This window comes from Pecten maximus, chromosome 3 (genome assembly GCF_902652985.1).
Source record: "Pecten maximus chromosome 3, xPecMax1.1, whole genome shotgun sequence".
Lineage (NCBI taxonomy): Eukaryota > Metazoa > Mollusca > Bivalvia > Pectinida > Pectinidae > Pecten > Pecten maximus.
This window is the reverse complement of record NC_047017.1, coordinates 34,625,267-34,769,445: the sequence shown is the minus strand read 5'-3', so window position 1 is coordinate 34,769,445 and position 144,179 is coordinate 34,625,267. Positions and strand designations below refer to the sequence as shown.

Below are 144,179 nucleotides of genomic sequence, written 5' to 3'. Positions count from 1 at the left end.
GAAATAAACCGAGAATGAATTTAAAAATTGTTTAGTTCGTAACTGACAGCAACTTTGTTATATTTGATGATAAAGATCTGACTGCGCCCGCCAGTTCTTCAAACGAAGCCGATTTCATCGAAGAGCTAATTTAACAAAATATGGTAAAGGAAACAGAATTGACTATGTCGATATGCCCTACAGACTCGCCAACATCAGCCACTTATCTCGATCTTTTCTTACAACGTGACCAAGACAGACAGGGTAATCCTAAAGCTGTATGCTTTCAACCGAGCCATTTTTTTTTCTATTTCTCAATATTTAAATCCATAATTCCTATATGTATTTCGAGAGGGATGCATTTGAAGAAGACCCTGTCAAATGTTCCATGCCATCACGATCATGATCTCATGGGATAATATATCTTTAGCGATACGAAGTTAGAAGTGTTAAATGATGGTTGATATGCTGGATGGTTCCGTTTTCAGCACCTGGTTCTCGTACCGACAGCGTGACATTACAGTGAGTTTGACCTAGATTAACATGGTGGGTCTCATCGATAATGCAGCTGTTTGTATCGTTTTTTTAATTGGAATTGCAGTTTCATTTCTGTATTTGTATTCCAAAACAGTTAAAGTCTCAAAACAATCAAATACAAAAGTTCATGCAATAAATTGTTAAATAAAAGAATGAATAACAAAAGTGTGTTTTCAACAGGCATAAACAACAAATAATGCCAACAAGACAATAAAAACATAATTCCAACTCAAAATCGATTAAACAATGAACATAAATATTGATTTGCATGCAGATCTCTGGGAAAGTACATGGGGAAGACCAGGCGTTCCAGGAGAGAAAGTATTATCTGTTTCATCGATGTCACCCGTCATACCTATCTAGGTCAAATCCGGGTTCAGTCACATTCATTAAATGAGAAATAGGGTGGTGAAAACGGAGCCACTAGACATATCAACAACCATCGATCAAACACACCCGAGTTCATATCGCACAAGAAATAGAATATATATTTCGAATTGAGATCGTGATGTTTACTATAAAACTTCCTATTGTCTTCATCAACCCGAATTTCTCGAAGTCTAGTGTTTTTAATTGCTCCGTCATTAGTGATAATAGTGAAAACAAACACTTGAATATCGAACCAACTGGGACATGTTAACACCTTAAGTTGGTGAGGCAGTGATGTTTCTATCTAGAAACGGAAAGTTAACGACTGGGAAAGTGAAATCATAATGTATTGCATAATTTGAAGTCATATTTTGAAAAGAAGATAATGAATTCTCGGCCTACACACAGGACGCTCAGTATGATATAATGTATATTTTGATGAAACACTGAGGATTCACACGACAGCTGTTAGACTGATTTATTACAAAGGTATTTTATTGTCATTATTCTTTCTATTGTTGTATGATATACCGGACATGCAAATCTTCTTTATTTCTCTGTGTTGTGCGTTCATTCAATGTAGTGATCTTCCAGCGGTAAAAATCATAAATGGATGATTGTTTGAATGGTACGTGGTGACACGTGTGAAGGACAATAGGAGTAGGAATCCTAAACCTATTCAGGAACACACAGAAGGCGTGGACTATTGAGAGAAACCCGCCGCAACACTTTTTAAATCCTTGTTGATGGGCTGGCATTCTATTAAGAACTATTACAAGAAAACAAATTTGTTATCCGTGGTCGTCTTTGATCCCCTGAATAAAAGTCTTTCAACATTTAAAAACTGGTTTCGTAGTATACAGCTGTTAATGATGTACATCCTACACACCAGTGTAAATATCTTTATCAGCCTCATCAAACATCTCTGAAACCGTTGATTTACATTTCTGGTCAGTCACTCATCAACACCATCAACACCATAAACCAGCGAATATGTACTTTGATCATGTTCTAATTTTCACAGACACTTAGTACTTAGTCCCAGCGTTCTGTTTTCCGCTATTCTATACCCCATCAGGAACATATCTTTAGAATGTCTATATACAGTAGAACAGTGATGGTATACCCCATCAGTAACATATCTTTAGAATGTCTATATACAGTAGAACAGTGATGGTTACTCTATACCCCATCAGTAACATATCTTTAGAATGTCTATATACAGTAGAACAGTGATGTTATACCCCATCAGGAACATATCTTTAGAATGTCTATATACAGTAGAACAGTGATGTTATACCCCATCAGGAACATATCTTTAGAATGTCTATATACAGTAGAACAGTGATGTTATACCCCATCAGTAACATATCTATAGAATGTCTATATACAGTAGAACAGTGATGGTTACTGTATACCCCATCAGTAACATATCTTTAGAATGTCTATATACAGTAGAACAGTGATGGTATACTCCATCAGGAACATATCTATAGAATGTCTATATACAGTAGAACAGTGATGGTTACTGTATACCCCATCAGTAACATATCTTTAGAATGTCTATATACAGTAGAACAGTGATGGTATACCCCATCAGTAACATATCTTTAGAATGTCTATATACAGTAGAACAGTGATGGTTACTGTATACCCCATCAGTAACATATATTTAGAATGTCTATATACAGTAGAACAGTGATGGTATACCCCATCAGTAACATATATTTAGAATGTCTATATACAGTAGAACAGTGATGGTTACTGTATACCCCATCAGTAACATATCTATAGAATGTCTATATACAGTAGAACAGTGATGGTTACTGTATACCCCATCAGTAACATATCTATAGAATGTCTATATACAGTAGAACAGTGATGGTTACTGTATACCCCATCAGTAACATATCTTTAGAATGTCTATATACAGTAGAACAGTGATGTTATACCCCATCAGTAACATATCTTTAGAATGTCTATATACAGTAGAACAGTGATGGTTACTGTATACCCCATCAGTAACATATCTTTAGAATGTCTATATACAGTAGAACAGGGATGGTTACTGTATACCCCATCAGTAACATATCTATAGAATATCTATATACAGTAGAACAGTGATGGTTACTGTATACCCCATCAGTAACATATCTATAGAATGTCTATATACAGTAGAACAGTGATGGTTACTGTATACCCCATCAGGAACATATCTATAGAATGTTTATATACAGTAGAACAGTGATGGTTACTGTATACCCCATCAGGAACATATCTATAGAATGTCTATATACAGTAGAACAGTGATGGTTACTGTATACCCCATCAGGAACATATCTTTAGTATGTCTATATACAGTAGAACAGTGATGTTATACCCCATCAGTAACATATCTTTAGAATATCTATATACAGTAGAACAGTGATGTTATACCCCATCAGTAACATATCTTTAGAATGTCTATATACAGTAGAACAGTGATGTTATACCCCATCAGTAACATATCTTTAGAATGTCTATATACAGTAGAACAGTGATGGTTACTGTATACCCCATCAGGAACATATCTATAGAATGTCTATATACAGTAGAACAGTGATGGTTACTGTATACCCCATCAGTAACATATCTTTAGAATGTCTATATACAGTAGAACAGTGATGTTATACCCCATCAGTAACATATCTTTAGAATGTCTATATACAGTAGAACAGTGATGTTATACCCCATCAGGAACATATCTTTAGAATGTCTATATACAGTAGAACAGTGATGGTTACTGTATACCCCATCAGTAACATATCTTTAGAATGTCTATATACAGTAGAACAGTGATGGTATACCCCATCAGGAACATATCTTTAGAATGTCTATATACAGTAGAACAGTGATGGTTACTCTATACCCCATCAGTAACATATCTTTAGACTGTCTATATACAGTAGAACAGTGATGGTTACTCTATACCCCATCAGGAACATATCTATAGAATGTCTATATACAGTAGAACAGTGATGGTTACTGTATACCCCATCAGGAACATATCTTTTGAGTTACTGTTTACAGTAGAATAAGTTTGAGGCTCTCGTCCTTAGCTGGAAAACAACTTAGAAAATAGTATGTTGTAGAAAAGTGACGAAGTTGTCTGCATTAACCGGAAAGCAGCTTAGATAATTAGATATGATAGTTATCTTTGTTCAGTAGAAAAGTGATGGGACTTTCTACCTTAACTGGAAAACAACTGACGATAATTGAATTGAATCTTTATTCAGTAAAAAAGTGATAGGATTCTCTACCATAACTGGAAAACAACTTATGAATGCCCGTATACAGTAGAAAAATAATTTGACTGTCTACATTAGCAAGAAAAAAAAACATGTAAAGGTATGTATATAAAGTGATGGGATGCTAAAATGTATTAGGAAAATTTGTATTTGCTTACATACAATAATAAATCTTAGTAGGTCAACTGTAAGCATCCATGTGTAAGGCAGGGCGTGTATTAGAGGTACTGATGATAAAGTAATGTTGTTATCATTATGTAAAATAGCAACACATGCTGCGGGAGGTTTTTAAATGTCACCATTACCCAATGTTTATTTGTTTAGAATCCAAACATTTTTACTAAAAGATGGGGAGGTGCAAAATGTCTATAATTCAATAAATCATATGTTTCAATAATGTATTTCAAACAAACAGAATACGATAATCCTCGGGACTGAAAAGTCTATCAGCAGTGTATACCACTGTTATCACAATGGCTTGTGGAAAAGAAATGTACAGAATGTTGTAATATAGCTGACAAGAAAGCCAGTTAGAATGTATATTATAATACGGATAAGTTTTCATATAGTTTTAGAAAATATTCAAGCATTCTTTTAGTTATGGAAAGTGTTTGCAATAATTATAATGTATAGAAACGTAACATTTCATTACAATTTCAGATTACTTTGGAGTGGCACATTTCAAATTAATAATTAGTGAATTTTAATGCCAACATACTTTGACATGAACTATCTTACTATAGAAAACTGAAAAATTAAATGTTTATCTGGACAAAATGACAAAGACTATGAAAAAATCTTTGTGACACATTGGGTAATTATTCATTCTACCACAATAGGTGGGTGTTATTCAACTGCCAATGCATGAACTAATCATTCCAACTGTTGGATAACATTCATTTTATACAACACTTGTGCTGGGTATTGTGGCTGTGGGCAGAAGACGCTTACTCTTTAGAAACACCCGGTCTTATTATCCCTGTAATTTTTCAAAGGGACTGCATGCAAATCTGTATGTTCTTTTTGCGTTCGTTTTATCGATCTTAGTTTCGTTTGTATGTCGTTATTCCCTGATGTACACGTTGATTGGAAAGGAAATATCAAACATTGTGTTACTACGTGTTAATTAAAACCATTGATCCGTAGTTCCCTTATTAGCAAGGTAATCAACAAATCGCTCGTTAAGAAACAAAGAAGTACACCTAGGTGCTAACAATTAAATATAGAGACCGGGGTATAGTGATGCTTTATATCTATGTTTTAACCCTGAATAGGTGGTATAATACAAACTCTATATTTAGCAAAGCTAGTCGTTAATTCCCCATGCTGGTGTGTTTAACATATGTTCATTTTACTGCGCTGTGAAATCAGCATCACAATAGAGATGTAGCGCCGTGATCGCTGGTCCAAACAGTTTCATACAAATCTGTGCTCAGTAACAAATCACCAATCGTATCAGTCTTGATCAGATCGATTTAAGGTCCCCACAAATAATACTCTGACCAGCTGTCACTGAATACCAGATATTCAGTATTAAAATCAAAAAGTCAAGATCATTCTATGTATGAAGTGTTGTTTGTGCAGGACACGGGTAAGTTTGTTGACATATTTCGGGTGTTGGTCTTAATTGAAACTGTTATGAATGCATTGATTAAGACACTTTATGTATAGGATGAAAAACCAGGAACAGCTCCCTTTCTTCCGGAGCAGTACTGCTTTAACGCCTGATTTTATTTCTTGGATTCTTGTGTTCTCCTCCAAAATCAAAATAACATTTTGTGTAATATGTTATCTATGAATTAGGTAATTAATTACTTTACCCGGTATATATTAGTAAGTTACACTAATCATCATTACAGTGTACGTAGGAAGGAATACCTGTACTGTATTTGGTACTGTAATGTGTTGTTATAGTAGTGACGTGTGTGACAGTGTAGACATTAGTAGCTATAGTCATATTTACTAAGATGTGGTTGTTTACATTTCTTTCTGGTTTATAACCAATCCGTACCATGTTTTTAGCTATTAGTTTCCCATGCCCTTTTATAAATATAAGCGTCTAATTTGGTATTCACTATCCCAGTTAGATTAAAAAGGTGATGTTTTGTATTTGTTTCTTTGTTGAGTTTTTTTGTTATTGTTTTTATTCGCCTTTTTAAGTTTGTAGAAAATAACATTTCGTTTTTAATTTCATCTTATGGTACAGTTAGTTTACATTGAACATAGCTCTCATATTGTTTTTGGTGGTTCAGGCAATTAGTAGGCAACACTATTTCTTCTTTTTTATTTATTCATTTATGATCAATGTCCGAGTTACTTTGTAGACAAAGATGTTTAAAGGGTTAGTAATCATATACTATTGTAAAAGACAAACTTAAAACCTTTTTTATGAAAATGTACACGAAACAATATTTTTTTGTCTACTTAACATGACAAACTAGTTTACAACAGAAATTATGTAGCTCTTAATGTACTACAGTCAAACCTGTTATAAAGGATAATTCTATATAAAGGACAAACTCATCGGACCCACTCATTGCAATTTACTATATAATTGTGTAAAGGACACCTGTATATAAAGGGCACTTTTTAAATCTTTCCCTAGGGTGTCCTTTATAGACAGGTTTGACTGTACTTCTTTAAGACAGTTGCACACAATGGCATATATAATCAGACAGAACACATTACTAGGTACAGACATGTCACAAATATATTTCATGTATAACATTCTTCTTTCGAACTGCAGCCATCGCCAGGCAATTTTGGAAATGCCGAAAACCAAATTATATGTTGGTGGCCTCGTGGATGATGTAGGGAACGACAGACTTCACAGAACATTCGAAAAATTTGGAAAAATTAAGAAAGTTTGGGTCGCTCGGAATCCTGGTTCCAGAGGATACGCCTTTATTGACTTCTACGACCCTGAACATGCACTCAATGCCTCCGAGGAAATGAATGGAAAACATATCTTTGGTTCAAATATCAAGGTTGAATTATCTACCAATGGCATTGAATGTCAAAACTCAGAAAAACATAGAGGCGACCGAAACTATGAGGACCGGAGAGGGGATCGAGGCTATGGCGACCGGAGAGATGACCGGGAGAGAGACAGACGGAGAGGTGATCGTGATTATCGAGGGAGGCGGTCTCCACCTCATTATAGCAGACGGAGGTCGATACCTGAGGACGACGAGGACAATCGACTTACGGATTTAGGTCATATCCACCCATCAGATCTACCTAAAACCTTAAACATCCTAAAGGAACTGGAAAGAGTCACTCGTTTGCGACTTGAGCGTGAACTATTAGACAAAATTCGCAGTTCGTCTGCAATACTGCCAGACATTAACTTAAAAGACAGCCTTCACCATAGCTCGCGTTCATTCGAGGAAGACAACAACATTCCTTCGTCTTCTCGAAACAGAGACACAGAATTTGCTGATCCCTATGTGGCATCAGTCGATCCCATATTCCAGGATCGTGATATTCAGACCTTTGACGATGAGAGACCCGTGATGATTGATTCAAAGCCAGATAGATTTTACTCACAATGTCCAAGTAACGCGAGAGGGCCTCCCCGGTGTCTTTTACCAACACCAAACTTTCCAAAGTTAAAGAATTTCCAAAATCATCATTCCTTCCACGGAAATCCACATATTCCTCCCTGGCATGTTCCTCGTGACGTCACCAGACCGCCATTACGTCCACGGCATCATCCCTATAGTAATTTGCGAGAGCATAATGTTAATAGTGACCACAATAATGACTGGTACGGAAAAAAATATTATGGCTTTGGATTTCTACCCATCTCTGCTAAATCGTCGGCCAACAAAAAAGAACCTTCCCCACACATGAAACTGCCGCCTCCTCAAGTACCACCGGTAAACGAACCTGAGTTTAGTGAAATCGCCGATACTTCATTAACAGGTATTTCATCTTCGCCATTTTCTCTCTCTTTTTTCTACATAATTACCTGCGACAATTATCTATTGACCCACTTTAATGTTTTACCATAAACATGTCATAATCTCATTTCACAAATGCAATACACAAATATTACTGTACTCAATCATATACTTTAATTAACTTGTTTTAAACTGAAGGAAAACAAGATTTCTTATGGTCCCAATAAATCAGTCACTTACGAACATCTACCTAAATTTGATATGCAAACTCCACATACACTATTTTTTGAAATGCGAACATGTTCACTACCCTGTGACAGAAGCAGAAAATGGTCGACCATTTGCCAAACAGAATGGCTACCTCTCGTTACACAAACAGTACATTTGTCTCTATGGTTGGAGGTGGAGGCGGGGGACGTGTTATGCTACTCTTCACAAAAGTAGTTACTATTCATCGGTTCTTAACACAAGTATTAAGTAAATAATCTGATAGAGAGGTAATTTAAATTATACGTTTGATATATATAGGTAACGTGGATACTTGATACAATTAAACTAGTTTATAACATTTGATAGTACTACATGTATAATATGTCAACAACATATTCGGAAATAGAAAAAAAACCTACAGAAGTATAGATATTCGTCGTAACAAGATATTGCCTTTGACAGTAGTAGACCCTGATTGATTGTTATTGACTAAAGTAGATTACAGCAACTTTTTATTTATGACATTAGTAGTATTACCACAGTTTTGTTTTTGACTATACGGTGTTTACCACACCAACTTTTCTATATGATTAAAGTAATTTCCAACATCTTTATTTTGACTATAGATATACCACATATTTTTTTTTATGATACTAGTAGTATACCCACTACTTTCGTATTAACTATAGTAGTATTACAAGCATATTGTTATTGACATATATATGACTGTACACACACAATTTTTATGGACTATTAGTGATTCTACCACATCTTTGTAATAATGTAGTATACACACACTATTTTGTTATAAATAGAACACCCACACACTTTTTTTGTTTGCATAGTCTAAGTACCACCGTAACTTGTTATACTATATAGTGTATACACGCCACTTTTGTATTACTATAGTATGTATTCAGAACACTACTCTCTTGTTTTTCTAATAGTAGTATCACGCAATTTTTGTTATACATTGGATTACACCACTACTTTTGTTTTAACTCATAGAGTATTACACGATCTACTTTTTTGTTTACTAATGAGTATTACACCACACTTTTTGTTACTATACTATATAGTAATTACACACTATTTGTTTTAAACTGATAGTGAGTATTACACACATACTTTGTTATGAATAGTTCCACACTTGTTATATAATATAGTATTACACACACTACTTTTGTATATGACACTAAAGTTACACACATACATTTTGTTGATTGACTGAATATTTACACACTACTTTTTGATTATGAACTATATAGTGTAACACCACTAACATGTAATTGACTATATAGTAGTATACACACAACACTACTTTGTATTATTGCTATATAGTAGTATGACCGGGACTACTTTGTTATTGAATAAGTATATTCACAACATTTTGTTATTGACTATATGTTATACACCATACTTTTGTTTATTGACTATATAGTAGTATTACACACACTTTTTTGTTTATTGACTATATAGTAGTATTACACACACTACTTTGGTTTATCGACTATATAGTAGTATTACACACACTACTTTTTTTTATTGACTATATAGTAGTATTACACACACTATTTTTTTGTTTATTAACTATATAGTAGTATTACACACACTATTTTTTTGTTTATTAACTATATAGTAGTATTACACGCACTACTTTTTTGTTTATTGACTATATAGTAGTATTACACACACTACTTTTTTTGTTATTGACTATATAGTAGTATTACACACACTACTTTTTTGTTTATTGACTATATAGTAGTATTACACACACTACTTTTTTGTTTATTGACTATATAGTAGTATTACACGCACAATTTTTTTTGTTTATTGACTATATAGTAGTATTACACGCACTACTTTTTTGTTTATTGACTATATAGTAGTATTACACGCACTACTTTTTTTGTTTATTGACTATATAGTAGTATTACACGCACAATTTTTTTTGTTTATTGACTATATAGTAGTATTACACGCACTACTTTTTTGTTTATTGACTATATAGTAGTATTACACGCACAATTTTTTTTGTTTATTGACTATATAGTAGTATTACACGCACTACTTTTTTGTTTATTGACTATATAGTAGTATTACACGCACAATTTTTTTTGTTTATTGACTATATAGTAGTATTACACGCACTACTTTTTTGTTTATTGACTATATAGTAGTATTACACGCACAATTTTTTTTGTTTATTGACTATATAGTAGTATTACACGCACTACTTTTTTGTTTATTGACTATATAGTAGTATTACACGCACAATTTTTTTTGTTTATTGACTATATAGTAGTATTACACACACTACTTTTTTGCTTATTGACTATATAGTAGTATTACACACACTACTTTGGTTTATCGACTATATAGTAGTATTACACGCACTACTTTTTTGTTTATTGACTATATAGTAGTATTACACACACTACTTTGGTTTATCGACTATATAGTAGTATTACACGCACTACTTTTTTGTTTATTGACTATATAGTAGTATTACACGCACCATTTTTTTTTGTTTATTGACTATATAGTAGTATTACACACACTACTTTTTTGTTTATTGACTATATAGTAGTATTACACACACTACTTTTGTTTATTGAATATATAGTAGTATTACACACACTACTTTTTTGTTTATTAACTATATAGTAGTATTACACACACTACTTTTTTGTTTATTAACTATATAGTAGTATTACACACACTACTTTTTTGTTTATTACTATATAGTAGTATTACACACACTACTTTTTTGTTTATTGACTATATAGTAGTATTACACACACTACTTTTTTGTTTATTGACTATATAGTAGTATTACACACACTACTTTTTTGTTTATTAACTATATAGTAGTATTACACACACTACTTTTTTGTTTATTACTATATAGTAGTATTACACGCACTACTTTTTTTGTTTATTGACTATATAGTAGTATTACAAAACACTACTCTTTTGTTTATTACTATATAGTAGTATTACACGCACTACTTTTTTGTTTATTAACTATATAGTAGTATTACACACACTACTTTTTTGTTTATTACTATATAGTAGTATTACACGCACTACTTTTTTTGTTTATTGACTATATAGTAGTATTACAAAACACTACTCTTTTGTTTATTGACTATATAGTAGTATTACACGCACTACTTTTTTGTTTATTGACTATATAGTAGTATTACACACACTACTTTTTTGTTTATTGACTATATAGTAGTATTACACGCACTACTTTTTTGCTTATTGACTATATAGTAGTATTACACACACTACTTTTTTTGTTTATTGACTATATAGTAGTATTACACACACTACTTTTTTGCTTATTGACTATATAGTAGTATTACAAAACACTACTTTTTTGTTTATTGACTATATAGTAGTATTACAAAACACTACTTTTTTGCTTATTGACTATATAGTAGTATTACACACACTACTTTTTTGCTTATTGACTATATAGTAGTATTACAAAACACTACTTTTTTGTTTATTGACTAAATAGTAGTATTACACACACTACTTTTTTTGTTTATTGACTATATAGTAGTATTACACACACTACTTTGGTTTATCGACTATATAGTAGTATTACACGCACTACTTTTTTGTTTATTGACTATATAGTAGTATTACACGCACTACTTTTTTGTTTATTAACTATATAGTAGTATTACACGCACTACTTTTTTGTTTATTGACTATATAGTAGTATTACACGCACTACTTTTTTGTTTATTAACTATATAGTAGTATTACACACACTACTTTTTGTTTATTGACTATATAGTAGTATTACACACACTACTTTTTCGTTTATTGACTATATACATGTAGTAGTGTTACACAACTACTGAAGTTAGGGGTAGCGCTTAGAAAAAAAAACTACTGTTAGGGTTACGAACAATACAAAAAGTACAAGGAGGATACGTATTTCTGACGTTTCGATTAAACGAGTAAAATAGTAGAATTGTCTGCTTGTATCTTAAAAAAGCTATAGTGAAAAGCTATAATGAAAGATATAAAACAATTAATACAAATGTTATTAGTTGTGTATAACTTCTAACGTTCTCTTAGACTAGATATGTCGAATTTCAATTAAATCCATATTTGAGGGGGGAGAGAAAAATCTACATAACGCATATTCCATACCAATACAGAGAAAAAACAACAACAACAAAAACACACACACACACACAAAAACAAAACAATTTTTTTTTAAATCCACAAATTGTACGTTCATCGCTATTTCAACTGCTTGTATGACCTTCCGATGTATGGATATCAGAGCTTAATTATTTGTACGCTTCCCGTCAGACACTGAACAACATCTGACACTAGCATAAACAGAAAAACAAGTGACACATAAATATATAGAGCATTCTTCATCTAGGCACATTGTTATTTCATACCCAAGTTGAATTACTTTGATACTAACTCATTGAACACTTATATCGCACGACATGACACTATAAGATAACTTTGTTCGTGGTCCACAGAACCTTTTTAGTTTATTAGTTTATATGTATTTGATTTGATATATATATATATATATATAGTTATCTTTGTGGTGTCTAGATATAGTCGGATTGTTCTTAACACAATAATATTCTGATTTTCTCGTTTAAACTGTATAAATGTTCTTTATTTAATTATTTTTAACCTCAGATTTGATTATTAATTCTTAAACAACCAGGCATGTGAATCAGATAGATTATCTTATAATTATTCACCGCTGAATAAAATGCTGCGTGTTTACAAACTTCTTTTATCAATAACCGTTGATGTATCAGATTCTGGGGACTCAGTTTTGTTCGATACAAAGTAAACGCATGTCAATGAAGGGGCAGTGGTACCCGAAACATGCTAATTAATAGAGGATATCCAACAGTGTATTCAGTAATACAAAATATATTTCACTCGTGTGGCTAATATTTTGACATTTTTCACGAGTACATAGCTCGAGTGAAAAATATCAAAATATTAGACACACTAGTGAAATATATTTGGTATTACTGGAGATACTGTTAGATATTCTGTTTATTATATTTTATAGTAAAATATACCACGGCAGCTCAATCTCTCCCAGAATTAATTGCGGTCCCCTGTCAACGGCTCGCAATTGTACGCCAAATCGTGACGTTATGTATTATATCTTGTATTATGACGTCATATAGACCTAACATGACGGAGAGCTATATACAAATCTTAGTTTTCCTCATTGTCGTTCTGATTAATAAAATCAGAAAAAAAGTGATAGTTTTCACTAGTGAAAAATATCAGAAAAGTCATATTTATAAAATGAATAATTTTCGATATTTCACTGGTAAAAGTAGGTAATAAAATTATTTCAGAAAACGAGCCGTGACATTTATAGCTAACATAAATGCCACCTCATGTATAGGGATGTTATGTAATGTGTTTTGTCAATGGCTGACTGCTGTTACCAAATCCGGTACATCCATTAAATTCTATTAGACCTTTTTTTATAGATATTTCATTGTTTTTTTTTAGTTTCGCGTGTAGATATAAATATATGTATACGGTTCAGCCCAACATATTATGTTATAATCACTAGGGTTTGAGGACTTTATACAGGAGGTTGTAAAGGAAGCCGATCAGGAATTTGCTGATTTTAAAATTAAACTGACCTTATTCAAAATGCACATAACAAGAGTTAGAACACGTTTTACCAATATTAAGAATGGTGTTTTTTTGTTTTTATTACAGGTTCTGTTCAGTAGTGACAATAATCCATCGTTTTCCAGAGGGGCGTCAGTGATGTGACTCCGTGAAGGCGCTTTTGTCGGCTTGATGGAATGACACTGAAAATTGATATCGGTGTTACACGTGCTATAAATGTACCATATTGGATAAATGGAATGGAACTGATGTGTCCATCATGGGGATTTGTAGTATTTTCTAAGAAAATTATTGCGTTTACTTCAAAAGTAAAGTTCTGATGAGCACTGGATGTACCGATTCAAATGTACAAAGGTGTACATGTAGTTAGATAATATTAATTGTTAACTTTATAAAATTGTTGATATTTAGAGTTAAAGGAAGAATAGTAGTGACATATATCAAATAAAATACTGTCAAGTTCTCCACGAAAATTTATACCTGTATTTCGTTGATATTTTGCCTTGTTTTATCGAGTGAGAATCACAGTTTTGTTGGCAATCTCTGTCAAAAAATGAGAATCGATTGCAGTTTGTTTGAACGTAGTTATTGTTTAGACACAATTGGATTGGGCACACATTTTTAACAACTTATAAATCCCTCTCCACCAATATAAATTATATTGCCAAGGTTGTGTTAGCGACACAGTATACGTATATTGATTATAAAAAAACAGCAAAGAAGAATGACAGGAAGACAGATCTAGAGATCTAAGAGTAAAATGAATGTTGCTACATTAGGATAAACTACAAATTACGGTTCATAAACGATGTACACAACATATATCTTTAAATACACTCAATTAAAACTAATTAAAAACTAATGCATGACACATTCCAGCCAAACATCGAATAACTGATTAGTAAGATAAAAGATGAAATATTTCACCACAAAATAATAATAATAAATACCTTTATATGTGACGGAATAAGTGTATACGTAATAATGAGTTGGGAGTAGTTGTTCGAGGAAAATCATTTCGTGTAGTTTGGATTCATATATGTATATCATTATATCATGTTTAAAATAGATACAGAATGTAAAAGTACATTACTAAAGTCTTTAATATAGATTTGAAGCACGCGGTTTATGTAAATATGAAAATAAATTTGTTTGCAAGAAGCTAGAATTATTCGGGGTTAGTACCTCATCCGTTCTGTTTGTTTGTTTGCTTGTTTGTTGGGTTTTTTATTCGGACAGTCTTTGTCGTAATTACCCGATAACAAAACAGTTATAATAACAATGATAAATAAACAATAACACATGAGGAATGATAAATAAAGAATAACAAATAAAGAAAAACATATAAAGAATGATAAATAAAGAATAACATATAGGGATAATAAATAAAAAAAAATAACAGATAAAGTAAGTGGTAACTAAAAGGGTCTTCAAGGGCTTCCGCATTGAGGAGAAGAACGAAGCAGATATGTAATGTCCCTAACATCACTGACGAGTCCTATAAGGACGGGGCAGTTGTTGGTTCAGTACTATATCCATTATTCGACATACTGTAACTATTGCTTGTACTTTGTACGTGTACCATGAGTAATATCTTAATGAATATAGTCCCTACAGTCTCCATGAAGTATTTATATAGTATGAGGGATGATTGATAAGTTGTGAGCCTCGTATTGAAGGAGGTACTCAAGAATGTTCTTTTTAAGTCCTACTATTCTCTGACTACCCGGTATATAGTACTGTGTACCAAAGGTCTGGTCTCATTTGGTTAACTTATATCGACGAGGTAGCACTCTGAAGTAAACAAGACAAGCTGCTTTTGCAAAATGAACAAAATCGGTGAAAGAGAAGAGCAGTGATACAATATTTGCATAACAAAGTTTTACCACTTAAGTTTATCCATAATGATATGGTAGCAACACTAGGGAAAGATGCCCCTTCTTATGCTACAGTGTCCTGGAAGGCCTGCCAATGTTGCAACCTCAGAAATTGTCAATAAAGTTCATGATATTTTTATGACTGACAGACGAATCACAGAAAGATATATAGCGAGCAGAGTTGGTATTTAACAGGAAAGAGCACATTCCATTCTGACCGAGGCTCTTGCAATGAGAAAGCTTTCGGCCCGATGGGCATCAAGACTTCTGACAGTTCATCAAAAGCACACAATGCAGGCGCACATTACCGCGTGCTAATCTTAACCTTTTTCAGGAAGATCCTGTCAACTTTCTTCAGAGATTTGTCACTATGGATGAAATAAGAGTCCATCGTTTTACCCCAGAGGCCAAACAACAATCGAAACAATGGCACCCTGACTCTCCCCCGCCAAAGAGGGCAAAGACTGTCCATCAGCGGGGAAGATCATGATTTCGATTTTCTGGGATGCAGATGGTATTCTGCTAATTGATTATCTCCAAAAGGGACAAACAATCAATTGCACATACTATACTTCGCTTCTGAGGCAGTTATGGAAAACTATTACACTTAAGCACCACGGAAAGCTCACTAAAGGTGTGTTATTCCATCAGGACACTGCACCTTTCACAAGTCTGTCATTGCCATGGCTGCCATTCACGATTGTGGCTTTTAATTGATTGGGCATCCGCCTTATTCACCTGATCTCGCTCCATGAGACATTCATCTATTTCCAAAACTGAAAACAGCTATTTCAGGCACCCTTTTTCAGTCCGATGATGACGTCATTTATGCAGGGTGTTGATTTTCTGAAGAGCCAAGAAAAGGAGTTCTATGAAAGTGGCATTGAGGCCCTTAAACACCACTGGCAAAAGTGTAATAAAACTGCAAGGGATAATGTTGAAAAATAATACAATATTCAAATCCTTCAATATGAGGCTCACAACATATCAATCAGCCCTCGCATGTCCCGACTGTTTACGAACTGTTTAAAAACCAAACATTCCTCTCGCGTCAACAGACGCCATATGGTGTCCATCTATATGGTAAACACAGCGATACAAACACAGCTGTAAACCATAAACAATGAGTAGAGAAACAAGACATCATTTACTCCATAAAGCAAAAATCGAACCAATTATGTTATGAATGGAAAAAACTACCACTGTCACCACGCAAAGTCTAATAACGACTCGATTGATAATATAAAAAATCTAAGTATTTCCTTTCAAACAATTTTGCACCAGCTGGAAAGATAATCTTTCCTTTGAACATGTTTCAACCTTATTCGAATATTCTAATCCAATTTTATAACTTTAAATTTTGAATAAAAACAGTTGGAAATATGACTTTTTCTCTGTATATGTTGATTTTCGATGACTTTGATTGTGATCATTGGGGGCGGTACAGTATACGCCCGTCTGATGCCAAATAGGAATACATAATAGTATCAAGTGAACACAAATATTGAACTGCAAGATTAATATCTAATCAAGATGCCACAAAGAAAGTGAAATGTCAAGTCGTAACAAAGTTTGAAGGAAAGTGTTGGCAGCGGAAGGTGAGAATCTACAATGATAAAAATCTAAGGGCAATTCATTTTGCAAAATAGTCGAATCAAAATGCCACCCAGAAAAAAAGCCACTATTATTTCATAACGGTCAACATTTGTATAGAGACAAGGAATTGCACAAGGTGAGTAGGTCCTTTGTGGTCCTGAAGAGCAGGCGACCTTTTCTTTATCAATTATAGCCGTAATGTAAATTAGATTACCAATAGTAATTAGGAAAGGACAGGTCGCCAGGTGCGAACAGATCTAGGGCATCAAGTGCATTAATGGCATATATAACAATGACATATCAACAATGGAAATCAATATGACATTGTAAAATGAAATATGTAATTTCTCAATAAATCCTGATCGCAACTTTTCCTGGAGAAGAAATTTCGATTAATGAGGGAACAAAGGTTTTCATCGACAATACTCCAAGGAAAAAATAAGACTTAGAACCGGATAGAGTTACCACATATTCTTTGCTAAAGTAAAGTTTTGTTTCGTTGTAAGCTATTCGAATGTCCGTAATCGGTGTATCTTTACATTGTCGAGCTTCAGTCTTCTGCGCTAATTGATTAGAATCGATGAATAGATGACAGTATGAAACAAAACGGCGACGTAATGTCCCGGTATAGTAGACGACAACACTAAACAAAACGGCGACGTAATGTCCCGGTATAGTAGACGACAACACTAAACAAAACGGCGACGTAATGTCCCGGTATGGTAGACGACAACACTAAACAAAATGGCGACAAAATGTCCCGTCCCGGTATAGTAGACGACAACACTAAACAAAACGGCGACGTAATGTCCCGTTAAAGTAGACGACAACACTAAACAAAACGGCGACGTAATGTCCCGTTATAGTAGACGACAACACTAAACAAAACAGCTACGTAATGTCCCGGTATAGTAGACGACAACACTAATCAAAACAGCGACGTAATGTCCCGTTATAGTAGACGACAAACACAAACAAAACGGCGACGTAATGTCCCGTTATAGTAGACGACAACACTAAACAAAACGGTGACGTAATGTCCCGGTATAGTAGACGACAACACTAAACAAAACGGCGACGTAATGTCCCGTTATAGTAGACGACAACACTAAACAAAACGGCGACGTAATGTCCCGTTATAGTAGACGACAACACTAAACAAAACAGCTACGTAATGTCCCGTCCCGTTATAGTAGACGACAACACTAAACAAAACGGCGACGTAATGTCCCGGTATAGTAGACGACAACACTAAACAAAACGGCGTCGTAATGTCCCGGTATAGTAGACGACAACACTAAACAAAACGGCGACGTAATGTCCCGTTATAGTAGACGACAACACTAAACAAAACAGCGACGTAATGTCCCGTCCCGGTGTAGTAGACGACAACACTAAACAAAACGGCGACGTAATGTCCCGGTATAGTAGACGACAACACTAAACAAAACGGCGACGTAATGTCCCGTTATAGTAGACGACAACACTAAACAAAACAGCTACGTAATGTCCCGGTATAGTAGACGACAACACTAAACAAAACAGCGACGTAATGTCCCGTTATAGTAGACGACAAACACAAACAAAACGGCGACGTAATGTCCCGTTATAGTAGACGACAACACTAAACAAAACGGTGACGTAATGTCCTGGTATAGTAGACGACAACACTAAACAAAACGGCGACGTAATGTCCCGTCCCGGTATAGTAGACGACAAACACAAACAAAACGGCAACGTAATGTCCCGGTATAGTAGACGACAACACTAAACAAAACGGCGTCGTAATGTCCCGGTATAGTAGACGACAACACTAAACAAAACGGCGACGTAATGTCCCGGTATAGTAGACGACAACACTAAACAAAATGGAGACATAATGTCTCGTCCCGGTATAGTAGACGACAAACACAAACAAAACGGCGACGTAATGTCCCGGTATAGTAGACGACAACACTAAACAAAACGGCGACGTAATATACACTCCGGTGTAGTAGACGACAACACTAAACAAAACAGTGATGTAATATACACTCCGGTGTAGTAGACGACAACAAACACCACATGAAATGTCGCCGAAATATAAGTTTCAGTGTAATAGAAGACAGTGCCACACAAAACGTTGGTGTGAAATCAGTTCCTGGAGAGTAAGCGTCTTCTCTTTCATCAACGACATCTGCAGGTATCGGGCCACCTTAACAGCTCGGCCACCGCGACCCCTCCGTAGAAACCAGCTGACCACAGTGTATGAGTAATTAAAGTTAAGTTAATTAAATATAAATGCATGTCTCTGCTCTTGATATGACGACCAATGGAATACTGATATTTATATGTCTTGACTGTGATGACATTTTTTATGTGAATTCTTATCAAGGAATTCTTTATTGCAATTCATGTTATATGTATTTGGCTTATAAATATTTCTATGTGTAAGCAAATTTCTTAGGACCCCTCATTTGAGTTGTATATTGCGGCTATTATTTACCAGGCTTACACACGGATGACTGGACAATGTGCATTACATGCATACAGTTTAAGTTTTTATTGTTCCATATACATAAAGTAAAATAAAGTAAAATAAAATGTCTCGCATGATAATAATATATAAAAATGATCTAGCCTAAAATTTTAATAATGGGATGCATTTCAGAAATCATTAAATCTTAGGGGTTACATAATCAAGAATAACTGGCCCAATATAAGTAAACCATGGTGGTAATACATCCCCAAGTAGATCACATCGACCTAGCCGCTCATTAGAGCATGCAGCTGGTCTCGTAATCAATGCTGAAAACAGATCCCTACGTATTTAAATGGGTATAGCTCTTTATCTCGGTTTCATATTTTCAATGTGGTGAACGGTATCAGATAGACCAAAGTATATGCATTGCCGTTTTTTGCAGTTTTTTTTTATTTATATCAATGCATATGCTCTCTTCGCAGAAAGGGACTTAATCCTAGACACCATTGTCAATTTCCACTCGACTACGTTAAGTTCATGGAGATGAGTAAAACAGATCAAACAAAATTTATTCTTGGCAGACGGTCAGAAGAGGTGAATTTATCGGAAAATGAGTGGATGGAAACGATAAAATGCATAGCAAAATTGATACCCAAAATGTACTCAAAAATTGACACGAACTAGACCAATAATGAACTGTTCAATTAACTTTCAACATTGATATCAGTAATATATCACCTATGTAATTTCCTGCACTGCACCACATCTATTTGTGTGTAATCTCATGAAAATGGGGAAATAAAGATTATCTATCTATCGATTTTCTCATATCAAGCAAACATTTTCTTATATAAAAAATGAATTTTTGGTACATTTGTACATTTCAAAAAATGAAAATTGTTGAAATCAGAATGAGGGGACCACATTGGACTATTAGATATTGCAGAAGTCTGTACATGAAATGGCATGTCTTGACACGACCATGTGACAGCATTCAAATATTGTTGACGTATACAATAGGAAGTGTGAGGACCAATCATATGGATCCAAGGTCACAATACGGGAGCTTCAAAATTGTGAAAAAGACGTAAACTTATTCACCGGAATTGTCCCACCTTCCGGTGATTGTGACGTCATTTATTTGGGTGGGATTATCGTACCCGCACCACATAAGCTTACGTCATTTTCACTATATCGAAGCAATCGTATTAAACAACCAAGCCCGAATATCCTTTGGCCTGAGAGTTTGTTTAAACAATATTAACCTTCAGAACAAAATATGTGGACGAACGGACAAGATTTTACATGTACTATAGGACGATGAATTGGGAGCTTATTTATTTCCATTACCTTCTCAGAAGACGGCGCTTACAGCGAGAGGCGATCAAAGATGTCAAATGGAGTAGATCGGTGAAGCGGTCAAATATCAACTAACCATCCGTTGAGAATTGACCTTTTAAAGCTGTCATTTTTCAACGATATGGCCCAATTTCAACGGCAATCGGGGTCCATATATTCAACGTTGAAAACTGACCTAGGGTCCATATTCAACTTTGGAAACTGACCTAGGGTCAATTTTCAACGGGGTCTATTTTTAACGTTACACTCCATTGTTAACTAAGAAGACTTGTCTCGATAGCCCAGTAATCCAATATTTCAGCAATAGGTATACTCGACCCTAATGACATCCAAATCAATTCGATGATGTAAAGCCAAACCTGGAAAGTGTATATACTGTTTATTCTGATTCAAGTCCAGACCTGTCACTGTACTCATTCTGCACAAAGAATTAACTATAATCGATCCTATTTTAATTAGAGGTGAGTGGAAATTGTCCAACATAGCCGATTGATCAATCTCCTTTTATTGTGGAAAACATCCTTATGTGTGCTGATCTTTGGAACAGGATTTTGATGGTGTACTTTTAAATTCGTGTTATTTTCCATGTTGCCTACAGCTGTTATATGTTATACCATTGCTCATGTAATACAGTTTCATTGCGCATAATACATGTACAATGTATAATGAAAAAATACCTAGTAGATAATACAAATAGGATACATTCAAGTGGAATAGAAATCAGAACATAAAGCGGACAACACATGTCCCTACAGAACCAGCATGTGTTTTATCTGAATAGAATTCATTGTATTCTGTGTTTAACAATAGACAGCTGCCCGGTGTCTTCTAGCTCCTCCGATAATCACAATCACCTGAAGAATGTGTCAATTCATTTGTTTATTAACACTCGAAGTCTCTTTAACATGAGAGAAGCAGCATGTTGGTGGATACACAAACAACAGTCATTATCGCACACAGTAATATCCCAACCAGCTGTTCTGGTAGAATTATATACGCTTGATATCCATCATGATAAATTACAGATAAGCGTTAGAAGAATACACATTGACAGAGTGTTAGAGGACGGATCCTCTGACGACTCTGACATCACAACACGCGCATTTTATCAAATTGACGCCGGTGACTCGGTGTCTTATTATGGTAATCTTCTCGTTCACTGAATCATGAACAGGTGGTTATGGCACAGAAATGAACATATACATGTATATATAGCATATCATGGTATTGTGGCATTATTTTCAGTGAGTTTGACACGTTTGACGATTTCACCGTCCTGGCCTTCTTTTAAGAAATTTGACATAACTTGGTTGACCGGCGGTCAATTATTATATAGAATATACACTCCGAAATAATAACCAAATCAAAGTACACTTTCTACTTTTGAATATTTAATAAGTCTGCTACTGGAAAATAATGTGGTAGGTGATGGTCAAGTACTTCAACCATGCGACAACTAAAAAGTCAGAGGAAACTAGGAACAGGACATTCCCCAGGGCCCAATAGCCGATCCTAACTGATGATGTAAATTGGTACTTGGTCTGGTCATACGGCTTTGTGAATATTCGGTCCAGCTAGTAATCCCCTTACACCTTCCAAGGTGGTATGTGTGGATGTTTGGTATCGCCCTTGTCATTTCATAAGAGTTAAAAACAAAGCAGAACTGAATGTTGAGGATGATTGGTATCGCCCATGTCATTCATTTGAGTTAAAAACAAAGGAGAACTGAATGTTGAGGATGATTGGTATCGCCAATGTCATTCATTTGAGTTAAAAAACAAAGGAGAACTAAATGTTGAGGATGATTGGTATCGCCCATGTCATTCATTTGAGTTAAAAACAAAGGAGAACTGAATGTTGAGGATGTTTGTCTTAGTTGTATTGTCCGAGTAGGTGATGCCGTCGGATGATTCGAAAGAAGCCACTACTGAACTGTCCTTTCTCGTGCTGCTGATGAAGCTTCTAAAGAGTTCTGGATTTGATGCAGAAACCGGCGATATAATGTTGTTCGTGTAATCATTGCATGGTTTCTACAGGAATTTTGCGTTGTCTTCTTGGGCCGATAGTAGTGCTTGCTTTAGGAGGGCTGGATCTTGTAGCGTGGATGTAGCTGCGCTTCTTACTTCGGGATAATTCCTTAACTTCCCGGTTTATTCTGGGCTGGTTGTAGCGTGCTGTAATCTTGGATGGAATGTTATTGAGTGTGACCAGGAGGACCATAGGCCCTCTATATGTACCATAGGCCCTCTATATTCACAGAGGTGGAGTACCTGTCTCACAAATGTATTCTTTCTTCTGGTCGATGTTCGCTCTTTTCCTCAATTGTATTTTCGCCTTTAATGATTTACCTTTGAGTGCTTTGACCGAGGAATCCACATAAACCAAGGGCTGTCAAGCATTTTGCGGGACAACAAAGCTAACATTGCACCTACGAAATAAGTGACTCACGATTTTGGTAGGTTAATTTAAATTTAACAACAGGAATGCTTTAATACCCTACTTATTGTTGCAGAACGATCCTTTTTATTTTCCTATTTGTTAATGCTATTCATATTCGTCTTTTCCCAATTCACTGTAATATTCTGCAACATACCGCAACATTGAGTATTGTTTTGCAATAGATCGCAATATTGAAAAAGGTGATGTATCCAGTATTAATGATTTTGTTTAACTTTGTATAATTTTCTCTAACAAATTTGAGATTTTTGGGATCTTCTGAAAATGAAAGATAATTGCTCAACATTTAATTCTGCGTTCTACCAAGCTAAGTCTATCTAAACTTTGCACTTATTATCATCGCAGAGTCTGAATGTAAATTCCTACAACGTGCTGCTTTTGTAGTTGTTCGTCTTCACAATGATCTCGGCTTCCCAGGAACATGTTCACTTCCTTTCTGGTTTGGGTAACGTTTTCGATGTTGGGCCATACGGATAATTTATGTCTGGTTGGAAAATTGGATATTTTCGTTATTACAAGACCAGCGATAATAATCGCTTTTAATGTTGAAAAATAAACCTACAACGATTTCTGTTTTACTCCAACACTATTATGTGGTTGGTTGATTGGTTTGTTTGATGGATGGATGGATGGATGGATGGATGGGTGGGTGGGTGGGTGGATGGATGGATGGATGGATGGGTGGGTGGTGGATGGATGAAATGTCCAGATTGTCCTTTGCTGCCAGATTTCTTCCATTTTTTTTTCTGATTTGTGCTTCGTTTCAAAAGCTTTCTCCGTGGAGGTTATAATGGAACTCCGTCGTCAGGGTGATACTAGTGTTATGTAAGGAATGTTTATATATTGTATTTTTCATAATCTCATCCGTTTGCGGGATGAATCCTAGAGATCTGTAATACTGGTCATTTATAGATTATATCCCGTATGCAAGATCACATATACGTTTTGTACGTACGGGACGAACCCTAGAGCTCGGTAGTTGTTGGTCGTTTAATCTATAAATATAGCATCAAATATTCGCTTCCGCAAAAAAAACGTCCTTTTCTGTATAGAGCTTGTCCCAAATAAGGATCAAAACCTTGTATTCGTCTCGCCGATTAACGTTGAACTGTTTCCATTGATACATATATCAGTGGTTACAGGGAGACAACCCTACAGAAATGTAACCTTATATGTAAATAGATTTTTCTGGGATCTTTTTGAAGAGAGATGTGTCATAATATTTTGTATACAAGTGTTTATTGACAAGTGGTTGTTTACAAGATGTGTGCTAGGGAATTCTAGAAAAGAGATGGTTGGAGAATGTACTGGAATGATTTGGCAATATAGTATAAATAACAGGAAAGACAAATCGTTATTCAGAACTGGTTTAGAATTGTCAAGGAGAGCTATATGAATTATATTCAGTATTGGATCATTAATTGCCTGATGCTGAGAACTGATTTGTCACTGTTAAGGAGAGCTTTGTGAATTCTGCTGGATTGTCAATTGCCTGGAATATTCTTAATTCTGGAGAAATGCATAGGAAAGGATTACTCAATGACAGCTGTTATAAGATCAGTAATTGACAGTATCTATTTAATACACCACTTTGTACACCACTTTATTTGTAATTGTGAATTATCTCTGTAACTTGCTTAGTATTGTATATATCATTAAATTGTGTTTTGAACTTAGCTGTTGGGTTTCATCTTTCTGTTGTTATCACGTAGCGCAATGTCATTCATTACACAATTCACAACCAAATAAAATATATGGCAAAACTATCCTTTGCCATATTGACACATTGTTCCATTTTGGAGAACGCCGATTGAGATGAGGCTGTTAAATTTCTTTCCGTTCTCATAATTTGATTGGATTCATACATCGCTTGGTTGCTTCACAAATTTTCGTTAAACATAACACCAGCGTACATTTTAGAGCTTTCAGTTAGAATTTGAGGTGACCGAGCGATATCTAAATTTGCTACTGTGAATCCTTCTTTCAGGACTATGTCACAACTCTCCACTATGGTCAGCTTTATCAAAGCACTTGGCAACCGATATTTTCTGTCAATACCTATATAGACATGGATAGGATATAAGGAGTATCAAACTACGATTCTCGGAAACAAAGTTGGCTTTATCCCTTTGACAAAAAAAAACATCTTCCAGTTCCTTCCCGGACTACACAAACTATCGTATGAAGGTAGGTTAAAAAGCTGTAAATACCTACCCTATCAGACAGACGTGGGGACGTGATTGACATGATTTAAGATTACAAAGTGATCGGTGGAGTATAGGACCCGGAATGTCGTACCACTATAAAATTATGGTCAGGTGTTGTCACCAAACACAGTGTAAGAGGAAATTAAAAAAAAAACTGTTTCCATAACGAGCAACTTCAGCACAAAAAGAAACCAATGCACCATGAGAACAGTGCATTTGGAACCATCTACCAGAATCTCTGATACCAGCGCCAAATACAAACTGTCTCCAAAATTGGACAAATTGTGGGAAACCAAGATATAGCCGAACTATCAACATGAACTGTTTAAATATTGACTCAATGGAACTTCACAGTCAATATAACTGAAATACCTGAATTGTACATTTTAGATAAGTCATATATATTATATACATGCATTGTATGAGTCCAATACAAAGGGTTATTTGATCCTAAGTTAACTTCGATTTAAGTGTCTTCATTGTTCTAGTTGGTCTAACCTTATCAATGGCTTAGTTTGTTTCCTACAAGAACACCTCAAACAGGATATAGAAAACTTCATGTGTAAATTACCGTGATTACAAATACAATAACTTTCATCTTAGAGAGCACAATCTCTGGATTCACGGTAAATAGTAGCCAATGGGATGAGGAATATAATGTTTAGTTTCCTAAAACCATTGGTATACAGACAGATTGGCGTAGATGATGTCAAATGGCTTTCAATACAATACTTTAATTTGTGTATAAGTGCCTCACAGTAAACAGATTGTTAGACGTCCTCGACTTCAGACGCCAGTTTCATCAATGTCCCTTAACTTAACATTCCCCATAGGATTAGTATTACTGAATTAAAGGAAACCTCATTAACTAAGATTTTCCCTTTAATCTAATAATTCTTTTCTATGGACAATTTTAAGTTAAAAAATTTCCTTAAGATAAGGAGTGTTGATGAAACTTGGTCCAGAAGCTGTAAAACAAGCAACGCGATGAGTTTGAGTGAATTCGGACGAATAATTGCTTAAAATGTTGAAACGCATTTAAATATTTGACAATGATTTATTTAACCATATATCGATAAAGCCCATGCCAAGGAGTTACATCGCAGACCAGGTAATGGTCACATGAGCAAATAAAAAAATATTATGACTTCAAGTTCTCCATTTACTAAAGAATACATCAAATACTTAATAACAGTGTATATGTCAACATGTAACAAAATATGACATTACCTAAAGGTTTTTTTAAACTTCGAACAGAAAATTAAACATATGATAATTTCTTTACGTCCCTGGTTAAACACGTTTCTCGATAATATTGAACTTAATATAATACTTTTATAAACCAACCTCAGTGTAAATCGATATTTATCAACACAAGTGACTGTTATTCCTCTATAAGCCATATCTATCAGCACAAGTGACTGTAATTCCGTTATAAACCATACTTGTCAGCACTGTTAATCCTTTATAAACCATACTTCGTTGATTCTAACTTTTTTTCTATCTTCAAGGAAAATCTCCATCCCCCAAAATGAGTAGCAATGCTATCTGTAAGCGTTCACTGATCTCCCTAAAACAAAGTACATGTAATCTTTATATTAGCATAGGATCAATTCTTCAAAATTATATTGACTTGTGTATTTCTAAATTAATTATCATCCCAAGTCATTTACAAACACGGAAAAAAGTATTGGCAGAAACATCCCCTCGTATCAATATCATTAGAAAAAGATATCCAGACCTTTGATATTAACCAAAAACTAACATTGCTAGAGTGTCTATATATTGACAGCATGCAAAATCTTAGTTCCCTACTACTGACTTAGACAATCCAAAATCATCTTTAATTCAGTATCAGATATTATGAAATGCGTTGAAGCATAAGCCCATTGCACCTTCCCGGTCCAGATGATGACATTCCTTTCGGCCATTTTTTCTGTCGCCTAGACACTAATAAATACTCTTAGCATCACCGAGGAAGAAGCAACTGTATCATACAGTTTTATAAATGTAGGTTGTGCTTTATTGGATTCTCAATTTGTATTGAACTGTGATAATATTGTGAGCGTCACCAACACTTTATTTTTTGGCTGTGCCGTATCGGACTCCCACTGGTGTTGAAACGTTCTAATGTCGTATGCGTCATCCACAGTTCAATGTTTTACTTTGGTTCACAAAAATTTTTTTTTTTCGTGATTTAGCATGTAGGACTTAAGATGATAAAATATTACACCAGTAGAAATACCAGATGGAAAGCCATTTGTCAATTTTAATATACATTTATTCAATTTCCATATGATAATTGTTCACAAAATGTGTGTTACATGTATAGTGGTACACGTATAGAAAGGGGCTCTCCGTGGAAATGTTCCATTTGTCTTTATTCCGTCAATGAAGTTTAGAGAGACTGGGTAAGGGTTGTTTATCTATCTATTTGTAGTTTAGAGAGATTTGGTAAGGGATCTTTATCTATTTGTAGTTTAGAGATATTTGGATATGGTTGTTTATCTATCTATTTGTAGTTTAGAGGGATTTGACAAGGGTTGTTTCTTTGGTAAGGGTTGTTTCTCTATATATTTGTAGTAAAGAGATATTTGGTAATGGTTGTTCATCTATTTGTAGTTTAGAGAGATTTGGTAAGGGTTGTTTATCTATCTATTTGTGGTTTAGAGATATATGATAAGGGTTATTTCTCTATCATTGTGTAGTTTAGAGAGATTCGATAAAGGTTGTGTATCTATTTGTAGTTTAGAGAGATTGGGTAAGGGTTGTTTATCTATTTGTAGTTTAGAGAGATTCGATAAAGGTTGTTTATCTATTTGTAGTTTAGAGAGATTGTGTAAGGGTTGTATCTCTATTTGTAGTTTAGAGAGATTGGGTAAGGGTTGTTTCTCTATTTATAGTTAAGATAGACTGGGTAAGGATTGTTGATCTATTTGTAGTTAAGATAGACTGGGTAAGGGTTGTATCTCTATTTGTAGTTAAGATAGATTGGGTAAGGGTTGTATCTCTATTTGTAGTTTAGAGAGATTGGGTAAGGGTTGTTTCTCTATTTATAGTTTGGAGAGACTAGGTTAGGGTTGTATCTCTATTTGTTGTTTAGAGAGATTCGATAAAGTTTGTTTATCTATTTGTAGTTTAGAGAGATTGGGTAAGGGTTGTTTCTCTATTTATAGTTAAGATAGACTGGGTAAGGGTTGTTTATCTATTTGTAGCTAAGATAGACTGGGTAAGGGTTGTATCTCTATTTGTAGTTAAGATAGACTGGGTAAGGGTTGTATCTCTATTTTTAATTTAGAGAGATTCGATAAAGGTTGTTTATCTATTTGTAGTTTGGAGAGATTGGGTAAGGGTTGCATCTCTATTTGTAGTTTATGTATGTTTTTCTTTGTTTTTAGTATTATTTGTCAGTAAGGAATTTAGGGTTAATTCAGAGACAGTCAGTGAATCATTAATATTTGCAATATAGAATACATTCAAAGGCTGTCAGTGAATTATACACTTTAGCTTTCCGTCAGACACAGACACGTACCAGCATGCCGATATCATCATATCAGATTTTGTTAATTGGATTGTAAGCATTAACGGGTTTAGCGCCCGCCTTTCGGTCATTTAGTGGACGAGAAAAGGTACGAAAATGAGAAGGGATATGTGGTATGGCATGAAAGGTGAGAAAGGGAAGTAGAGAGAGGACATTGGGGAGTCGTCTGTTGTACCTAACCTATAACAGATCTATAGAGAGGGGACATTGGAGAGTCGTCTGTTGTACCTAACCTATAACAGATCTATAGAGAGAGGACATTGGGGAGTCGTCTGTTGTACCTAACCTATAACGGATCTATAGAGAGAGGACATTGGGGAGTCGTTTGTTGTACCTAACCCAGAACAGATCTATAGATCCTTATCCAAATAGGTGCCCTATTCTAACTCAGATTAGGTGTCGCATCAGGATGTCCACTTGTGACCAAGGACTAAAGGGGTGATGGTACTATAGTCTATTAAATTTTCCTTATATCTATAATCTGTAAGTCCTTCTAAACTTCCTAATAATAATTCCAAAGTATTGTCCAACTCTTACTTCTGGACCGGCGTTATCACGCCTTCTCTTTACCGAGTATAACCGCAGAGGGGTATTTGTACGACGGCCCATATACGCCTCTACAAAATACGAATAAGCACTTAATGTTTGTCCGCAGTTTTCTAAAATGCGCCGTCGAAAAACTGCATATGCAGTTGTTTTTTGCTCAGTGTCGGACACATTTCATCGTCAGATTTTGCTTTGCTTTTTGTTTATTTTGACAACACAGTGTTGGCCCGTAGCCGCCTTGGCACTTTTCGAGCTTTGCTAAGTACCATTTGATAAATCCCTGACAGCCTGATGAAGCACAGGGTGGCCCACTGAGATAATGGATGCATCATACAATTCTTCGTCCATTTTGACTGCACGTAGTGTTTTCCTGTGATCGACAATCAAAGTTGTCCAACCTTTCATTCTTTGAATCCGGCTATATGCATGTCTCCTCCCCTTAACCTTTGTACCTTATGGTTTTACCCACACATAACACCTAAGCTTACAAAGTCAAGTGGGCTGTCTTGAGCAATGGGCCACCTGTGCTTCATCAGACAGTCGGGATTTATCAAATGGTATGTTAATTACCTGAGCAAAGCTCGAAAAGTGTCAAGGCGGTTATGGGCCAACACTGCGTTGGCAAAATAAACAAAAAGTAAAAGCAAAATCTAACCATAAAATCGGTCCGACACTGGGCAAAAAACAACTGCATATGCAGTTTTTCGACCACGTTTTTCTGGAAACCTCGGGCAAACATCGATTGCTTATGTGTATATTGTCCAGGCGTGTATGGGCCGTCGTACTTCTTCGTGCGAGTTGGACATTCCCACACAGACCACCATTTCAAGTCCCAACCGACGGACTGGGAATAAGTAGCTAGTGGTTAAAAACATAGGCGTGTTATTTATAGTGAATTATTTTGTTGTCCTTTCACGTTAGTCCATTCCAACATAATCTGTCATATTGTATAACAACTGTTCAAACTGTCCGCAATCTTATGTAACCAATCTGTGACTTTTCCCTTCCGACTGTCCACTGTGTTGACAGTTTTATATTATTTAATAGTGAAGTAGACAGTGTGGATGTTAGTAGAGGGGTATGAAAGAAATTCTAAATGGTAGTAAATATTTAGTAGATCTACATGGTGATATAGTATCATGTTATTCAAGGTAAAGAAGAAATTATAGGCCTATAAAGGTGATGAAGAAGAGGGGGTTCCTTTGATTTAGATGGACGGGGAGGGTACATAATGTTGTGATGGTGTTGATGGGTGTAATGTAATCATATCATGGATAATACGACTTGGACCTCCCGGAATGTGTCTTTATGTTACTTAACGGTCTTGTTTAGTATCTGGAACAAACATCATTTTACTCATAGCAGGGAGTACACAACTCGGCCACCACGGGGTGACGCGACTGTTGACTATATGTGGTTATTTATGATCGGGGTGGGTAACCCAGACAGTAGTAGTATATATCTCCTGTGGGAGGAGAACCAGGCTGGGCTTTATGCTTAGAATTGTAAGTATTTTACTCAGGTTTTGTGGTAAATGGTTCCACTGACTCAGTAGGATATATTTGTGAGTAGACAATGGGTATATAGAATATTTAGGCCAATTTACTCTTGTGCTGATATATCCAATTATACTAGTTAACTGTGTATTTATATACAGTGTACATGAATATACCGGGGAATATACAGGTATACTGTTTGCTATACAACATTTAATTGCTCCTATAATAACTCAAGGTTCGTGTCGTCATATCAGACACTAACTATACTGGTTTGTGGCAACACACAATTATGTTAATTATGTCAATTATGTCAATTAAACATCGTTGTAAGCTATAAAAGCTTCTTGAGGCATATCCTTGTAATTATCAGTTATCCGATCTGGTAAACCAAAACATGTCGGTGAAAAGTTGGAGGGTTCGGTCGTACACATAAAACAGTCTGGGCTGACAGCTGTGTATTTTGATAATATGGTGTCTTATAGAGTACATTTGATGGACGGCTAACAACGTACATTTTATCACCGCCTTATGGACATCTAGTGTGTCCATTTAGGGGCCACGGTGGCCTAGTGGTTAAGGTGTCTCGACACCTCTGGGTTGCGAGTTCGAAACCCACGTGGGGCAATTGCGCTGGTACTTACCGTAGGTCGATGTTTTTTCTCCGGGTACTCCGGCTTTCCTCAACCTCCAAAACCTGGCACGTCCTTAAATGACCCTGGCTGTTAATAGGACGTTAAACAAAATAAACCAAAATAAACCAAACCAAGTGTCCATAGACCAGATGTACTGATCCTACCGCTGTGAGGACTTTCCCTTAAGGAGTTATAGCTGCTCCACATGTCTCCTCCAGTAGGTAGTTACTGTCGCATTAACTTGGTATGACCAGGGTTCCCTAGTTGGAGCTAAATCCAGTATATGCAACGCAGGTGGCAGCTGGTACTTCTCTGTAAGTGACTGAACATACACAACCAGCTCTTTGGGGTGGGGCCCTTAATTGATACCGAGCTGTCTGCGACTGATGCAGGCAGCCTGAGGACAGTGGGATCTTGTAGTGCTACCAAAGAGTAAAAGATTTTGCATATCAAGCTATGCTTCTATACAGCAGAGTCAGATATTCTCTTGGAGGAAGTCCCATATGATATGCTTCAATGTTTGCCTGTGATGTTGGTTAATTTTCCCATATCGGTCTTAATTGCTTATGATAACGGCATTTAGCATTCGTGGTCGTACATAGATGTTCCAAAGTTGGATCTGAACTGCAGGGTTCCACCATAGCAATGGAGTCTACTCCCATGAGGGAGTATATGTAGCCTTTCTAGCCATCTGGATTCTAGCATCAGATATTACAGAATACCCACTTGCTGACGATCTAGTGATACCAAGATGTTTGTATTGGTCCACTACTTCCAGATTCCGGTCATTATGGTCAGCTCTATACTTGAGATGTCAGCCCTTTTTAAGTCATCACCTTAATTACCTTTTTGGTGTGCTTAGGTTGTATCAATCTCGATTGGCAAAGTTCCCTTGCAGGTTACGCATCACTTGGAGTTCCCAAGGTTTTGGGACAGCAGGGATATATCATGTCGTCTGCACAGGTGGGACTGCACCCATGGGATGTTTCAATCTTATTTAAAACCAGACTGTCCTTTTCGATTGTGTTCAGAACAGATATAAACATTTTGGTAGGACAGAGCTAGGGGACCAGTATCCACCCTGTCGAGCTCTTAAGCTTGTCGCTTGATGAAGAAGCTTTGATGGACCATTCCTATGTGACACAATATCTTGTCTGTTACCGGTCTTTCATTAGCAGCCAGTCTGTGGATTGTAAGCTACATTGGTAGAGCATGGAGATGTCGTAGAGCGTACCACCAGAGTCAGTGTATATAATGTGTAGATTCTCATACATGTATGTTTACATGTATGTTGCAATGTATTTGTGTCACATGCTCCTGGTATTGAGCTGAGGAACCCTACCACGGTCCCTGCCGCGGTCCCTCATGGACTCGCGAGTCATCATTATTAATTGGAGAAGCTAAGTGATATACATATATGCCTGCCTAGTCGGACACTTGGTCAAGTTTTAAATCACGTAAAGAAGGGGGAATAAAAATTTACAACCATTTTTTTTTCTTTTAGGAGCTATATGTATAGCGTCTTCGCGCCATTTGTTGTAATGTGCTTTTATAGGGCCTAGTATTCATCAACGCTCAACTACATTAATTTTTTTGTAATACATATTTTGTAGGCCTTCCTTCTCGGCACGCCCCGCATCACATATGGTATGCCATGGACGCATCATAGACCTCTTTGATTAAGTGCTGGGTTTGATTTGTCTTAAACACATACGCATATCGCACACGTACATTGTAAAATATTTAGAAAAAAATACATACAATGATGATAATATTAAAGGGAAAAAAAGATCGATATACGAGTATTATCAATTGCTTGTGTAAGTAAAGAATAATTTAACCAGTAAACTTGTTATTTTCAGATGTTTTTTGTATGAAACAAATGAATGTGTTCAAAATGGTTATATACCAGATATGGTTAGAATACTTAAAAAGTATGAATTATTTGAGTTATTTGTTTTTAAACTGTTACTAGATGAAGGTGCATTTCCTAACATTAAAGTATATTGGAAGAAATTGTTTATAAATCTGTTACCAACTATGAAACAGTGCTTGGTCTCAGAGAATGTCTGAGGATGTAGATTTTTCAAGATTTTCATCACTGCATAACTCATTAAATCCACATTATCTATGGAAACTAGCACTGTATAACCTTTCTTTATCATATGTCATGCATTTTCTTTAACCCTTTCGCTGCCACGGCTAAATCCTCGGTTTTCGCTAAATTGCCACGATTTCAGCTGGTTTGAAATACCTCCTATTATGACGTCGCTGTTCTATGACGTCATCAGTTGATGCATAGAGTCAATTACGCTTCTCCGTGACGTCAAGTATCAAGCAATGAGTTTGTATAGTGTACAAATCAAACCCATTAGATAAATGAATTCCAAGTACTACGGAAGTCATGTCATACCTCTATGGAAACCTGAAACGAATGGTAATTTGTTCTAATTGCAAATGTGATTATTTTCTTGCTACAAATGCTACAAATAAAGATAGTAAATGATCACGTAATAGGTTTTTTTTCATGGATATTTTGTCACAAACAGTGATTTTGTCTTCGTCTTTAAACGAAATATTTAGACTTGTGCATCTTTTTTTTTAATTACAATTGTCATGCCATCTTGCATATGCAGAGATTGAGACCCTATTTGAATATTGGCGTAGTCAATTGCAGATATTAAATGAGTCGATGAAGTAAAACATAATTAAATGACGTTCACGTGTGACGTCATTTACATCCAAAATGGCAAACAGACCATGGGTAACGGTTTTCCCTCCGAGGCCAGAGATATATGGTGTCCCGCCTGTTTCACATGAACTTAGGAATATACCAAGACGTGACGCTGCACCTGTGAAGTACTTTTTCATAATTTCCACGCTGAACCTTATGAAAGCGTTCGTAAGACAAACAAATAGGTAAGATAATATAAATAAAACGGAGGTCTATAGGCTTAAAGTATTAAAAAAAAATGCCGATTCAACTGCATACAAATGCAAATCTATTGAAAAATAACGCGATCCATTGCCAACGTATGAAGTACATGTACCGAATATCAAAAACATCAAGCGTACATACACTTAATTTTGTTATTTGTTATAAGTTAGATACATGGCCCCTAGACCCCTCGCAGAAAAAAAAATCGGCTCGCGCCTACGGTGCTCGCATTACCACTAAATTTCTGGACCCCCCTTTTCAAATTCCTGGATCCGCGCCTGGAAACGAAGGGGAGTATCCCTGATAGATGATAATTGTAGGTCTATAAAACGTTGTCCATAGTGACCTGACCGCATCACCCACCCCTGGTCCCGATATCTCTTCGTACATGCTTTGATTGTCAAAAACAAACATAATTCATCATTCTTATACTTTTAAAGTTAATTTTGAATTCCGATGGAAGTACAGAGGGACTATTTTCTTGATGGGGTTAGGTGAGGAGACCGGCATATCCAGTATCATAAGTATTACGTATGTTTTGTGTAACTTTTACATGTACTCCAGCTGTTACCGTGCCAAAATCTGTTGAAAAAATGCTGTGATTAAAATCAAGGACGTCAAATTATAAAAATCAAGAGATATATGTTTAGAGAATAGATACAATAATATTTAAATGCAATCTAATTAAAATCTAGATGGTCATGTTCACTACGTTAGATGAACATCTAACAACATCCCATAAGGGGTCACGTTCTGATGACCTTTGAGATGTGCGTATTTCACTTTCAGGGCGAATTGTCCACTTGCCGATGTCATCGAGGCAAACCATTTCGTTACAGTATGCATCTGAAGCAAACCATTTCGGTACAGCATGTACTATATATTTTGTGGGACGAAATGACTTGAAATAAATTGACAGATTATGCAAGTTATTATGAACTTTTAGTCATGCTAATTCGGACATATAAAAATCACTTCCAAGATTCTGGAAGTAGTCATTTGATTGGCTAATCCAAAAGGTCACCCTGACGTGACCCCTTATGGGATGTTGTTAGATGTTCATGTAACGTAGTGAGAATGACCATCTAGATTTTAATTAGATTGATTTAAATGTATAGTGGCTATACCGATTTCATTTTTCCGTTTTGAGAATTGTCGATAATTGGTTGTCATGATGAATAGATTTGTTCACTAATAAAACGGGAAAAAATAACAAATAATAAAGAGAGAAAAAAACAAAGGTAGATTGTTTGTTTTCAATTTTTGAGTTAGAGTAGGATGTCTTAAAATGCTTTGAACTAGATACGTAGATATATATATATATTTTTCAATTTCCTAAGAAAGAGAGATAAAACTGAAATAAGTGTTTTAATTTTTTTTAATGGAAATTTTCACAGATATGCACGCCACAACATCAGCACTCATATCACGTCAAGATTTTCTAGGATAAAGAGATGGAAACCAGTGCGGATCCCAGAGTTCCAACGTTTTTTGTCGGTGGTATTCAATATGGGAATCGTTAGAAAATCAAGAATAACAGAATACTGGAATCGGTCTCTGAAAAGCTAGGACACTCCGTGGTTTCAGCGCATAATGTCACGAAACAGATTCCAAATAATTCTTAAATTCCTTCACATAACGGACTACAGAAAAATACGAAACAGAGGGGTGTGTATTGTTAACATTTCATAAAACATAACACGTTAACACAAAAAACATACATTATATGAACACGTGTTTCATATATAATCATGAAATTTATGGAGAATCAAACTCCGATCACCTTATCAATATCTATGTAACTGTCTTGCTATCAGGAAAGTATATCACTAATATCATGGTCTACCTGTAATAATAAACCCCTGTCACACTGTGTCGGTTTTAAGTCTTGGTAAACTGCTGTGGAGCAAACCGAGTATATATACCAGGTAAATCCGTATTGAGTCGGCCTTCAGCAAATCGGTGTGAAGAAACTTTCGTTGCAATTCGTGGAGAAAAAAATAGGAAATAATCATTACGTTTTCTCTCCGATACATCGCGTCGGTGGTCGTCGGCTTTTGGCGAATCGTTTTAGTGGTACGTATAACTGGGTCCCATGTAACCTTGGCATGTCGTGGTGACTCGTAGTGGTATTCGTATACGTAGCAGTACCACATACGTTAACGTTGTATGGTAGGATTGGTGATTCGGTACCAACTCCCTTAAACGGGTGTACCTAATGAGTGACCAGGGAGTAATGAGTGTCCAGGGAGATACTTTTCACGCCCAGGAATTCGTTAATGAAGATTTTTTGAAATTTTTTTCTGTAACGTACATATTGTCCCATTATCTACCACCATGCAAAATCTCACTTCGATCGGACCAGTGCATATTATTAAAATGCATCGATGAAGTTGCAGTGCAGCGTGCACTCGGGTGTCCCGGGCGTATTTTACACGCCCAGGAAGTCGTTGATTTAAATTTTTTGATTATTTTTTCTGAAACATACAGATTAAACCTTTATCTAACATCATGCAAAATTTCACTTCGATCGGACGTGTGCATAATACAAAATTTTACCATTAATCTTACGAAGTTACGATGAAATTGTCCTGTATTTCGGCTGCGGTCAGCACGTGAGTGTCCAGGGCGTATTTTTCACGCCCAAGAAGTCGTCGATTTATATTTTTTGATTATTTTTTCTGAAACATACATATTATACCTTTATCTAACATCGTGCAAAATTTAACTTCGATCGGACGAGTGCATAATACTAAATTTTACCATTAAATCTTACGATGTTACGATGAAGTTGCCCTGTATTACGGCTGCGGTTGGCACATGAGTGTCCAGGGAGGTTTTTACACGCCCAGGAAGCCGTTGATTTATATTTTTTATTATTATTTCTGTAACATACAGATTATACCTTTATATAACACCATGCAAAATGTCATTGCGATCGGACGAGTGCATAATACTAAATTTTACCATTAAATCTTACGAAGTAGTGTACTCCAAAGATTGGAAGGGAAGTAACTCTATTGTTAAAATAAGAATGTTACCAGACTGCAATGAGGACGCGGTTCTACAAAGAGTCCATTATTTATTTATTTTATAACGAGTATAACTAATATATTGGCTATATGTAACACATTTACTTTATTTTTTTGACTCTCCATAATTTTATTTTATTTCTTAACACTAAGATATTGTTTATGATAAAGTTTTTCAAGTATAAAATCAGAATATACTATTTGGAATAATTTCCTCACTTTGCATTAAAACATTATTTATTTGATTATAGATGAAGATGTAATTTATTATAAAACTTATATTATGTGTATTTTGTACTGAATAATGTCACAATGTTTGATGATGATTTAATATCTTAACCAATTTCTGCATTGTACTTTGCATAATAGTTATTGTTGTAACTCATAATTGATTCATCTATATTCATGTACCGGTATTATTTTTTATGATATTTATTTATTAAATGTTTGATAATAACTTAATATCTTAACCAATTCATGCATTTTAATTTGCATAGTAATTATTGTAAGTCATGATCTATTCATCTTTATTAATGTATTATTTTTTATGATATTTATTTATTGAATGCCTTTACATGAGTTATATATACTAACTGTTTTAGACTTTTAGTTAATTTTTGTTGTTGTTAGTTACTTAGTTATTGATAAATTGTTCAATTGGATATTTATATAATTACATTTTTTAATAAACTGCTGTAAAACTATTCTAATGTGAAAAATTCTGACAGGATTGCCTGATAATAATGCTATGTACAGTGTGATTTTTGTTTTTAATATGCAGCATTATTTCTTTTAACAGTATAAATATAGGAGATAGGTACATATAAAGTTAAATGACTGCATCGGGAAAGATCACGACATATAAATGTTTGGAATGAATTCAAATATACTTGATCGATTAGAAGAAAAAACATTTTTAATATTATATGGATAAATGGAGCATTTTGGATTAAGTTTTTTTATTATAGGAAAATAGTATGAAAAGAAGGGGGTGGGGGATAGGAAGTGATGATTAGTCGAATCTTCCCGACCTACTCAAGAAGTTTTGCACAACTTTGGCGATTTTTACATTGTCAGTTGAGGAGATATTCGTGTCACCATTGCAAAGTATATTTACATTAACAGGACCGTACCAGGTTAAATCAGCAATAAGAGTTCCTCTTAACTTCCTCCTTTGTCATTAAGAAATAAAATTTAGAATCATAACAGTAATTTAGAAAGTCAGCATTCACTGTTTTGTCATGATTATAAAGTTTTTGATGTTCTTGGTTATAAAAGATATATTTGCCTAAAAAATGGGATTCTGTTTCAACGTCGTTACGTCGTAAGAATTAAAGTATACAAGTAAATTAAAACAAATACATGTACACATATGTAGATATTTCTTTCGTGTAAGTATATTATTTATTTTTTTTCTCATTTCAAACATTGATTAACACAGCAAGGAAGTATAAGTACAAGTAGTACAACATAGAAAATGATACATTAATGTATTAGATAAAGGTATTAGACAACAGACTTTTAAGAGAAATTAAAGGAAGAAAAAAATCATATCTAACAAATGATTCTTTTGAAATGCGTGTATATTATAATCATATAAATTAGAGAGTTTGAAATCTGAAATGAAATACAAATAAAACAGTCAACTGGCATTGGAAACTGTCCTATATCCAATAAACAGTTCTTCAAAATCTATTTCAAAGTTTGAAACTCGAAATGAAATACTGATAAAAACTTGTTGATATAATGATATAATGATAAAAAGAACGTGCATATGGGATAAGAATGTGAAATGGCATCGAAAACTGTATGAAATAAATGTTTTACATGGAGTGTACAGAGGAGTCCGCGTGTAAAAAATATTATAATCTGTCAAAATGTATTGCAGTATTTCAAAGTTAGAGTCTGCAACCAAATTGTGAATCATGATACGAGATTCGTATCAAATAAAAGAAAAAACGGTCGATGGATTTTAACTGAAATAAAAGGTGATAATTCGTGCCATTTCGGGAAGATAAATGTGTACAAGTTTGTACATGCAGGGACATACTATACTCCTACATTTGTTTAACCAAGGACAGATCAATTAAAAATCTTAAGTCCCTTATATCCAAAATAAAAAGGCCACTGATTTTATTTTTTATCCGACCATATTGGGCTGATACCTAGTGTGATTAGAACCATCTTCTTGGGATCTAGATAAACCCTACCCTACCACATTGTTCCGACAATAAACGATCAGTACCTCTAAAAACGGCCCTTTTCAAAGCCGACCTCTTCACGAAATGTGTTAAAAAATCTCGAAAATGCACAACTTAAATCGATAGAACTTACACTTCAAAAAGCCAATTGGTGGTATTACGTAGTCATCAATAACAGTAATTGATGATTATTCACTCGGGCAACAAACGGTCATTTTTGTACACGTGTTGTTGCAGCAGTACAAGATGCAGAAAATTGCATTTGGTAATAAGATGACTTGTTTTTTTCATGTTTCTGGTAGCAACAAAATATTCTTTTTATATTAGAATAGAAATAAGCAAACTGATGGTGAGGGACAAACAGCACGACACCTAATTTGTTAGTTACGTGACTCCGCCTACTGATGGCTTTCGTTACCTGTCACTCGTCTTCCATTGAACACAAGTGAGGCGGAGACGCGGGTTAAGTTGACAGCTAGACAGGCGCCAAAGTTATATAAACTAATCCAATTAGACTACACCGCAGGTGGGCGGAGTCACCGATAGATGATCTTTTTCACTTGACTCGGTCAATTATTGTTTTATAAAATATTAATGCATTTATTGATCACTTCGAAATTGTAAGAATGTATTCATGGTTTTGATGAAATAATACGTTTTTATAATTATTTTATTTCAGGTATCAGATTTGGAATTCCACAATTGACATATTAGAGACGTGTACATAATTTGGTTTGATTTATTTTGTTTAACGTCCTATTAACAGCTAAGGTCATTTAAGGACAGCCTCCCGTGCGTGCGACATACATGCGTGTGGTGAGTGCGTATGTGTGTTTTGGGAGGCTGTGGTGTGTTCGTGTTAAGTCTCCTTGTGATAGGCTGGAACTTTTGCCGATTTATAGAAGAAACGCAGAGAATGTCTTTATTCTTCTCTACCAAAAATGGTATAGATATAAATGTTCTTTGTGACATCATGCCAGAAAGATTAGCAGAAATCCGTAATATTTTAGATTCCCATCATCTGAGACAACCTAACTTTCGATTAGAAAATATGCGTATTTCCTTCTTTCCGTCGTCCATCAAACTGGAACGATCCAGATATTAAAGGATTCGTCTACTTAGAAGTTCATTAAAAGAAATATACCTAGGAAATGTCCAATAATAAAGGCATCTTGGTGTGTGGCTCCCGCATGTTAAAAATACTGCATAGCCGTTTGAAGAACCGTGCTAGCTCTCTTAACTATGACCTTTTCAGAGCAAATTTTAAAATTAATTCTCCTGATTATATGTGTGGTAATCCTTGAACGACCCTAAAGGTCCTTGGTTGTTTTTCTATTTACAATTTACATTGTTATAACCTTTCCGCAAAAATCAAACCTCCGACTTTCTCCTATTGGGCGAACCAGAATACGGGCATGTTAAATAATTCTATAGCCTATTTTAATACATTTATCAGGTATGGCAACGGAGTTATAACGTTACAATTAATTCTGTCATAATGTGTTATATTCTATTTGATTTACAGGAGATTGATAAATAATTGCTATATTTATTTTTAAGTCGTTAATTGTACTAGAATACTAAAACAATATATTTTTGCCTCTGATTGTACGTTATCTAGCGAGTGTCTAGCTAGATTAGCCGAACACGCGGGTTTGTCACTCATTAAAACCATTTATATTGTAAAAAAAAATAATGTTAGTATTTAACTTGGAATGTATGATTTTCGTATTTATTTTAGAACTCAAAGTTTACGATGTTATTAAACGTTCTAATTACGGAACTGAAACTGTAACTGAAGGAATAATCGTAACTGATGAAATAGTAAGTTTTTATTTGTATTTTATTCCGGGTTGCAATATGTTATATATCAATTAACAGGGACATGTCAAGTTGTTATGTAAACCAATACAATTACCGGTCACACCGCAGGTGGGCGGCGCTCCGGGATTAATTTGTCAGATCACAGGTAGATATAAAATGGCCTGGACAATGAAGTGATCACCTAAGGCTGGATTCAGTAACAAAATACAATAATATACACTCGTCCGATCGAAGTGAAATTTTGCATGGTGTTAGATAAATATATAATCTGTATGTTACAGAAAAAATAATAAAGAAATATAAATTAACGGCTTCCTGGGCGTGTAAAAACCTCCCTGGACACTCATGTGCCAACCGCAGCCGTAATACAGGGCAACTTCATCGTAACTTCGTAAGATTTAATGGCAAAATTTAGTATTATGCAATCGCCTGATCGAAGTGAAATTTTGCACGATGTTAGATAAAAGAATAATCTGTATGTTACAGAAAAAATAATCAAGAAATATAAATCAACGACTTCCTGGGCTTGTACAAACCTCCCTGGTACTCATGTGCCGAGCGCAGCCGTAATACAGGCCATCTTCATCGTAACTTCGTAAGATTTAATGGCAAAATTTAGTATTATGCGATCGTCTGATCGAAGTGAAATTTTACACGATGTTAGATATAGGTATAATCTGTATGTTACCGAAAAAAAAATAAAAAAATCTTCAATAACGGCTTCCTGGGCGTGTCAAATACGCCCCGGACACTCAAATGCACGCTTTAATGCACCTTCAGTGGTGCATTTCCGTATTATAAAATCATTTGATCGAAGTGAAATTTTGCATGGTGTTAGATAATGATGTTATTAATATGTTACAGAAATTTTTTTAAAAATCTTCATTAACGAATTCCTGGGCGCGCCCGACACCCGAGTGCACGCTGCACTGCAACTTCAGAGGTGCATTTCCATATTATGTAATCATTCGATCGAAGTGAAATTTTGCATGGTGTTAGATAATGGTCTCATAAGTATGTTACAGAAAAAATTATTAAAAAATCTTCATTAACGAATTCCTGGGCGTGCAAAATGTCCCTGGACACTCCCTGGTCACTACTGTTTTCGCATGGTCAATACCGAGACAGTGTGATTCTGTCCCTTCTAAGGCCCGTGTAATTGTCTTTGATTTCTTTGTGAATAGCACTACAGTGCTAATGTTGACTTGTTATATAACATGCGACTTTAAATAAAATGTCTTGACTCTTGACTCTTGTGATTGTTATATTTGTTCTTTACAGGACCCTGGTTACAGCCCTGATTCGAGGTTCAAACCTCTATTGACCTTTGTCAACAATCGATTCAAAGCACTTTATACGCCACAGAGAGAACTTTCCATTGACGAATCCCTAGTCGCTAGCAGAGGAAAAAGTGTAATGAAACAGTATATCCCTAGTAAAGCTGCTAAGTTCGGAATCAAATTTTGGGTGCTAGTAGAGGCTTGCAGTGGTTACGTCATAAACATGTCTGTATATCGCGGTAAAACGTATGACCCGACACCTAGAGGTGAACAACAGGGAACAAACGTTGTTATGTACCTGTTACGCGCATGCGAATTGCTGTACAAAGGATATCATGTAGTCTGCGATAGTTTTTTCTGTTCGATAAGCCTTGCTAGGTTATTATTCTCCAAAGGTACTTATCTGACCGGCACACTTCGGAAAAATAGACCGATGCCCAAAACAGTAAAGGAAGCGAATCCAAACCCAGGACAGATTATTTTTATGAGGTCGGGAGATATACTTTGTGTGGCTCACAGGGGTGAAAAAGCTAACAAACCGGTTAGATTATTAAGCACTTTGTTACCGGGTTCAACCCATAACGGTAAATCACGTCAGACAAGCCGGTAAAATCTCGATTGAGATTTACTCAGTTGGTCATTGAATCTCTGGCAGGGAATAATGAGGCTGGTCATGATCATGTTCGTGCAAGGATTCCACGGCGCGTTACCGTTGAACTTATAGCAGAAGGAAAAGGGAAGGATTGTGTAGTGTGTTTACGACGAAGAGGCACAGGAGCCGCCGAAGTCGAACTCGGTGCACTCGGTGTTTTAGGGCGCTGAACAGGCACTGCCAAAGACATCACAATTGCATAGAACAGTGATACAAATTATCTGTTTACCCGTTGCAATTGTTGTTACATCTTTCAATACATTTACTTTGCTATAATTTGTTTCTAATTAAGTATTATCGAGTTTATACCAAACATGAAAAATCACAATTTTGTTGTCACCTTTTACTAAGTTTTACCAGAAAACCATTATAAAATATAGCAAAATATGTCAAGATGTTGAAACCAGTTTCGAAATGAAGTTGTCAGCTTTTTAAAGAGGTATGATATAATATGTATACATGAAAACATAATTATACATCCGTTCAAACTTTGACATCGCATCTGCTGAAAAGATGTACATGATGTTGTTTCAAGTGTGCATCACGCCAGTGTGCGGAGAACACATGAATTGATGACGTCATCAACAATACAGCACGTTACGTCAAAATTCGTTAAAACCAGATCGGCGCAATCGGCCCAGTTGGCAGTCAACGTTAAAATTCAGATCGGCCCAAATCGGCCCTATGGCAGTTTAAGGGTTAACATATTTAAGCATTGCTAGCGGATTCTTACAGAAGTTTGCAAACAAAATTTGTTTCATACCCCGATGAAACTAAAAAAAAATTGACATCAACGCTTATAATTAATTTTTAAAAATGATTTAAAACATTCTTTTTCTCAAATCAATACGCAACGTCAATTGTCGTATTGTGACCTCACATTTTTCGCGCCATTCTCGGAATTTCTTTCATAGAAGAATGAAAGAATTTTTCGACCAATCACATTTGAGAATTTACCATGAAAACAAAGAAAAATTAATTATATGTGTTTTGAACATTGTTATTATATCATGCTCTTCATTTTGGAGTAAATAAAGGCAATACTACTAATACTAGCGTCGTCCGCGCCATTAAAAAGGGGTTAAATTGTTGTTGTAATGTGCTTTTATAGGGCCTAGTATTCATCAACGCTCAATTAATACAATTAGAATATTTAGAAAAAATACATACAATGATGATAATTATAAATGGAAAAAAGATCGACATACTAGTAGATCTATGATCAATTGCTTTTGTAAGTAAAGAAAAAATCACACTGATGGAAGACTGAAACAATACATGCATATCCGTTTGTTCTTCCTAACATTATCATTGTCTTATCTGAAAGGTTATGCATAAATTATTTTGAACCAATATTACAGTTTCTTACTTCCTTCAAGTATAAAATTGTATGTTATTTAAATAAGTATACGGTTGACATTTTGTTAAAATGAAGGGAATATATTGATTTCTGAACATTTTGATATCACTTATTGTATAAGCCTGGAGAACACAACAGATACACAATCACTAAAATTGGCTTTAACCGGATTCACTTATTTTTCCCTAAGGGGCCACAGTGTGCATCACGTGACAAAGTGTTTTGGCTGTTATATTTACTTTTCTGCCAATACGGTTAAGAAAACAAGCCTTTGTACGCTCAAGGGATAAAATATAGATTTTCCCTTTGTTGTTTGTTTTGAAAATTCCTCATATAGATATAAAAATATTTCGGTGGCGTGTGGAATAGGTACCATTCTGTGGTTTGAAAATTAACACTGTATTAATTACCATTACAAAGCGAGGGAGGTTAACGGATCAGCTGCGAAGATGGCGACCATGTGTGTCAGAAGCCGGTACTTCTTCGTAGGCTGAAAATTGACTGTTTATTTGACATTTTTAACCATTGAGCATATCATATCCCGTGTTAACTGTCTACATTCTATAAGCAAAAGGTAATTGCGTATATACAGTCTGTACTGTTTTGGAACGAGACACATATTCCTGGCTCTGAGAAGTCGCGTGGGTAATCACCGAATCATATCAATGCCATAACGACCTGTTTTTGCACGAAACAACAGCAGATGCAGCAATGTGAATATTTTAACAGAATCATAACTTTACATGCATTGTAAAAATATTAGATACTGCGCTATATGTTTGCACATATGTATGCATATCTAAGTAAAACTGATCCGATAGCTCGAAGACTGTCAACATTGCAGCACCCCCCCCCCCCCCCCCCCCCGTTCCTTGTTTTTAGCTGTTTCCCCTGTGTACAGATTGTTTACATGGTGCAATGGCAAAATAGCGGGTGGCTGTATACAACTTCTTCAGCTTCAGTTTCCATTGAGTCATTTGTAACATGGTTGTATGTTGAGACTGTACCATGACGATATACACTGTATGTAGACATGACCCTCCTGTCATACAAAACTATGAATATATTGTTTTCATTTACACTGTCATAACATGACAGTTTCTCATATTGGCACGTCAACACATGTTGCTCAGTTAATCTACTTGGACCACTATATAATATAGCAAGTCTGAAGTTGAATAAAAAATAAGAGTTATCTCCCTTGACAATATTTGTGATTATGCTGAGTTTGTTATTTAGTAAAAATACCATTTGTTACTATTGCTGAGGTTGTCAAAATACCATTCGGTACTACTGCCGAGATTGTGTCAGTTATTTTGCATTTACCTGCAGGTATTACTGTAGAACAACTCGCATTCTTTTGAAAGTAAAGGTCACTCTATTGAAATGCGTAATTCTACAATTACATGTAAATCAGATTGAAGGTTTCCATTGCCATTGAAATATTTCCTGTATTATGTCAATAATTGAAGATTGTTATAATGAAAAAATGATATATAATTTACATCAGATGAATTGTGTTTTATATTTCTGTTAATTTAATGTCATGAATGATAAATTTGAACATTTTTCAGATGGATAAGGAAGAAGGAAATGCCAAAGAAGGGACTGATGCCCCAAACCCAGGCACATCTGGGAACATGTCTGCTTCAAAGGTAGTTTTCACAGTACAAATCCTTTGATTTGTTGTTGTAAACAGATTATCTGCTAAATGATTGATTCAATATGTACTAATCACCATGTACATATATCATTTTGATATTATTGTGAAACTGTCCCTAGCATTGGAACTTGCCAAATACCTTGTTGATAATTAGCAGCTATAATGTCCATAATGTAATAATGCAACCTATTATGTCATCTGTAATCATGTAAAATAACTCGTCATTCATGCAGTTTGCATGAAATCTTCTAATTTATTGGTGACTACTTTATCACTATTTTGATGGCCTTTATATGAATTTTAACATGTTTTCATAGAAAAAGAAAGTTTATAATATGGAGCCACGCACACCTCTGAAGAGGCAAAGAGTGCCTGTAAACAGATTTCAGTCTCCAGCCACTGAGGAGGTACCCGCATCTGCCTCCAAAACACCCAAAGGAAGTAAAGAGGAAGCTGTTATATTGCAGTACAAGAAAGGAGTGTTCCTGGCTGTTCGGGGTGATGAAGGTATTTATTGAACTTTGTTTTGATTTAAAACATTGTGCGAAGAAAATTGTTTTATGATAAAACATTCTTCTGAGAAAATGTGTTAAGGACACTGTAGTTAAAAATATTTGAAACTGTTCTGAGTAGGGCTGACAGCATAAATCAGAAATGGTATAACCTAGACACAATTCAGTTCCTTAATTAAATAAATCCCTAAGGACAAATATCTATTATCTTATTATTAATTATACCTAAACTGCAGCTGGGTACTGAACAATCCTCTTAAGACAATACAAATCAAAATGTTTGAGGGAGATGGCACTTACAGTGCTAACATGCAAACCGTTGACGGTCCAGGCCGTGTATCACCTGGCACCACCCGACAACTCGGTGACCCATTTGTCGAACATCGTTGTGAAATACAGAAGACAGAGGGCGGGACCACGATATCAATTACCGCAGCTCATTATAACACACGAGCGAATCAGCGCTCTCGGATTGACAGGCCACGTGCGACAGAAATAACAGACAACGTGAGATTGATACAATGTTCAATTATATACAGGATTTTATTAGACTTCTCTTTTAAATTTCACCGTGTCTATAATATATATATAGTACTAAATTAGAAATGTAAACAGTAGTCACTATACATATCCACATTTTCGCAGGCATGATTGGGAATGGCAGTAATTGCCAATGTCGTTGCGAGTTCAGTAAAGTTACATATATATGTTAACGTAGCATTTTCCCGTAGACCGTTTCTCATGAGGTGAAAAATATACTCGGCAGCGTTCAGTTCCAGGCTGTACGGGGGCTGAAATAACAATTCCACGCCATGTTGACCAAGAAGATTACGTAGTAATTGTTCTCCGACCCTGTGATGATGAAAGCCGCAGTTATCAAGAATAATACAGTCACCCCTATCAATAATCGGATTTCTAAATTCATTCTGTTGTTGTAAAAGTTGGTCAAAAAAGTTGATCATTTCTAGGACATTTGACGGCCCCTGAATAATATCAAAGAAGTCCACCCCAAAAAAAACCACAACACAAGTTAACTGTGTACGTACAATTGCTTGCATATCTCTGAACCTCGGCGGCTGGTGTACCTACAAAACTATGTCCGTAATTCCTGTTTCCTGCAGTTTTAATAACGGAAGATTCGTCGAAAAAATGAAGCTGCTCCGGTCGGTAGTGCATTGCCGCGGCAATGAATTGGTCAGTTATCTGAATAACATTATCTGTAAGCGATTCTGCTGGAGTACACTGAATTCGTTTACGTGACATTCCTAAATCGTCCCGGATAGCCTTATTTATTAAATTTACTGACGGAACAGTATCGTCAGTACACACGTGTTCATTGAGTAGTTTAGTCCTGATCTCTCTAGCATATATACTTGGCTGTATATATGTTTGATATTCAATAAAATGGAGAACATTGTCGGTAAGTTTTTTTCTGTACATCATGATTTCTTGGTGTTTTCACGGAAGTAGAATTTTTTTTACAATTTTCCTACAGCCTTCTTTGGTTAAACCGCACTTCCTACTAATTTTACCGTAGGATAATCCATTGGATCGGTTCATCAAAACATTGTACAACAGTCGGCTCCGTCGCACGGTCTAAAACATTCTTTGAGAAACTTCACATACGATTTTCGGTTTCCTTTCTCACATTGACCCTAAAATAGGGATCTAGGGTAGGATTTATATATTATTATTATCACGGAAACGTGTTCAATACATAGGGATATGAAGTGGATTACATGTAAATAGAATAATTTTGTTAACATTTAATGATCTTCTGTCAAGGTAACATGTCAAGTCCCTGCGATAATAATAAGCTAGGGTTTTCAAAAACATTCCTTTAATCAAAATCTATGAGAAAATGTTTAAACAATCGCCATGCTCATTTATCACAAGGGGACATACAGTATTGCCCAAACCTCAATTTCTTCCACGTTATTCGCTATCGTTCCGACAACAGAAATGTGCAAAATTTATATATCGATGAGAACTACATGTGTGCCCAAATGAGAATTAGACAAGTTTCTGTGCCTACCAGTATTAAAATAAACACCGAAAATGTACAGAATAACTTACCGTACACAAATGTCATCTGTCTATTTACGGTTAATTAACCAATTAGTGATACTTCGGGGCGAATTGAGATTTTGTTTACAATACTTAAATTGGGTTACGTTGAGAGTAAAACAGTCCTTTTAATTCAAAGATATTTCTTTTGCCACTTGGGAAAAGTACACAATTCCCATAAATATTTTATTTTGACAATCCACCCTTTTTTCAAATGCAGTAGCACATATATATCTTGTATTTATGTGAAATGATGCGCTCCACAAGACAGACAATCAGTCTGTTATTTCTGTCGCACGTGGCCCGTCAATCCGAGAGCGCTGATTCGCTCGTGTGTTATAATGAGCTGCGGTAATTGGTATCGTGGTCCCGCCCTCTGTCTTTTGTATTGCACAACGATGTTCGACAAATGGGTCACCGAGTTGTCGGGTGGTGCCAGGTGATACACGGCCTGGACCGTCAACGGTTTGCATGTTAGCACTGTAAGAGTGACCAGAACCCTGAAAAAAAATCAAATGATCAAAACAAAACAGAAAATGTCAGAATAAAGAAACAAAAGCACTCTCAATCAAGCTATCTGAAATCATTGAAAGTTCTCATAGTATATTCATTGTATTCATGATATTATTACTACTACTCAAATTTAAAAGAAAATCTTGCATTGATTTTTTTTTATTATTTCAGGAAGCTTCTATATGTGTCGTACACAACAAAATGTGTACAAAACTACAAAGCATTTTAAGATTCAGTGGTTGGATTTGCATGAACCCCCAAACATATACAAGTTTGACTTTTTGGATGCAACAGAAATTGAGTGTGTTTTGACAAATGTCAAAATGGAAAGAATTGCAAGGGAGACCTACCGACTTCCACATTCAGAGCAGACTCGTATTGAAAACATTCTTCTTAGAGCCCTGAAGAAAGAAAAGGGAGAACTCGTCGAAGAAGAGGATATGCCGGTTGAGGAATCTGGTGGAGAAGAGGACTTTGCAGAAGATGACAGTGAGGAAGAAGGTAAAACTTACTAGATATGGCTTTGTGTATATGAAAATTGTTTCTTTGTAAAAGGTTTCATATAGCAAAGTTACATATATATACACAGGTTGAAAGGTTATCTTAAAATCTCTTTTTCATTCTAAATCTTATACATTGATTGTGTGTTATGTAATGTTTTAATAATCATAAAAGGAGTCAACACTTTGTTTAAACATTTCAAGTTTTGAGAAATATAATGAATATATTTAAAAGTTCACATATTTGTTTTGCAGACTGGGAAGATGATGAACCATCCTCTAAGAAAGCAAAATACTCCAAGAGTGAAAAGACAAAGGCAGCACCCAAGTCCAGGAAGAGCATTACAGTTGCTCTTAAAGGTCGGTCATGCGACTGTCACTTGCATGGTTTTAAATTTTTGAAGTTATCTTCATAAAATTGATGATTTTTTATTCCTATATACTGACAAATCGTGTATCTTTAAGATAAGAGACATTTTTGAGGATGTTAAACCTTTAAAGTACGCCTTTCCAGACATTCCTTTTTCAAAGGCAAGATCAACCTATGTAGTTAAAATATCCGCTAACAGCTTCAAATGCAAACCAATGTTGTTTACAGTCACGAGACGGGACTGTGCTTGCACACATGTATACAAAGTGTGTAGAGACGACTTGCTCATTTGCATATAAATCGTATGGTTATAAGATTATGATCCCCCTTACAATTAATTAAAAAACGCATGGAAAACATAAACTTGTATCAATATATGACCAAGGATAGTTCATAAGGAGAACTGAAGTACACTTTCATGAAATAGTTTGTGAAATGATAAAAAAGTAAACAAACTTGACTAAATTGTCCCTTTAAACTGTGAAATGGAGAGTGGGGGAAGAGATAGTTCTATCTATTAAGTCATTTTACTCAACTTAATTATACATTCAAAGGGTAAAGATGACCATAACGTCTATTATTTATACATTGATAAAACACATTTTGCAAATAAAGCATAGGAAATAGATCCTGTATACTTATTGTAATATTTGATTATATTTACATTTTGAGTATATACAATCATATATTTCTAGTAAAATGTCTCTCAACTTATTATTTCACTATATGTTATGACCAATAACTGCATCCCCTCAATGGATCATTTGAAGTTCAAATGTTATGAAAATCATATCAAATTAAAGTTTGAAGATTTCCCTACTAGAAAAAATGATGTAATTGGATAGGTTTAATAGCATAAAAATCATTATTTCAGTGTACAATGACATTATCTAAAAATGAAATTGTGAAATTCAATTTTTTGTTATTTTGTAATTTGCTATTGGATTAAAAAAAAACAAGTTAAATTAAGCTCCATTCTACCAATTGCCATATTTCCCCAATTTTTCCAAATGCCTTGTATTTTCCCCTATTGAAAAGGTATGTGTGGCTGCAAATATCTATTGAAAAAAACCCAGTTAATTCTATATATTATATACTGTTTTATTTGTAGGATCTAGTGCAAAGAAAACAAACACTAAATCAAAGGGAAAGAAAACTGAAAAAGGTAAGGTTTACTAGGTTATTTCAGCTATGCTGTCTAAATATGATGAAAATAGATCAGAGATTCAGTTTGTTGTTAAAGGTGCTTAAGCTTATATATGATTATCTTACAATTCATGTTCAGAATAGTAAATATTAATCCAGTAAAATGTCTACCTAACGAGAGAGGACACCCAGTTTGTCAAGGAGCCACCAACAGTGGTGATTTGATTTAAAGTACAATGTAATAGAGCACATTTTTCTCCAACACCAAGCATGTATAGAATTTCTTTATTTCTGGAGTCCTCCTTTTGTATATATATTTTACTGGAATGGTCCAAACCCAAAGCAAGATTTTGAAAAAAATCCACCAGCTGAATATGTTTTTGAAAATATAGATTTTTTTTGTTATTTGCAATGACAAAAATGAATTAGTCTTAGTTGATATTCTTTGATATAGTTCTGAAGGAATTTCTGTATGTTACTAGAAAAAGGAAAACGACAAAAGAAAGAGAAGAAGCCAGAGAAGGAAAAGAAGAGGGGGCCAGACAAAAAGCTCAAGCCAAATCCTAAAGTCAGAATTGTGGAGAAAGATCCACTTTTCCATACAAAGTATGTATCATGGAGTGATGAAAATATAAGAGCCAAGTGCTTTTATTGTGCTTACATTTTTCCTACATTTTTGCTGTCTTTTGTTAATCTTAGATTCTTCTTTGTTTGGTTATTCAAATCCGATAAGTCGGTCCTTTAGATGGACTGTAGTCATCACTATGGCAACAACTATGATGTCAACGAACATACAAGCAATACAGCCCTTCAAATTAATTGTTTCGTGTCAATTTATGTAGTGACATTGTGATGCAAATGTGAATATTTATTTTTGTGTTATTTCTTTAAGACAGCAGACAAGAAAATGTGAATATTTATTCATATACGTTTGTTTAATCTTCATTTTAAAAGGTAAAATCCCCCTGAATGATTTGTGTAAACCAAAATTAAGAGAGGTAAAAAAAATTTGTTTGTAAATGTTGTCTAAACAAATAGAACCTAGGATAAGATATGTATTGGATTGCACTTTAAAATTTTTTTTCTAAAAAATGCTTTTTTTTTCTTTTCAGAGATCATGTTCCATTCATCTCCAAGATAGCCCATGGCAAGCTGGTGTTCCGTGCAATCTTCTTGAATGACATAGCCCTCCTCAAACAGCTGTTAGAGGATGACCAGCACATATACTCAGTAAGAACAGGCTATTGTTTTTGGTAGTATATAATCTTGACATTATACTTCAATTTTTATAATGTTTTTGTTGGGACATCAAATTCACTCCATGAAGTTTCAGCCCCTGTCATAAAATTCAAATTTCCTTTAAAGATATATATCGTTCTGTCTTTTACAATGCATGAATATCCTAGAAATTGATTATATGTGGAAAATATTGTTGGTTGGAAGTCAGAAGGGAAATGTTTTAAAGTGGGGAGGTGCAGGAAAAGATGATTTTGTTTGAAGTTTGAATCAAGCTGCAGATTAAACTCTTATTTACTTAGTTTGACTTAGATTTGAAGGTGATGATTATGACATGGATCTTGTTTTATCAATTGCCAAAATGTTTCATATGTGTTACATGTTGCCAACATTTGCATGTTTTAGGTAGGTGCTTCAAAGTCTTTGACAGACAGTTGGACAGCTCTTCACTATGCCCTGAAATATAATAATATTGAAGCTGTCAAATTATTGGCCAATGATATTCTAGTACAACCAGACTCGGAAAATGTCCGCAGAAAGCTACCAAAGCCTCAACAACTGATATCTACCATCAGTACTGGATCGTATGTACTCAAATCTGAAATGATTTAAAAAAGCAATATATTATCTTTATCAATATCTTCATAGCTTGTAGATTTGGTATGCTAAACAATCTCTTTCTGTAACCTACATAATTATACTATATATTTGAACTGGTAATCAATCCATCTCCTGTTGTCTTTCCATAAACAATCCTTCTCACTCGTGTACATGCTGAATTTGGAATTTGATCTGAAAACAAAATGGCCATAGGGCTGAATTTTGACAGCTGAGCTTTGTTACCGATATTTCTAAGAAAAGGCTTAATGTCAGGAAGGAAAAGAAGAGAAAAGTAGGGAAAAGATCAACCTTACAAAGAACAGAAAAGATCAATCTCACAAAGAAACTACCTCAGTGGGATCTGTTGTTTAATAAGATAAATGATGGAATCTTTGATTGTACATACATTATGAGAATAGTATAGGAATCTAAATAATTCTACTGCTTTTTACAGATACAACCCTATGTATCTGGGTATACGAGCTGTACGGAAACTAACAGTTAGTCGAGGAAGCAAGGAAGGAAATCAGGCCTTCACCAAGGTAAAAGTTATGATGGTAGTTTAAAACATTTATTAAAATGAAAAAAAGATCTTTATCGAAGCTAGAGAGGTAGGACAGAAGTATCGCTTTTCTGGCAGCATCCTTCATCAATGTTAAGCTTGTTTGTTTAAACATTCTAATTTTTATCTGAAAGTGGCCTACCTATCTAGGTCCACCTGTTATTACATTGCCATAATACCGTATATGACCTAATAAGGGCACCTACCTTTTTTTTCCCCCAAGAAAAAAAAACTTTGACGGAGTGTCAAAATGGTGTTCAAAAGTAATAACCCATGTGAAACTTTATGTGTTCAATTTTCTACACCCAATTAAGTCACTGGAACAGGAGTTTTCACCACATTTTGTCTATACAGTACAATGTGTGCCCGAAACGCATGCTTAACACACATACAAAGTACTTATCAATTACACCGTGGAGAAGGTTAACGGACTTGGAGGGCGCAGGACTTGCGTCCGCTTGCATTAGGTGGCGCGGCGATGCACTCTGAGGGATCGCGAAGGGTGAATATGGCAAGAGATACAGGCTCTTTTTCGATCTGATTTAGGAGAGAGATATTGATAGCTAATCTAATTTTGATTAATTTTTGCATGTTCAGCAATAACTAATCTATCATTGTGGGGTATTGGTTTCAGCGAAGAGTTCGCGATTTGCTCAAGCTAAGGCACATTATTTAATGACGCGAAAAAGTTCATACTCATATCTCTCGCCATATTCACACTTCGCGCTCCCTCTGAGTGCGTCACCGCACCACCTAATACAAGGGAACGTAAGTCCTGCACCTTCCAAGTCCGTTAAACTTCTCCGTGGTGAATTACTACCATATTTATTTGAAGATCAATTAAAAGACTTGATTCATGTTGTCAACTAAATGTTTTTAAGAACAGAGAGCTAGTAAAAGACCGTGTAAATCAATTATTAGGTCAAAGAAAACTATGTCTGATATGATCTGGGAAATCACCTGTGTCTATAAATAGAACACAAAAGAGTTCCATTTGAACATAAATGGTGGAACACACGTTCTCTGTTCTAAAGAACAGATAGTAACACACGTTCTCTGTTCTAAAGAACAGATAGCATGGTTTACAAGTTTACAGGAATTGTCAGTGATGTTGTAGCTTAATTTATGATAATGAATAGATATCTTCATCTGGAATATTTTTATGACTGAATATTTTACCGTTTCCACAGCCTTGGGTATTCTGCTATAAGGTACAGTCTGTTTCATAAAACTTCAGAATAACAAATCTTAATAAGGGCACCCCCACTGTCAATAACCCGCGTCCTGCGCCCTTATTAGGTCATATACGGTAGGTCTTGGTTATAGCCATGTGTTGTACTGTTATATAGCACCTAAGAAATGTAAATATGTAAGAAATATATGAAATGGTAAAAAAATTGGCAGGGCAATACTGCTACACTTAAAGCATATACACATAAAATTGGCAGAGCAATACTTTTACACTTAAAGCATATACATAAAATTAGCCAATACTACCTGAATTTATTTGTCATTAAGAAGTTTTGTAGGCTTTTGTTTACTTATGAATGATTTTGTCATGATGTAAATTAATATTCTTTACTTCAGGAAAAAGATGAAGACAATTTTTTCAATGACATAATCAGTGAAGCATTTCAGATGGGAGTGAACAAAGACACTTTGGAGTCATTGATATTAAGCTGTGGTGACTACAAAGAGGGATTTGTAAGTAAATATTGTGTCTTAACATAGACTGATTATTTTAGTTAGAAGTCACTAGAACTGCTGTATTTAAATATACCTCTGTCCTGTTGATTTGTACCTAACGTCTATTCCAGATAGGTTGTGAATACAAAGCACAACTAAATAGTGTACTGCATTGACTGTTAATAATGTATTAGTTGGTGGGGGTCAAATGACCCTCCCTCCCCTGCAATATTTATTTCTGGAATTGCTCTTAGTTTAGCACCAAGAGAAGTTCATTATTTTTCGTGATACATTGTTTCGGATGTTGTGAAAATCATGTATTTAATGTCATGTCAGGTGAAAGATAAGGTCACCTTTTCTGCAAATGTAAATTTGAAGACTACTAAAGTAAACCAAGTTCTCAAATAATTCTCTATGGTGAGAAATATTTGTCGAAAGTTACTTTCTATATAAAGATACAGTATAATTCACCTCTACCAATGGTTTTTGCAGAATTGTTATTAGAAAGAATTTTAAGACAATTAAGAAATAGACTACAGTGGTCAAACTCTGAACCTTTCAAATGCCATCATACACTTCACTTATGAAGCTGTTTTGTCTCCAGAATGAAGACAAGATGAACAACATCGTTTTTGCTGTACTTCGAGGTCACAGAGATCTGGCAGGGAAGCTCATGGAAGATGCTTTGAATCGTGGAGGGTTTGGTTTTAACTTCTTACATAAAGATGTAAGTGTGAAGACTAGTTTAAGAATAATTTTTTTTTACTTTAGTGAATATTTTAAAGCAAATTTTATAATTTTCTTGCACTGTTGTATTTCTGGAATCTAAGATAATCTTGGTTATTGTAAAACTAACTTTTATGTATTATTTACACATTTGTAATAACGAAAAATCATGATGAAATTTGAAATATGTTTTATATATTCTATTGTAGGTACTGGTTTTCAACAATGAAGATTTGAAACCATTCCAGAGTGCATCTGTCAGGAAAAAACCGTTTAACAATGGTGCTGTAAGTTTGTTGTTATTTATTGACAGCCAGTTTTGTTTCTGGAAGTTATTTTGATAAAAAAAATAATGTTTTAGCTCTCCTGCATTTCTGTAAAGAAGAGCTATTGCATAATGTTCATTGTCTGCGTCGACACTGAACAACATTTGTTTTACTTCTAGATGACACCACTGCATTGCGCCTGTATCAACCCCAACACCAAGTACTTAGAAAAGCTGTTGTCAGTGGAGCCAGATATAAACCTGGAGGACAAAAGTGGAAGGAGGCCTATACACTATGCCGCTGGCTGTGAATCCACTGCACCTCTGGAACTTCTCATTAAAAAGTCAGTTCAGAAAATATTTTTATAAGTAGTAATTAATTTTCTTGTTTTCTTTTAGGTATTTTATTTCTAGTGACATTTTTTGACAAGTTCAATCAGGCTCTACACTTGGTATATTATAAATGATGTCCTTTTCAGATTTAAACAGGGACCCTCTGTATGTTTTGAATGAACTTTTTGAAAATAATTGGGATCCTTTTCTGTGCTTCAAAAAGCTGAAGGAACACCTTCATTGTTTATATGAAGTATTTCTTAATTTGAAAAAAACCCAACTTAAACCTGGTGTAGAAATTTAGTATATTTTTAAACTACCTGAAAGTAGCTTTATTGGACATGTTTTCTTAGCAGGATCTACTATGAAACTAAAATGTCTGGTATTGATAAACTTTATTGAAAAGTGCAAAAAGGTTACATTAGCTTATCTGTATCATATTGCAGAGGAGCTAACCCAAACGAGGTGACAAAGAGAAGATTCACCCCTCTACACTATGCCTGCTATGCAGAGCGACCAAAGAACATAGACCTGTTGTTGAAAACTGCAGCAGCCAAGAATGCTGCTGAGGGTGATGGCGGTGATCCTATGATTGCCAAGTGGGGCATTGGAGGCATCAACCGCCCCAACTGGGAGACAGTCTGTCCTATTCATATTGCTGTACAAAGTGGTAATGCGGTAAGTTATGTGCAAAGCATTTGATTAAAGTTATTTTTTGGTGTTTTAAATGACATCAATTTATTCACATAGAAATTAATGGTGCTAGCTCTTTTCTATTCGCCTTTTGTCTGTCAGCTGTCGTGTGTCGTAAACAATTTATGTTTTTGACTTCTTCTCAGAAATCTCTGAACCAATTTTAATGAAATTTTACAGAAAAAGTGAACAGAACATGTGAATTATATTGTCCGTACCCTCTAGGGGACTGATGGGCGGGTCCAAAAGGTGTCAAATTGACTGAAATTTGAAGAATCTGAAGACCCAAATAAAGCATAATCAACTAGTCTTTGTAGATGGAAGGGTCTGAAGGTGCTTTATCAAAATTGTGATTTTCCTGACTCTGGGGTCTGATGTTTGCCTTTGGAGAGGAGGTAAACTCTACTGTAGTTTATATAGGGAAATCCCATTTTTGACTAGATTGAAAGGTCTTAAGTTGTTTACCAAAATTGTGAATTTCTTGATTCTGGGGTCACATTTTTGACACTCATTTGTTGAATTTCTATTGGAATTCAATCTTACTCAAAAAGGGTCAAATTGACTGAAATTTCAAAAGACTTATTCTCGAGAACCAAATAAGGTAGAATCAAATAATCTAAACTATGGTGCTTTACCAAAATTGTGAATTTCATGACCGTGGGTTCTCGGGTTTGCCCCTGAGGATGGGTAAACTTTAGTTTATATAGGGAAATCACACTTTTGTCATTTGTTTGATTTCAATTCATATTTTAAAATCTAATAAGGTTAGAATTACCTGTTTGGGATGGCAATTTGATGGTAAATGTTGGCCTCACTGACCTCCAGGGACTGATGGACGGTGGCAAATTGAAATTGAAATATTTCAAAACTAGGTGACCATTAAGGCCCATGGGCCCCTTGTATATTTGACCAGCCAGATTTAGGCACTCTGCAAGTTTAAATAAATATGTGCAATGTTGAATTGTCCTGCATGCATTTTGCCTCACGATGACAGGAATGTTTGTTCAAAAGGTACTTAATTGAAAATACACATATCTACTTATTGATAAAAGGAAATGTCTTGCAATTAACAGGAAGTTGTCCGATCACTTCTGAAACATGGTGTTGATGTCAACAAACCGTTGTCAGCTGGCAAAGAAAAACTGTCTCCACTGATGATTTCAGCAGGAAAGGGGAATTTGGATATTGCCAGACTGCTTATACAAGCAGGCGCTGTTGTGGAACAACTTGGTTTGTACAATTTGCTTTTAAATTGATTCCTAAATGATGTGAGAATTTGCATAATCGTATAGATTCTACTTTATGTTGGTGACTTATATCACATTTAGTTTAATAGTCTATTTTCATATCAATAGGTCTCTTAAGTCATAGACTGAATCGACCTCTTACAATTTGTCGTGTTGAACTTTAATTCAAAGTAACAATGAAGGTTTTGTGGAAACTCTTTTATGTCCTGGTCAAATGTTAATATGTTTTGGGCCTTTCACACATCTAATGTATCCATGAGGCAGGATAACTAAGTCTTATCTTTAAACGTAAAATTTCAGCTCTGCAGATTGTTCAGTGAATGTAATACAGATTATACATTGCATGATTCGACAAATATTGATTTTTGTGTGGTGAATTCACATATCAGTTTGATATATTTTATTTCATCACAATTGGAACTTGATTATTTACGAATTTTGTAAAAAAATAAAAATATTTGCAGATAAATTCAAGAGAACAGCATTGACCCATGCAGTAATGAATGGCAGTGTGACTGTAACGTCATACCTGCTGTATCTGGGTGCGGACCCCAACCGTGTGGACAGTTCTAACAACTCCCTAGTTCACTACGCCGCTGCCTATGGCTGGTACTTTGTCCTCAAGATGCTTGTCAATGAGGGGGGTGCTGACCCAAAGAAGGCAAATGACTGGAAGGTAGGTGCTGAGTCATATGCATGGGGAAATATGGATTGTTAAAATTGTCATCAGTCTTGTACCAAACTAAATGTATGAGGTGTCCTGAAAGGTGTCATTGAAAGCCCCTGCATGTATCAATTTGAGCCTGATAGTGAAATCCCCGGCATGTATCCATTTGATCCTGATAGAATACTTAATACTTGATATAAGTTTAGGACATTTTTCATAATTGCTGTACAATAAAAGGAATTTAAAGACTTCACCACCCACGATTCGTTGTTTGAGCTCACATTATTTTATCCCTTTACTTGTATCATTTTGTCTGTAGTTAAAATTGTAAAGTAGTGTTGCAACATCATATTCTGATTGTCAGTTTTGTAGGCATCAGTCACGGTTAAACAGCTATAACTATGTTGCTTTGTTTATCACCATGTATATAGCTGGATATGTCCTCACTGGATTATATTAAATTTTGGCTTGTTTCAGTTGACACCAGTCGGAATAGCTTTCATGAAAGCACATATGGGCTTGGTTGACTTTCTGCTGAAAATGCCAGGAGTTGACATCAACTTTAAAAACGATTCCGGTGAGATTGAAAGCGACAAGATTGTTACTGTAATCATATCATTTCTTGATTAGAAATCTGAAGGCTGTTATGAAAATATTAGATTCAGTGAATGTATTATGTTATATGAGGGTGGTTTGTTGTTGGGGCTAAAAGAGCCCAGAATGTCAATGAAGGCTATGTAAAACCACTGGCTCTTACTACATACATCTATCTGCAACAAAGGAGTAGAAGCAAGACTTTGTGTAACCTTTACATCGGTGTCAGCATTCACATCAGCAAAGTTCCAAGAAAGTTTGTTTAGCACAGATTCTCAGAAATTATGAGTACTACAACTGTCAAATTTGGTACATAGTTAAGAGTATAGGCTGTACTATTCAGGACAGACATAATGGTTTGCGATACTTTAATTCAATTTTTGAGTGAAAAACATTAAAATTATGGATTTTGAGATTCGACAATAACTCCTTTGATATTTTCCAGATTTAATTCATGGTTTATCTTAGTGATATTTTCTTTAAGATTTTATCATTGATTCTCATATTAGGGAGGACATTAATCAGCATTGCCTGCAGTAGTAGTCTAAACAGTGGCCTGTATGATCAGATTGTGTATCTGATGGACAAAGGATCTGACCCCAGTATCACCGACATTGATGGCATGAACGCAGTGAGTATACAAACCAATTCCAAGTCTCAATGTACTAAGTTGGAAGCTAAAATGAATTGATCAGCGTCTAGTTCATCAGGTTCTTCAAATACTGTCAATGTTAACTTGTTCACAATATGTCAAAGTGAATTTGAGAAGTGAATGATCGATTATTATTGATATTTTATATAGAATTTTATTGGTAATAAATTTTGAAACTTTTGTTTTTATTTCTAGCTACATCATTTAGCTGGCAACACTGTGAAGCCAACACATACCAGTGGCCCAGTAAGTATATTTATCGTCTATTCTCTGTATTACTCATATCAACACAGAAGAATTATTTTCAGTTTTTATTCATTATAGTGGTTTATGTGGAAAGCAAGGATTAAGAAAACGAGCACCATCCACAGTTTTTGCATATTTCTTAAAACTGTCCCGAGTGTGACATGTTAGAGCATACCTCAGAAGGCTAATCAAATCAAATATTGTAATAAAATATGTCTAGAGTTGGTAGGATAAAATGTTTGGACTGGACTAGAGTTGTTCAAGCATTCCAATCAATTGATCCTAAGATGCATTGTGTTCCTTAAACTTAAGCTCTAATGCAATGCTGTAATTAGAGTGTTTTCCCCAAGTACATGGTATGGTTTAAATTTATTCATTTATACTGTACTGTTTTTAGTTTTGACAAGTATAAATTTGGGTGTCTTTTGTCCAGTGGTACCACCACTTGATGTGGATTCATCTTTTTTTTTTATCTAGGATTACCAGAAGAAGTATGATGAAAACATGGATCTGACAGTGAAGATTGCTGAACTACTAATGAAGGCTGGATGTAATCCTGCTGTGAAAACAACAAAGAAGCAAACGGCTGTCACACTGGCTATAGAAAAGGTAAGTTGATGATTTCATTTTATTGTGTTGATTCAGGGAATACAAAAAATAACAAGGAATGTGAAAAAAATACATGGAATGTGGACCACATGACCATGGCAATATTTTCAAAAAGTCACTATCAAATTGTCTTATTACTTTTTTTTTTATTGTTGATGACCTCTGAAACTTTTTGATGAAATCTACTCTTGTCTTACAATAAACACTCTACAATGTTAAATAATAAGAATACCTAAGCCCTATCACAATATGGCACAATTACTAGTAAATATTTAAATCTAAATATTGTAGGCTAGAGGTATTTCTATCGGTACAGCGTAATATGGCTACAGGTAAAGGCTGTAGACAGTAGTTTATGTGTGAAATGCATATTCTTTCTTCAGAATTAAGTGTCATGTAGGAATCAAAATTGGCTGACATTATCTCAATTCCTACTTAAGTCTGAGATGTAATTGGCTTGCAGGTCAACACAAAGTTGGTGCGTCTTTTGGTAGATAAAGGTGGTGTCATTTCTGCTGAGAAAGATGAGAATGGCTCAAACGCTCTGCATCATCTTGCTCAACAATGCATGGGCAATGATCTGGCACCGCTGTTGAAAATCCTGGCACAAGAGGTATGTTCATCTTATATTTGAAAAGACATGTTAAAATTCTAACATTTAGTAACAAGTGCAACAACAGGTATATATAGAATGTTTGATGATGCCTAAGACACTTACCCTTCTAGTACACTTGGTCTTACTCTTCTTGTATTGTTTCAACGGTCTCCGTGTAAATTCATATTTTTGATCAATTTTACCCTTGTTTTATCAATTTTTAGTCAGAGTTACAAGTTCATTATCATGTCAGTATTCTCTTTCTCTGTTGTTTTTGTAGAAGATTGTGACAAATATTCATGTTGAATTTAAATGAGTGATTTGACCATGCCATACAACTCACAAGATTGTTATCTGAAGAAATCTACATGTGAATTATAATAGCATATTGTAGTACCTTTTTTGTCTCATATCAAATGTTTGCCTACTGCAGAACACATTAAATAACATTAAAGAGAATGGACTTGATGAAAAAATGGAGGTAGACTCTAATGAAAATGGAAATGCTGTGAAAATGGACAAGGAACCAGAGATTCCCAAGCTCAAAAAAGTGATGTCATTCAGATCTGGTTTGGAGGGTATTAAACAGATGGTGACAGAGGTGGACCATTCTGGCTACACGCCATTCCTTCTTGCCTGTTGTACATACTCTAACTTCACGGTAAGATTAGGTCTGAAATAGTGTTGGAGTTGTCATTTTATAATCATTGATTAGTTAAATGAGTTTCTGGAGTATTTTAACTTATTGTCAATTAATGATTGTTGAGTACACTTACCCAGACTATGTTGGTGTTGCATTGTTTAGACTTTGTATACCACCTTATTAACACTTTCCATTTCTATTAATTAAACAAATACAGAATTTCATAACTATTAAAATTGTAATTGATTGTGAATCTGATCAATTTTCATTTGCTTTCAATCTTAGGAACAATATATCTGCTTTGAACCTCCTACCTACCAGCCAGAATATTATAACTTTCCCATTTATAATTAAACATTATTATAAATTATTGAGAGGTATTTTAATCCGGAAAAGTTGTATATTGCATTGGTGTTTTTCATAATCATCTGAATTTATCTTTCTTTCTACAGAAACCAAATAACATGAAAGATTCTGAAGTGCCAAAAGTTTATCAGAATGGATGTAATTTTATCAGAACTTTAGTAGAACTGACTGGTTTGGATGTATCAGTGACTGTACAGAAGAAATATCAGGTCAACAACATAAAGAAAAAGTCAACAGACGAGAAAACCGAGTACAATCAATTTGGTAAGTGGATTTCAGATCAACAACAGGTCATATGTTTAACTGGTACTCCAAATAGTATAAGGCTTGTCATTCAAATGTATACCTAGCAGTTTTGAAGATTGGTGGATTCCATGATATGACTTTTCAGCATAGTGGTAGGTGGCACTCAGAGATGTTATAACCCTAACAGATGAAAACTTCACTTAGAAAAAACTTCTCTGTGAGGTCAGTGAGTACATGAAACAGTCTCCCTGAGAGTGTAGTATCAGAGAAAACAGTTTCAAAAACAGACTTGATAAACACTGGGAAAACCAGAAAATATTGTACAACTATAGACTTACCATTCAATGATATATATATATGTATTGAGTCTGTTATAGAGGATTTCCATCTTGCATTAGAAATAAAGCTAATCTAATTTACTACTTAATGTACAATCATAAAAATCACAGAACATCCTGTACTTGCGTTCATCACATGGTCACTGAACAAGGCTCCTTGCCGTGATTTGCTGATGTGTTTGGTTTACCTATTCATTACTGTGTTTGTGTTCACAGCCACATCTACAGTCACATCTAGATGGGTCTTGTCTCATTCAGATAACTAGAAGTGGGTCTATTTCACTCTTTCATACATAATGAGGGTTAAATGGAATTAAATTATCAATAATTGACATTATATTTCACCAGGAACCATAGTAGATATTTGATCAGAAAAATCAATCACTTAGAGGAGCTGAAGTGAGGAAGGTTTGACAGTTGTGAGCATTGTTTTCTGGAGAGTTTCACTTCGTATTTGTAGGAAAGCAGTCAGCTGTTCATTTCATGATCAATGGGGGAAAGAATTTTTCGGAAGGTACTGAGTTTGCTGGTCTGCGGATGATACTGGAGAAGAAACCTGACCTGGAACTGAAAAACTTGGATGGGAAAACTGCACTGAGTGTTGCAGTAGAGAAACAAAAGAAACGGGCAGTTGAGATACTGGTGAGGATACATTGAATATTTCATAATGCTGGGATATTGTTTTATGTTAAGTTTGATCTGTAAATGTTATCCATTATTATTGAATGAAAATATTACAGTACTTTAATCAAGCCTGTTGTTTCTCATTAACAAAAAGACTTCCATGGATTAATTGATTGATTTGTTTTGAACCGGTAAGCAGATGTACAATTTAATAGCCGAAAGTTCTGTTAGCCAACCTATTTGAAGACAATCTACACATGATTGTTGGACATAGGTTGTTTAATATGATGAATAATTAATTGTAAGTTGTAATTGGATTTCTTATGAAGTTGATAATAATGATTGGATCACTGTATACCATACTCGACTGGCAATAACCCACCCCCACCCCTTCTCTAGGAGAAAGTTATAGGGATTTGTAATGGAAGGGCTTATTATGGAGCACCCGCTTTGTTCCCAAACATCAATGTTATGTTGAATTATACTGACCACTTTAAAATAGGTTAGGCTTCTTTGTATGTATTCTACGTAGGTTTCGGAATCTGTTTGATCTAAAACATAGGAAGATATTAACCTATAACTATTATTGTGAAAAATTAAACAATAAGTTTATCAATTATATCTGACTATGGTTCCATCAATAGTTGTCAATGATATAAATAGTAAATTGATCATATCCGACCATGGTCCCATCACTAGTTGTCAATAATATAAATAGTAAATTGATCATATCCGACCATGGTCCCATCAATAGTTGTCAATAATATAAATAGTAAATTGATTATATCTGACCATGGTCCCATCACTAGTTGTCAATAATATAAGTAGTAAATTGAATATATCTGACCATGGTCCCATCACTAGTTGTCAATAATATAAATAGTAAATTGATTATATCTGACCATGGTCCCATCACTAGTTGTCAATAATATAAGTAGTAAATTGATTATATCCGACCATGGTCCCATCACTAGTTGTCAATAATATAAGTAGTAAATTGAATATATCTGACCATGGTCCCATCACTAGTTGTCAATAATATAAACAGTAAATTGATCATATCCGACCATGGTTCCATCACTAGTTCCGTAGTTGCCCGTAATATAAATTTTATAAATTTGAAAATACCAATAAAAAAATATATATATATATATAAAACATAAATTTCATAAAAGTGTTTCTCATATATTATGTCTATTATGTTTTGATTAATATCTATAATGTCCTTTATTAATTTATAGCTTGCGGCTGGAGCAGACCCTAACACATCCTTCCCTCTGGACAAGGAGACCACAGTTACAGTCTTGATCACAGCAGCCAAGTAAGTATACTTCTATTGGTGATGTGTATCAAGATCAGCTGGCTTTTACCACATTTTGTACCTAATGTTAAATTCATTTCTACTATAATGACAAATATGTGTGCTAAACCATTTTTTGTACCTAATGTTAAAAACCACATATATGTTATGAGATACATATTTTAAAGGTGTCAATCGGAGATCATGGTTTATCTTGAAAAGTACAAAATTCTGGTAATTAAAACTTAATTACTTTTCCTTTTGTTATTATTTATCATTAAACTCAAAATAAATATAAGGAAAATTGAAATATTGTGTGCAAATTTCCGTTACAGATTGGGAAATCCTGACTTAGTAAAACAGTTGGTCAAGGCAAAGGCACAGGTGGATTGCCGTAACAGTAAAAATAAGCAGACTCCTCTTCACTTAATTGTGGCTAACAGAAGTAAGTCAAATTGTTTCAACATACATGTTAAAGTTATTTGATCAATTCAGAATAGTTCTTGCCCAAAAACCTTGATAGATCTTATTAAAAACGTTTCTGGACTTTGTAACAAGTCTTTCAACAGAATGCTTGTAAAATTAACTTTTTGTGTATTTGCTAGAAGAGAATCATTAAGATTTGAATTAAGTTAGATCTGTAAGGATCCTTGCTATTGTAGATAACGAGACGAATACTGTGGACATAGCTAAGGTCCTGTTGGAAGGTGGTGCTGAAGTAAACTCTGTAGATGTCAACAAATGTACACCTTTACACTTGGCTGTTAGTTGCAATTGTGGCACATCCAATGCCAGCACAGATCTGGAGGAGCTGTTGATATCTCGAGGAGCTAATTTGTTTGCCAAAGATATTGAGAACAGATTGCCAATCCACTATACATTCGTCCAACAAGGGAGGTAAATGACATTCTGTATATAATTTACTGGTATAGTATTTGTTATCAGCAACTCTACTTAGTTTCTAGTTCTATGTTTATGTGTGGACAAAATCTTCTTCCTGTATCAGTGGTCCGTCGTCTGTGATCTGTCCATCCTTAAGCTATTCTTACTGATATTTCTCAAAAATTACAGGATGGATCTAAAATTATTCGATGGATCTTTCTCAAATTTATGCAAGTTCCTATGGAACTCAGATTTGTCAAATATGTAAGTGAAGAAATTAAAATATGGTGTATTCAGTCCAAAAGGACATTGCTCAGGGTAAAGGTGGACAGTGCCACAATGTTTTTAATAATGAATGGAAAAAATGGTTAAAACTTGATGAACTTGCCTGATCGAAAATGTTGAAAAAAAAACAACAACAAAAAATCTACATTTTAGATATATAAACCGAAAGTCTGAATTCCTCTCAACTTCATATCCCCCTCTCTTCCCTATCTTTTCCATCCCCCCTCCCCCCCCCCCCCCCCTTTTTTCTCTCTTCCTTTCTCTGTAACTCTTTTTATATGTGTTTTGTTTTTGTTCTGCTGTTCTTTGTGTTTTGTTCGATTCTATATGTCTTAGTGTTGTATGCGAGTGTGAATGTAAGGTGGGTTGGATCTAACATAATTATAGTTTGATCAATTAAACTGTTCAAATGAGAAAATGAAGAAAATAGTGAGCGAGTAATTACATAATTGAACTTGTGAAATGTAACCTGTTGTTGTTTATCATGCAAAATGTTTAAAAAAAAAAAAATAAATATAAAAAAAAAAAATGATGTATTGATATGTAGGGTCTAGTAAATTGTATTCTTATTCAGGCCCGGTACCAGCTCTCAACTAGATCCTGTAGAGTTGTGCAGTGTGCTGACCAAGGCGATGAAGGATCAGCAGATTGATGAGACAGACAAGTACTCTCGGACACCTCTACACTTAGCAGCAAACAGAGGGGCAACTATTTGTTGTGTTCATCTCCTCCAGGTACACATTCCGAGCTTTTGTTTCTTGAAGAAAGAAGATAGATAGTGTTATCTTGTTTCAGTTTTTATACATTATAACCATTTATACAAATACTTATTCAAATTAACCATCACATGGTTTAAATATTTCATGTTTAAATGAATATGTTGTTTTTTATCTAAATTCAGAACAATTGTGCAATGATTTTCTTGCATTCTTTGTGTAACAAGAACCAATATAATTTACCTGATCAAATGATATGATGTAATATGATATAATTTCCAGAGGAAAGCTGAAGTGAACCGTAGGGATAAAGAGGGAAACACACCCCTATCTCTAGCAGTCAGCAAAGGCCATGACAGGTAAAACTCACCACTAAAATATTAAACATCACTGTATCATGGTAGGGAAACTTCTCAGTGGTAACACCAGTAACACTCACCACTAAAATGTTAAACATGACTGTATCATGGTAGGGAGACTCTCAGTGGTAACACCAGTAACACTCACCACTAAAATATTAAACATCACTGTATCATGGTAGGGAGACTTCTCAGTGGTAACACCAGTAACACTCACCACTTAAATATTAAACATCACTGTATCATGGTAGGGAGACTTCTCAGTGGTAACACCAGTAACACTCACCACTAAAATATTAAACATCACTGTATCATGGTAGGGAGACTTCTCAGTGGTAACACCAGTAACACTCACCACTAAAATATTAAACATCACTGTATCATGGTAGGGAGACTCTTTGTGGTAACACCAGTAACACTCACCACTAAAATATTAAACATCACTGTATCATTGTAGGGAGACTTCTCAGTGGTAACACCAGTAACACTCACCACTAAAATATTAAACATGACTGATCATGGTAGGGAGACTCTCAGTGGTAACACCAGTAACACTCACCACTAAAATGTTAAACATGACTGATCATGGTAGGGAGACTTCTCAGTGGTAACACCAGTAACACTCACCACTAAAATGTTAAACATGACTGTATCATGGTAGGGAGACTTCTCAGTGGTAACACCAGTAACACTCACCACTAAAATATTAAACATGACTGATCATGGTAGGGAGACTCTCAGTGGTAACACCAGTAACACTCACCACTAAAATGTTAAACATGACTGATCATGGTAGGGAGACTTCTCAGTGGTAACACCAGTAACACTCACCACTAAAATGTTAAACATGACTGTATCATGGTAGGGAGACTCTCAGTGGTAACACCAGTAACACTCACCACTAAAATATTAAACATCACTGTATCATGGTAGGGAAACTTCTCAGTGGTAACACCAGTAACACTCGCCACTAAAATATTAAACATCACTGTATCATATGGTAGGGAAACTTTTCGGTGCTTCTGTGCCTTTTTCATTCCACTGTTGAAGCCAATACATAATGTAAATGTATTGGCTCAATACATAATGTAAATGTATTTGTTCAATACATAATGTAAATGTATTGGTTTAAACAGTAATTTGCATTAAATAACGACATAAATTGTTGATGGGCCGTAAAACAGTACAATACATTATTGTAAAGTTTTCATGCAATGATAAACTGGGAGTATAAATCAAGGACTCGAGTTTTACTTGGTGTTACATATGCTTTCATTTTCTGTTTTACAGCTGTGCTATCATGTTAATACAGAAGGGTGCCAACGTAGCTGACAAGGTCATTATTGTACCACCGGAGAAAAAAGAGGAGGATAAAGACAAAAAACCATCCTGGAAATGGAAACCTGAAAAGATAATAGAGAAAGATGAGACAGAAACCTACACTATATTCCAGGTTTGTAGCTAGTTTCCAACAAAGTACAAAGATACTGCATTTGTTACTAGGAACATCTCAATTTCAGGTGTAATGTTCTTTATGTTTTGTGATTTATTACTCAGGACAAGAATTAGTTAATTTGGCATTCCATTGTAGGGTACTTTCATTTTGTCAGGGTTGTCCGAGTTTTTTGGCAAAATGAATATGTATAAGATTAAAAAAATGATGATTTCAGCAAATGTAAAAGCAGAAAAAAAATCATGGAGTCAAATAGGAGTGTTTTTCTGTCTGAATATTACAGTACACTGATTAATGAAGTTGAAAATGATAATAGTGAAGTTTTAAAAAAATATATAATCACAAATAATCACAAAATATGTGTACACTATGAAAACTTTCATGTTAACAGGAGGCAATCAAGAAGGAGCTACAGGGAGTAGCACATATGGTTCTGGACAACACTACACTAGACAGCAAGGTCATAGAGGTGAGGAGATAATGTTTGTATTTCAAAATAATAGTGGACACTGGAAAACAGTTGAAAGATAACAATATAAAAACCTTTGTCTTCAAAGATAGGTTTAAGTTTATGCCAATAATTATGGTTTTGCCTCTCCTGTTTATTGGTGCTTGATATATTTGTCTGATGTCATTCATGTACAGTTTAAGTAATACTTGTTTTTGAATTGAATAATAATTGTGACTTTCTTCTCCAGGCTGCTCTGCGTGTGAACAGATATCATGTAGCCTTGAGGCTACTGAAGAGGATAACCACTTTTAGCAGTCTCCAGATCACCAATGCCAGTCGCCAAAACCTGCTACATGTTCTGGCATTACATACAGAGCCTAGATCACAAGTAGATCTTCAGCTGAAGGTAATGTGTAATTCACATATAGTAACTTTGATTAATGCATATGATTCAAGAGAAAATAGAACTGGTATTCAAAAAATTCTCTGTTAATCAGACTGCTACTAAAACACTTTAAATCCTGCCTTTGTATATCAAACACTAATGTTTTAAAATGCTTATGTTTGAATAAACATATATTATGATGAATTTGATTAATAGTTTCTCTCTAGACTTTAAATATATGATTATCTGTGGTTGAAAATGGTGTATTCCACTTTTAAATGAATAAGTTGGGGTTACTTTATTTTGTGCTACAATGAGCATCACATGGAATTTGATTCTAGGGCATATTTTCATCACACTGCTATTCATTATCACTGGAAATATCCTTACTTTGTGGGGATTCCAAATTGTATACCACTGAAGAGGTCGATAGGCTGGACCAAATCATGCTTATATCTCTGGAACTAAGAAGGATTTTTGTTATATTTGGTTGGAAGCATTCCATTTTTGGGGGATTTATCAGGCAAATTTTGTGCATATGTGCCGATTTCATTTCAGGTTACCAAAATGTTAATTGAGAAGGGTGTTTCTGTCTCTGCGACAGATGATTACGGCTGCACGGCTCTCCATTATGCTTGTTTGAAACACCAAGCCTTCTGCCTTGGGGAGTTTCTCATGGGTATGTATGACTAATATGTGAATTTCATGAATGTGACATATTTAAATGTTCTCTTTATATATATAATGGCATAACTTTTGTGTTTAGTATTATCAGGGAGGTTAACTTTTTAAAGGTTCATTTATGTAACTGTAGCCATACTAGACCAATACTTTCCATATAAAAGTTTTGAGTGTTTATGTTGAAGTTTTCTTGCGTCTTCAATATCAGGACAGGAAAAATAATTCAGCATTACCAGTCCTTTGGGCATGTATGAGTTCAACAGTACTTGCCCAAAGATCAAACTTAGTGGTCTGATTTAAATGAATTTGTTGTCTTAAAATACGCTAAGGAAAAGGTAAAAATTGTGAGAAATTTTGTACAAATATATACTTCCCCACTGACCAAATGTACTTGTTCCAGGCCATCAGACCTGTGTTTTTTTCTCGCCCTGAACATTGTATAAATCTGAGAAACTGTTCCTTTTTGAAGATCATTATTCGCTGAAAACCAGCATTTTATGTGAACATCTTATTGCAGAAGAAATTCATTCTCAGTTTTAAGAACTCTTTGTAAGCTTGTATATAAGTGTTTGGTCATTTACATTTAAGCAGGGCAGAATCAACATCATATGCATGGTCATAATTAAAAAAAACTTTTACAGAGCAAGACAAGACATTAGATCTCAGCAAGAAAGACAAGTTTGGGCGATCAGTCTTGGCAGCTTTCTTCTGGAATCAGCATGATATTGCTGTCTCTACTGAAGAGAGCACGTAAGCATTGATTTCAACAATAATTAATGTACTTAAGCAAATATTTTTCTTAATATGATGATGGCTTCTGTATTGATGAATATAAGCTGTCTACAGGGTAGTTTATAGTCCACTTCCAGGGAACTGTTAGACATCTTAGTGCCCAACCATGCTTTGGTTAAGGTTCATATTTTCTAATTGTTTGATATTACCTGTTGTATGGAGATTGATTAGTAGGAATAACAGGTACACAGTGCAAATTAGTGTCGTTGTTTAAGTAACATCAATAAACATTTTTATTCATTTCGATCTGTCCTGTATGTCTCGCATAACCCAATTTTTAATTAAAGGTTAGTATGCCTGAAATATTCATCAGTGGTTATGAAAAAGTTGACAATGCTTTCATATTCTTAAACACTTTTAGGTTAAACAGTGTTCTCATTTATTTATACAGATTTCTTATTTCTGTACCACTGTCATTACATTTCAGAAAATGGTTAAAGATGTTTTTGTCAAAAGGTGGAAACTTCAACTTGCTGTATGACTATCCACTGTCAGATGTGCCTACATTTGATGTAGTCCAGAATGTAGTTCCAGACTACTTCACTTCTGCCAGCGAGAGAAGAATTTCACCAGTTGTCTTTTCTATTCACTTTGCTGACTTTGGAATGGTGAAGTTCCTTCTTGATCATGGTGCATCCCCCAACTTTCCTGACAGTGACGGTGTCACTCCCCTTATGCATGCTGTAAGATCGGTAAGAAATGCTTGGTTTTCTGTGTTTAATTTATAATTGTCGTTTGTTATGGGTTAATCATAGAGATCAAAATTATTCAAATGCAAAAACAAGTAGAAATGATATAGACCTTTTCAACTTAAGTGTATGTCTGGAATATTGGTTTGCCAAAATTGTATCAACATTAATGCTATCATATTACTTTCAGTGTTGTTCACATTTTACCTCTTCTACATGGGAAAAAGCACCTGTCCCAGGTTGAATCGGTATCATAGCTCTAGTCAATTTACACCATAGTTTTATAAGATTACATTCTAGTGGTTATCAGTCAAGGAATTTTATGAACCCTGAACAGATTTGGTTCGTTTTCACACCAAAGTATAATAGCATCAAGTTTTTCACCAGTTCGGATTCTGGTGATTATATATCATTGTTAACGAGTCAAAGGTCTAATTTGACCACTTATGTAAAAAGTTTGCATGCAGGGTTGAAAGGTCAAATGCCAAATTTGACCACTTCTTCAATAAACTGGTTATGATAAAACCCTCCATATATTCTATGGATCATCAACATATATTGGTGGCCTTATAACTAGATATACTCCCAATTGCTGGGTGAATATGATATAGACCCAGTCAAATAGGATACTGCATAAGAGAGGAGACATTCATCATTTTGAGATATTTCTAGTATTTTACATCAATTGTAGGTATACTGATTCATCAACTTGTTAAAATTTGATAATGCTCAAGAAAGAAATACCAAAGTCTTGGTCATGCAAAATCAAACTTAATCAAATTACCAGAAACATGCTTGGAACTAGAATTTGACAGGAAAAATGAATGTCCTGTTTCTGTGCTATCAAATATGTTTAAACAGTATGTATAATTTTGGGGATTTGCTACGATTTGCGCTTATTACACACATAGAATGAAATTACACATTTACCTATTTTCAGAATGATCTCTCCATGGTCAAATTATTACTCAACTACTCATTTGAATCTGATGACACCACCACCAAAAAGCCTGCACTGATGAGAAAAGCTTCCAGGCAGGTGTTTACAATCAAACCCATAAACTTTTTAACCAGTGTGGCTGAGGAGGATGATGAAGCGGAAGAGGAAGAGGAGGAGGAGGATGGAGGAGATGAGGGTGAGGAGGAGGCAGAAGAAGAAGAACAGGATGGAGGTAGGAGCTGTAAAACTGTTTCCTTTTATACTGGAAAATTAGAAAGCTACAATTCTGAAGCACACTGATATTTTCACTGGCAAATATCTGTTCTAATGACTCCAAAAGATTACAAATAACGATTTGATAGTAAGTTGACTGTTTATGCATTCTTTGTTATACTTTTCAAGCAATTATATGTATTTTTATCAGTCGAATCATCTTAAAAAGTGGCAGAATTGCTAGAACGTCTCCTTTCACAAAAAGAGTAAAGTTTCTATGTACTATGGGGTCGCTGGTCGCATAAAGAGAGGGTTGCTTAATAAAGTCAAAGTATATAGCAAAACTGCCCTGGCAGCATTTAGATGTCGCTTAGAAGAGAGGGCCACCCAAGAGAGATGGTCATTTAGACAGATTTTACTGGATTTCAAATTCTAAATCGGGTGTCATGGAAATAAATCTGGTGTCATGAAAACTCCAAAGTTTTGAGGAATCTGTTATACAGATTTTTCTTGTTGTTCAGGTGATGAAGGGGATCAGGAAGAGGAGGATGACTTTAATAACGAAGAGGATGATGATGATGATCATGACACAGATATAGTTGATTGGGATGAGGATGGAGAAGATGAGGCCCCAGAACAGTTCCCTTCACTCACACGCATGGGATCTAAAAAAGTTTCTTTAATCAGACAAGGCAGCAGTGTTAACAAAGGTGTGATATCTCTTTTGATAAAAATGAATGACGTGTGCAAGCCCTCCTGTGAGTGGACATATTTGTAATATATTAACATGTTTTGCCTGAATAAAAAGATATTAATAAAAAAAAGAATTTCTTTTGATAAAATGTTTGTATGTATAGAGGTAGTACTATTTGTCCCATGTCAAAGTCATAATTTATTTTCACAAATATTGCTTAATTCTTGTATTATGTAATTACAATTGGAAATTTTATCAGCTAATTAAAAATAAAGAAAATAAAAACTTGGTGAAAAATGGATGTGATTTATAAACCAATTAGAATTAAAGCAACTTTTTTTTATGGTCAGTAATAAATTATTAAGGTATATTTTACAGAGGAATTCCCCACCATAGAAAAGACTAGTCCTGTAGACCTGAATGCAACAGATCATCAGGGATGGACAGTGATCCATCATCTTGTGTGCCCATTGGACTATGGTACCTATGATGCGGAGGAGATTCTGTATGTGTTATGGAAGGCAGGTGCTGATGTGTTAAAGAAGGACAATGCAGGGTTATCCCCTCTACAACATTCATTAATACATAGTGCTTCGAAACTTTCTAAACGGCTGCAGATGATAGCCGGTGTGGAGGAAAGTAAAATGGTAGGTTTGATCGAAGTTGTTGGTGAACTCTTGTAACATAATCAGTTTAAGGAAATGTTGAGGGGAAATTTTTTTTTTCAAATGTTGATAAACTAGTGAAAGCTTCTTAATAGAGTCTCACATTAGAAAATCTAGTGGGCTTGTAAAAGCTTCTTAATAGAGTCCACATTAGAAATTCTAGTGGGCTTGTAAAAGCTTCTTAATAGAGTCCCACATTAGAAATTCTAGTGGGCTTGTAAAAGCTTCATAATAGAGTCCCAAATTAGACATTCTAGTGGACACAATAGAGTCCCACATTAGAAATTCTAGTCTTTCCACACTTCCAATATCAGAGATTATCTCCTCATGGTTTTCAATACTTAACATGATAATATGTTGTTTTAGGTAGACAGGCAATGTGTGTTTAGCAAGTCAAACTTTTTTTGCCCTTTCATAAAGATTATTTTTTGTCCATTGTCTAATTTTGCTGTTAAGTTTTGCTATCGACAATTGTCATCTGAATTGTCAAAGTTAGCCTAATATTATTTTCACCCTATATTCAAAAGGATGAAGTGTGTCCTTGAGTGTATCATAATGAAATGCTGATTAAATGTAGAACTATTTCTTGCAGGAGAAGCCTACGTTAGTAACACAAGATGTCAGGGATAGTCTTCTATCAGGGGGAACTGCAGTTAATTATCAGACAGATGCTGAAGAAATGCTCAAAACTCTGGACAGCCAGGCTGCCCAGTCCATGGACGTGTCCAAAGTAAAAGGAGATGACAGTGATGATGACAGTGATGATGACTATGATGATGAAGAGGATTCTATTGCAAAACCAGATCCCAATTGTCAGATGAAAGATATTGGGTGTGTACAGTGGCATTGAGAGAAAGGTTTTATTATGGGAAATGTAATTTTATTATAAGATTATCTTGAGTCGGCCATTAATCATTAGTTGTTGATCATCTGTTGTCAAACATTTTTGGCTTCTCTTCAGAAAGTCATGGTGGGGATCATCAGCCTGTGGTCAAAGTTAAGGGTGAATACTCAAGTGAAGTCTGCCCTTTGAGATTAAAGGGGGTCGTAGAGCACAAAATTTTCAAAAGACATAAAATTTGATGAACCAACATTCTATGAGGTGATCTATATTGAGGATCAGAATCAGTGCTCGAGAAGGGGCTGAACAACCAGGGGACTATGCCCAAAGAGCATAACATTTAAGAGACTTTTTAAGAGTTCATATATGAGTTTTCACAAGTATTGTTATAAAAGGATCCATAGATGATCTTGATCAGGATCTATACTTGTATGAAGGGGTATTCTTCTGAGAAGACTGAGGGACAGGTTAATCACCAATGCTTTGTGCAAAACTTTCTAATTATCCTCAACTTCCCACCACAAGTACCACCACAGATGGGCCTCAACATAGGGTGTGAATTTCACATGTTGAAAATTCTGCAAAAGCCAGTTTATCTCTATAGATTTAACACTGAACCTTCCTTTGTCCTCTGGATTTAAAGTGAAATTAGATCTACTAAAAGTTGTTCAAAATAAATATGTCAAAGTTCTTATATCTCCTACATGATAATCATATAGTATTAATGTGTACATTTGTTTTTACAGGGAGTTAGCGATGGATGACTCCCTAGGGATCCTGTATGATGTTCTATTGTCCAAGGTAGATGTGTCCTGTGGTTCCTGGGGCATGTTCAACTTTTACAAGATGCAGGTGAGAAAACTTTCTCTGTTCTGATTCAATGCTCTCTCTGCTCAATCCTGATGAAAAATTCCTTTAGAAAAAGTTGCTAAAACCCCATTTTTTCTCTTGGCAAATAAGAAATGATTTTAGCAGAACTTGCTCAACTCCAAAGTGATTTTGAATTAAAGTACTAAGAAAGGCATTAGAGATGTTGATTAGTTAAGGTTAAGTAAACATACAAAGATTTTACAAATGACTTTACGGAGCATTATTCTTTCAACAAACACTCAAATGAATTGGATTGATTTATTCACTTCGGCTTTATTACTGTAATAATATGCTAATCACAGAGTTTGGTCACAAGATCAGTTACAATGTCATTGTAATATTGTAGATGTAAGTGGTGGAATTAAAGATAGAAGGGAAAAGATTTTATTACAGTTTCACATTTAGAAGGGAAAAGGTTTTAATACAGTTTCACAAAAGTTGCAAAATTGATTTTATTTTTTGTGATTAGTGATTGTAATTTGCAAAAAGTGTAAGATATCATGAGCACATATTGTGTTATACTGAAAATCACCTCTGCTCTCTGAAAATCACTGCAGTTAGAGCAGTTATAAAAACTGATGTTTGATAAAAAAAAATACTATTAATCAACCCAGATTAAAAAACATTAAAGTAAGAGAACATATATGAAAGTGTGGCTGGCTTCACACAGAACTTCCAAATGCCAATAACTAATGTCAGTTTGTTTGCCTTTAGATCGTTTGGCAGAAGGGGGTGGATGTCTACGTGCTGTTCACCAGGTGGGGTAGAATAGGAGATAGGGGTCAGTTTCAGCACACACCATTCCAGAAGAAAGCTGAAGCTGTTGCAGAGTTTGCGAAAATCTTTAGGTCCAAAACCGGGAACTCTTGGTCAAATATTGATTCGTAAGTAATAGTGGTTTATTTCTATGGTTGGGAATATTTATTGTATGTATAATAACTCTAGAATGCTCCGAAAAGATGCTTCTGGAATATTTCTGTAGAAATGTTTCTTGTACGAAAAATAACTTTAGAGACAAAATTCTATTGAAATATCTTCTGTAGATTAAAAACTTCACAGTACTTAGTTACCAGTGTTGAATGCCGAGGAGACACTAAGCATTGAATTCTGAGCCTGTCATTCTATGCATAATTGTAGTGTCAGTAAATAAGAGTTACAGTTAAACTAAAGGAACGGTGGACATATTTTCACTGCATGATCACATGTACATTATTGGCCTGTATTAATAGAAGTCATTTATGTCTGTCCATACAGCTTTGAAAATCAGCCAAAAAAGTACAGACTTGTTCAGAGGGACGACAAGAGACAGAAAGAATGCAAGATTGATTTCAGTCTCAAGTCTGACATTCCCTCCAAGCTATCTGAACCTGTCCAACAATTATTCAAGGAAATGGTAAGTCTGGTTGATGTTCAACATGCATGTCCCCAAACTAATTTGACTCCTCAATATTGTGACCATGTGGTTAACATGCTGTCTAGTTCTGCACAGAAGAATGTTCATTTCCTTTTAGGTCTTTAAGGCTTGTTGGAATAGAGGATTTATTTTAGAAGATGGTAGTATTAAAGGGACTTTCAGGACAAGTTGCAAAATTCCTGATTCTTTTCAACGCGATTTTCTACACAAGGTGCAAAATATCTTGTTCTCATGGCATTTTAAACTATTGTGAGCATTTAAATAGCTTTCCTGTTGTCAGTTTAAACAAGCAAAATTGTTGGAAATATCCCAAGCTAATATAGAATTAAACAGTTTAAATATAATGCATCAGATCATCCGGAACTGAAACTCACTGGTTCATAGATTTTATACAATATTTTGGGTAAATACACGGGTGTGTACAGTGTTCACTTATAAGTTCTGCTAGGATTGCCATTTCTAATTGCTTAGTTAGGCGGCCAGTTTTATAATGTACACCAATATTTTATACAGTTTGGCTTAAGGAAATGTAACCTATTTCAATGCAATGAGCACCACATGAACTTTTGTAAATTTATTTAGCTAGATCAATAAAGAATTTCCACAAATTAAATATCATACTTTTGTTTTTATGGTAAATAATGCATACAAATTCCTTAAAAGCCTAAGTAAATATTCCTGGACCATTTTTATGGAGAAAAAAAAAAGAAAAAAAAATCTAGTGCGAAATATAACTGTAAGACTGTTTTCTATAAATTATCTTTCCTGTGGTAAATTCTGACAAGCGGCCATTATAAAATTAGAATACCTAAAATATAGTGCATTTATCATGTGATGATTAAAATTAATATGAATTAATATTAGATAAGTGAAATTAGTATTTGAAGTCTTGAGATTTTGTCATTGGCGCATAATTATTCAGGCATTTGTTTTCTCCACAGACAAGTGTTAGCATGATGTTGGCAGCTGTAAACAAGACTGGAGTTTACTCTGATGTGATGCCATTTGGTAAAATTAAAAGAGAAGCTCTCGTAGAAGGCAGGAAATTATTGACCCAACTTGGGTAAGACTTTCCATAGAAATAATTCTGTTGATTTATTAGTACAAATTTTCTTTTGATTAATGAGTTAGATGTTACAAGAATAAAAGTGTTTTGTTTAAATCATTCACTCAAATTATTAAAGATATTTAGAGAACCACATGATGATTAGAAAATAAGATTATGAAATAATGGATGCCATTGCATATTTTGAAACTTTATATTCAGAAAAAAAATAAGGGAAATGTTTGATAAATGTTTTAAAACTTAATATTTGGAAAAAGATAGGGAAATCCTTGATATCTATATGTATATATTTTTTGAAAACTAATATCTAGAAAACAGAAATTAGAGAAATCAATGATAAATGAAAGACAGGCCTTGGTTGGATGAAGGGTTATTGTAGCTAATGGTCTTTTTAGGGATTTGATCAAAGCAGTGGAAGATCAGCAGAAATCAGGAATGATGACAGTAGAAGACACACAATCATACCAAAGCAACTGTGAAAAGGTATCTTTTTTGTATTATATGTGAACAGGTACAAAATGAAGATGTATATATCAAATGTAGGCCATTATATGTATTTTACGCTTCGCTGACTTAGGTTAAAATTTTCATTATATGGGCTTATTTGGGTATGGTTAACATTATATGGGCATACTTGGGTATGGTAAACATTATATTATATGGGCATACTTGGGTAAGTTTAACATTATATTGGCATACTTTGGTATGTTTAACATTATATGGGCATACTTTGATATGGTTGAAATTATATGGGCATACTTTGATATGGTTGAAATTATATGGGCATACTTTGATATGGTTGAAATTATATGGGCATACATGGGTATATTTAACATTATATGGGCATACTTGGGTATGGTAAACATTATATGGGCATACTTGGATATGTTAAACATTATATGGGCATACTTGGATATGTTTAACATTATATGGGCATACTTGGGTATGTTTAACATTATATGGGCATACTTGGATATGTTTAACATTATATGGGCATACTTGGGTATGTTTAACATTATATGGGCATACTTGGGTATGTTTAACATTATATGGGCATACTTGGATATGTTAAACATTATATGGGCATACTTGGATATGTTTAACATTATATGGCATACTTGGATATGTTTAACATTATATGGGCATACTTGGATATGTTTAACATTATATGGGCATACTTGGATATGTTTAACATTATATGGGCATACTTGGATATGTTTAACATTATATGGGCATACTTGGATATGTTTAACATTATATGGGCATACTTGGATATTTTTAACATTATATGGGCATACTTGGATATGTTTAACATTATATGGGCATACTTGGATATGTTTAACATTATATAGGCTTACTTGAGTATGGTAAACATTATATGGGCATACTTGGGTATGGTAAACATTATATGGGCATACTTTGATATCGTAGAAATTATATGGGCATACATGGTTATGTTTAACATTATATGGGCCTACTTGCGTATGTTTAACAAACACTTCCTATTTATGTGATTCAAATTTGATTATCATATACCCAAGGAGAGCATACAGTAAATACATGAAAAAAAAGCAACTATTTTTCTGTGTTTGTATTTCAGATCTCAAAACTGACTAACGAATATTACCATCTCATACCACATCAAGGCTTCACGTTTGAGAAAATTGCACCAATAAACAGCTATAAATCCCTTAAAGACCACATGAAGGTGCTTTCTGATCTCCTTGACCTGGAATGTGCCAGTAAAATGCTGTTGGCAGCTCAGTCAAAATTGTCTCGTAAGTATCGGGATGATGCAGTAAAGGATATTCCAAATATAAATATATAAGATGTTGATCTTTTCAGATATATTATCAGGGTTCCAGGGAAAAATGTTATCACATAGAATCATTATAAAAACTTTAACTTTGCTGCTGCACTTTCTGAAATCCCAAAACATCTTTAAGTTGGAAGTGTTGTTTCCTTCTGTACCGATCCTGTCCACACTAAATTGGTATTGAAATGATAAGGAAATGACTACATGTATAACAGACCTTGTTGATGTTTACAGAAATGAATCCTCTGGATTACGTACATCAGGCTGTTGGTTGTAAAATTGAGGCCCTCACAGAGGACAGTCCAGAAGCCCAGTACATCCTCAAATACATGTATGGGACATGTAAGTGTGTATATTCTTATAAATGTTAAGAGATCAATAAGACGGAGTTAGAAACAAGATAAGCTCTTTTAATATTTGTTATAAAAGCTGGTCTTGATAGGTGTTCAATTTTTTTTAACTGACATTTATTTGTTATAAAAGCTGGACTTGATAGGGGTACATATTTTTTTGCTATTATAGGTACAAGTGAAGTACAGGCCGTGTACAAGCTGAGCAGATCTGGTGAGGAAGAGCGATTGGCTGGTACAAACTTGGACAACCACAAATTGTTGTTCCATGGCAGCTCAACAGCGAACTTCCTCAGCATTCTACACAGAGGACTACAGGTGTCTCCGCCAGAGGTCCCATTCACAGGAAACCTGTTTGGGGAGGTACATAATCTCTAATAAAACTCTAGTTAACAACCGCTGAAGTCAACTACGTTTAAATCTTTTATAACTAAGTTGTGTCAGATATTTTTAAGATTGGAGATGTATAATTGGGGGGGGGGGAATCATTTTTATACGCCCGACAAAAGACGGGACATATTATGTTATCATATGTACAGCGGGCGGCCACATATGGTGTCCAGACCATAACTCCAGTACTACTCGACCCAGGCTCCCCATATTTGACACAAATGTACATCTTGATGAGCCGGAGTGTCGCATACAAAAATCATGCCCCTTACCCCGTATTTTCGGAGTTATTCCCCTTTGATGATTTTACTTGTCCGAACCATAACTCCAATACTGCTCGACCCAGGCTCTCCATACTTGACACAAATATACATATTGATGAGCCGGAGCATTACAACCTGTGAAACTACCCCCTTCCAAGTGTCAAATATTGCGTCGGGCGTATGTTGTGGCCCTCCAATGGGCCCTTGTATTATTTTGAGTTCAGAAGTTGATTGATTAGAAATACATAATTGTTACATTTTTCAATATAGGAAATGTATTTTATTTTACAGGGAGTATATTTTGCTGATTCCTTCTGCAAGAGCAAGGACTACTGTTACAACACAAACCCTGAATCCGACACTAAACTTTGTTTAGTTTGTGAGGTAGGTTCAGAAAATATTGTATTTTACCAGTTATTAATTATTACTTACCATTTACTTGCAGTGTAATGAATATAACTTATAAATGAAATATAAAAAGAGGCATAACCAAGCTCAACACCACTCTCATACAGAATGCATAGTTTCTTTTATCATTTTTTTAGCCTAGATATACTGGACGATTAATTGGACTTTGTTAATTAATTGTACAATGTTCAAGTTTTTTGTCAGCTTTGGTTGAGCTTAATTTCTCTCAAAGAAGTACATGTGCAGTCATAACCAAATCTGTAATATACTTAAATAGATGTATGGCCATCTCAACACATATAGAAGTATGGCAATCTCAACACATATAGATGTATGGCCATCTCAACACATAGAGTGATGACCAGCTCAAACACATATAGATTGTAGGCAATCTCAACACATATAGATGTATGGCCATCTCAACACAGATAGAAGTGTAGGCATCATCTCAACACATAAGTATGGGCCATCTCTAACACAGAGTAGATGTTATGGCAATCTCCAACACAAAGTAGATCGTATGGCCATCTCAACACAAGTAGAATGTATGGCAATCTCAACACAAATTAAGATTGTATGGCAATCTCAACACAAAGTAGAATGTATGGCCATCTCAACACAGATAGATGTATGGCCATCTCAACACATATAGAAGTATGGCAATCTCAACACATATAGATGTATGGCCATCTCAACACAGATAGATGTATGGCAATCTCAACACATATAGATGTATGGCAATCTCAACACAGATAGATGTATGGCCATCTCAACACAAGTAGATGTATGGCCATCTCAACACAGATAGATGTATGGCAATCTCAACACAAATAGATGTATGGCAATCTCAACACAAATATAAGTATGGCCATCTCAACACATATAGATGTATGGCCATCTCAACACAGTAGATGTATGGCAATCTCAACACATATAGAAGTATGGCAATCTCAACACCATAGATTGTATGGCATCTCACACATATAGATGTATGGCCATCTCAACACAGGTAGATGTATGGCCATCTCAACACAATAGATGTATGGCCATCTCAACACAATAGATGTATGGCCATCTCAACACAAATAGATGTATGGCCATCTCAACACAAGTAGATGTATGGCCATCTCAACACATATAGATGTATGGCCATCTCAACACAAGTAGATGTATGGCCATCTCAACACATATAGATGTATGGCCATCTCAACACAATAGATGTATGGCCATCTCAACACAAATATAAGTATGGCCATCTCAACACAAGTAGATGTATGACCATCTCAACACAAATAGATGTATGGCCATCTCAACACAAGTAGATGTATGGCCATCTCAACACAAGTAGATGTATGGTCATCTCAACACAAATAGATGTATGGCCATCTCAACACAAATAGATGTATGGCCATCTCAACACAGATAGATGTATGGCCATCTCAACACAAGTAGATGTATGGCCATCTCAACACAAATAGATGTATGGCCATCTCAACACAAATAGATGTATGGCAATCTCAACACATATAGATGTATGGCCATCTCAACACAGATAGATGTATGGCAATCTCAACACATAGATGTATGGCCATCTCAACACAGATAGATGTATGGCCATCTCAACACAAATAGATGTATGACCATCTCAACACATATAGATGTATGGCCATCTCAACACAAGTAGATGTATGGCCATCTCTACACAAATAGATGTATGGCAATCTCAACACATATAGATGTATGGCCATCTCAACACAAATAGATGTATGGCCATCTCAACACAGATAGATGTATGGCCATCTCAACACAGATAGATGTATGGCCATCTCAACACAAGTAGATGTATGGCCATCTCAACACAAGTAGATGTATGGCCATCTCAACACAAGTAGATGTATGACCATCTCAACACAAGTAGATGTATGACCATCTCAACACATATAGATGTATGGCCATCTCAACACATATAGATGTATGGCCATCTCAATACAAACAGATGTATGACCATCTCAACACAAATATAAGTATGGCCATCTCAACACAAGTATAGATGTATGGCCATCTCAACACAGATAGATGTATGACCATCTCAACGCAAATAGATGTATGGTCATCTCAACACATATAGATGTATGGCCATCTCAACACAAATAGATGTATGGCCATCTCAACACAAGTAGATGTATGGCCATCTCAACACAGATAGATGTATGGCCATCTCAATACAAACAGACGTATGGTCATCTCAACACAGATAGATATATGGCCATCTCAACACAAATAGATGTATGGCCATCTCAACACAAGTAGATGTATAGCCATCTCAACACATATAGAAGTATGGTCATCTCAACATAAATAGAAGTATGGCCATCTCAACACAAATAGAAGTATGGTCATCTCAACATAAATAGATGTATGGCCATCTCAACACAAGTAGATGTATGGCCATCTCAACACAAATAGATGTATGGCCATCTCAATACAAACAGATGTATGACCATCTCAACACAAATAGATGTATGACCATCTCAACACAAATAAATGTATGACCATCTCAACACAAATAGATTTATAGCCATCTCAACACATATAGAAGTATGGCCATCTCAACACAAATAGATGTATGGTCATCTCAACACATATAGATGTATAGCCATCTCTACACAAATAGAAGTATGGTCATCTCAACATAAATAGAAGTATGGTCATCTCAACACAAATAGATATATGGCCATCTCAACACAAATAAATGTATGACCATCTCAACACAAATAGAAGTATGGCTATCTCAACACAAATAGAAGTATGGTCATCTCAACACCAATAGAAATATGGCCATCTCAACACAAGCAGTTGTATGGCCATCTCAACACAAGTAGTTGTATGGCCATCTCTACACAAATAGAAGTATGACCATCTCTACACAAATAGAAGTATGGTCATCTCAACACCAATAGAAATATGGCCATCTCAACACAAGTAGTTGTATGGCCATAACACAAGTAGATTTATGGTCATCTCAACACAAATAAATGTATGACCATCTCAACACCAGTAGATGTATGGCAATCTCAACACATATAGATATATGGTCTGTATATGATATAAGGTTCACTGCTGACCGTTGACTAGTCTACTGTAACAGGTTTACTACCGACCGATGTCTGATGCGACTAGTCTACTGTAACAGGTTCACTACCGACCGGTGACCGATACGACTAGTCTACTGTAACAGGTTTACTACCGACCGATGACTGATGCAACCAGTCTACCGTAACAGGTTCACTACCGACCGATGACTGATGCGACCAGTCTACTGTAACGGGTTCACTACCGACCGATGACTGATGCGACCAGTCTACTGTAACAGGTTCACTACCGACCGATGACTGATGCGACTAGTCTACTGTAACAGGTTCACTACCGACCGATGACTGATGTGACCAGTCTACTGTAACAGGTTCACTACCGACCGATGACTGATGCGACCAGTCTACTGTAACAGGTTCACTACTGACCGATGACTGATGCGACCAGTCTACTGTAACAGGTTCACTACCGACCGATGACCGATACGACTAGCCTACTGTAACAGGTTCACTACTGACCGGTGACCGATACGACTAGTCTACTGTAACAGGTTCACTACCGACCGATGACCGATACGACTAGTCTACTGTAACAGGTTCACTACCGACCGGTGACTGATACGACTAGTCTACTGTAACAGGTTCACTACCGACCGGTGACCGATACGACTAGTCTACTGTAACAGGTTCACTACCGACCGGTGACCGATACGACTAGTCTACTGTAACAGGTTTACTACCGACCGGTGACTGATACGACTAGTCTACTGTAACAGGTTCACTACCGACCGATGTCTGATGCGACTAGTCTACTGTAACAGGTTCACTACCGACCGGTGACTGATACGACTAGTCTACTGTAACAGGTTCACTACCGACCGGTGACTGATATGACTAGTCTACTGTAACGGGTTCACTACCGACCGGTGACTGATGCGACTAGTCTACTGTAACAGGTTCACACGCCGATGACTGATGCGACCTAGTCTACTGTAACAGGTTTACTACCGACCGATGACTGATGCGACCAGTCTACTGTAACAGGTTTACTACCGACCGGTCTACTGTAACAGGTTCACTACCGACTGGTGACCGATACGACTAGTCTACTGTAACAGGTTCACTACTGACTGGTGACTGATACGACTAGTCTACTGTAACAGGTTTACTACCGACTGGTGACTGATGTGACCAGTCTACTGTAACGGGTTCACTACCGACTGATGACTGATGCGACCAGTCTACTGTAACAGGTTCACTACCGACCGGTGACTGATGTGACTAGTCTACTGTAACAGGTTCACTACCGACCGGTGACTGATGTGACTAGTCTACTGTAACAGGTTCACTACCGACTGATGACTGATGCGACTAGTCTACTGTAACAGGTTTACTACCGACCGGTCTACTGTAACAGGTTCACTACCGAACGATGACTGATGTGACTAGTCTACTGTAACGGGTTCACTACCGACTGATGACTGATGCGACCAGTCTACTGTAACAGGTTCACTACCGACTGGTGACCGATAAGACTAGTCTACCGTAACAGGTTCACTACCGACCGATGACTGATGCGACCAGTCTACTGTTACAGGTTCACTACCGACCGGTGTCCGATACGACTAGTCTTCTGTAACAGGTTCACTACCGACCGGTGACCGATACGACTAGTCTACTGTAACAGGTTCACTACCGACCGATGACTGATACGACTAGTCTACTGTAACAGGTTCACTACCGACCGGTGTCCGATACGACTAGTCTTCTGTAACAGGTTCACTACCGACCGGTGACCGATACGACTAGTCTACTGTAACAGGTTCACTACTGACTGGTGACTGATACGACTAGTCTACTGTAATGGGTTCACTACCGACCGGTGACTGATATGACTAGTCTACTGTAACGGGTTCACTACCGACCGGTGACTGATGCGACTAGTCTACTGTAACAGGTTCACTACTGACTGGTGACTGATACGACTAGTCTACTGTAACAGGTTTACTACCGACTGGTGACCGATACGACTAGTCTACTGTAACAGGTTCACTACCGACCGGTGACTGATGCGACTAGTCTACTGTAACGGGTTTACTACCGACCGGTGACTGATACGACTAGTCTAGTGTAATGGGCTGACTAGTAGTCTATGGCAAGCCGTTTGGGTTTTTACCTATTGAAATGAAGATATCTCTATTTAATTAAAGATATCTCTATTTAATTAAAGATATCTCTATTTAATTAAAGATATCTCTATTTAAAATGAAGATATCTCTATTTAAAATGAAGATATCTCTATTTAATTAGAGATATCTGTAATTTAAATAAAGATATCTCTATTTAAATAAAGATATGTCTAATTTAAATACAGATATCTCTATTTCTACTGAAAATAGAGATATCTTCTTTTAAATTACAGATATCTCTATTTCAAATTCAGATATCTCTATTTGAATTTATTTTAAATAGAGATATCTTTAATTGTTTTTCCAATTAAAGATATCTTTATTTTAAATAGAGATATCTCTATTTGAATTAATGATATCCCTATTTTAAATAGAGATATCTTTAATTTTGTTTAAATAGAGATGTCTTCATTTTAAATACAGATATCTCTAATTCAAATACAGATATCTCTAATTCAATTAAAGATATCTGTATTTACACGTGTTTGCTCAGTGCGAAGATTAATATTGAAACACAAAGAAAATAATGATTACTCCCTAATCCTGATCAGTGTTAACGAAACGCTTGTAATTAAATTGGACTATCCGGATCCCATATGCATGCATGAGAGATGTAGGTCTAAACCGATAAACTTGCTACTTGGAGGGGATTTCTAAAGAACAGAACATGGCAACTGTTCTACGGGAAATAGAGCGAACTGTTGCGGCTATACGCAGTACCATTGAAAGCAGCACACGGTCTGCATTTCCCGCCATTTTGCGTCACTACTGCTTTACTTCCGTCGTGCGCAAAAGGGAGAATCAAGGGAGCAGTCGTTTTTCCTATTTGATGGTTAAATACAGATATCTCTATTTCATGTCAAATAAAGATATCTTTAATTCAAATAGAGATATCTGTATTTAAAATAAAGATATCTGTATTTCTACAACAATTAGAGATATCTGTATTTGAAATAGAGATATCTTTAATTGAATTAGAGATATCTGTATTTGAATTAGAGATATCTGTATTTGAATTAGAGATATCTGTATTTGAATTAAAGATATCTTTATTTACAATGAAATGCAGATATCTCTAATTGAAATAAAGATATCTTTAATTGAATTAGAGATATCTGTATTTGAATTAGAGATATCTCTATTTCGTGTTTAATTAGAGATATCTGTATTTTAAATAGAGATATCTCTAATTCAAATACAGATATCTCTAATTCAATTAAAGATATCTCTATTTAAATTAAAGATATCTCTATTTGAATTAAAGATATCTTTAATTTTCATATTAATAATGATATCTTTATTTTGAATACAGATATCTGTATTTAATTGGTAAAAACCCAAATGGCTTGCCATAGTAGTCTACTGTAACGGGCTCACTAAAACAAACTTCCAATTTGAAGGATAGGTAAAATGTTGTTATATACTTATGAATGTGTCTTGATTCTGTAGGTTGCCCTGGGCAAAGTACAAGAGAAAACTGCAACCTTCCAAGATCTAAAAGATACCGACTTTAACAGCAAGCATATCATTGGAAAGAAAGGTCCCGACCCTGTCTTTGATGTAGCACTGCCATATGGTAAGTTTTTGTATGGCCTGCATGTGTCTGCAAAATTGTAAGATTCCCCTTTCAACAATTCCTTGAGGGAAATCTAGGGATCAGGATCGACCTGTATGTATATAAAACCCAAAACCACTTTCTTTTGTTCAAGTTTGCATGCTTATCAACTTGTTGCTAAACTGAAATCACTTATTAATTTGATGCCCTCGTCCTAATGCCCTCATTTTCAAGCTGATTGTTATGAATCAAACACTTGTTCACAACCATCACCTCTTGTATAAAGCTCTTGATGGGTCTTTCTCAGATTCTGTATGTCTTGTTATCAAATGTAGTAAAGAAAAGATCAGTATAATGGTGGGTGCCAACATCCCTCTGGAAACTCTTGTTTGCTTAACAGAATTAAATTCTTGTTCTATCTTTCTCTTCCTGTAATCAGTTTTTTTAAGAATATGCTATTGGTTTGCAGGACCTAAAATTCCACTAGGAATGCAGAAGAATATTCCGACAGATCAAGAAAGAAGATGGTCGTATTGTGAATACAGTGAATATGTCATCCAAGACCCTTCTCAAATCTGTCTGCGTTATCTGGTACAGTTCACGAAGGCAATGCCTAAGAAAAATAACTTTTCACCTTTACCTCTCATGAACTTCACATAGAGGAGAGGAAAGAACTGTATATCACCATCAAAGACAAAGGCAACCCAGTTGTTTGAGGTGCTGCTACGCTCGTTCAGTACTCCTCTTCATTCAGAAATGTGTACTTAACCTGATGGATTGCTGTTGGAATATTTAGTGCTAAATCATGTTTTAACTCCTTACAGACTGAAGGATTAAGAAGAACAATTTTATTAGATGTAGGGCTATTCCAGAAATACATAAATTGGGGTGGTGGTGCAGGGGGGTACTTTTTGTGACCATTACTAACCACAATCAGGTTCTCCTGGTGTTACTGTACAAATGGTAACACAGATTTAGTACCCTTCACCACATATTACCAATCATAATAAGTGCCTCACTGCCCATCATGTACTCATATCTGGAATTGTTCTTACCAAACGTCAGTGAGGGTCTAATTCGAGAAATACAATACAATAAAATATGTTTATTACCAGAATCTGTTTTATAACAAAGTCTGTATACAGTAAATTATCTGTGGGTTTGGAAGATTGTCCATTATTTTGGTATTGATATAAACATGTTTTAATGTATGCAGATAATTGTGTATGAATTCTCAGATGTGCAGCTTCAAAATAATATTGGTATTACTGGAGAATGATTTGAATAATGTATGTAGGTTGTATAGTGTTTGTGTAAGGGTCCAAAGCCATGGTATACTTGTATCTGTTGGCAGATGTTCAGTGCATGTATAGATGGATGATGCAAACAAGAATCAAATTCATTGTAACATATATATACATATAAGAAATATTTATTGTTGACTAAATCTAAAAGGAAGAATTGCATTTCATCCTAGATATTTTCAAAAATAATGCTTGTACCAAACATACAGAATAGAACTACATTGGAATTCAATATCTAAAGAAAAATCCTTAGAATGATTTTATTTTCAGTTTACAACCTAATTAGCTAAGAAGACTTTGAACAACTGTTAAATTGGCCCTTTGTTACTTCAGTAAACTAAAATTTCTAGCTTGATATACACATGTCTTGTGGGTATTGTTATATCATTTAAATTTTCCTTGTTATTCTATCACATTTATGTTGTTCAAACTGCATGAACTAGTATATTTCTCTTTGAATATATAGCTTTTTGGAATTAAATATAGAAGTTATCTAAAATCTGTGAGTGTAATTTTATTTCTTTGATATACTTATAATGTTATAAGTTAAAAGCATAACTATTCTCACAGATGAGTTTGCATGTTGTGATTGTTGTATCGTCAGGTTAATGTGTGTTGACTTGAATATTTTTAATGCAATAGATATCTTCTACTCTATACAATGGGTTTGCTGGCTAGACCATTTTCTTGTTAAACAATTATATTTTTTAAAACTTTATATGATTATTTCTAAGGTTGCAATTAATTGATGTAAGTTTATTTTAAAGTCTCTGCAATTTCAATAATTATATGCATACAGAATGTGTAAAATCTTTGGAGAAGGGTATTTTTTTTGTGAAAAATGAATTGCTTTGGTTTTGAACATTTTTGTATTTTACAAAACCACTACTTAACAGCATTGAAACAATAAATAGTAACTCCGAAACTACTTTTAAGATGAAATTTTGTATCATGATACATGTTTCGAGTACCAGATATTCCATGATGGTACACAGATTATGTTCAAACTGATTTCATCCTCACCACCAATATTAATTAATAATATCAAAAGTTTGATTTATTGATAGTTATTACTTCTTAATACGTGTTTGGATTAAATTGTAAGCATATTTTGGATTCCATAAGTGCTGTGTAAACTTGTTCAGGTTTAAGCTCCATGAGTGCTGTGAGAATTGGTAGATCTAGAAATAAATGGAGATTGTTTTAAAAACAGATTGGTTTAGATGTAGATTTAAGCTCACATTTCTCATGTAAGCTATTGCTTACATTCTTTATCTGTTAACATTTAACACTTAATTCATACTTGAGAATTCTACTTTACTAATTAATGGAAAACTTAATTGAAATGATCAGAACAAAGTCCAGACCCATTCCTGTTATTTTAAGCCGATTTGAAATCCAATTTGGCTTCCATGACAGCCATGAAGAAAGAAGAATTTTGAATTTTAAAAAGCAAAAATTCAATTTAATCATTTTAATGGAAATAGTTACTGTATAGCCCAGATCATAAATTGCCATTAAAAAGCTGATTTGAAATCCAATATTGCTACAAAAGCAGATATCATGAAAATATATTTTTTTAAATCTAAACTGAAATTCTGTCAAATCCAGAACAGTTGAAACTAATAGTGGGAATGATAATGGTCCTGATCGGTTTGAGCAGATTTTAAAGTTTGAATATCTTTTGTATTGTCTGAAAGGATGTCATCTAGTGATTGTAGCATGGGCAGTTTTGTTTTCTGCCATGAAGGTTTCTGTTCAACGACTATTGAATAGAGAATTAGGTTCTGCACAATTTCGGGTCCCATGGGTGGATCAACCTTGGCTTTCCTACAATGGTTCAGTATTGAAAGTGTGAGGGGTTACTCAGAGGTCTGACAGTAACATGTATATTTGAAAACAAATCTGTTTAATCACTTGATAAACAGTACAGGGTTTTGCCAAGCAATTTTGGCTTGACAATTCTGCATACATATAGTAATATATTACAGTGTGTACTTGCACATTTTAATGCGTGTCCTATCATAGGACAAAACTTAGGAAAGTATGTACAATATATTTCAAGCATAATGCTGGTTCTGCATCTGGAGTAATAGTGCTACAAGTTCGAGATATGTACATGTAAACTCTGCATGATCATTACTTACCAAATCAAACGTGACAATTCATCTTACAAAAATAATAAGCAGTTTATTAGTATTCAGTTTTTTCTTACATCATCACAAAGGAAGGCCTTGTATATTATGTATTAATGGACTATTGACATTGTGAAGTTCCAGGCCTCATTAACCCAAATAAACACACCATCATACTACATATTACTTGCAGTTACTGTAAAGTCCTACCAAAATCAGATCAGTTTGATGCGAATGTTCACAAGCATGTTTGATGTGAAGAAGAGAGCAATTTAATTGGCTTGGAGCTTGTAGCATTTATAAACAAAGTTTGTACTCAGGAACAGAAGTTAAAAATAGATCACATTCATGTCTCCCCCATGTGACCTTGACCTTGTAGATAACATCAATTGTTCTGCCCATAAGCCGAGCTGTAGATAATGCCCAAGATCTTTGTTTAAATATTCGTAGTAGCTTTAGCTTCTGTGTTTCAGCTATATTTCACTGTGACTGCTTCGGTATATGTGAACTGGTATGTAAACTGCATTGTTCTGTGCTAATCTCCATGTTTTAAGGTATTTGTCCAGTTTTGCCTTTCATGTCATTCATATTTCAATACAAAGACAGGCAAATAAAGAAAAAGAAATTGTAATACTAAATGGTGAAATAATTAGTTCTTCTGGCATTCAGATTGATGTAACTTCATCTATCAAAGGACAACATGCTCTAGATCTAGTCCATCACATTTCCTGACTAATTGATTGCCATATCTGCCAGGTATTTATTCTGGAAACACATTACAAGTAGTAGGATGATCTGTAACTGAACATTGTAAGTAAGAATCTATCAGATATGTATTTTGTAATAATGGTATAATTAAAATTGTCACTAAACTACAGTTGTTTTGTTATTTTTAGGTCATCCGAGACAAAGTCTCAAGTGACCTATTGCAATCACCTTTCGCCCTTTGACATGCACTGTCTGTTTGTAAACAATTTACGTTTTTTTACTTTTCAATCACTGAGAGGTATAGGGTCTTCATATTAGGCCAGTAGCATTCTGGGAAGAAGAGCTACAAAGTTTGTGAAATGAATGGTCTTGGCCTACCTTCAAAGGTCACAGAGGTCAAATGTGTTATTATGTGTAGATGACTTCTCATTAAAGGGGCCGTGGTGGCCCAGTGGTTAAGGTGTCTCAACAGAAACGAAGTCTCAAGTGACCTATTGTGATCGCCTTTCGTCCAGCATCTTCCGTTGCAAACAATTTACATTTTCGACTTCTCAATAACCAATAGGCCCAGGGTCAAGGCAACACAGTATCTAAGAGGCCCAGAGTCATGATATTAGGCAAGAAGCTTGCTGGGATGAAAGGCTTCCAATGTTGTTCAAAAGATTGATCAGTGTATCCAGTTGACCCTTGACTTTAAGCAATTTCAGAAGTCAAATCACCTTTCAGAAATATGAAGGGTCAAAACATGTCAAATGGACATGCTCCTTCAAACTCAGGAGTCAAATCTGATTTTGGAGAGTCAAAAACATACTCTCAAGGGTCTACTGGATGCCCTGTTGACCTTTATGTACTCCAAGGTCACAGAGGTCAAATGTGTTAAAGTATTTAAACTTCTCAATAAACAAGAGGCCCAGGGTCATGATAATTATTGGGACAGTGAAATGCTTTGATAACAGAATGGAAAGTTGGTTCAATTGAATGACCTTGGCCTACCTTCAAGGTCACACTGGTTAAATGTGTTGAGTTCTTAATCAAAAAACAAACTTGTCGGTATGTATTTCAGAAAGCAGGTGACCATTAAAGATTACAGGCTTCTTGTTTAGTATGGGTCCTGGTTGTGGATGCCACATCAGGTGTCGAATGGCTACTGGGGTCATTTTGAATTTTTGGCCAACCATAATTAGAATTTTGTCAGTAATCTGTTTGTCCCACAAGCAATTCTTCCTTAACTTCACTTACTGAGAGATTCGCAACAGTTAAAATGAATGCCAATGAATGACCTTGACCTTCATTCAAGGTCACAGGGGTCAAATATGCTAAAACTTTAGAACGACTTCTCATTGACAAGGAAGCCTAGAATCCTGATATTGGGCATGACTTTGACCTTCATTTACGGCCACCAGGCTCAAATATGCTAAGACCAACACACATAGAAACGATGTATTTTGCCTGTATCATGCTGGAGTGAACACATTGACCTAATATTCAAGGTCACAGGAATCAAATCTACCAAAATATATAAAAATTCAGGTGACCGTTAAGGCCCATCGGCCTCTTGTTTAAAAAGAATTCACTTTCATTCATATTCATTGCCAAGGGTGAAATGTTACAACACTTACATGACTTACAATATTTGGTAAGAAATTCCTTGGGGATGCAAAGTTTGCAAAAAGAGATTACTTTAAAGTAAATTTGTCATAACACTCGAATCATGATATTCGGCTTGCTACTTCCTTGGTTGAAGCCCCAAAACAGTCTTGAAAGATAACCTTGACATATTCAAGGTCACAGAAATCATGTTTATCTGTTCTGCCCGTCAACAGCCAAGGTGACTTTGAGGCAGGGTCTCCTTGTAGTAGTTAGTGACTACCTCACTGAACAACATACGAGAAACACAAACCAACATGGGTAGGTAGTGTTGACCATGCATCTGGGATCTCCACCTGAGATGTGGTTGGCACTCTAACCAACTTAGCTATAAGAGTCAAAATAAAATATTAACTGAAAATGCATAGTTCATGATATTTAGTGTGCTGAAATTACCTTAATCGTCTTTCAAGGTCAGGCAGGTCAAATTGTGTTAAAATATCGAAATGTCTCGAGTCTTTACATTGGGCTAGTAGGATGAAAGTATTAAGTGCTCTCAACTTGGCATAAACGACCCTTGCACAGAATTTAAATCAGGGATAATTATCCAATGTTAATTCAATTATTTCTTTGCCGAGAAGTCACTGCTTATGGTATTTTACTCTTTAGAATAAAATAGGGCATTATATTAGAATCTGCATCATGCTTTTAACAATGAAACTTGCATGAATAAATTCATTGTGAAGAACACATAAACAATACCATGCAGGAACAATGTGTCCCCTGCTGCAGTAACTAAAAGCAGTTGTCTTTTTAAAGGAAGTCCATTACAGAACAGTTTGACATTTATTTATTCACAAAACCATAAATACATATATAATTTTATACATAATCATTTCATAAATCCTCATGAACAAAGCCATCCTGGAAGATTATATATATGAAATAATATGAGTTATTTGCTATGACAAACATTAAAATACAGTTACATGTTTGATATCGACGAAAATGTATTGATCAGTAATATTCAACTACAAAATGTATATTGTAACTAAACTTTTGTTAAATCATTATACTTCTTGTTTAATCTATGTTGAAATTGGGCAGCCTCATCATGTACGTCTATACATGTTCAGCCAAAAGAATTGTCCCTTATAAACACCTGAAATAAATGTTACTGTTTATAACTCCACAGAGTAAATTGTCTTCAACACAATAGATTCAATATCATATCTTTTATGAATTAAAACTCAACTTTTTAACTATTACACATGCATTTAGTTCAGGAATGTACATCAGATGTATATTTCTGCTATATTTAACAAGAGTGCAATGGGGCGGAATAATTAATGCCAGTCGGATGACATATAGCATTATATACTCTCTGGTATTGAAATCAGATTCCCATCACCTTATGAGTGGTATAGGTGGCATGTTTGATCCTCATCTCTCACTACAAAGTCAATGTTAATTTTCAAACAGTTTGAGGAATACCAGGGATCAAAAGTTACTGAAGTAGGTTCCAACTCATTTAACACAACTTGATATCATGATTATAAAGCCTACCAATTTTCAAAGAAATTGGTTGAAAATTGGTAGGCTTTATGAAAAAAATACAGAAACAAACAAAGGGCAATAACTTTTACTAAAATAGTTGAATAAAATTAAATGCTTTTCAGGGAAACCTAACTACATACCCGGTATATATGTTTTTATCATAGCTGTAAATCCTACGTTTCAAAGAAATTGGTTGAAAAATGTAGATCTTCAGAAAAAAACATCAAGGGCATAATAACCAATCAAGGGCATAATCTTCAGTATTGATAGAGTCTGAAAAATTGAGAAATACTGATAACAGGGCAAAAACAGTCAAATCAAAATTAAGTCCCTTCAGGGAAACACAAGAAGACTATACATCATTAAAATACATTCCAAGTTTCAAAAATGTTAGTCAATAAATGTAGGATATGCTCTGGAGAAACAAAAGTTTATGATGGACATGGGAATTTGGACGCACAGCGCCATACCATAATACCCCCTGTCAAATTTGACAGGCGTATTAAAAGACCAGCTTTTCTTTATGAATATTTATGAGAACTGTAAAGATGTTGACATGTAACAAGTATAATGGCTTTAAATCAATAATGGTCATCGTTCTTGTGATGTGCTCGTCGTTGAATTGGTTTTTATGTGCTTGAATATTCCACAACTAAAGAAGCGGCAACCTCCAAGTAGAATCAAGGCTACAATCAAAGCACAACTTATTAAAGAAATGTCATAAAAATATACAATTTTGTAGTTTTAATGTTTCATATAAAAAAAAACTTATTTCCTATTATCCTAATTTTCTTATTTTACTTGGCAAGACTTCAGATCAAGTTTAAATTTTGCTGTCTGATGATATATTGCTACAGCTATCTTGAGTAATAATATGATGTATTAAGATTCCGTACAACAGGTTTGGGAAATGTTATAATTACATGAACAAGATAGTGACCCAATTAAATTACCTGATGACATTCCTAAACACAGAATATTCCATAGCACTGCTTCACGTCCTTTGTAAACACCCATCTTTTTTCTGTAATGATACAGGATATACCCTGCTGCACCAATAGGCACTGCTGTCCCTATAACTCTACATTCTAAACAGTCCTGATTTGCCACAAGTTTGGGGTCTAAACTGGAGTCGCCTTTCCAACTCTGGTAATCATGAGAAGAATCTTCTCTCTTCATCCCGAATATTCGTCGTATTCGATCCATCTAGATTATTTAAAAAAAAGTTGTCATTTAACTACATTTAAAGCCAACCAAGATGCAATAAAATATTTTGTTCCAACAAGGCAATTCAGGCAATCACACAGCCCGAAACAGGTCGTAGGTCAAAGTGCAAAATGTAGGTCTGAATGACCTACTTTTGGTACATAACACATCGCCTCACCTGGTAGGTGAACCCATTCAAGTATTGTACATGTAGAAGATATAGTGACAAGACAATTTATTCTTTGATCGTACAGTAGGTTAAAGGTCAAAATGTAGGTCAGAATGGCGTAATTTTAGTACACCCTCTCCAGCTGCGAGGTACATATCAAATGTGATCTGACCTTTGACCAATGACCTGCTAAAACATACAAGATTTGACCTTAGCTCTTTTACTTGATGACATTGACCTTTGACCCAATAGATAAACAAATTGTATCTAGAATCTAGTTTCATATTGTGGTTAGAATTATTTACTATTAAATAAGAAATGCATTCCAACAAAGTCTAACATAGGGTCAAACATTAGGTATAAACTATAGGCCAGATCCGTAACAAATCCTAGCAGAGACATATAGAACCTATCTATATTATGTCTCTGATCCTAGTAAGCAGTCTTTGACTTCAAATGGACTTCACTTCAAAGCTGGTTACTGTACTGAAAGAGTTTCATGTGAGGTGCGCTTTGACATCCCTCTGAATCAAATGGTCAATAAATTCACTGATGTGACAATGAGTTTCGACCATTGTTAGCCTATGAATCTGCTATTTTCATTAAGTTCTACACATACCAAAAATTACAAATGTTACAGGCACTGTTGTCCAGTCAAAGGGAGGCAATCCGACTGTACCACGGAAACCACTCGGGAATCTTCGGCACTTTACGTTTTCTCAGTACGGTCTCGCACACCCACATTCGTAGTTCACCCACTCTGCCTATAGGCCTAGTCAGTCGAAGTCGGTGTATCAAGGGAGTCTTACGTGTCATCGTTATTTCAACAACACGAGGTGTACACAACATGAGTGTAAAAACAGCAGCATATGGATCATGGACATCGCCCATTACCAGCAAAATTGTCACAGAGAGCACTGTCCAGCTCTTGGAAGTTCGGACAGACACCAAACATCCAAGTACGTAATCTAAGCTACTTTCATTTTGTCAGGGTATAGACCTAGGGATTAGGAGCTCCGTTTTTATTATGATCTTAATGGTATACCTGAAAATATCCGATGAACCGACAAACAAATATTTCTACAATGATCATATAAAATTTTAACAGCTTAATTAAATTTAATTAAATTAAATTGTACATATAAAGCTGATCAGTTTACTCAGTACATAAATTAATGTTTGAATACAACTGTGACAGTCTCGATTTTGTGACACAACTTTTTATTTATAAGAATCAAACAAATTGTTTAATTGTTACTCGCATCTTTTAATTTTTTTTCTTTTACATAGAGATCTATTTCATGCTTTTTTAATTTTCGAAAAGTGATTTCAAAAGCCAGTAAAGATCAAAGAAAATTATCTCAAAATAAAAACTGTTAATCCCTAAAATCTAAGGCAGGATAAACAACATAAATATTTATTATTCTTTGCCTAGTCTATATGACATCACTACATATGGCAATCAATATACATATGTATATGAAAATATTAAGATATTTAAGTTATTTACTTATCTTAATGTTTATGAAAATATTAAGATATTTAAGTTATTTACTTATCTTAATGTTTATAGATTAAATACAATGAAAGTGAAAGTGTCACATGTTGAATCATATCAGATTTTGAGAAGGGTAAATTAGTAAAATATGTAACGTCTGCTCTCCATGAACACGGGACGTGAAAGTTCTTTTTGGGATGGTTGTGGTGTGATAAACATAATTCAACACTGGATATAAAGTTTACTTATATTTATTAATCCACAGGAAAATCCCGAAGGTACAATACAATCCAATGAAGTTTCATCCATCTTCCACACTATCGCCGGCGCATTCACACTTAACAGTTCACACACATTTAAACAAAACTAAGTCCTCACATCCTAAATATGTACTATTATTTAATGTTGGAATCTGCGTATTTTATCTCCAATATCATAACACATTTTGGTCATGAATATAGCTACCGTTTTCCGTGCCGCACTGAACGATTGGTAAACTTTGTAAACAAGTTTACCGAGTTAATTCGAATTATTACTGAGTTCGAATTGAATATTGTTTCCAGTATATGTCCTTTGAAAAACATTAATTTTCACTTATCTTAAAGTAAATCCAGAGTTTACAATTAAATGTGACAAAGTTACTAGCATCCGTGTAAAGAATATAAATTCCACTTTCCAAGCTTGGATATCCGAGAATCGGAGCAGATATGTCGTTATTCCAGTTCGTTGAATGCGAACATACACTGAGCATTCCTTAGTCCATAATTTGACCACTTAAACACCTTTTCCTGGCGAGGTCACGCAGACATTTCGCTATTAGTGCGAAACCAAACATGAATTTCCGATAATTTGACGCAATTCCGAGATCTAACGCTCTATAGCTGTAACTCGGTAATATACAAAACTGGAGCAACATCGCTTCAACTGCCGCGATTTTCGAAGGAGTTCCATTGCTATCCTGAGAAACCACCTGTCCTAGGATCTAAACTTCATTGTACAAGAAGTTGCATTATTCGCCTTAAATTTCGCGCGATATCAAGGCTACCAAACAGCGGTCAAACTATACCAAAACTGTTTAAAATCCTTCGCGTACACAATTATTGTCCAGATGAAGCACTACGTATATATATAGTATTATATGCACTAGCTTCCACTTAGCGCCTACTCCATCCTGGAACACATGATTGGCACTATTCAAAGTCCAAAATCATCTACATGTACAAATATCATCCTCACTAGCTGAGACGTAACGAACGCGGACTTGGCTCAATCTGACATCGATGAAAAGAGTCAAATTAACAAATACCAGCGAATTAAACCACAGCTCCACTGAATGCGACCAAATATCATCTATACGACCAAATACGTGTAGGATACACATCATCTGCTATGTTAACACATATTCTCCAGGAATTCTTCATTTTCTATACCAAAACCACGAGCTAAAACTTGTCTCTTCAATTCCACATTTTCACAATTTCTGAATAATGCACATTTCTCCATGACATAAGTAGTTTCAAATCGCGTGCGAAACGGTACTAACACAGGGCGTTCTTCTGGTGTTACATTTTATTCGATGATACGCCAAAAGATGTTTCCATCATGGAATTACTCCTGGCCCCAGAGTCTAATTTCCAATTAAGTTAACGGCTATTTTGCTATCAACTTCATATCCGCGTTGCTTCGAACATCACGAATTTAGCTTTTACATCTTCCTGTCTGCGACTTTGCGCGGAAGATTTTAAACTTTTCCACTTTCTCCCAATGTCTGTTTTAGCACCACCGTTCGCTTTCCCCGTATGGTCGACCCCATCAACCTTACTGTTTTAGGTCCAGAAATTGGCGATACTTGACTTTGGTTATTCCCTGAATTGAGCCTTCCCGAATCTAGGACTGACACACGATACACTGATCAAGTTCCTGCTTATTTTACTACTTATTCTGAGAGTCGTCACAATCTATGAACGATCATAGTTTCCTAAATGGTCAAAAACATGTGTCTAAAATGCTTAATCATTTTATTTAGCAATCCGAAAGTTCTTTGACACCGTCACAGCTTTTATAACCGTTATTCGACAATATTTTGATGATTTTTAAATGTACTCACGGTTCATTGGATAACATTTCCTATACATGTCCTGTATATATCCTGTATATAATCCCGGAAAATTGTCGGATTTTAACTTCCAAGTAGCGAAAATATTCACTTTTAATTTCCTAAATACTTCTCCGTTAGGCACTATTAACGCGAGAAAACACAACGAGTTAACTTCCATAGTAACTCGGAAACCACTAGAAAAATCCTCAGCTTCCCGAGGGTAAATATCCTCCGAAAATCCCAGACCTATGTCCTGCATCATATCCCGAGTAAATAGATTTTTCAATATAACTTCAATATAATAGAGAACACAACTGCTAAACACACAGTCAAAACGTTCCATTACTCAACATTTCTTTGTGAAACACACAACTATATGATGTGGGTAGCGGAGATAAATCCACAAGCTCGAGGCAAGCACTTCTAGGGTTAAAATCCATTTCCGAACAAAGTTTCCGAATATATGCCGTTCCTTTGTAAATTAGGAGTAACGGACTTAAAACACACAGTTTTCGTGCTCTCGATAGATCCAATCGTACCAAACTCCGTCGAACGAAAGAAATCACAGTTTTTCGTAGAATTCCAACATCCATAATGTTAGTTCCAGTTTATCACAACCACATTTTAAAACCATCCCACCGCTGCCACCAATTGTAACGTCCGCTCTCCATGAACACGGGACGTGAAAGTTCTTTTTGGGATGGTTGTGGTGTGATAAACATAATTCAACACTGGATATAAAGTTTACTTATATTTATTAATCCACAGGAAAATCCCGAAGGTACAATACAATCCAATGAAGTTTCATCCATCTTCCACACTATCGCCGGCGCATTCACACTTAACAGTTCACACACATTTAAACAAAACTAAGTCCTCACATCCTAAATATGTACATCCAAACGGCACTAAGTCCGTTTAGACTGAAAGCTGCTGGAGAACTCCTTATGCAAAACGCGCAAGTCCTTTTATATCCCCTAAGGGTTAATTAATATGTATGAATTGAGGATGTGGTCAATTGACCAATCCTGACCTTTAACCCAAAATATGGGCGTATCTAAACCCCTATCTCGTCATTTCCAAATATAGCCCTAGGCACTGACCACTAGTCCCACGGACCGTGTGCTACCTAATAACGACTGACTTTCAGGTTCTACCGTTTGGTTATATTTTACCTTGATATAGAATGAAGGGTGTAAACCTAAAACGGGTTAATTAACAACTAATCTAAGGGAAGCAACTCGCATAGATTTGGCTGACTATAGCGTATAGCTTTAACTACTCTAGGTAACTTTGAACACATAACATATAAAACTTGTCTATCTCCTAGTTCACTACAAATACAACTTCATTTGGTTTTGATATTTTACAACATTTTAGTTAACAATGCTATATATATATAATATTCAAATTTTGGAATGAAATGTTAACCATGAAAACTAACAGACCTGATTTACATTGTTATAGATGATGTGTACTGGATAGAGATGCGCTATGATGAGGGTGGACGTTATGTTATCTGTAAACAGACTGTGGGCCAGGGTCAACCAGTAGCCCTGACACCTAACCAGTTCAATGCCAGGACCCTGGTTCATGAGTATGGAGGTGGAGCATTCTTCGTCAATGATGGTAAGGTTTATTTTTCCAACTTCAAGGACCAGAGACTTTATGTACAAAAGTCAGAAGAAGGATCCATTCCGGAGGCAATTTCGCCAGAAGATTGTGGCTGGAGATATGCTGATGGGGAGCTGAATGGAAAGGTATTTCATCACAACCGAATGTTTAGAATTTCCAAACTGGAAGTGACAAGCTCCAGAAAATTACATGTGTCCTTTTGATTTCCGTTTTTTCTATTCTTAGCTGTCTGCACCTTTTTCTTTGTGTTTTTTATCTATTGGTGGCTCTTTAACAATGTACTGTAGCGGAACTGGACTGGTTCGATCATCGGCGACCAGGTAGCTCGGTGGTAGAGTGTCTGTCTAGAGTTCGGAGGGTCCCGGGTTCGAACCCTGGTCAGACTGCTATATTTTCTCCTTCTCCTATTACATAATTGGCGAGCTTGCCTACCCTTTTTTAAAACATTGGGAGTACGCTTAGCAAGGTGATATCCAAACTTGTGGTCTTCGGGGGTGAAGACATGAAAAAAAGGAGGAAGGAATGTAGCGGAACTGGACTGGGTCGATCATTGGTGACCAGGTAGCTCAGTGGTAGAGTGTCCATCTAGAGTTTGGAGGGTCCCGTGTTAGAATCCCTGTCTGGCTGCTACATTTTCTCTGTCTCCTGTTACAGTACTGTCTTCATAGGCCGTTATGTGGATGTTAAACAAACAGACATTGATTGACACAGTAGAAGTCTAAAACTTTTCAATGTTCTTTTTATGGTAAACTATTAGCATATTTGAAACCATGAATAATAAAAATATTTAGTAAAGCCATAATAAAATCCAAGATAAATCTAGGAGTATATTGTGAGTGTAACAGAAATGGAGAGGCATGGCCACCAGTAGTTTTTTTCCCTTCTGTTAGAGGTCATTGGTGTGAATCTCTCTGTCTATATATGGAAATTGTTCACAGAAATTTTGGTGTCTAGTTTTAGGTTAAACATGTTTGATTAAACCATACATATTACACAAGTAACCTTAAATTATTACTTTTGATTTCTCATTTTATCTTAAAAGACAGGTAAAATTTTCTGTGTGAGAGAAGAACATCAGAAGGAAGCCAAGGAACCAGTAAATACTGTGATATCACTTGACCCCTCCACCCAACAGCAGACTGTTTTGGTAAGGTTAATACTGTGATGACCATTGACCCCTCCACCCAACAACAGACTGTTTTGGTAAGGTTAATACTGTGATGACCATTGACCCCTCCACCCAACAGCAGACTGTTTTGGTAAGGTTAATACTGTGATGACCCTTGACCCCTCCACTCAACAACAGACTGTTTTGGTAAGGTTAATACTGTAGTGACCCTTAACCCCTCCACTCAACAACAGACTGTTTTGGTAAGGTTAATACTGTAATGACCCTTAACCCCTCCACTCAACAACAGAGTGTTTTGGTAAGGTTAATACTGTGATGACCCTTAACCCCTCCACTCAACAACAGAGTGTTTTGGTAAGGTTAATACTGTGATGACCCTTGACCCCTCCACCCAACAGCAGACTGTTTTGGTAAGGTTAATACTGTAATGACCCTTGACCCCTCCACTCAACAACAGACTGTTTTGGTAAGGTTAATACTGTAATGACCCTTGACCCCTCCACTCAACAACAGACTGTTTTGGTAAGGTTAATACTGTAATGACCCTTGACCCCTCCACTCAACAACAGACTGTTTTGGTAAGGTTAATACTGTAATGACCCTTGACCCCTCCACTCAACAACAGATTGTTTTGGTATGTTATGGTAAGGTTAATACTGAAATGACACTTGACCCCTCCACTCAACAACATATTGTTTTGGTATGTTATGGTAAGGTTAATAACTTAATACTGTAATGACACTTGACCCCTCCACTCAACAACAGACTGTTTTGGTAAGGTTAACACTGTGATATCTCCTGCCTCCTCCAGTCAACAACCAGACTATATAGGTATGGTCTGTGCTGGTGTTGACTCGGTTAACAAAGTATTTTAGTATGGTTACTTAAGTGCTGTGTGTTGACCCCTCTTGTCCACAGAAGTCCTGATAAAGGTAAATCTGCAGATGTCGGTCGCACAATATCACGAGAGATTTGAATTGTACACCTTTGTGGGAGTCCAGTCCCAGTATAGTAATATAGAGTATGTTTTTATGTCAGACTGTTCAGAACAATGTGCACGATTAAATGCTTGATAGGCAACTCATTCTCCATTGTTGTGTCAATATCACATGCATATATATCAAATTCTTATTCCAGGTATCATGGAAATTTACTACAAACATATTGATTCTTTATAATAGGGCATGCCTTTTCTTGGTATCATGAGTTGTGTCTATTTTTAGGATTCTGTGAATATGATGTGGCTATACCAGGTATAAATATATTCCAGAACTGAACTTATTTTGTGGAATTCTAAACACATAGAATAGACTGAATTTAAAGATAGATATAATCCAAACATGGTATCTAAAAAGAATATGCCTGTAGAACCTTCACAACTGGGAAGACAGCTCGTACTCAGGTTAATAGATTATAAAAAAAAAAGCTTGTTGAAGTTTTCTACATTATCTGTGTGTGTAGGATATTTATGCTATAGCTTGTTGGGTGTAGGGTTATAAGTTGTTTTTCAGTGAATAACTGAGGGTGATAGGGGATCAATATTTTGAATCATGAAGTGTTAAATATGAAAAAAAAGATAGGCAATACAATCCTTTTGACCAATTGTTCTATATTATAATTCCCAAATGGATATCATTTAATACTTAGTGATTTTAATTTTTAGTTCACCTGGTCTGAGGGGCCGGGCCCAATAGAGGAAATTAGCTCTTTTTTAAAGGTCTTTGAAATCTTCTTCTGTAGAAATGAAAGGATTTGATCTATATTTAGTCTGGAGCAACCTTTGGTGAAGCAGAATCAATCTTTTTATACATCATGCATGGTGGGTCTGGAGACAAGATGGTCAACAGGCAACCATCTTAAATTTTGACAGTTGAAGTTTTATATCTCTATTTCTTGAGAAGTACTGGAGTGTTTTTCTCCAAACTTTATGTGTAGGTTCCCCTAGTTGTTCAGAATTAAACAAGAAGTCAACTGATTAAAGGTCAAGGTTGCTCGGTCAGAGGCCAAGGTCAAATTTTTGTATCTTTTCACTGATAAACATTTTGTATTGATGAACATTTTGTGATGATACGATGAAGCAGAGCAAAATTAAACAAGGACACAAACGATGAAAGATCAGGGTCATGGTGTCAAAGGGCCAAGGTCAAATTTTGTATTTTTTGACTGATGAACAATTTGTTAAGACATTATGAAGCAAAGTTAGTCAGAAGACTAAAGGTCAGAGTCAATAGATAAAATGTCACAGTCATATTTTGTATCTTTTGCTAATGAACATTTTGTCTTGACATGATGAATCAGAGTTGTTCAGAATTAAACAATGGCAATAACTGACCAAATGTTAAGGTCATGGTATAGAGGTCAAGGTCACTGAGTCAGAGGCAAGGTCACAATGTTTATGTTATCACTGATTAACCTTTTGTTATGAGATTATGAGTTAAAGTTGGATGGAATTTAAACAAAAAGTCCTTTTGCCAAATGTCACTGGGTCCAAGGTCAAGGTCAAGTTTTCTATCTTTTCATTAATGAACATTTTGTTAAGACCTTTTGAAGCAAAGTTGGAATTATACAAGGAATCAACTGTCCAATGATCAAGGTCCCTGGGTCAAAAGTAAAGGACATTTAGTTGAAAAGGTCAAAGACAAAGTGGATCTCGAATGTGACCCTGGTTCTGAGTGGGAGACGTACAGTAAATTTAGGATTAAAACAAAACAAATTAAATTCACCAAAAGAGATTTGTACAGGTATTTTCATTTCTGTTAGCCCAACACTAAAAGATATGGAGGTGGATATGTATGATGTATATTGCCCCCTCGCCACATGATAGGGCCCTTGCTGACCTCTCAGTGTTCTAGCTTTATTTTGAGTTTGATCCAGAAAACAAAATGTGCTGACAGTTTAAATGTTTGTTTGAAGATTTCTTAATCACAAAAAATTCTTCTTTGATATCACTTAGATTTCGTATGTAGGTTCCCCATGTCTCAAACTTCATATGTATATTTTCCTTGGTACCTAGCTAGTTGTGCCCATTTGATTTTGAGTCTGATCCAGAAAGCATGATTGCTGACAGTTGAAGTTGCTATTTCTAATTCATAGAAAATTCCTCTCTAATATGTCTCTTAGATTTCATGTGAAGTCTTTCTTGTTATCAGATCATTACAGTAAAGAAAAGTTCATACATAGAAAGATAAGATAATTCAATGGTTGTCATTAAGATCCCTGTTGGATCTCTTGTTTATTCACATACTGTTGAGGAAAGTTACTTGAAATATCCTGTTTACTGATTCCAGGTTCAAGGGTCAGACTTTTATAGCCATCCGAGAGTGTCCCCCGATGGAAAGACCCTGGCCTGGGTACAATGGGACCACCCAAACATGGTTTGTATTCTCAATGTAATGTTAAAATGATTGTTCAGATCATTATTGCCAAACAGATAAGTTTATATATTGGTTGGTTTAATTCCTTTACACCAAACCTGCATTAAACTATAGGAATTTAATGCCATGTCACACCTTGATTTTGGTTCCCTTTCTTGATAGTATCATTAATGCACCCTGAGTGTTTTAATTGATATTCAAAGACTTACTCTGGACACCAGAATTCCAGTGAAAGTACTGTCAATCTGTCCCTTTTTAGGGCATTGCAGCCATCTTGTAACATGCTTTAACAATCATGGTTTTCCTGAACAAAACCTATTTTAAACTGAAATGGTCCTGAGATGGTTCTGACCAAGTGTTGTTATTTATTGGGTCGTTTTGAAATCTAACATGCTGCCATGGCCAACAGTATGACAGTATTTGCTTCTGAGTACTGTAAAAGTGGATATTTTCGCGCGTTGAAATTTTCGCTTAGTCAGTCTCCAAACTGTTCGCGGTGTGGATATTTTTGCGCTGTCAGTCATGATGAAAAGATATTTTCGCGCTGTGATGTCATTGGCTATGTACATAAACTTGCGATGTCATTGGCTATGTACATAAACTAAGATCATTTTCGGCAAACTCCATTGAAATATCGCGACGATCAGTCCAGTAAATATACCAAACTTTGATAAACAGACACGTTTAGGTCAATTGGTTGTAAGTGTGATCATTGCATTACGTCTGTGTGACAGAAAAAAATATATAAGATATTTTAGCGGTGAAAAAATACACCACGTACGAGACACCTGATTGCAACTTTAGGCCCCGAAAATATATAAATAACATGCGTTATCGGTATTCGTACTGTATGGTAAATTAAGAGATCATCCGTGTACTTTTGAATGCAGTGTTAACTAAGTATTTTGATTATTTAATTGCAATTGAACACCTCTTAATTATTTCCAATCAAACTATTACCTGTAAACCTACTCCCTCAAGCTATAGGTAGACAGGCTACGCGAGGCGTCACTCGAGGTCACGTTGAAAGGATCGGACGTCCGGTCATGCCGAGTGACGTGACAAGCATTCATGTCTAGTCAAAACAACCACAGGTGTCTCAATTAGCGATAGCTAATTTTGCAGGTATCAAATAAGTTTGGTAGTAATTAAATACGACTTGGCCATTTAAAAGCAGACATAATGATGTTCTAACCTAATTTTACCAACATATATAGACCTTTTTTCTACAGTAGCAGTTTCGTATTTTCAATATATTAAACGGACCATTCATTAAATTTAAGTATTGATAGGGTCTGATTTAAATAAAACGTATAACCACGCGGAGACTCAACATTAACATTTTTAATACAAGCAAGTTTATCTATTTTGTTACAAATGAAACGTGTGCTGTTTTGGGGACTATAGCTACAATATGAACAGTAACGTAGAAGCGATCGTAATTATCATGAAATGAAGAAAGTTTAATGATCAAGCAACATTAAATTAGATGAAATACTATTATTTAACTAATTACTCATTTGTATGGCCATGTCTCAGACAAATGACCGACCATGACAACGGTTATTCATCACGGACGACATGGTTTACTACCAGTAGCAATGCTCAACCATTTTTTTTCCTTAATATGTGTTTATATAAACTGTATCTTATTTTGTTTATCTATGTTTTCTCATTACAAAACAGAAAACAGATTGGAAATCGGTTGAACAACAAATTTTCTATGCGATTTTTAAAACACGAAAATCCACTGTCCTAAAATGGCATTTTTTCAAATATACAAAAAACGAGTACTCCATGCATCTTGATAAGTTGAATATGATTTTGTTTGTATAAATGGTGTAAGAATTGGCCAATTGTAATATTCAAACTAAAAACAGAATATTCTTCTATTTTTATGTAAGATATTTTAGGTAAAATGTTCCATTATGACCATTCTAAGTGTACGAAAGCCGGTTGGGACCATTTTCGTAGAAGAAAATAAAAAAAAATTCGCGTTATTACGCGAAACTTAACGCGTTATATCGCGAAAACTTTCGCGTATTAGGCTATGATATTACTGTGATATTCCCTCTTTCCTGATTAGCCAATTCTAAATATTCTCACTTTGCTCAAATATTATTATCAACCCCGAAGCCGTGCTACAGTGTAGGACAAAACACCCCGACCCCCACCCCCTGGACTTTAGCCCCCCACCCACAGACAAAAGCCCCGTCTATATAAATTTAGTTGGTATACTTTATATACTATTAGTAAATCTGTATTTTTAATAGTAAATAGTGATGTTATAATACAAGTAGTATTTCATCAATAATCGTCGATTACATGGTGCCAGCAGGTTCCTAAAACATCTCCTTTTTCAGTATCTGTGTCTCAAATTATAATATAATGACTGCCTTACCAAACATGTTGCTCTGTGTTGTAATTATTGTAATTTTAGGAAATCATAGAAATAATATAAAAACAAATTTATACAACAGTTCAATTAGTTGTTGTTTGAAGCGGTTGTTTATATTGCAGAAGCCACTAGTGACTGAAGTCACTTTTACATATTTGTATATATAGCACTTAATTTAACTCAATATAACCATTGCTAAAACCAGACATTGATTTTTTTTTAAATCAATAAAAAATATTTATTTTTATAAAGGGGCTTTTGTCCACTTTTTGATTAGTGTAAAGGGGCTTTTGTCCTAGAGGCTTTTTGTCCGTGCCCCCTCTCGCTACAGAGTGATATGATCACCAAATAATAAAGTACGTACCCAAATATAATAACAGGGCCTATTCCGCAATCCTTGACGTCAAATCCAGGGTGACATAACAATCCAACAACTCGATTACGCACCCAAATATAGTAACAAGGGAATTTCCAACTATCCATGTCGTCAAAAATGTATGCTTACATGTACATGTAGGTACATGCTCCCGGACAGAGTTTAATGGACTGAATTCTTAAATGTTTTAGCTTTTACATTTTGTTGAATTTTAAGCAATAATAAACAATATAGTTAAAATTCATTGTTGACTTTGACTTATTAATTGTCATTTTGAACTTTTCTCGGGTCGATCACTATTATTTTTTCAATCCTATGACAGGTAATGATAATCATTCTGTAATATGAAAATGTATCAGTTTTGTCATATAATAAAGCAGTTATCGACCTGTTTTCAGGTGAACACGATGACCTTCGGCCTCGGGAAATATCATTTTCTCAATCATAATATTCACCTGAAAACAGGTCGATAATTGTATAATATCACGAAACTTTTGCTTTATTATGCGCAGCAGGTTATATAAGACGATGAAATGGTTTCAGAGAATCAGATACTGACTCTAAAGATGGAGGGCGAGAACGAAGTTGTTTTTCTGTCCAGAATTTTGTCATTCATTGAGAATGAATAATGCAACATCGGATATATCTGAGAACTAATTTCCTTATTGTTAAACTCTATTGTTTCAAATATCGTTTAAGTGTTGAATTGCTGAAAACAACACTATCCACTTTTGTTAAAAAAACTCAAAATTTCAGCTTGGGATAGGCCAAGCTCAAAATAAAATCTCACTAAGCTGTCGTGCCTCATGTCAATACTCTTCAAAAGAAGCCGATACTTCTTATAGCTATCTATATATATTCGTGATATGACACGTTTGTTTCGCGTAATTACGCGAAAGTTTCGCGATATAACGTGTTAGTTTCGCGTAATAACGCGTAAGTTTCGCGAAATAACGCGTTAGTTTCGTGTAATAACGCGAAAGTTTCGCGATATAACGCATTAGTTTCGCGTAATTATGCGAAAGTTTCGCGATATAACGCGTTAGTTTCGCGTAATAACGCGAAATGTTTTTATTTTCTTCTACGAAAATGGTCCCAACCGGCTTTTCGTATAAGTGGAAATTACTCCCCTTCTTAAATTTTTAACAAGTGAAACTGAAAGTATATAGATTCAAATATCTTAACAAGGTAGTAATAACACCTCAGTGTAGCTATAACACGATTTAATTAATTGTGTTTTATACATAAACAAATGATAGTAATGTTGGTAGGTGATAAACTGCAGTCGACACAAAAAATAAGTCTGTAAATGCGTACATTCAAAACCTGTAGGTCAAGTTGACTTCGATATGACGTCGAGTCTTCGTCAATGAAATGGTGTGTTCATCTGTTATTGTAAACGTTTCATTTGTTTAATATTGATGCTTAAATTGATTTGATTGTTTGCTGTGTAATTCAAACTAATGGATTCCATACAAAACTAGAGAGAAAATGTGTATGGTGTACCGCTGTGATCAGGGTCTCTCGGCGCTACTTTCGATCGCCATCTTTGATTTTACGATGTTTTTCAGTGACCCCCGTCTCGAATAAATGACATTTTCATGTGTTTCCCGGGATTGTCATGCATATTATTATATACACAAAAAATCAGAAATGCCTGAAGTAATACAGCCAGTATGGTCACGCCGTTTGACTCGGCCGGAATCACGGTAATATTCATAATTCAGTTTTTTCAAAAAAATCGGCATTCCTTACCCTTTTGCCAATTTTAACATACGAAACATAGTTAAATCAATAGGATTCCTTATGGATATTTTTAGGTAATTTATGCGTTTGTACAGAATGATAAAGACAGTTAAATCCTCCGGATACTAAACCCTATAATTGGGGTACGTGTTTTAAAGCGTTTCTAAGATATTGATACGAGTTACCTGCCCTTTGCTTGAGCATTGCTACTACCAGGAACTTGCGTCTAGGATATTAGTGTATTTAGTTTATTTGGTGGAAATATTCGCGTGTCAATATTTTCACGTGTTATTATATTCGCCTGTGGATATTTTTTGCGGAGATTTAATGATTGCGAAATAAGCGAAAATTTCCACGCCGCGAACATTTCCACTTTTACAGTATGTATGGGAGGGTCTTTAGTGTCAGATGACCGTTTAGGCCTTTGGGCCTCTTGTTCCTTTCTGGGCCCTTCATCAATTCTTCACTTCATCAGCACTCTTTCAACACATAAATCTTGGAATCAGGGTTTGTTGGAAACTAATACAGTTCATGTAATGCCCTTACTCTCAGAGCTTTGATCTTTCTTGTCAAGGCAATGAAATCATCAATTATTTATTAGAGTGAGCATGCATTGTTCAAGATAGCCTATATTAGATTGGATATTACGTTTACCTGTTACCGACACAGGGATGGGAGTGATCTCAAACACAGGGATGGGAGTCTCAAACACAGGGATGGGAGTCACAAACACAGGGATGGGAGTCTCAAACACAGGGATGGGAGTCACAAACACAGGGATGGGAGTCACAAACACAGGGATGGGAGTCACAAACACAGGGATGGGAGTCTCAAACACAGGGATGGGAGTCTCAAACACAGGGATGGGAGTCACAAACACAGGGATGGGAGTCACAAACACAGGGATGGGAGTCTCAAACACAGGGATGGGAGTCTCAAACACAGGGATGGGAGTTACAAACACAGGGATGGGAGTCTCAAACACAGGGATGGGAGTCACAAACACAGGGATGGGAGTCACAAACACAGGGATGGGAGTCTCAAACACAGGGATGGGAATCACAAACACAGGGATGGGAGTCTCAAACACAGGGATGGGAGTCTCAAACACAGGGATGGGAATCACAAACACAGGGATGGGAGTCTCAAACACAGGGATGGGAGTCTCAAACACAGGGATGGGAATCACAAACACAGGGATGGGAGTCTCAAACACAGGGATGGGAGTTACAAACACAGGGATGGGAGTCTCAAAACACAGGGATGGGAGTCTCAAACACAGGGATGGGAATCACAAACACAGGGATGGGAGTCAAAACACTATTGTTAGTCAAGTTTCCAGCCAAAAGTTTTAGCCATTTTTGTGTTCCTGTGTTCCAGTCTGTATATATTGATGTTGCAGCCATGGTACACCACTGAACTATGGATCGCTGACCTGAATGAGGCTGGTGACGGGATCAGTGGCGCTAGGAAGGTTAGTCTCAATCATACTGTAAAAATGATGTGATACTGATAACGTTGTAAAGGTGATTTGTTTTCCCAGTTGTCAACTGATTTATTTACACAATGATCCTGGGGTTGTAAAGGGTTAACCTGACATATTACTAGGTAAGGACTACCAGAGTGAAAGGTTAAGTATACTTCCTTCATGTTTGTATAATGAAATTTAAGAGATTCTGGGAAGAAAAGCTGCTATCCTCCCATCAGCCAATGATTTGTATGGATACAATAGACTGTACACACTGATCAACAAGAGAGATGTCATATGATGATAACATCATGATACATTTCTAACACAGTTATGATAATGTAATATGGCCACATTTCTGACACAGCTATGATAATGTAATATGGCCACATTTCTGACACAGTTATGGTAAAGTAATATGGCCACATTTCTGACACAGTTATGGTAAAGTAATATGGCCACATTTCTGACACAGTTATGGTAAAGTAATATGGCCACATTTCTGACACAGTTATGATAAAGTAATATGGCCACATTTCTGACACAGTTATGATAATGTAATATGGCCACATTTCTGACACAGCTATGATAATGTAATATGGCCACATTTCTGACACAGTTATTGTAAAGTAATATGGCCACATTTCTGACACAGTTATGGTAAAGTAATATGGCCACATTTCTAACACAGTTATTATAAAGTAATATGGCCACATTTCTGACACAGTTATGATAAAGTAATATGGCCACATTTCTGACACAGTTATGATAAAGTAATATGGCCACATTTCTGACACAGTTATTGTAAAGTAATATGGCCACATTTCTGACACAGTTATGGTAATGTAATATGGCCACATTTCTGACACAGTTATGATGAAGTAATATGGCCACATTTCTGACACCGTTATGATAATGTAATATGGCCACATTTCTAACACAGTTATTATAAAGTAATATGGCCACATTTCTAACACAGTTATGATAATGTGATATGGCCACATTTCTGACACAGTTATGATAATGTAATATGGCCACATTTCTAACACAGTTATTATAAAGTAATATGGCCACATTTCTGACACAGTTATGGTAATGTAATATGGCCACATTTCTGACACAGTTATGATAATGTAATATGGCCACATTTCTGACACAGTTATGATAAAGTAATATGGCCACATTTCTGACACAGTTATGGTAATGTAATATGGCCACATTTCTGACACAGCTATGATAATGTGATATGGCCACATTTCTGACACAGTTATGATAAAGTAATATGGCCACATTTCTAACACAGTTATGATAATGTGATATGGCCACATTTCTGACACAGTTATGATAATGTGATATGGCCACATTTCTGACACAGTTATGATAAAGTAATATGGCCACATTTCTGACACAGTTATGATAATGTAATATGGCCACATTTCTAACACAGTTATGATAAAGTAATATGGCCACATTTCTAACACAGTTATGATAAAGTAGTATGGCCACATTTCTGACACAGTTATGATAAAGTAATATGGCCACATTTCTAACACAGTTATGATAATGTGATATGGCCACATTTCTGACACAGTTATGATAATGTGATATGGCCACATTTCTGACACACTTATGATAATGTGATATGGCCACATTTCTGATAATGTAATATGGCCACATTTCTAACACAGTTATGATAATGTAATATGGCCACATTTCTGACACAGTTATGATAATGTGATATGGCCACATTTCTAACACAGCTATGGTAAATGTAACGTGGGACAAGCGAGGTTGTTCTCTAGTTGGGGAAAAGAAAACTCAATAAGGCCTTGGTACAAAAATAGAAAATTTATATACACAACCCAACACAAAATACAGCAAGATAACTACAAATGTTCATATCACACTCTCACATCTTACACACAATTGATAAAGTCTCTGCACACGTCTCCTATGCTCCAGAAAAAACACTAGGTGGAGATCAGCTGTATATTCTGATCACAGATATAGGCCACCAGTCTGTCTGTCTGATGTTTACTCAGTGTAACACGTGGCAAAATCCTACCAGGAAATCACAGACAAAATACCTCTTGTCTGTCTGCACAGCCTCCTGCATGAATGGCTGACATCATATGAAGGATATATCGTCAATCACTGACATATGATATCCTGTCATCAGAAAACCCTCTATCTGGGTCCCCACAAACTCGGCAAACTGCGTCTTGTCTTCATCATGTGTTATCTTTTACTGAAGTCCAGTATGGCAACATCTGGTCCTGTAACACGACTCAGGCGGTTCTGACCATCCGGCTTCATCTCTCTCAAGTCCACATTGTTGCTGTGGAAACATAAACACACTTAATACACACAAATACCCAACCACGCATAATGCTAAATTATATAATATTACACCCACTTTCAAAGTATACATTTCAAATATTATTTCTAAAATGTATCGTAAATACCATAAATTTTAGATGAATAATGAATACAAGTTTAGGAAATCTAATATTGACACTTTTTATCCTGAAATAGTGCTGGTCCATGTATCAACTTAATCATACAAAAACTAACCATACGATCCCTATGGGCTTCCATACAATAAAATTTGACTAGCACTGAAGTTTTATAAAGTTATATAAAATATACAAATAACCTAAATACCTTCCAAATATCTAATATACATGTTTATATTTGGAAGTACGATTGAACAAATGTATATAAATCAATTACAACAGTTACAAATCATTGAACGATATGCATGATTGGACCGCACGTTGACATAATGCATGAACAACATTCCAAGGTAAAATAACCCCCTTTTACACAAAAGAAGCGATGATTATCACAAAATATATATAACTACTAACTGCTAAAACAATACTTACCACAGACTGTAAGGTTTCTGTGCCCGTATAATGTTAAAACCATTATAAGAATCCGTCGACACGGCCTGTTAGAGCACTGTCATGCTACTGCTCGTGTGCGCTCACTCACCCTCTACGGAACATCCGTTACGCCATACAGATAGTAACAACACATCACAATATATACAGACACACATGACAAATATACAAATACGAGCTGATTGTGACAGTAAAGTAATATGGCCACATTTCTGACACAATTATGATAAAGTAATATGACCACATTTCTGACAAAACTATTATAAAGTAATATGGCCACATTTCTGACACAGCTATGGTAAAGTAATATGGCCACATTTCTGACACAGCTATGGTAAAGTGATATGGCCACATTTCTGACACAATTATGATAAAGTAATATGACCACATTTCTGACAAAGCTATTATAAAGTAATATGGCCACATTTCTGACAGTTATGATAATGTAATATGGCCACATTTCTGACACAGTTATGGTAAAGTAATATGGCCACATTTCTGACACAGCTATGGTAAAGTAATATGGCCACATTTCTGACACAGCTATGGTAAAGTGATATGGCCACATTTCTGACACAGTTATGATAAAGTAATATGGCCACATTTCTGACAAAGCTATTATAAAGTAATATGGCCACATTTCTAACACAGTTATGATAATGTAATATGGCCACATTTCTGACACAGTTATGATAATGTAATATGGCCACATTTCTAACACAGTTATGATAATGTAATATGGCCACATTTCTGACACAGTTATGATAATGTGATATGGCCACATTTCTGACACAGTTATGATAATGTGATATGGCCACATTTCTGACACAGTTATGATAATGTAATATGGCCACATTTCTGACACAGTTATGATAATGTAATATGGCCACATTTCTAACACAGTTATGATAAAGTAATATGGCCACATTTCTAACACAGTTATGATAAAGTAGTATGGCCACATTTCTGACACAGTTATGATAAAGTAATATGGCCACATTTCTAACACAGTTATGATAATGTGATATGGCCACATTTCTGACACAGTTATGATAATGTGATATGGCCACATTTCTGACACACTTATGATAATGTGATATGGCCACATTTCTGATAATGTAATATGGCCACATTTCTAACACAGTTATGATAATGTAATATGGCCACATTTCTGACACAGTTATGATAATGTGATATGGCCACATTTCTAACACAGCTATGGTAAATGTAACGTGGGACAAGCGAGGTTGTTCTCTAGTTGGGGAAAAGAAAACTCAATAAGGCCTTGGTACAAAAATAGAAAATTTATATACACAACCCAACACAAAATACAGCAAGATAACTACAAATGTTCATATCACACTCTCACATCTTACACACAATTGATAAAGTCTCTGCACACGTCTCCTATGCTCCAGAAAAAACACTAGGTGGAGATCAGCTGTATATTCTGATCACAGATATAGGCCACCAGTCTGTCTGTCTGATGTTTACTCAGTGTAACACGTGGCAAAATCCTACCAGGAAATCACAGACAAAATACCTCTTGTCTGTCTGCACAGCCTCCTGCATGAATGGCTGACATCATATGAAGGATATATCGTCAATCACTGACATATGATATCCTGTCATCAGAAAACCCTCTATCTGGGTCCCCACAAACTCGGCAAACTGCGTCTTGTCTTCATCATGTGTTATCTTTTACTGAAGTCCAGTATGGCAACATCTGGTCCTGTAACACGACTCAGGCGGTTCTGACCATCCGGCTTCATCTCTCTCAAGTCCACATTGTTGCTGTGGAAACATAAACACACTTAATACACACAAATACCCAACCACGCATAATGCTAAATTATATAATATTACACCCACTTTCAAAGTATACATTTCAAATATTATTTCTAAAATGTATCGTAAATACCATAAATTTTAGATGAATAATGAATACAAGTTTAGGAAATCTAATATTGACACTTTTTATCCTGAAATAGTGCTGGTCCATGTATCAACTTAATCATACAAAAACTAACCATACGATCCCTATGGGCTTCCATACAATAAAATTTGACTAGCACTGAAGTTTTATAAAGTTATATAAAATATACAAATAACCTAAATACCTTCCAAATATCTAATATACATGTTTATATTTGGAAGTACGATTGAACAAATGTATATAAATCAATTACAACAGTTACAAATCATTGAACGATATGCATGATTGGACCGCACGTTGACATAATGCATGAACAACATTCCAAGGTAAAATAACCCCCTTTTACACAAAAGAAGCGATGATTATCACAAAATATATATAACTACTAACTGCTAAAACAATACTTACCACAGACTGTAAGGTTTCTGTGCCCGTATAATGTTAAAACCATTATAAGAATCCGTCGACACGGCCTGTTAGAGCACTGTCATGCTACTGCTCGTGTGCGCTCACTCACCCTCTACGGAACATCCGTTACGCCATACAGATAGTAACAACACATCACAATATATACAGACACACATGACAAATATACAAATACGAGTGATTGTGACAGTAAAGTAATATGACCACATTTCTGACACAATTATGATAAAGTAATATGACCACATTTCTGACAAAACTATTATAAAGTAATATGGCCACATTTCTGACACAGCTATGGTAAAGTAATATGGCCACATTTCTGACACAGCTATGGTAAGTGATATGGCCACATTTCTGACACAATTATGATAAAGTAATATGACCACATTTCTGACAAAGCTATTATAAAGTAATATGGCCACATTTCTGACAGTTATGATAATGTAATATGGCCACATTTCTGACACAGTTATGGTAAAGTAATATGGCCACATTTCTGACACAGCTATGGTAAAGTAATATGGCCACATTTCTGACACAGCTATGGTAAAGTGATATGGCCACATTTCTGACACAATTATGATAAAGTAATATGACCACATTTCTGACAAAGCTATTATAAAGTAATATGGCCACATTTCTGACAGTTATGATAATGTAATATGGCCACATTTCTGACACAGTTATGATAATGTAATATGGCCACATTTCTAACACAGTTATGATAAAGTAATATGGCCACATTTCTAACACAGTTATGATAATGTGATATGGCCACATTTCTGACACAGTTATGATAATGTGATATGGCCACATTTCTGACACAGTTATGATAATGTAATATGGCCACATTTCTGACACAGTTATGATAATGTAATATGGCCACATTTCTGACACAGTTATGATAAAGTAATATGGCCACATTTCTAACACAGTTATGATAATGTGATATGGCCACATTTCTGACACAGTTATGATAATGTGATATGGCCACATTTCTGACACACTTATGATAATGTGATATGGCCACATTTCTGATAATGTAATATGGCCACATTTCTAACACAGTTATGATAATGTAATATGGCCACATTTCTGACACAGTTATGATAATGTGATATGGCCACATTTCTAACACAGCTATGGTAAATGTAACGTGGGACAAGCGAGGTTGTTCTCTAGTTGGGGAAAAGAAAACTCAATAAGGCCTTGGTACAAAAATAGAAAATTTATATACACAACCCAACACAAAATACAGCAAGATAACTACAAATGTTCATATCACACTCTCACATCTTACACACAATTGATAAAGTCTCTGCACACGTCTCCTATGCTCCAGAAAAAACACTAGGTGGAGATCAGCTGTATATTCTGATCACAGATATAGGCCACCAGTCTGTCTGTCTGATGTTTACTCAGTGTAACACGTGGCAAAATCCTACCAGGAAATCACAGACAAAATACCTCTTGTCTGTCTGCACAGCCTCCTGCATGAATGGCTGACATCATATGAAGGATATATCGTCAATCACTGACATATGATATCCTGTCATCAGAAAACCCTCTATCTGGGTCCCCACAAACTCGGCAAACTGCGTCTTGTCTTCATCATGTGTTATCTTTTACTGAAGTCCAGTATGGCAACATCTGGTCCTGTAACACGACTCAGGCGGTTCTGACCATCCGGCTTCATCTCTCTCAAGTCCACATTGTTGCTGTGGAAACATAAACACACTTAATACACACAAATACCCAACCACGCATAATGCTAAATTATATAATATTACACCCACTTTCAAAGTATACATTTCAAATATTATTTCTAAAATGTATCGTAAATACCATAAATTTTAGATGAATAATGAATACAAGTTTAGGAAATCTAATATTGACACTTTTTATCCTGAAATAGTGCTGGTCCATGTATCAACTTAATCATACAAAAACTAACCATACGATCCCTATGGGCTTCCATACAATAAAATTTGACTAGCACTGAAGTTTTATAAAGTTATATAAAATATACAAATAACCTAAATACCTTCCAAATATCTAATATACATGTTTATATTTGGAAGTACGATTGAACAAATGTATATAAATCAATTACAACAGTTACAAATCATTGAACGATATGCATGATTGGACCGCACGTTGACATAATGCATGAACAACATTCCAAGGTAAAATAACCCCCTTTTACACAAAAGAAGCGATGATTATCACAAAATATATATAACTACTAACTGCTAAAACAATACTTACCACAGACTGTAAGGTTTCTGTGCCCGTATAATGTTAAAACCATTATAAGAATCCGTCGACACGGCCTGTTAGAGCACTGTCATGCTACTGCTCGTGTGCGCTCACTCACCCTCTACGGAACATCCGTTACGCCATACAGATAGTAACAACACATCACAATATATACAGACACACATGACAAATATACAAATACGAGTGATTGTGACAGTAAAGTAATATGACCACATTTCTGACACAATTATGATAAAGTAATATGACCACATTTCTGACAAAACTATTATAAAGTAATATGGCCACATTTCTGACACAGCTATGGTAAAGTAATATGGCCACATTTCTGACACAGCTATGGTAAAGTGATATGGCCACATTTCTGACACAATTATGATAAAGTAATATGACCACATTTCTGACAAAGCTATTATAAAGTAATATGGCCACATTTCTGACAGTTATGATAATGTAATATGGCCACATTTCTGACACAGTTATGGTAAAGTAATATGGCCACATTTCTGACACAGCTATGGTAAAGTAATATGGCCACATTTCTGACACAGCTATGGTAAAGTGATATGGCCACATTTCTGACACAATTATGATAAAGTAATATGACCACATTTCTGACAAAGCTATTATAAAGTAATATGGCCACATTTCTGACAGTTATGATAATGTAATATGGCCACATTTCTGACACAGTTATGATAATGTAATATGGCCACATTTCTAACACAGTTATGATAATGTAATATGGCCACATTTCTGACACAGTTATGATAATGTGATATGGCCACATTTCTGACACAGTTATGATAATGTGATATGGCCACATTTCTGACACAGTTATGATAATGTAATATGGCCACATTTCTGACACAGTTATGATAATGTAATATGGCCACATTTCTAACACAGTTATGATAAAGTAATATGGCCACATTTCTAACACAGTTATGATAAAGTAGTATGGCCACATTTCTGACACAGTTATGATAAAGTAATATGGCCACATTTCTAACACAGTTATGATAATGTGATATGGCCACATTTCTGACACAGTTATGATAATGTGATATGGCCACATTTCTGACACACTTATGATAATGTGATATGGCCACATTTCTGATAATGTAATATGGCCACATTTCTAACACAGTTATGATAATGTAATATGGCCACATTTCTGACACAGTTATGATAATGTGATATGGCCACATTTCTAACACAGCTATGGTAAATGTAACGTGGGACAAGCGAGGTTGTTCTCTAGTTGGGGAAAAGAAAACTCAATAAGGCCTTGGTACAAAAATAGAAAATTTATATACACAACCCAACACAAAATACAGCAAGATAACTACAAATGTTCATATCACACTCTCACATCTTACACACAATTGATAAAGTCTCTGCACACGTCTCCTATGCTCCAGAAAAAACACTAGGTGGAGATCAGCTGTATATTCTGATCACAGATATAGGCCACCAGTCTGTCTGTCTGATGTTTACTCAGTGTAACACGTGGCAAAATCCTACCAGGAAATCACAGACAAAATACCTCTTGTCTGTCTGCACAGCCTCCTGCATGAATGGCTGACATCATATGAAGGATATATCGTCAATCACTGACATATGATATCCTGTCATCAGAAAACCCTCTATCTGGGTCCCCACAAACTCGGCAAACTGCGTCTTGTCTTCATCATGTGTTATCTTTTACTGAAGTCCAGTATGGCAACATCTGGTCCTGTAACACGACTCAGGCGGTTCTGACCATCCGGCTTCATCTCTCTCAAGTCCACATTGTTGCTGTGGAAACATAAACACACTTAATACACACAAATACCCAACCACGCATAATGCTAAATTATATAATATTACACCCACTTTCAAAGTATACATTTCAAATATTATTTCTAAAATGTATCGTAAATACCATAAATTTTAGATGAATAATGAATACAAGTTTAGGAAATCTAATATTGACACTTTTTATCCTGAAATAGTGCTGGTCCATGTATCAACTTAATCATACAAAAACTAACCATACGATCCCTATGGGCTTCCATACAATAAAATTTGACTAGCACTGAAGTTTTATAAAGTTATATAAAATATACAAATAACCTAAATACCTTCCAAATATCTAATATACATGTTTATATTTGGAAGTACGATTGAACAAATGTATATAAATCAATTACAACAGTTACAAATCATTGAACGATATGCATGATTGGACCGCACGTTGACATAATGCATGAACAACATTCCAAGGTAAAATAACCCCCTTTTACACAAAAGAAGCGATGATTATCACAAAATATATATAACTACTAACTGCTAAAACAATACTTACCACAGACTGTAAGGTTTCTGTGCCCGTATAATGTTAAAACCATTATAAGAATCCGTCGACACGGCCTGTTAGAGCACTGTCATGCTACTGCTCGTGTGCGCTCACTCACCCTCTACGGAACATCCGTTACGCCATACAGATAGTAACAACACATCACAATATATACAGACACACATGACAAATATACAAATACGAGTGATTGTGACAGTAAAGTAATATGACCACATTTCTGACACAATTATGATAAAGTAATATGACCACATTTCTGACAAAACTATTATAAAGTAATATGGCCACATTTCTGACACAGCTATGGTAAAGTAATATGGCCACATTTCTGACACAGCTATGGTAAAGTGATATGGCCACATTTCTGACACAATTATGATAAAGTAATATGACCACATTTCTGACAAAGCTATTATAAAGTAATATGGCCACATTTCTGACAGTTATGATAATGTAATATGGCCACATTTCTGACACAGTTATGGTAAAGTAATATGGCCACATTTCTGACACAGCTATGGTAAAGTAATATGGCCACATTTCTGACACAGCTATGGTAAAGTGATATGGCCACATTTCTGACACAATTATGATAAAGTAATATGACCACATTTCTGACAAAGCTATTATAAAGTAATATGGCCACATTTCTGACAGTTATGATAATGTAATATGGCCACATTTCTGACACAGCTATGGTAAAGTGATATGGCCACATTTCTGACACAATTATGATAAAGTAATATGACCACATTTCTGACAAAGCTATTATAAAGTAATATGGCCACATTTCTGACAGTTATGATAATGTAATATGGCCACATTTCTGACACAGTTATGGTAAAGTAATATGACCACATTTCTGACAAAGCTATTATAAAGTAATATGGCCACATTTCTGACAGTTATGATAATGTAATATGGCCACATTTCTGACACAATTATGATAAAGTAATATGACCACATTTCTGACAAAGCTATTATAAAGTAATATGGCCACATTTCTGACAGTTATGATAATGTAATATGGCCACATTTCTGACACAGTTATGGTAAAGTAATATGGCCACATTTCTGACACAGTTATGATATAGAGGATATCTAACAGTGTCTTCAGTAATACCAAATATATTTCACGAGTGGGGCTAATATTTTGCTATTTTTCACGAGTGCGCAGCACGAGTGAAAAATATCAAAATATTAGCCACACGAGTGAAATATATTTGGTTTTACTGAAGACACTGTTAGATATTCTGTTTATTACATTTTTTATCAACGAAAACCCTACCCTGTATGCTAACTAGGACTATAGCGATAATTTGTAAACAAAAAAAGTAGTTTCCCCTGTCCAGGTGCTGACATATATGTCGGGCTTTCTGATGGTCAATTATTTTGGTATTTTCTAATCATTTATTTGATTGGTCAAATCAGCAAAAATGATATCACTTTTATAGAATGAATAATTTTTGATATTTCACTGGTAAACATGTAATAAAATGTAATATGGCCACATTTCTGACACAGTTATGGTAAAGTAATAGGGCCACATTTCTGACACAGTTATGGTAAAGTAATATGGCCACATTTCTGACACAGTTATGATAATGTAATAGGGCCACATTTCTGACACAGTTATGATAATGTAATATGGCCACATTTCTGACACAGCTATTATAAAGTAATATGGCCACATTTCTAACACAGTTATGATAAATTAATATGGCCACATTTCTGACACGGTTATGATAATGTAATATGGCCACATTTCTAACACAGTTATGATAAAGTAATATGGCCACATTTCTGACACAGTTATGATAAAGTAATATGGCCACATTTCTGACACAGTTATGATAATGTGATATGGCCACATTTCTGACACAGTTATGATAATGTGATATGGCCACATTTCTGACACAGCTATGATAAAGTAATATGGCCACATTTCTGACACAGTTATGATAAAGTAATATGGCCACATTTCTGACACAGCTATGATAAAGTAATATGGCCACATTTCTGACACAGTTATGATAATGTAATATGGCCACATTTCTAACACAGTTATTATAAAGTAATATGGCCACATTTCTGACACAGTTATGGTAAAGTAATATGGCCACATTTCTGACACAGTTATGATAAAGTAATATGGCCACATTTCTGACAAATGATGCACATACTGTTACATTGTACTACCTTGACATTACAGTCAGTGTTATTTGTAAATTATGGGACTGAAAGCAATATAATAAATGAATATCTGTGAATTATTTGAGATAAATTCTCTTGTGTAATGATTTGGGTATATTATCTTACAAATTCTCTTGTGTAATGATTTAGGTATATTATCTTACAAATTCTCTTGTGTTATGATTTGGGTATATTATCTTACAAATTCTCTTGTGTAATGATATTGTTATGTTAGGTGAAGTTATCCCCTGCCCTTTGGTGAGGGATCTTAATGACTTTGTCCTTCTTATTGTACAGCAAAAATTGAAAATCATATTCTTGTTGAATTCTTTATTTTGTTTTAAATTCATTCAATATTTAATATTTTAAATATATAGTATAATAGTTATACTGAAAATTTCAGCCATTAGTGAAAATGTTATGTTGTCAGGTTGCCGGGGGTGATGATTCCAGTGTGATTGAGCCTGGTTGGACCACAGATAATAGTTTACTGTACATCAGCGACAAGTCTGAGTGGTGGAACTTGTACCAGATGACCTCAGACGGGAAGCACATCAACTTGTTACCACAGGACAAGGAGACTGGTGGGCCACACTGGGGATTCAACTGTACAACTTACAGTGTGAACCCATCAGGAAATGGTCAGGTCGCTCTTAAGATGGGTGGGGTGAGTAATGTGTCAACATACAGTCCTATTACGGTGTGACAGAAGGTCAGTCTGACATATGACCTGTTAAGGTGTGACAGAAGGTCAGTCTGACATATGACCTGTTAAGGTGTGTGACAGAAGGTCAGTCTGACATATGACCTGTTAAGGTGTGACAGAAGGTCAGTCTGACATATGACCTGTTAAGATGTGTAACAGAAGGTCAGTCTGACATATGACCTGTTTAAGGTGTGACAGAAGGTCAGTCTGACATATGACCTGTTAAGGTGTGTGGCAGAAGGTCAGTCTGACATATGACCTGTTTAAGGTGTGACAGAAGGTCAGTCTGACATATGACCTGTTAAGTGTTTAACAGAAGGTCAGTCTGACATATGACCTGTTAAGTGTTTAACAGAAGGTCAGTCTGACATATGACCTGTTAAGGTGTGTGACAGAAGGTCAGTCTGACATATGACCTGTTAAGGTGTGTGACAGAAGGTCAGTCTGACATATGACCTGTTTAGGTGTGTGACAGAAAGTCAGTCTGACATATGACCTGTTAAGATGTGACAGAAGGTCAGTCTGACATATGACATGTTACGGTGTGACAGAAGGTCAGTCTGACATATGACCTGTTACGGTGTGACAGAAGGTCAGTCTGACATATGACATGTTAAGGTGTGACAGAAGGTCAGTCTGACATATAACCTGTTAAGGTGTGACAGAAGGTCAGTCTGATATATGAACTGTTAAGGTGTGTGACAGAAGGTCAGTCTGACATATGACCTGTTAAGGTGTGACAGAAGGCCAGTCTGACATATGACATGTTAAGGTGTGACAGAAGGTCAGTCTGACATATAACCTGTTAAGGTGTGACAGAAGGTCAGTCTGATATATGAACTGTTAAGGTGTGTGACAGAAGGTCAGTCTGACATATGACCTGTTAAGGTGTGTGACAGAAGGTCAGTCTGACATATGACCTGTTACAATGTGACAGAAGGTCAGTCTGACATATGACCTCTTAAGGTGTGTGGCAGAAGGTTAGTCTTCCATATGACCTGTTAAGGTGTGTGACAGAAGGTCAGTCTGACATATGACCTGTTACAATGTGACAGAAGGTCAGTCTGACATATGACCTGTTACTGTGTGTGTCAGGAGGTCAGTCTGACATATGACCTGTTAAGGTGTGACAAAAAGGTCATGCTCCTTGAGGAGTAATTGGCATTCCCAGGCATTCCCAATAGAGGACAAGAGAAAAGGTGAACTAGTATAGGATCAGATAGTGTAATTTCTGATCACTGACCTGTCACAGGAGAAAAGGTGAACTAGTATAGGATCAGATAGTGTAATTTCTGATCACTGACATGTCACAGGAGAAAAGGTGAACTAGTATAGGATCAGATAGTGTAATTTCTGATCACTGACTTGTCACAGGAGAAAAGGTGAACTAGTATAGGATCAGATAGTGTAATTTCTGATCACTGACTTGTCACAGGAGAAAAGGTGAACTAGTATAGGATCAGATAGTGTAATTTCTGATCACTGACTTGTCACAGGAGAAAAGGTGAACTAGTATAGGATCAGATAGTGTAATTTCTGATCACTGACTTGTCACAGGAGAAAAGGTGAACTAGTATAGGATCAGATAGTGTAATTTCTGATCACTGGGTTATAACAGAAGAAAAGAGGAAATATCAAATATCTTCAAACCGTATCTGGTCAATCTTAAGCTAATGAGAAATGGCTGTGTATGAGTTGTAACAATATCTTATTTTATATACTAACAGGACTAGCATTGGAGGTTAATCATGTAAAATTAATTAAACCAAATTAATCAAATGTTATTACATGTACATTTCTAGGATCTCGGAATATTTGATCTGAAGACAAAAGATTATAAAGTGATTGACACTGGCTTTGCATCTTTCCGATTCATCAACATCACTACTACTGGCGATATCTTTTGTTACGGAGGCAGTTCAACACGATTTCCCTGCATTATCCACGTACAGCCCAGTAACAATAAGGTTGGTTTTCTCTGTATTGTTACACTGACAATAAGTAAGGAGAGTGTAAAAACTTCTATATTTATATCCTCTGCGACCAAGTTAAGATGAGTTTTTTTTAGGTTTTTTAGAGGCTTTCCAATCCTGAAATATTGATAATACATAATAGTAAGTTTTATTAGCTCACCTGGCCCGAAGGCATGGCGCAGCGTCCGTCGTCCGTCGTCCGTCCGTCAACTTTTCCTTTAAATCGCTACTAGTCCTAAACTACTCAGTGGATTTTGACCAAATTTTGTCTGAAGCATCCTTGGGTGAAGGGGAACCAATTTTGTATAAACGGTGGGTCTGGCCCCCCAGGGGCCTTAGGGGCGGGGCCCAATAGGGGAAATATAGCAAATTCTTTAAAATCCTTCTTCTTCTGTAGAAATGAAGGTATTTGATTCATATTTGGTCTGAAGCATCCTTGGGTGAAGGGGAACCAATTTTGTATAAACGGTGGGTCTGGCCCCCCAGGGGTCTTAGGGGCGGGGCCCAATAGGGGAAATATAGCAAATTCTTTAAAATCCTTCTTCTCCTGTAGAAATGAAGGGATTTGATTCATATTTGGTCTGAAGCATCCTTGGGTAAAGGGGAACCAATTTTGTATAAACGGTGGGTCTGGCCTCCCAGGGGCCTGAGGGGCGGGACCCAATAGGGGAAATATAGCAAATTTTTTAAAATCCTTCTACTTCTGTAGGAATAAAGAGATTTGATCCATATTTGGTCTGAAACATCCTTGGGTGAAGGGGAACCAATTTTGTATAAACGGTGAGTCTGGCCCCCCAGGGGCCTGGGGGGTGGGGCCCAATAGGGGAATATTGCATATTCTTTAAAATCCTTCTTCTTCTGCAGGAATAAAAGGATTTGATCCATGTTTGGTCTGAAGCATCCTTGGGTGAAGGGGAACCAATTTTGTATAAACGGTGGGTCTAGCCTCCCAGGGACCTGGGGGGTGGGGCCCAATAGGGGAATATAGCATATTTTTTAAAATCCTTCTTCTTCTGCAGGAATAAAGGGATTTGATCCATGTTTGGTCTGAAGCATCCTTGGGTGAAGGGGAACCAATTTTGTATAAACGGTGGGTCTAGCCTCCCAGGGACCTGGGGGGTGGGGCCCAATAGGGGAATATAGCATATTTTTTAAAATCCTTCTTCTTCTGCAGGAATAAAGGGATTTGATCCATGTTTGGTCTGAAGCATCCTTGGGTGAAGGGGAACCAATTTTGTATAAACGGTGGGTCTGGCCTCCCAGGGGCCTGGGGGGTGGGGCCCAAAAGGGAATATAGCATATTCTTTAAAATCCTTCTTCTTCTGCAGGAATAAAGGGATTTGATCCATGTTTGGTCTGAAGCATCCTTGGGTGAAGGGGAACCAATTTTGTATAAACGGTGGGTCGGCCTCCCAGGGGCCTTAGGTAGCAGTGTACAGTAAAAATGCCAAATTCTGAAAAATATGGCACATGTTTTAGATATGTAAACATTGCCAGTTAACCTTACATATAACCTCTAATAAAGTATATATATTTGAAATCTGTACAACATTTGCAATTTTAATAGAGCTCTGAAGGATAAGTAAACTGATATTTTCTGTGATTTTTAGAGCTGTGAATACCATGGTAACAGCTTAAAAAATTCTCAAAAATTGCAAAATATTATGATATTTTACCCAAAATGGCACAATTCTCTACACAATTTTTTTTCTGAAACCTATTTAAAATTAAATATCTCTATCCCAAAGACAGAATTAATCTTGTTTGGACATATGTTGTAAATTAAGTTTTTCCGCTATCTTACCTTTTCTGTGGGCTGCCATTTTGCGCTGTAGGCAAAACTAAATTTCCTGTGTAAACAAACGTTCGGAAAATCCGGATATTTAAAATCCGGAACCAATTTATTGATTTTTGTTTTAATAAATGTGAAGCCTGTATGTACTACTTCATACTGAATATACCAATTATAGTGTACATTTATTTTTTCATTTTTTATGCATATCATAATACAGGAGTTATTTGCTTAACAAAAAAATTGCCCATGGCCAGGCTGTCTTACTGTGGTGTGCTACCTTAGGGGCGGGGCCCAATAGGGGAAATATAGCAAATTCTTTAAAATCCTTCTTCTTCCGTAGGAATAAAGGGATTTGATCCATATTTGGTCTGAAACATCCTTGGGTGAAGGGAAACCAATTTTGTATAAACGGTTGGTCTGGCCCCCAGGGGCCTTAGGCGTGGGGCCCAATAGGGGAAATAGGGTTAATCCTTTAAATCGCTACTAGTCATAAAGTTATAAATGAATTTGAACAAAATTTGGTCAGTAACATTCATGGGAGAAGGGGAACAGTGTTTGTATACATTCTTACTCTGAACCCCCAGGGGCCTGAGGGGCGGAGCCAAATAGGGGAAATAGATATTAGTCTTTAAATCGCTACTAGTCATAAAGTTTTTAATGGATTTTAACTAGATTTGGTCAGGAACATCCATGGGGGAAGGTGAACAGAGTTTGTATTAATTTTTACTCTGAACTCCCAGGGGCCTGAGGGGCCGGGCCAAATAGGGGAAATAGGGTTAATCTTTTAAATCACTGCTAGTCATAAAGTTATGAATGAATTAGAATCAAATTTGGTCAGGAACATCCTTGGGAGAAGGGGAACAGAGTTTGTATACATTTTTACTCTGAACCCCCAGGGGCCTGAGGGGCGGAGCCAAATATGGGAAATAGAGATTAGTCTTTAAATCGCTACTGGTCATAAAATTTTTCATGGATTTTAATTAGATTTGGTCAGGAACATCCTTGGGGGAAGGGGAACCGAGTTTGTATAAATTTTTGCTCTGAACCCTCAGGGGCCTGAGGGGTGGGGCCAAATAGGGGAAATAGGGTTAATCCTTTAAATCGCTACAAGTCATAAAGTTATGAATGAATTAGAACCATATTTGGTCAGGAACATCCTTGGGGGGAGGGGAACAGAGCTTGTATAAATTTTACTCTGAAACCCAGGGGCCTGAGGGGCGGAGTCTAAGAGGCCCAAGGGTCTCCCCACCCTAAGGGACTTAGTTTCTTCAAACACAATTAGGTTTTAAAAATAATCCATAGGGTCTTTCAGTCCCTTAGAGAGTATGTGTATGAATAAATTGAACATGAACATTATTTTGACATTTGGTCAAATCCAACCAGGTGAGCGATACAGGCCCCATGGGCAGGATCCATGTATTAAGATTAAAATAAGTTTTATATTAAGATTAAAATTCTACTGAGATACAACATTCAGCCATTGTGGCCATTTTATTATCCCCTCGTGACGAAAGTCGGGGAGGCGATGTAGCGTTGCGTTCATACGTAAGTACGTACGTATGTTCACTTTTTGTCAGCGCTCTTGCAACTTCATTTCTGAACGGATCCTGACCAAACTTCATATAAGGGTCCAGCATGGGAATACCGCGAACCAGTTCATGTTTTAGGGTGCCAAGGTCAAGGCCAATGTCACCGTTACTATTTATAGAAAATCTTTGTCAGCGCTGTAATGCGACTTCATTTTTTAACGGATCCTGACCAAACTTCATATATGGGTCAAGCATGGCAATACCTAAAACAAGTTTGTGTTTCAGGGCGCCAAGGTTAAGGTCAAGGTCACCGTTACTATTTATAGAAAATCTTTGTCAGCGTTGTTGTGACTTCATTTTTGAATGGATCCTGACCATAATTATAATAACTATCAGGAAATGAAGTTGCTAGTGTGATGCGTAACCAGATACTGTTGAATGCATAACAATATATACCATATTTATCTGGCAATGAGCCCATGCCTGATAATAAGCCCATCCATGTCTATTGCAGTTCAGTGCAAATGACAACTGATGTTATTTCAATGTCCTGCAATAACCCCACCCTCCATTTTGTGTCAGAGTTCATGTGTTAGCACGCGAGGGAATTTGTATCGTTTGCGATGCCTTGTTTTCATGTTGTAAAAACAATCCCTGCGGTCTTTCACACCGATAGGGAGTCTGAATTCGTTTCTGGGTTTTATCTTTGGAGCAGTTGAGATCCCTTCCCCATAACCATATAAAGCATTGTTTGAAATCAACAAAAAAAACTACCCAGTAGTAACAAAATAAATTGAACTTGAACATATTTTGACATTTGGTCAAATCCAACCAGGCGAGCGATACAGGCCCTCTGGGCCTCTTGTTTCATGAAGCAAAGATACAACCGGACAAAGTGCAGATATTGTATATTGCTTAATAAGAGGGCAGATGGAAGAGAGCATGTATTTAAGCAATTGAGGCAAATGGTATGGGATTCCGTTAGGGTTTCCATGCTACATTTGCCCACCATACATCTTGCTGCCATATCGACTATAACAACATTAAAACCGCTGTTCAATACTTATATTTACATTATCTTACCATTTCCGTCAACTTTGAAAAAAACTAAACCAACACAAAAAAAATCCTGCCTCTTTTAATGTCACATGACCCACTGGGTGTTATAGCTTGAGGCACTGGGTGTTATAGGCGAATGGTGGCAACTGCCTCTTAGCATTGTGTCAATGGGGAAATGCGGAGCAAATGTAAATATTTCTTTGTAAAAACATGTGTTTAAGTGCCAATTAATTCTTTACAGGTAGATGTTATCAAAGAGTCCAAGATAGTATCCATTGATAAGGGCTATTACAGCGTACCAGAGGAGATTACCTGGCCCACTTCTAAGGGAGACAAATCTTACGGCTTTCTGTACTTACCACAGAACAAAGATTTTGTCGGTACAAAGGCTACCTTACCTCCCCTGCTTGTCAAGGCACATGGTGGTCCTACTGCTCAGTCACCTAATAATCTAGACCTTAAGATTCAGTACTTCACAAGTCGGGGATTTGCCGTCCTGGATGTCAACTACCGAGGCTCCACTGGCTATGGCCGTACCTACAGACTGAAACTACTTAAAAAGTAAGACTTTAACTAGCGATAGTTTTTGTGAAAAATGCATGTGTTTCACCTTTTTTTTTCTCCCAATTGACCTATGACCAAGGTCAAGGTTGCACTGCACTGTCAGTGGTAAGCAGGTATACTGAAACTTTTATTAGATTGGCCGTGAGGTTAAGGTCAAAGTAACTGTATGGTAGTGCATAGCACATGTAATGCAACTATACTGTAGGTTCTGTCAAGTTTCTTCAACTGTCAAGAAGTTATGGCCTGGATAAAACTCACACTTACATGACTTTGACCTTGACCATTGACAGAGCACGGTATACAGCTATTTTTATTAAGATGTCATGTGACGTAGCTGCTGTGCACTGACATTGGATTTAGGTGATGGAAATATCTTCAACAGTTTAGAAATCATGGTCATGACAATTATTGGAAAATTTGCACTTATTTGACCTTTGACCTTGAGGTCAAGCTCACTGTGACCAGACAGTTATGCACTGCATTTGTCCTTAGATTACATAGCTATGCTGCAAGTTTCATAACCATATCTTTAGCGGTTGAGAAGTTATGGCCCAGACAAGAAATTGTTTGAAGAAGAAAGCAGACACAGAGCCAGAATAACCTGGTACTTATACAATATGTCTCCCTTCATTTGAAGGGGAATAATTACCTCTATTAGTGTGTCAGTACCACCTTCATAGCCTACGTCACATCAGAGTCACGAAAATAGATCAGCTGTTGTAATGTAATACCCTGTATATAATTAAAACATGATATATTTTGATATAATGTTTTCAGATCATATGTCTTTTACAGTAGCTAATTTTCTTGTGACAGACAGTATTCGAAGGTTTCATCCATTGATTATTTTACAGAAGAAATCAAATTTGTGAATATTTTCATTAGTCCATACTATCAGATCATTGTGATATGCTTTCCATTAAAGATGGTGTGTGTTAGATACCACCCCCCCCCCCCCCCCCCCATCTTTTATGGTGTGTTAGATATAAGGGGCTGAGTAGTTAAGGCATCCCAACACTTTATCACTAGCCTTCCACCTCTGTACTAACTGTAGGTCAGTGGTTTTTCTCTGGGCACTCCGGCTTTCCTCCACCTCCAAAACCAGGCATATCCTTAAATGACCCTGGCTGTCAATAGAACGTTACACAAAATAAACCAAAACCAAAATCAAAGTGGTAGATATGGACGACTATTGTATGGGTGTTGAGTTTCATTGTATTATACTTTCCATTGTAGTTGCAGTGTGCTAGATATGGACGACTGTTGTATGGGTGCTCAGTTTCATTGTATTATACTTTCCATTGTAGTTGGGGTGTGCTAGATATGGACGACTGTTGTATGGGTGCTGAGTTCCTGGCGGAATCAAAGAAAGTAGATCCAGACAAGTTGTGTATTGATGGTGGATCAGCAGGAGGTTATACCACTCTGGCCTGCCTTACCTTCAGGAAAACCTTCAAAGCAGGTAGGTCACCTTCATCAACTTCTGTCTTACTTCAAGGTCACCTTCTATGTAGGTAGGTCACTTGTATATATTCCTATCTTCAAGGTCACCTTCAAAGCAGGTAGATCACATTTGTATAAAAGATGAATTCACACTAACAATGTTAAGAAGTTAATACAGAAAAAGTCGAGATACAGCAGGCAAGTTACATTTTTATTGACACTGTCATATTACTGTATATTGTTAAATTTTACGGAGCTAATATTTCAAAGTTGTCAGAGTCAGACCTAGCTCACAGGTTTTAAATGTTTTGGAACTACATGTACACATTTTAAAAATTCTGAAATAAACACCTCTCCGCATTTGTGTGTATATATTAATATTTGCTGGTTTTTATTTTCCTGCTACATTAAATTAGCATGAATAAGAATGTCACTAACTGTAGAGTTTAAATCTCTTCATGCACCGTTACAACAAACAGAAGTTTTCTCACTGAACTATGTATATAATTATGTACCAGGGCCTGGAGTCTGTGTCCAGTTGTACTTTACACTTGTACAATAATTATCCACCAGGTGCCAGTCACTATGGGATTTGTGATTTGGAGGCTTTAGCACAAGACACACACAAGTTTGAGAGTAGGTACCTTGACTCTCTCATCGCTCCATACAGCGGAGAGGACAATATAAAGATCTACAAAGAACGTTCTCCCATCAACTATGTGGACAACATCGAATGTCCTATGGCCTTCTTCCAGGGAGACGAGGACAAGGTATGATGAGGTCTGAGGTGAAATATGTGTTACATTAACTCTGTAGATAGGGCTACAAATAATTAACTGATAGCAGGTTTCACACTCCTGACTTTATGTCATATGGAATTTATCAAACTCTTTCTATAATTTGATATGCCACCAGATTTCAGGCACATCAAATTATTAAATGAGATTAGGTGAGTGTCGTATCAAATTATTAAATGAGATTAGGTGAGTGTCGTATCAAATTATTAAATGAGTTTAGGCGTGTGGCATATCAAATTATTGAATTAGTTTAGGTGTGTGGCATATCAATTTATTGAACAAGTTTAATAAGTTCCACAAGACATAGTCATAGAGTATTGTTTATCACATAATGATAACTTATATTGATGAGAATATAAGTGAAAACTCTCAAATCAGTAAGACAGGCAAGTTTCGGACAGTATATGGTACACATGTGTCTTACTATATCTATGACATATGTAGCTGTATTACACGGTAGGATAGGCCAGTTTCTTCACCAAGATATATATTTTTGTCATAGCTAATTAATTGAGATTGATGTAAAGTTCTTTATTTTGTAGATTGTCCCTCCTAATCAAGCTCAAATGATGTTTGATGCAGTCAAGAAAAAGGGTCTACCCACCATGTTTGTCTTGTTTGAAGGTATAACGCTGGAAATTGCGGAACTTTATCAGTTTTGTCTAAAAAGTCAACTTCATATGTTATGTTACAGCCGGCATATAACAATCATTATATCAAAATGATAGAAAATGATCCTGTAACACCATTATATAGACGATAGAAAATGATCCCATGTATAACACCATTATATCAAAATGATAGAAAATGATCCCGTAACACCATTATATAGACGGTAGAAAATGATCTCATATAATACAACCACAATTAACATCGGTAGTCAGGCGGTTAGTGCCAAGAGACTTGGGGTTTGATTTCCTGATCAGACATGAGAAGGTATGGGGGTCACTTTCTCTCGGATTTCCTCCCACAGTAAGCCTCCTTGTGGACTTCCATCCAGCCTACAAGAGTGATTGGTTTAAGTTGATACAACCTATTTTGGAATTGTTTAAGATGTATAAAGATTATATTTATAAAAAAATTTGTCTTAATGGAAAGAAATATCCCGTGTATTAAAACCATTACATTAATGGTAAGATTTGTTTTTACCATGGTGATAAGAATGATCTCGTCAATAAACCATCATTACATTAATGGTAAAAGATAAGTTTATCTATCAAAATCCTTATATTAATGGTAAGAATTATCTCGCATATTCAAGCAATTACATTAATGGTAAGAACTGAGGCTTAATATCTTTGTCTTGTTTATATTTGTAAATTTCATATTTCAAAGGGGAACAACATGGCTTCAGAAAGTCAGAAAATTTGCAGACAGCCCTGGATGGAGAGCTATATTTCTTCTCTAAAGTGTTCGGCTTTGAAGCTGCTGGCATAATATGTGATGTAAGTAGTCAGTCCCCAATGTTACAGAGGAGACAATAGCTTTGTTATTAGTCCCCCACTGGTACTAACAGAGGAGACAATAGGTTTGTAATTAGTCCCCACTGGTACTAACAGAGGAGACAATAGGTTTGTAATTAGTCCCCACTGGTACTAACAGAGGAGACAATAGGTTTGTAATTAGTCCCCCACTGGTACTAACAGAGAAGACAATAGGTTTGTTATTAGTCCCCACTGGTACTAACAGGGGAGACAATAGGTTTGTAATTAGTCCCCACTGGTACTAACAGAGGAGACAATAGGTTTGTAATTAGTCCCCCACTGGTACCAACAGTGGAGACAATAGGTTTGTAATTAGTCCCCACTGGTACTAACAGAGGGGACAATAGGTTTGTAATTAGTCCCCCACTGGTACTAACAGAGAAGACAATAGGTTTGTTATTAGTCCCCACTGGTACTAACAGGGGAGACAATAGGTTTGTAATTAGTCCCCACTGGTACTAACAGAGGGGACAATAGGTTTGTAATTAGTCCCCACTGGTACTTACAGGGAGACATTAGGTTTGTAATTATTCCCCCACTGGTACTAACAGAGGAGACAATAGGTTTGTTATTAGTCCCCACTGGTACTAACAGGGGAGACAATAGGTTTGTAATTAGTCCCCCACTGGTACTAACGAGGGGACAATAGGTTTGTAATTAGTCCCCACTGGTACTAACAGAGGAGACAATAGGTTTGTAATTAGTCCCCCACTGGTACTAACGAGGGGACAATAGGTTTGTAATTAGTCCCCACTGGTACTAACAGAGGAGACAATAGGTTTGTAATTAGTCCCCCACTGGTACTAACAGGGGAGACATTAGGTTTGTTATTAGTCCCCCACTGGTACTAACAGGGGAGACAATAGGTTTGTAATTAGTCCCCACTGGTACTAACAGAGGAGACAATAGGTTTGTAATTAGTCCCCACTGGTACTAACAGAGGGGACAATAGGTTTGTAATTAGTCCCCCACTGGTACTAACAGAGGAGACAATAGCTTTGTTATTAGTCCCCACTGGTACTAACAGAGGAGACAATAGGTTTGTAATTAGTCCCCACTGGTACTAACAGGGGAGACAATAGGTTTGTAATTAGTCCCCACTGGTACTAACAGAGGAGACAATAGGTTTGTAATTAGTCCCCACTGGTACTAACAGGGGAGACAATGGGTTTGTAATTAGTCCCCACTGGTACTAACAGAGGAGACAATAGGTTTGTAATTAGTCCCCCACTGGTACTAACAGAGGGGACAATAGGTTTGTTATTAGTCCCCACTGGTACTAACAGAGGAGACAATAGGTTTGTAATTAGTCCCCACTGGTACTAACAGAGGAGACAATAGGTTTGTAATTAGCCCCACTGGTACTAACAGAGGGGACAATAGGTTTGTTATTAGTCCCCACTGGTACTAACAGGGGAGACAATAGGTTTGTAATTAGTCCCCACTGGTACTAACAGAGGAGACAATAGGTTTGTAATTAGTCCCCCACTGGTACTAACAGAGGAGACAATAGGTTTGTTATTAGTCCCCCACTGGTACTAACAGGGGAGACGATAGGTTTGTAATTAGTCCCCACTGGTACTAACAGAGGAGACAATAGGTTTGTAATTAGTCCCCACTGGTACTAACAGAGGAGACAATAGGTTTGTAATTAGTCCCCACTGGTACTAACAGAGGAGACATTAGGTTTGTAATTAGTCCCCACTGGTACTAACAGAGGAGACAATAGGTTTGTAATTAGTCCCCACTGGTACTAACAGAGGAGACATTGGGTTTGTAATTAGTCCCACTGGTACTAACAGAGGGGACAATAGGTTTGTTATTAGTCCCCACTGGTACTAACAGAGGAGACATTAGGTTTGTAATTAGTCCCCACTGGTACTTACAGAGGAGACAATAGGTTTGTAATTAGTCCCCCACTGGTACTAACAGGGGAGACAATAGGTTTGTAATTAGTCCCCCACTGGTACTAACAGAGGAGACAATAGGTTTGTAATTAGTCCCCCACTGGTACTAACAGAGGGGACAATAGGTTTGTAATTAGTCCCCACTGGTACTAACAGGGGAGACATTAGGTTTGTAATTAGTCCCCACTGGTACTAACAGAGGAGACAATAGGTTTGTAATTAGTCCCCCACTGGTACTAACAGAGGGAGACAATAGGTTTGTAATTAGTCCCCACTGGTACTAACAGAGGAGACAATAGGTTTGTAATTAGTCCCCACTGGTACTAACAGAGGAGACAATAGGTTTGTAATTAGTCCCCACTGGTACTAACAGAGGGGACAATAGGTTTGTAATTATTCCCCACTGGTACTAACAGAGGAGACAATAGGTTTGTAATTAGTCCCCCACTGGTACTAACAGAGGGGACAATAGGTTTGTAATTAGTCCCCACTGGTACTAACAGGGGAGGCAATAGGTTTGTAATTAGTCCCCCACTGGTACTAACAGAGGAGACAATAGGTTTGTAATTAGTCCCCCACTGGTACTAACAGAGGAGACAATAGGTTTGTAATTAGTCCCCCACTGGTACTAACAGAGGAGACAATAGGTTTGTAATTAGTCCCCCACTGGTACTAACAGAGGAGACAATAGGTTTGTAATTAGTCCCCCACTGGTACTAACAGGGGAGACACTATGTTACAATGTTAACCATCTGTTGTCCATCTTTGGTCTGTCAACATTTCCTTTGAATTCCTACATGTACCTAAATGCCTGAATGGATTACGATGAAATTTGGTCAGAAGCATTATTGGGCAACAGAGATCTAATGTATAAACAGAGAGTGCAACTTTTTTGGGGATAGAGGAGCGGGGTTGAATAGGGACAATAGAGGTTAATCATTTAAATCAATACATGTCCTGAATAACTGAATGAATTTTGATGAAATTTAATCTGAAGCATTATTGGGCAAAGGATATCTGATGTATAAATGCACCCCTGGGGCCGGAGGGGAGGGTCCCAATAGGGAAAATTGAAATAAAATCTTTCAGTCACTACTAGTCCTGAAAGATTGAATAGGTTATGATGAATTTTGGTCTGGAGAATTATTGGCCAAGGATATTGTTGTATGAATGGAGGATGTGGCTCCCCAGGGGCTGAAGGGGTGGGGCCAAATATGGGAAATAGAGGTAAATTCTTTAAATTGCTAATAGTCCAGAACAACTGAATGGATTTCAATGAATTTGGTCTGGAGCATTATCAGGCAAAGGAGGTCAAATGTGTAATAAACCACAGTAAACAGAGGGTGTGGCTCCCTTGGGGAAAGAGAGAGAGCCCAATAGGGGAAACATAGAAAAAAAAATTGGTCCACCTTAACCATTGTTGGAAGGGAGATATAGCTTAAACTGTTCAGGTTAGCATTGCTTGTCTTGAATAGATTGATGACAGTGAATTAAACAATTGAATGTCATTTTTCAGAAAACCATTCACAACATGTGAGGAGAAGAAATTCTGTGACAAAAGACATTGATTTTGAAAGATGTTTCCAGGATATCCACCTTTATTCAGTACCAAGTACCAAAGAGAGACTGTGCAGAAATGCTATATAACATAAATGAAGAATGTATTCATTAAGTCATTGGCATTTAGAGAGTTGTGTGTTTGTTTCTTACTTTTTATATTCATTTATTGCTAAATTGAACAAGACTTTAGGTATACAATGTATGTCATAAGTTCAGGTTCAATCACTAATTGCTTGTTGTACATTTTTAATTTCTCCTAGATTGAGCGATCACTGCTGTAGAATTTCTCCTAGATGGAGCGATCGCTGTTGTAGAGTCTATCCTAGAGGGAGTGATCGCTGTTGTAGGGTATCTCCTAGATGGAGCGATCGCTGCTGTAGAGTCTCTCACTAGATGGAGCTATCGCCGCTGTAGAGTCTATCCTAGAGGGAGCCATCGCTGCTGTAGAGTCTCTCGTAGATGGAGTGATCTCTGCTATAGAGTCTATCCTAGAGGGAGCGATCGCTGTTGTAGAGTCTATCCTAGAGGGAGCGATCACTGCTGTAGAGTATATCCTAGAGGGAGTGATCACTGTTGTAGAGTCTATCCTAGAGGGAGTGATCGCTGTTGTAGAGTCTATCCTAGATGAAGTGATCGCTGTTGTAGAGTATATCCTAGATGAAGTGATCGCTGTTGTAGAGTCTATCCTAGAGGGAGTGATCGCTGTTGTAGAGTCTATCCTAGATGGAGTGATCGCTGTTGTAGAGTATATCCTAGATTGAGCCATCACTGTTGTAGAGTCTATCCTAGATGGAGTGATCGCTGTTGTACAGTCTATCCTAGATGGAGCGATCGCTGTTGTAGAGTCTATCCTAGAGGGAGCGATCTCTGCTATAGAGTATATCCTAGATGGATCCATCACTGTTGTAGAGTCTATCCTAGATGGAGTGATCGCTGTTGTACAGTCTATCCTAGATGGAGCGATCGCTGTTGTAGAGTCTATCCTAGAGGGAGCGATCTCTGCTATAGAGTCTATCCTAGAGGGAGTGATCACTGCTGTAGAGTCTATCCTAGATGGAGCGATCGCTGCTGTAGTCTCTCCCAGACGGAATGACTCTGTATAGTCTCCTGTATTTTTCAGAAGAGTCTCTCCCCACAGGAAGTTAAAGTTGAGTTTTTCTTTATATATATATATTTATTTCTCACCCCAGGGAGATTTTTTTAAGTGCTACCCGCGTCCTATGTTATGGGACATTGTATGGTGTCTTGGATTTAGTCTTGTATGAATTTATGTCCACAATCTTAAAAATCTATTTCACATACATGGAAAATTGTATCAAGACCTAAACTTTGACTAAGAGTTATTGAACCCATTCTGACCTGTATTCCGACTTTGAAAGTATTTTAAATGATGGCGAAAAATCACAGCTGATCATTTGATTTACCAAATTTAGGTCACCTAAGACAAAGTCTTGAGTAACATATTGCGATTGGACAGTTTCAATATCTGTTGAGTATGTGCAATCAACCACGACGGCTTTTGATACAATAGAGGACAGTGGTGTCCTGTAGCATACTTTGCTTGTTTCGTACAAGTAATATAATTATCAGAGTTTGATGGAACAGAATTAGCCGATAATCATTTTCCCTTCATTGTCATATTTTCTGATAGGTGGCGTTGTGGTCGAGTAGCGCAGGTGCTTGTGTAGGTGGTATGCACTGTCTGGTCATTCAGCGATAGTCGCTCCTACAGGGCACATGGGTTTTTGTTTTTGATTTAATATATATAAATCTAAATAACATTCATTTAGGTGATTGATTGGAAATTTACAATTTATAAAATTTGTATAGAATGAGATTAGATGGGATATCAGAAAAGTGAGCTGTGCAAGTGAGTTGATGACATTGTACCTATCAGTCGACAATTATGCACTCCTTATCAATAAATACTATTATTGTTATTCAAGTGTTGAGTCTTTCCTGTCAGAAGATTTGGTGTTGGAGGGAACATGCATTACAGGTGTGTAAAATATGCCCAAGTGCAATTTAGTACCATTTAAATAATGTCATCCAGCAGTGAAGTTGTGTTCCCAACACATCTGCGATACATTTTGAGCATCAGCGTTCAGTATTGAAATGGATTAAATTGAAATATTGTGATTGATTTATATTGAAGAAACTGATTATGGTATATTTCTGGGATTATGTCGATGAGAGAATGAAATTAAAGAATTAAACCACAAAATTAAAGTGAGATGATACAAGATTTCAACAACATATCTAATAAATTTTCGTCAAAGATATATATATATCTGGGATTTTACACGAATGTCTCAAGGGACGATATGAAAAACAAATTGTACACATAAATTGTGGGGATAATGCAAGATTTCAACTGCCCTCAACTCCGAAGTGTTTTTGTAAAAAATGCAAATTCAAAGGAAATTACAATTCATGCTGCAAATGTGTCTCATTGAAGTGTTTGGATATGTATGCATCTATATGAATTTTTTATGTAAAATATAGTTCCGTGATTCAAACGGTCTTTAATGGAAAAATTATAGTGCACAGGAAATTTGACTATGGGAATATAAATCCTGGATATACTTAACATTTGATATTTAAAGGCTGGATTACATTTAAAATATATTTATTTTCAGTTATTCCATTTCTATGTTTCCCATTGTATAAAATAATGATGTACGCATTACCTTTAACTGTCCAATATGTTACCCGAGCCATCCAGTAATTTACCTGTAACTATCTAATAAGTATTTATTTGTGTACTTATTGGAAAAGCTACAGGTAACTTATTCTTTTGGGGCCACGATATCTCAGTTGAGGAGCTTTGGCCTTCAAAACCTCGGGGTGGGTTAAGATCGTAGGCGTATGGTTCGACTCTCCCTGGCACTTTGCATTACCCAGGAAGCTGAGACACAAACTAGTCTGTCTGTTGTGTCCTTGGGCAAGATACTTAATACCCAAATTGCATTGGATGAAATGCGACAGACTTCCCTGATG

The 144,179-nt window shown here is 35.8% G+C and overlaps 4 protein-coding genes across 5 annotated transcripts; 3 read left to right on the top strand and 1 right to left on the bottom strand.

Annotated features, from left to right (window-relative positions):
- The first annotated feature begins 6,923 nt into the window (after window positions 1–6,923).
- On the top strand, window positions 6,924–14,434 carry LOC117323990. Its single transcript, XM_033879566.1, has 2 exons — window positions 6,924–8,099; window positions 14,045–14,434. The coding sequence occupies exons 1-2, from the start codon at window positions 6,941–6,943 to the stop codon at window positions 14,056–14,058; spliced, it is 1,173 nt and encodes a 390-aa protein (XP_033735457.1). The 5' UTR covers window positions 6,924–6,940; the 3' UTR covers window positions 14,059–14,434.
- Window positions 14,435–45,842: 31,408 nt separating this feature from the next.
- Window positions 45,843–94,189, top strand: LOC117323989 (poly [ADP-ribose] polymerase tankyrase-like). The gene is made up of 51 exons (XM_033879565.1): window positions 45,843–45,993; window positions 46,994–47,074; window positions 47,400–47,589; window positions 50,346–50,675; window positions 50,930–51,034; window positions 52,156–52,209; window positions 52,673–52,796; window positions 53,303–53,420; window positions 53,832–54,010; window positions 54,481–54,568; window positions 56,176–56,292; window positions 56,879–57,001; window positions 57,210–57,287; window positions 57,446–57,609; window positions 58,045–58,276; window positions 59,365–59,521; window positions 60,003–60,214; window positions 60,683–60,782; window positions 61,309–61,430; window positions 61,647–61,697; window positions 62,175–62,306; window positions 62,770–62,919; window positions 63,335–63,562; window positions 63,997–64,174; window positions 64,955–65,136; window positions 66,360–66,439; window positions 66,754–66,863; window positions 67,081–67,315; window positions 68,160–68,319; window positions 68,584–68,660; window positions 69,951–70,113; window positions 70,505–70,582; window positions 70,812–70,970; window positions 71,508–71,628; window positions 72,272–72,380; window positions 72,850–73,114; window positions 74,052–74,283; window positions 74,786–74,974; window positions 75,337–75,605; window positions 76,216–76,454; window positions 77,211–77,316; window positions 78,049–78,218; window positions 78,589–78,727; window positions 79,690–79,811; window positions 80,210–80,297; window positions 81,415–81,592; window positions 81,865–81,972; window positions 82,153–82,343; window positions 82,925–83,017; window positions 89,772–89,898; window positions 90,347–94,189. The coding sequence occupies exons 2-51, from the start codon at window positions 46,994–46,996 to the stop codon at window positions 90,535–90,537; spliced, it is 7,494 nt and encodes a 2,497-aa protein (XP_033735456.1). The 5' UTR covers window positions 45,843–45,993; the 3' UTR covers window positions 90,538–94,189.
- A 2,254-nt stretch (window positions 94,190–96,443) lies between these two features.
- LOC117323988 lies at window positions 96,444–99,231 on the bottom strand. 2 transcript variants are annotated; one of them, XR_004531880.1, is made up of 3 exons: window positions 99,163–99,231; window positions 98,122–98,374; window positions 96,444–97,854 (listed from the first exon to the last, which is right to left on the bottom strand). XR_004531880.1 is itself a non-coding variant. In XM_033879564.1 (2 exons), exons 1-2 carry the CDS (start codon window positions 98,372–98,374, stop codon window positions 97,760–97,762), a joined length of 348 nt encoding a protein of 115 aa, XP_033735455.1. In that variant the 5' UTR covers window positions 98,375–99,155; the 3' UTR covers window positions 96,444–97,759. The 2 variants fall into 2 exon arrangements, 1 of the variants encoding a protein (XP_033735455.1); XM_033879564.1 differs by lacking the exon at window positions 99,163–99,231 and having other exon boundaries at window positions 98,122–99,155.
- On the top strand, window positions 99,175–143,119 carry LOC117323987. The gene is made up of 13 exons (XM_033879563.1): window positions 99,175–99,502; window positions 103,607–103,899; window positions 104,817–104,921; window positions 108,191–108,277; window positions 114,200–114,271; window positions 126,793–127,029; window positions 128,871–129,035; window positions 133,666–133,985; window positions 135,296–135,450; window positions 136,005–136,201; window positions 136,771–136,852; window positions 137,564–137,673; window positions 141,136–143,119. Exons 1-13 carry the CDS (start codon window positions 99,175–99,177, stop codon window positions 141,154–141,156), a joined length of 2,172 nt encoding a protein of 723 aa, XP_033735454.1. The 3' UTR covers window positions 141,157–143,119.
- The last annotated feature ends 1,060 nt before the right edge of the window (window positions 143,120–144,179 follow it).

Bases quoted from the DNA above. Each gene is read 5' to 3' on its own strand.
- LOC117323990 (XM_033879566.1), top strand. From the start codon at position 6,941: ATGCCGAAAACCAAATTATATGTTGGTGGCCTCGTGGATGATGTAGGG.
- LOC117323987 (XM_033879563.1), top strand. From the start codon at position 99,175: ATGTTACAGGCACTGTTGTCCAGTCAAAGGGAGGCAATCCGACTGTAC. The intron at 129,036-133,665 runs GTTGGTTTTCTC...AATTCTTTACAG, and splicing joins TACAGCCCAGTAACAATAAG to GTAGATGTTATCAAAGAGTC. The intron at 133,986-135,295 runs GTAAGACTTTAA...TTTCCATTGTAG, and splicing joins AGACTGAAACTACTTAAAAA to TTGGGGTGTGCTAGATATGG.
- LOC117323988 (XM_033879564.1), bottom strand. From the start codon at position 98,374: ATGGATCGAATACGACGAATATTCGGGATGAAGAGAGAAGATTCTTCT. The intron at 97,855-98,121 runs GTAATTTAATTG...CTTTGATTGTAG, and splicing joins GTGTTTAGGAATGTCATCAG to CCTTGATTCTACTTGGAGGT.
- LOC117323989 (XM_033879565.1), top strand. From the start codon at position 46,994: ATGGATAAGGAAGAAGGAAATGCCAAAGAAGGGACTGATGCCCCAAAC. The intron at 62,307-62,769 runs GTAAGTTGATGA...ATTGGCTTGCAG, and splicing joins TCACACTGGCTATAGAAAAG to GTCAACACAAAGTTGGTGCG. The intron at 70,114-70,504 runs GTTTGTAGCTAG...TCATGTTAACAG, and splicing joins AAACCTACACTATATTCCAG to GAGGCAATCAAGAAGGAGCT.